Here is a 141,540-nt window from a genome sequence, read left to right as displayed (position 1 = left end):
CCACCGGGTAGGTACACGTCCCGGTAACTCCTCTCGCCAGACGGGCTTGGGAACGCCGCTTTTCCACGCGGCGCAAGGTCGATCCCACCTTTCGTCGGAGCGGGGCGAGGAAGAAGAATCCTCGTCCCTTTTCTTCCTCGTGTCTTTTCCTCTTCCGTTTCCGGTCTCTTTTTCAGAAGGGCTCCTGACCCTCCAACCACAACAACCCTTAATCTACTACACATTGATAAGCAAAGACCTGAATGGTAATTCACATACATTCACATAAATATGTAACACAAGGTAAGTGATTTTTTTTTTCCCATCCCAGAAGAAAGGTTGCTACGTATCAAGATTACCATCGAGGTAAATAAGCAAGCTCGATCTCTCCACCTTGCATAGAAAGAGCATCATACACCTGGATATGCAGTGCACCAAGGCAGCCGAGGAAAACCCCCAACAGGCCGGTTCAGGGTTTCTGATAGGTTTCACAACACTTCACCAATCAGGGTGAGCAATCCTCCTGCCCAAACCCGAAGAACACTTTTTTTTTTTCTTCTGCACAATTTTCTTCCTGCCTTTTCACTACCAAAGTCGTCTTCAAAATCGCTTTCCATTTCATTCAGTTTCTTTTTTCGTGGCTATGCCATTTTCGTGGCTGAATGGAAGAAGTGGTCGGGTCGGTGGGCACGTCCTCGTACCTTGTGTCTTTCTTGGGCCAAGCTCTGCAGAAACTTGGGGACATGTGGGGAACAAAGCATGGAAAGAGCAGAGGACGCAACACCAGAAATGAAGCGGTAGGAGACAAAGAAACCACCGACCTGTCTGTGATGGACCCATAGACTCAGCTTCATCATGGGAGATTCCAATGATCTTTTAGGCCTTGGTTTCCATGGCGTCAAGTTTAGCAAAATGTGGGGCAAGGGAGCCAGCTCAGAGAGGGGATCAGTACTCCATCAAGCTGTGGATGAAGGCCTTGTTGGTGGATAGGATTTCAGGTGTGCCAAGGAAAGACTTTGGACAATGGAGGATGCCCAGTCGGCGGTTGGCTTTGAAGGCCAACTTTGATAGTGGTTTGCCCAAGAAAGATCATGGCTGATAGTGAGACCCAGGAGTTTGAATGAGTGAACTTCCTCACGAGCATTATTAAGAAAGTAGATGGGAGGGGGGGGAGGGGTAAGGAGGGTGGTTGCTGGATGCTCCTTTCGGAGAGAGTGTGAGATTTGTCAACATTGAAAGATATATTCCAAGTGTTTGACGAGCTTTTATGTTTTCTATCTCTCTGTCCATCCGACCATCGTCCGTCCGTCCGTCCGTCCGTGATAGGTTTTCGTTACCACGATAACTTGAGAACGGCTAAAGGGATCTTGGTCAAACTTGGCACGGGTATGTATAATGAGGTAAAGATGAACTCTTTCTATTTTGGGGTCAAAGGTCAAAGTCTGTAATAGGTCTATAACTTGAGAATGGCTGAAGTGATAGAATTCAAACTTGGTGCAAGTATGTATAATGATGTAAAGATTAACTGATTAGATTTTGGGGGTGCTGAGGTCAAAGGCCAAATGTAAGAGGTCATGTCAAGTTAAAAATGTGAGAACTTGTTAACAGCTGAAGGGATTGAAATTAGAACTTGGTACAGGTATGTTAATGATGTAAACATAAACTGATTAAACTTTGGAGTAAATAGGTCAAAGGTCACAGGTCATGTCAGGTAAAAATGTGCTAACGGGCACAGCTGAATGGATTTAAATCAAATGTGATACACAACAACAACAACATGCATTTTAAAGGCCATTTTCCCTACTAGAGCGGGGGTTAGCCTTGCGGTCCCCATGACAATCTTCTCCATTTTGCCCTATTTTCTGCATCTCTCCTTGTTAACCCCCTTGCCCGCATTTCTTCTTCCACCATCTTTAGCCAAGTCTTTCTCGGTCTTCCCCGTCCTCTACTTCCTTCTACATTCATTTCCATCACTCTTCTCAACCAGTCACTTTCATCCTTCCTCAACACATGACCAAACCATCTCAACCTGTTCCTCTTCACAGCATCAATCACAGGCTCTATTCCCATCATCTTTCGCAATTCATCATTTGTCTTCCTCTCTCTCAACGATACTCCGCACATCCGTCGAACCATTCGCATTTCCACCCTTTCCAACCTTCGTTGCTGCTCTACGTTCATTACCCATGTCTCGCTCCCATAAATCATAACACTTCTCACACATGCAGCATACACCTTTCCCTTCAGCTTCAACGACACTCCCCTCATCATCAGCACGCCACTCAGTTCCCGAAACTCTTCCATGCACATCTCACTCTAGCAACCGTTGCCGAGTCTGATCCACCTTCTACATTCAGCATGTCTCCGAGGTAGCAAAATGTTTTCACACCTTCCAGCTTCACGCATCTCCAAGATCCAACTCAACATTTCCTCCATCTGCAGCTCCCTCTGTGCACACCTTACACTTGAATGTAGCTGCCACACTGGTTAATGACCCACTCAGACCACTACATTTTTGATGAACCCACTCAGCGCACATTGTACATTGAATGGAGTTCACACCGACACCCTTCCTACACACAGCACAGGGCCACTTCCCAGTTCTTTCCACCTCACCACATGCTTTACCACTTGCCATCACCTTCGTCTTTCCGATATTCACCTTCAGACCTTTTGTCTCCATACATTCCTTCCACTTGTTCATCTTTTCCTTCAGTCCATCCATACTTTCCGCAATCAACACCAGATCATCTGCATACAACAACTCCCACGGAAAACCCTCCTTTACGTTCTGAGCCAGCACCTCCATCACAGCTACAAATAGTAGTGGACTTAGTACCGACCCCTGTTGCACTCCCACCTTCACCTCAAACTCACCACTGTTCCCGTCCTTCGTCCTTGCAGCTGTGCGCGCTCTTTTGTACATTGCCATCACGACTCTGATCAACCATTCCTCCACTCCAAACTTCCTCAATGCCCATGTCAATACTTTGCGTGGAACCCTATCGAATGCTTTCTCCAGATCAACAAACCCAAGAAACAACTTCTTCCTCTTCTCCATGTACTTCTCCTGCAACTGCCTCACAATGAAAAGCGCGTCTGTCATTCCTCTTCCTGGCATAAATCCAAACTGCATTTCGTCGATCTTCACTTTCTTCCTTATCCTCCTCTCCAACACCCTTTCCAATACCTTCATTCCATGCTCCAATAACTTTATCGCTCAGTACGAGCCACACTCCAGAGGGTCACCTTTCCCCTTGTATAGAGGGACGAGGGTACTCAGTTCCCAATCCACTGGAATGCGGCCTTCTTTCACCACCAGATTACAGATCTCTGTCATTCTCTTCACACCCCAACTTCCTGCTGCCTTCAACATATCTCCCACAACTCCCGTCGGCCCTCCCGCTTTTCTACCCTTCATTGCTTTTATCGCTTCCTCAACTTCCTTCTCAGTTATCTTCTCTGCCGGTCCTAAAACTGGGTTACTCTCTATGTTGCCATCCCATTCATTCTCTGTATTCAACAGCATTTCCATATATCTTTTCCATCTTCCTTTAATTCCATCTGGGTCGCCAACGATTTGTCCCACTTCATCCTTCAAGCAACTCACCCCCATCACATCACACCTCACTTTCGCTATCTGCTTTGCAATCCTGAATACTGCTTTCTGACCCTCTTCCGAATCCAAGCGTTCTCCGAACATTTTCCTACATGCCTCCTGCGCCTTTGCTACCTCTTTCTTTGCAGCCTTCCTGGCTGCCTTATAACTTTCATGCTCTGCTGTTTCTGCTCCCGTACCCTTCGCCTTCTGCCACTCCTTGAACTTCTTCCTCTTCTCGTCAATCCTCTTTGTAACTGCATCATCCCAACACCATGTTTCCGAGTGCCTCAGTGGTCCTTTTGTCCATCCACATACCTCACCAACGGCTCCCAATAGACTAGCTTTCATTGACATCCAACCACTTTCAAGCTCAACCACATCATCCTCGACCCTACTCAGCCTCTCTTTTAATGCCTCCCTTACTGTCACCTCTTTCAACCTCCACACCTTCATTCTCGGTTGGTACTTCACCCGCCGAGCTCTCCTCGCATCTTTCACCCTTATGTCGCAGACAACCAAGTGGTGCTGTGAAACAGCCTCCTCCCCCGGGATCACCTTTGTGTCCCGGAGTTGCCCCCTATCTCGCCTACACACCATCAGGTAGTCAACGGTTGTCGTCGACCCACCTGACGTCTATGCAACAAGCTTATTATCCTCTTTCTGGAACTGTGTATTACAAATCAGCTCCATCAGCAAACTCCAAAATCCTTTCACCTTCTCCATTTCTCACACCATATCCGTAACCCACATGAACTCAGTCAAAACCATCCATACTCCTTCCCACATGTCCATTTAGGTCTCCTCCTACCACAACAACTTCCTCATCTTTCACGTTTTCCATCAGCTTCTCTATCGCACACCAGAACTTGTCCTTCTCTTCATCGCTTCGACCAACCTGTGGAGCATATCCCGAGATGACGTTCACCAAGAGCTTTCCAATCATCATTTTCACCATCATCAACCTCTCACTCACTCTAGTCACACTCACCACACTGTCTACAAACTCCTCAGAAAACAGGACACCAACACCATTCACACCTTCTGGGCACCCTTCCCACACAAACTTGTATTTCTGTCCCTGCCTACCCTTCACCATTCTCACACCACTTCCCTTCCATCTCGTCTCTTGCACACAACATATGTCCACTCTTCTTCTGACCAATACTTCCACCACTTCTCCTGATCTCCCTGTCATTGTCCCTACATTCCATGTCCCAAACCTCAGAAACCGATCTCCACTTCGGGCTGTACCCTGCCCATATGTAGTTGTAATTGTCATGGTTCTCTTTTTGATGCAATGTTTTTATGGCCAGATGCCCTTCCTGACGCCAACCCTCTTAGTCGTCTCGTACGACACGCAGGGATACGGTGTACCTATTCTAATGCAGGGTACACACTGGGAAACGTTTAAAACATGGAAATTCTGGGGGGGGGGGGGTGAGGGGGAGGGCGGCGTCAGCATCACGGCTGCGGTTTAAACATTTAAATGTGATAAATGTGATATGATATGTTGTGAAATTTGATTAATGTGATCACATAAATCAAATGCGATACAAGTATTATAATGATGTCATAATGTGGGCGGAGGCATATCAGTCAATGTCGTGACGTCGAAGAGTGCCGTTCTGGTTTTTCAAGATCTGAAGAGAGGGATGAGGATGCAGCCTGCCTGACAGAAGAATGATGGATGACATCAGGAAATAGATAAAGTGGAGTGATCAGCAAATAGATAAAGTGGAGTCATCAGCAAATAGATAAAGTGGACCTTGGGGGTTCTCCAGGCTTGACTGACAGGAGATGATGAATTGCAAATGAGGATTCATGGAATTTCACAAATTTGTGCTCTTCCCATGATCGACGCACTCGCCCCATGATCGACCCAGTCGCCCCGTGATCGACCCACTCACCCCGTGATCGACCCACTCGCCCCGTGATTGACCCGCTCGCCCGGTGATTGCCCCATTCGCCCGGTGATCGACCCACATGCCCCTAGATCGACCCAATCGCCCCGTGATCGCTACACTGGCCCCGTGATCGACCCACTCGCCCTGTGATCGACCCACCCGCCCCGTGATCGACACACTCACCCCGTGATCGTCATACTTGCCCCGTGATTGCCTCACTCGCCCCGTAATCGACCCACTCGCCCCTTGATCGACCCACTCGCCCCTTGATCGACACCCTCGCCCCTTGATCGACACCCTCGCCCCGTGATCGACACCCTCGCCCCGTGATCGACACCCTCGCCCCGTGATCGACACACTCGCCCCATAATCGACCCACTCACCCCATAATCGACCCACTCGCCCCTTGATCGACCCACTCGCCCCGTGATCGACCCACTCGCCCCGTGATCTCCTCACTGGCCTCGTGATCGACACACTCGCCCCGTAATCGACACACTTGCCCCGTGATCACCCCCCCCCCCCCCCGTGCCACGTTATCGGCCCACTCACCCCATGATCGACCCACTCACCCCGTTATCGGCTCACACGCTCCGTGATAGACCCACTCGCCCCGTGATCGACACGGGGTCGATAGCTGAACGCCCCCTTCGGAATCCGCTCTGGGATTCATTCAACAGGTTGTTCTGTTCAAGGAAGAAAACCAGGCGACTTTTCGCCATCTGCTCCATTGACTTGCTTACCACCGAGATGAGGGAGATCGGGCGGTATGACGACAGGTTTTGAGGATTTTTCCCCGCATTAAGGATCGGGGCGACTATTGAGTGTTTCTACTCTTGAGGGAGTTCTCCTAAAGACCAAACTCTATTAAATAGGCTGAGAAACACACCCAACACCTTGGCTTCCATATTCTTGAGCATATGAAAGGTCAATAGGTCAGGGCCAGGGGCACTGTTCCTAGATTTATGGACCGCTTGCCTAAGTTCCCAGAGGGAGATGTCCAAATTTAGAGGGGAATTTTCGGGACACCAGTCATTGAGGATTTCTCTGTGCTGGAACTGGAACCTGGCCACCTTGGACTCCCTGTCGGTGTTGTTTTCTCTAATCAAGTCGGATAAATGTTTGCCCAAGGCCTCGGCCTTGTACTCTTTCAAGGAGGAGGTTCCATCAGGGGAAATGAGTACCGGGATAACCCTTCCCCCGTCTTTAATACCGCTCATGGATTTCACCTTCCTCCAAACGGATTGTAGAGAGGAGTCCGGGCTAATGGCTGAACAGAAGGACCGCCAAGAAGCAGTCTTGGCCCATTTTATGACCCGCTGGGCCTGGGCTCTTTTCCTCTTCTACTCCATTACGTCATCCATCCTTAAGGATTTTCTCATTCTTCAGAGCCTCGCTCCTTTCCCGGATGGCCTTCCCCCACTCGACATTCCACCAAGGCACTTTGATTTTCCGACCTAATGAGCTTCTGCAGGTAGGGATTGTTCCCTGGGCGATGGCCTTCACAGTCTGAACTAAAGAGCTGTTGAAGTCCCCAATGTTCCCAATCTCGAGATCATCCCGCACTCCCTCAGAGCACTGACAAGAAAAGGAAGCCCAGTCGGCCTTGGAGAAATTCCAGGAGGGAGGGCCACCAGCAGCCTCGATGTCCCTTTCAAATAAAAGATTTGTAAACAGCGGAAAGTGGTCGCTCCCCAGATTATCCCTGTGCACCCACTACTTGCATCTTGCTGCTGCAGACAAAGAGATGAAGGTGAGATCAAGGGGGGAGGTTTTCCACGAGGATGGATTTAAGCAGGTCCCACTTCCATCATTTAACGGCACCAAGTTGAACTCCTCAATGATACTTTCAATGCACTCACCATTTTTATCCGTGATATTGGAGCCCCAAAGAGAGTTATGGCTATTGAAGTCTCCACACCAGATTACGACCACTTCACACTTCCTGAGCACCTCCTGGAGCAGTCCGAGATTCAATGGTTTGCAGGGGTTGTATAGGTTTATGATCGATAGACCTTCCCTCGAGCCGGAAACCATGATGACAATCGATTCCAGGTCAGCATCGCAATCCATTTCCTCGAAGAAAATACCGAGCTTCACAAAAACCCCACAACCTCCTCCACTCCCCCTCACTCTATCCTTGCGGACGAAGGTATAACCAGGGATCCTGAATTGCTTGGGACTTTTGAGACAGATTTCCTGAATATATATGATGTCAGGTCGGGGTGTTAGGTCAATAACAATTTTTTTTAATTCGTCACCATGGGCCACTAAACTTCTTGCATTCTGCTGAATTATTCTCATTACTCCATGGATGAATCCTGCGACTGCCCAGAGTTGCTTCTTATATCGCCGGACTTGAATAACTTATTGATCTCCTTGGAGGAAATCCCCTCTCAACCCAGATGCTTCTGGGCTGCGACAGAGATTATGCCTATTTTGTCTGTTCTTCGTTTGGCTTGGGCTGCACAATTAACAACTTCCGTGATGAAACCAATAAACCACAGTCTTGAAAGGTTCATGCCCATACTGGTTCTTGACCCCTCGGTTTGGCATCCTTGATCCCTCGTCTCGGTCTGGACTCCCACCAATCTTGTTAGAGTTGGGGCCTTGGCTGCAATTCTGGAGGCCTGGATGATGCCTTCGGCAGGGGCCTTGACATTGGCGACCTTGCGGACGGCCTCCGCGTAGGACAGCTTCCCTGATGTTTTTATTTGTTGGATCTGGATGGCCCTCTGGAATTCAGGGCACCCTCTATAGGCTGTGCTATGCTCCCCACCACAGTTGGCGCAGAACATCTTGGAAACGATACAATCCCCGCGCTCGTGGTCTCCATAGCACCTGCTGCAATGCTGCTTACCCCTACAAGCCAGAGCAGTGGCCAAACTTCTGACACTTGTAGCATCTTAGTGGAGGGGGAACATATTCCTGGACGGAAAAGCCTGATACCCCAAGAACACTTTGGGGGGAAGAGCCGGGCTGGTGAAGGATAAAACCACCGATGATGTTTCCACCTTCACCCCTTCCCTTATTGGCGTGAGCCGACGGGCATCCACAATTCCCGATCAGCACTTGATGAATCCGAGTAGCAGGAAGAAAGGGGAAGATTTGACCCACGAATTGCGTGGAGGGTGCAAACACCACGTGTTTGTAGGAGTTGTGGTATTTGGTGGTGTGGTGTGTATACATATATAAACAAGAAAAAGAGCAATCGGAGATTGAAAACCCTCGCCAGGATGTATTTTCAGTGGTATTTAAGGCTTTTGTGTTAAAACAAATATGGCGGCTGAACCACGTGACCGATGACGTCATCAATTTTTTTTTCTAAACTCATTTATTCACAGATTATGCTCAAGGAATTTCATCTTGATTGGATGAAGTTTCTACCAGAGGTATGCACTCTTTCAGAGATTTGCCCTCTACCGGAGGTATGCACTCTACCAGTGGTATGCCCTCTAGCAGAGGTATGCACTCTACCAGCGGTATGCACTCTACCGGAGGTATGCCCGCTACCGGAGGTATGCACTCTATCAGAGGTATGCCCTCTACCAGTGGTATTCCCCCTACAAGGGGTATGCACTCTACCAGCGGTATGTAATCTACCAAAGGTATGCAATCTACCAGAGGTATGCACTCTACCAGCGGGGTGCCCTCTACCGGAGGGATGCCCTCTACCAGCGGTATGCAGTCTACCGGAGTTATGCACTCTACCAGTAGTATGCCGGAGGTATGCCCTCTACCGAGTGCCCTTGTAGTTATTACTGTTAACAGTGGCACTGCATCTGCGGCACAGCCACACTTTCAGAAAATGATGCAACCAGCAGCCAAAGGCTGGATACGAAACAACAACAGAAGTAACATCTTGTGAATGAGTTGAAGTCATCCACTCATTTCATCTGGAGGTCACCGTGAAGTTACTAAAATCTCTTGTTTGACCTCACCATAAGGGGGTTCTTCTTCACATGACGTCATTTCAGTGTCATTCATGGGATTTGGGAGGAGGAGGGGTGAGGTGTGGCTAGATGTGGAAGTTACGTTTTCCTTTTTCCAGAAACACAGCCGGTTGTCTCATTTGTATTAAAGTTGTGGAGGTGAAATATTCCATCATTTTTTTATGCCTCTTACGACGTCGCCGGAGCCATGATGTTATCGGGTTGTCCGTCCTTTCGTGATGGGTTTTCGTTACCGCGATAACTTAAGGACGACTGAAGGGATCTTAGTCAAACTTGGTGCAGGTTAGCAGGTATGTATAATGAGGTAAACATGAACAGATTAGACTTTGGGGTCAAGAGGTCAAAGGTCAGACGTCCCGTCAGGTAAAATTTATGTTATCACGATAACGTGTGAAGCAGTCATGGGATTTTCACCAAACTTGATATAATTATATGTTATGATGCAAAGATGAACTGATTAGATTTTGGGGTCAAGAGGTCAGCTGAAGTAAAATTTATGTTGTCATGCCAACTCGTGAACCAGTGAAGGGATTTTGAACAAACTTGGTGCAAGTATAAACTAGAACGCCACTCAGTAGAGCGCATACTCCCGCCGTGGGTCAAGTTGGAATAGTACGATTTCACAAAAGTTTGAGGGAATAGTTCAGTGACAACACAAGACAGACACTGCACAGATATATATATATATAGAATATATAGAAGATAATGTAAAAAAAAACAAGGCAATTTCACTTACATTTTCGGATTCAGCGTTCAATTCTATATAAGTGAGTGTATTTTGAGGCATGTGTGACTTCAAATAAAATTGTAAGCCAGGAAAACGTTCGTTTCATTCCTTCGGGATACAACATGTAAAACTGGCCCAAACGTGAAAACAAAACTCGCTCATTTGAAGTCGTGCAAGCTAATGCGACCACTCATTCTTCTGGGAAGAATCCCGTGCACATGCTTGTCACACTTATAACTCACCGAAGTCTTTATAAGTTCATCAAATACTGACACCGCGAATGACATTCGCTGAGGTAAATGTTGATATTAAAGCGCGGCGTTACGCGCGCTGCTTGTGAGCAAGGAGGAAGCGGACAAGCGGTAACATATAAACGTCTTTATTGTAAGGGCACACTGTAACACTGAACTGCTCCGGGCTGGTCGCCCGGTGTATATCATGAGGCCACGCCTACCCCTCGGGCGTGGCCACCGCCCACTTGGTGCGTGGAATGATGTCACCACGCCAGTGGGCTTTTGTGTCTGCCACACGCGCCCCCCCAGAATTCCCGCGCACCTGGAAGGCCAGTTTCCGGGGCAGACGAATGACCCGGCCGAAGCGCCCCCTGGCGATCGGCGGCGTCCGGGGTGCAGGGATGCCAGGTGGGATGCCCCTGGGATGGGTGCAGGACCGGGGGGCGGCGGGGCTGGGCGGTGCCGGGGGTCCGCCCGCAGGAGGGCGGCCCCGACGTGGGGGTCGGGCCACTGGCGGTGGATGGTCCACATCGAGGTGGGCCGGCTTGAGGCGGTCTACCGAAACGCGGTCAGGAGTACCGCCGATGTCCAGGGTGAAGTGCTTCGCCCCGGTCTCCAGCACGCGGAAAGGCCCGTCGTACGGGGGCCGCAGTGGTGTCCGATGGGCATCGTGGCGGACGAAGACGTACTCCGCCGTGCGAAGCTCCGGGGCGACGTGCGTCGGTGGGTGCCCGTGGCATGCCGTTGGCACCGGGGCGAACCTCTGGGCGGTCTCTTGCAGAGCGGAGCGCTGCTGCGCCGCGGACCATGGTGCCGTGGAGTCGGGGAGGAACTCGCCCGGCACCCGCAGCGGTTGCCCGAAGACCAACTCCGCCGCGGATGCGCGCAGGTCCTCCTTGGGCGCCGTCCGGAGGCCCAGCAGGACCCAGGGGAGCCTGTCGACCCAGCCGCCGTCGCGGAGGGTGGCCCGGAGCGCGGCCTTCAATGAGCGGTGAAATCGCTCACACAGGCCATTAGCCTGGGGGTGGTAGGCCGTGGTTCGGTGCAGCCGGACCCCGAGCCCCTGCGCAACCGCCCCCCAGAGCTCTGAGGTGAACTGGGGGCCGCGGTCGGATGAGATGTCTGAGGGGGCGCCGAACCGGGCGACCCAGGTGGCGATGAAAGCCTGCGCGACATCGGCCGCCGTTGTCGACGCCAAGGGCACGGCCTCCGGCCACCGGGTGGTGCGGTCCACCATGGTGAGGACGTAGGTGAAACCCTGCGAGGGGGGCAGAGGTCCCACCAGGTCCACGTGGACGTGGTCAAACCGGCGTTCCGGCACCGTGAGCGGGGCCAACGGGGCCTGGGTGTGCCGGTGCACCTTGGCGCGCTGGCACGCGAGGCACGTCCTGGCCCAGCCGCGGACGGCCTTCCGGAGGCCATGCCAGACGAACTTGTCGGCGATCAGCCTTTGGGAGGCCCTCGCGCCCGGGTGGGACAGGCCGTGGATGGCGTCAAACACCTGGCGCTGCCAGCCCGCGGGCACGATGGGGCGAGGACGCCCGAGGGAGACGTCGCACAAGAGGGCCGCGCCCGCGCCGTCGAACGGCACCTCGGTGACGCGGAGGCCCGTGACGGCGGTCCGCAAGGCCTGGACGTCGGGGTCAGCGGCCTGGTCCGCTGCCATCCGGGCATAGTCGATGCCGAGGTGGACTGCGTGGGCGATGGCCCGGGAAAGGCAATCCGCCACCGGGTTGTCCTTCCCCGCGACGTGCTGGATGTCCGTCGTGTACTCGGACACGGCCGAGAGGTGACGCTGCTGCCGGGCCGACCACGGCTCGGTGACCTTGCCCATCGCGAAGATCAGCGGCTTGTGGTCGACGAAGGCAGTGAACGCCCGGCCCTCGAGCAGATGGCGGAAGTGCCAGACCGCCAAGTGAAGTCCGAGCAACTCGCGGTCGAAGGTACTGTAACGGCGTTCGGGCGGGCGAAGCTGCCGGCTAAAGAACGCCAGCGGTTGCCAAGCTCCACGCACCCATTGCTCGTGCACCGCGCCCACCGCGTAATCCGAGGCATCGGTGGTGAGGGTGATCGGTGCATCGGGCGCCAGGTGCGCGAGCATGGTGGCGTTAGCCAAGGCGAGCTTCGCGCCCGTGAACGCCGTGTCCATCTGCTCGGTCCAGGTAACGTCGCCTTTGCCCGGCTTACCTCGGAGAGCTTCGTGCAGGGGGCGCAGGAGCTGGGCGATACGGGGCAGGAACCGATGGTAAAAGTTCACCATGCCCAGGAACTCCTGCAGCCCTCTGATCGTGCGGGGGCGCGGAAACCCCGTCACCGCCTCCACCTTGGCCGGCAGGGGGACGGCTCCGTGCCTGGTGACACGGTGCCCCAGAAAATCGATTGTGGCGGCGCCGAACCGGCACTTTGCGGGGTTCACAATCAGGCCATGCTGGCCCAGGCGTTCGAAGAGCGTGCGGAGGTGGCGTAGGTGCTCTTCGCGGGACGCGCTGGCGACGAGGATATCGTCCAGGTAGACGTAGACAAAGTCCAAGTCGCGCAGGACGCTGTCCATCAGTCGCTGGAACGCCTGAGCCGCATTCTTCAGACCGAAGGGCATGCGCAGGAACTCGAAGAGTCCGAATGGCGTGATGACCGCCGTCTTCGGGACGTCCTCTGGCCTGACGGGGACCTGATGGTAGCCGCGTATGAGGTCCACCTTCGAGAAGAAGGACCTGCCCGCCAAACGGGCGGAAAAGTCCTGAATGTGGGGGACGGGGTAGCGGTCGGGAGTCGTGGCGTCATTGAGACGGCGATAGTCCCCGCACGGTCGCCATCCCCCGCCGGGCTTCGGCACGATGTGCAGCGGCGACGCCCAAGCGCTCTCTGAGCGCCGAACGATGCCGAGTCGCTCCAGGGTAGCGAACCCCGCTTTTGCCACCGCCAGCTTCGTCGGCTCGAGGCGGCGTGCCCGGGCGTAGACCGGTGGCCCGACAGTGGGGATGTGATGGGCCACCCCGTTCTTGACGGCCCCCGCCGAGAAGGTGGGCCGCATGAGGGCCGGGAAGCCGGCGAGGAGGCGGGTGAATGCGTCCGCTGCCGGAAGCGTACAGCCCAACGTGGCCGGAACCGAATCGTTCGGCAAGCCGCTTGGCAAGCCGCCCGTTGAGCTGGGCAACGCACAAGCGAGCGAGCTGAACGTCTCGGCCTAGACAAGCCGTCTGCGCTTGACGTCGACCAGGAGCCCATTAGCGCACAGGAAGTCCGCGCCAAGCAGTGCCATGGGCACGTCGGCGGTGACGAACGTCCATCGGAAAACCTGTCCTCCAAACCGCAGAGAGAGGCAGCGTTTTCCGTACGTACGGATGGGCGTCCCGTTCGCGGCAAGCAGCGCGGGGCCCCCACCCGCGGCGTGCTTGTCTGACGTGCCGGCGGGAATGACACTCACCTGCGCTCCCGTGTCGCACAGGTAACGGCGCCCGGAGAAGGTGTCCGTTATGAACAGCAGGCTGCTCGAACGGCCGGCGCTCATCGCCACTATTGAGCGCCGGCCCGGGCGTTTCCCGACCCGTTGAAGGAGCACGGCGGATGACACCGCCGAGCTTCGTGGCCGAACTTGGTGTGGAACCAGCACCAGGTGGTGGAGCTGGAGGAGCGCGGCTGGCTCCGCCAGGCCGGTGGAGTTGGCGGGTTTCCCCACGGTGGCGGTTTTCGCCGCGGCGGTGGGCGGGGCGTGGCGGCGCTCACGAGGCGCGTATCAGCATGCTGCTGAACATCAGCGTGCTGTAGAAGCTGATGCTGTGGAACATGCTACTGAACATCAGCGTCGAGGGCCGTGACGGCCACGCCGACGCTCGCCCGCGTGTCCGAAGCGGCGAAGTACCTGTCCGCCTCGGCTGCCAATGCTCGTGGTTCCGTTCGCTCGGTCCCGGCCAACGCGAGGCGAACCTGCGCTGGAAGTTGGCGCCGGAAAAGCGCCCGGAATAGCGAACCGGGGGCTTCGTCGCCCAACAGTGACAGCATATGGTCCATTCGGACCGACGGGCGCGTCTCACCGAGCTCGGGGAGATCCAGGAGGCGGTCAGCCCGTGCGTCGTCCGTGAGGCCGAACGTGGCTAGGAGTAGCCGCTTGAGTGCCTCGTATTTGTGGCCGTCCGGTGGGTGGCGAAGGACGGACACAACTCGAGCGGCCGTGCCGGGCCCGAGGGAGGCGACGACATGGCAGTAGCGCAGGTCGTCGTTGGTGAGGCGCCGAAGCTGAAATTGGGCTTCGGCTTGAACGAACCAGACTTCGGCCTGGGCCTCCCAAAATTCGGGAAGTTTAATCGCCATTGCCTTGTCGTTGGCCATTGCAATGGCGTCGTGTTCGGAAGGATCGCTACGGCAGATCCAACGTCGAGGGTCACCAGTAAAGCGCGGCGTTACGCGCGCTGCTTGTGAGCAAGGAGGAAGCGGACAAGCGGTAACATATAAACGTCTTTATTGTAAGAGCACACTGTAACACTGAACTGCTCCGGGCTGGTCGCCCGGTGTATATCATGAGGCCACGCCTACCCCTCGGGCGTGGCCACCGCCCACTTGGTGCGTGGAATGATGTCACCACGCCAGTGGGCTTTTGTGTCTGCCACAATATCTCTTCTGAGGTAAAAAAAAAAAAAACTTTTAAAGCATTATACGTATCAAACAATACATTTTATGAAACGGGGAAACCGAATACACACTTTGGTGGTTTTAAAATGACAGAATAATTATGTCTTTATTATTTTTAAAAAATGAACATTGAAGACGACGCTGCTAAAAAATACACTGCTCTAACGCATAACCACGAGTTTAAACTACATTTACAACAAATATGAAAACTATTTTCATATCACAATGTTAAATATAGAATATATAGAAGATAATGTTTAAAAACAATGAGCCCTATCTTCCAATGGTAAAAAATCCTTCAAAACATTCCTGGATCGGGAATAATATCCTGAGCTTCACCAAAAACTAATCAATTCTTCCTTATCCCAAGGGCAATCATCCCACCAACTTTCATCCAAATCCCTTCAGAACTTTTCCAGATATCTTGTTCACAAACACACACACGCACACACACACACACACACACACACACACACACACACACACACGGACGGACACGGGCGAATGCATTACTCCCTGGCGGGAGTAAAAATCAACTTTTAAAACTCTTTTAGAAATTGTCAACAAATCCTATTGGTATCCTATTATGAGAAAAATAATTATAGATACAAGAATATCTCAAAATCCAGATGAATATATGTATAATATTCTATGGGGAGATGGTTTAAGGGTAGCAAGGGATGAGGAAGCGAGTGAGAAAAAGGAGAAGGAGGAAAAGGAGAAGGAAGAGAGTGAGAAAGAGGAGGAAAGGGAGAAAAAGGAGAATGAGGAAAGGGTGAAAATACTGAGGGGAGGGGGCAAGGGAGGCCATATTAAAAACATTTACTGAACAATATATATGCTAAGGGGAGATGGTTTAGGGGTAGCAAGGGGTGAGGAATGAGTTGAAGAAGAAAATATGGCAGGGGTGAAGGAAGAGAGTGAGAAAGAGGAGAGGGAGGAAAAATATGGAAACCAGTGAGATTAATAAAAGACTTGTGGTATTGGGAATAAAACACCCACACACTGAGGAGGAAAATATAGAAATGCAAAGTCTACTGAAAATAATGTTTTCAAGGCCTGATCGTGCTGATTATGGTGTTATAGACTAGAGGCAAAATCTGAAAAGGGGCCTAGAAATCACTTTAGGGAGTACGGAATGTTAGGAGCTGGCATCCATGTCAGACTGTTAAAGTGGTTCATAGTGAACATATTTCAAGTGGATGCCCATCAAATTTGGCCTTTTTAAATATTATACAGCCAAAACAAAGTGGCCGCCATTATCGAAAACTCCGAAAACTCCGGATTGTAATAAAATTACACAACTTTGTATTTATACAGGATAACAATGAAATTTGCTGTATTTGGACATATTATAATAATACACACATCTTCCTCAAACGATCTAAGTGATATTTTATCTATTTCTTTCCCTATGGAGAGACAAACATGAAAAAATGCTCTGAAAATCTAAGAAAATTACATCTTGATGCATTATATTGAGCTTGTACAAATGTACGGACATACTTTGATGAAGTTCGTTTGATTTAAAAAAAAAACTGTGTTGGGATAATATTAACATCAGTCTTCGGTGGTGTAGTCCGAGTCATCTTGGGCACTGTTCAAAGGATTCCGACACGTTCCGTCAGCGCAACCACAACCAGCGGTACATCTTAGCTCCTTAAGACGACAACTGCATCTGTGAGATTCGCAATTCTTACACTGGCATTGTGTAAGCTTGAGGTAAACCTCTGGAAATGGTTTATCACTCATCAAATGAGGAAGTATATTTCCAGTTGTACCGTCCTTGTTCCATCCATTTCCCACCGGGGAAGATATATCTGGTTGTGCGATCAGTGAAGAGAGCCAAATTGTACACTGATGGTGTGCTCGCTTGATATGCAGCTTCAGAGAAGATCGGGTTGGTGGCAACTTCTCTGGTTCTTTGTGACCTTTGAGGAACATTTTGAAACGCACGTCATTGATGTTTGTGTTGTTATCATTGTTTGAATACAGTCTTCAGATGAAGCTCTCTACATCTGTCAGTGTTCTTTCAGTAAGTGTGCCGCGTCCGAGCCCGTCCAATAAGGGACAGTTCTTGATGAACGTTTTCCATGCTATTGTTTTGCCAATGCCACAAAATTGACTGACTGTGTCGCAGCCCGAGAGGGCATGGAATGCTGGAAGATTGTGGCGGGGAGCTGGATCAAGGTCTACAGCGTGCACAGCAACAAAGCTCCGTTGCTTCGCTGTTCCCGTTTGCAACCAAAGCTCTCCAGATAAGTCACTGGCAAAGTGAACGAGGAGAACAAGGACGTCTGTGTCCCTGGAACAAATGATCAGACGCTCAAACCCAAGATCTGTCACAGACTTGGCGTGTAACAATATTCTGGTATCAGCTTCATCGTGGTTTGATTTGAGGGAGTTGACGTCCGTTCCACGGGATGACTCAACCGCCGTTCGGTCATGGAATCCGCCAGATGTCACGACTTCACGATTCGGTTGAGTCGACCTTGCTTGACGAATGAGCTCCATGCTCAAAAAGTGTTCCAGGTCTTGCTTGTTTTCTGGGAGGTCAATAAATTGCCTCCAGTTGACGGGTAATGGCACATCCCTGTTGTCCACTTTGCGACGTATTGGCCGGGTTTTCCCGGTCCGTAAAATCCGAGTGGTGTCCTTGATGGTATGTGCTTCATACCTATCAAACACAACGTCAACTCTGGAGCAAGTGTCACTGAAGTGACTGAAGACAGAGGCTACGAACCGGTCTGCGAGTTGTCCAAAATTGTGGGCATTTGCAGGTTTGCCGATTGCTTGAACAAGTGCCTGGCCATCGATGATTACACAGTTGTGTCCAGTCTACGTATCTGGTCATAGCTGGGACAGTGTCCTGCGTGATGGATGAGTTCAATCAACGATTTTGAACGTGTTGCCTGATGAATTGCTAGGCCAAGTCCAACGTGTTTTGGTGTGAGCGTTTTGTGCTTCGACACTGCGTAGACTAGGTCTTGACTTATGCTCAAAGCAGTTCGCTTCACAAATTTATCGTCAGCCTGTCCGTCCACTTCCCCAGACAGCAAAATACTGAGGAATAGAAACAAGCTCTCCGGTACAATCTTTTCGGCACTCTCCTTACTAACTGACGTGCAATTATTTAGGCCTGGACGAGAACTGATGTCACCTCTAATGCGTAACGTGCAGTGATGCAAGGTCAACAACTCTTCTGTCTCTGAGCGCGAGAACTGGGTTGGCCTAAGATCATCCATATTTCTCTTTGTCTCCATTTCATCCGAACGCCTTTTCTGTGTCTGAACAGCGATCTTAGATGACAGTGTGGAAAACAACAATTGTGGTTGATGTGGATCGAGTTGAGGTACAAAGTTGATCTGTCCTGGAAGAAGTCGGTGTAGTTTCTCTTTGAGGCGGGATTTATTGTCCCGGTATGGTCCAGCGTCAATGCCGAATTCGCTGAGCAAAGACCTGTACCTTTCCCAAACGTCTAGAAGCGTATAGATTTCACCTCGGGCCAGTCCAGTCGATACTTCAGATGTGACTTTCTCAAAGCAGATATCTCTGGACGTTTGAGTTGTGCTTGTACTAGATTTCGATGCTTTTCTATTGAACTGTACATAACACTTAAGATGATACCTGGCATCAGCAGCCACGAGATCACTTACTCCTGCCAGGCGACACCGCAACACAGGGTCTGTTTGAGCTCCTTGGAGAATTTTGTCAGAAACATCAAAGGTAGCGACCAAATACGTTTGTTTGCAACTTTTCTCTTGGCAGAAAAAGCACAAATCAGTGTCCATAATGGACAGTTTACTGCGTAGAGATGGTCTCGGTGGTGAACTTGTCTCAGGTGCACTGCTTGAGGTGGCAAGAGTGCTTTCATATTTTTTCCTGAGTCGAGTTATTTTGAACGAACTTGTAAACGTCGAATAGCAGTCTTTGTGATTCAGGACTTGTCTGTTTTGTGATTTCCTTAAAGTCAATGTTTTGAATTCTTTCAACAGTGTGCCAGTTCTCAGAGTCATTGTACTTCTTGCGCTCTGCAGCGGCTTCACGGACTCTTTGAATTCCGGCGTCTCCGAGGTTTCTCGTTGGTTTCTTTGGGTCTCTGTTTTGACAGAAGATGCAGAGGGTCCAGTCAGTACTTGTGTCAGAACTCCGCTTTTGGCTCTGGCATTTTACCTTGGATTCCATGTTGAAGCTCAACTCAGTTCACCACATCCTGCAAACATCAGAAATTGCATAATATGATAGCCAGTTTCTGCCGGCATTTTTACGTGGCGTCCCGACCGTGCCGTCCCATTACTGCCGTAATGTCAAATCCTATAAAAAATTGAAATTTGTGCAGCCCGACTTCACGATAGCCGGACTGCGGGCTGTAGGTATCAAACTTTTCAATCAGCGTTTTCCCGTCGCAAAGATGTCCGTGTTCAAGCCAAAAAAGATCAATGCTGCACCTGTATAGCTGGTGAAAAGCTGAAGTTCATCTCAAACATCGGTCATCGGTCTGAACATCAGGCAACACTGACGCTGAACGGAAGCGGAAACACCGGAAGTGAAGCTGACCTGATAACGAGGCACTTCCGGCCGCGCCCAACATGGTGGATACGAACAGAAAATACGTGAATCTTTCCATAATGAGTTTCAAGTTTGTGAGAGGTTTAACGCCTAATGATTTGGTGAAATTATGTTTTAAACACATATGCTAAAATCACATTATGCTAAAATAATTTATTATATAATAAATGATTTTAACATGTGATTAAAACATAATATCTTTGCATCAATATATTTAGGACAATTCATAGGTATCAATGAGATACAAATGCAACATTTCAGAACCATATTTTTGGTAAAGGTTAACATATTTTTCTTAATAGTCAAATCTGACTATTGTATATAAATATGCACATAACTTTATCAAATATGTATAGTTTGGCATGATATTTGCAGGACATCTTACTGGTATCACTGGAGTAAAATATACCAAACTACACAAACATACCCACAGTAAAAGTCAAGATAAGTCGCGTGATTTGAAAATTAACAGAGTTCAGCTTTGAGATTTTTTTGTACATTTTTGTGACTGATCTGTATATAACTTTATCAATTCGTTATGGAATGGCCTAATACTTCTTGGACACTTTACTGGTATTGCTGCGATGATATATGTCAAATTTCAGAACCACAGCTTCAGTACAACTGAAGTTATCAGACATTTTCTAAGTTATACATTTTCTATTTGTCCGGCCATTTTGTTTTTGGTATAAAAAAATTAAAAAGGCCCAAATCAATGGGCATTCACCTGAAATATGTTCAGTATGGGTCATATTAACTAGCTGACATGGATGCCTGCTCCTAACATTCCGTACCCCCTGAAGTGGAATTTGAACATTTTTCCACCAGTCTATTAGGGATGGTGGTGATTGTTTAAGGGTAGCAAGGGATGAGGAAGAGAGTGAGAAGGAGGAAAAGGAGAAGGAAGAGAGGGAGAGAGAGAGAGAGGGAGGAAAGGGTGAAAGAAGAGAAGGAGGAGAAGGAGGAAAAGGAGAAGGAGGAGAGGGAGAAAAAGGAGAAGGAGGAGAGGGAGAAAAAGGAGAAGGAGGAGAGGGAGGAAAGGGTGAAAGAAGAGAAGGAGGAGAGGGAGAAAAAGGAGGAGAGGGAGAGGGAGGAAAGGGTGAAAGAAGAGAAGGAGGAAAAGGTGAAGGAGGAAAAGGAGAAGGAGGAGAGGGAGAAAAAGGAGAAAGAGGAGAGGGGGGAAAAGGAGAAGGAGGAGAGGGAGAGGGAGGAAAGGGTGAAAGAAGAGAAGGAGGAAAAGGTGAAGGAGGAAAAGGAGAAGGAGGAGAGGGAGAAAAAGGAGAAGGAGGAGAGGGAGAAAAAGGAGAAAGAGGAGAGGGGGGGAAAAGGAGAAGGAGGAGAGGGAGAGGGAGGAAAGGGTGAAAGAAGAGAAGGAGGAAAAGGTGAAGGAGGAAAAGGAGAAGGAGGAGAGGGAGAAAAAGGAGAAGGAGGAGAGGGAGAAAAGGAGAAAGAGGAGAGGGGGGAAAAGGAGAAGGAGGAGAGGGAGAGGGAGGAAAGGGTGAAAGAAGAGAAGGAGGAAAAGGTGAAGGAGGAAAAGGAGAAGGAGGAGAGGGAGAAAAAGGAGAAGGAGGAGAGGGAGAAAAAGGAGAAGGAGGAGAGGGAGAAAAAGGAGAAGGAGGAGAGGGAGAAAAAGGAGCAGGAGGAAAGGGAGAAAAAGGAGAAGGAGGAGAGGGAGAAAGAGGAGAGGGGGAAAAAGGAGAAGGAGGAGAGGGAGGAAAGGGTGAAAGAAGAGAAGGAGGAAAAGGTGAAGGAGGAAAAGGAGAAGGAGGAGAGGGAGAAAAAGGAGAAGGAGGAGAGGGAGAAAAAGGAGAAAGAGGAGAAGGGGAAAAAGGAGAAGGAGGAGAGGGAGAGGGAGGAAAGGGTGAAAGAAGAGAAGGAGGAAAAGGTGAAGGAGGAAAAGGAGAAGGAGGAGAGGGAGAAAAAGGAGAAGGAGGAGAGGGAGAAAAAGGAGAAGGAGGAGAGGGAGAAAAAGGAGAAAGAGGAGAGGGGGGAAAAGGAGAAGGAGGAGAGGGAGAGGGAGGAAAGGGTGAAAGAAGAGAAGGAGGAAAAGGTGAAGGAGGAAAAGGAGAAGGAGGAGAGGGAGAAAAAGGAGAAGGAGGAGAGGGAGAAAAAGGAGAAGGAGGAGAGGGAGGAAAGGGTGAAAGAAGAGAAGGAGGAGAGGGAGAAAAAGGAGAAGGAGGAGAGGGAGGAGAGGGAGAAAGAGGAGAGGGGGGAAAAGGAGAAGGAGGAGAGGGAGAGGGAGGAAAGGGTGAAAGAAGAGAAGGAGGAGAGGGAGAAAAAGGAGAAGGAGGAGAGGGAGAAAGAAGAGAAGGAGGAGAAGGAGGAGAGGGAGAAAAAGGAGAAGGAGGAGAGGGAGAGGGAGGAAAGGGTGAAAGAAGAGAAGGAGGAAAAGGTGAAGGAGGAAAAGGAGAAGGAGGAGAGGGAGAAAAAGGAGAAGGAGGAGAGGGAGAGGGAGGAAAGGGTGAAAGAAGAGAAGGAGGAAAAGGTGAAGGAGGAAAAGGAGAAGGAGGAGAGGGAGAAAAAGCAGAAGGAGGAGAGGGAGAAAAAGGAGAAGGAGGAAAGGGAAAAAAGAGAGTGTCTTGTTAAGGTTTGACGCAGGGGAGCATGGAAATTTCGACCCTGCACTGAGGAGGAGAGGGAGAAAAAGGAGAAGGTGGAGAGTGAGAGGGAGGCGTGGGAGAAGTCCAAGGAAGAGAGTGAGAGTGAGAGGGAGGTGAGGGAGGCGGTTGAGAAGGGGGAAACCTGTACGGTTCTGAACAGGCCAAGGCTGGGGCTGGGGTTATGGAAATATCGACCCTGCACTGAGGAGGAGAGGGGAAAAAAAATTGAAAAATTGAAGAAAAAAAAAAATGGGGAAAATTATATAATTGAAAAAATTGAAAATTAAATACTTTTTTTTGAAAATTTGGAAAATTGAAAAATGAACCATGTTGAACCATAGTGGACCATGTTGAACCATAGTGGACCATGTTGAACCATAGTGGACCATGTTGAACCATAGTGGACCATGTTGAACCATAGTGGACCATGTTGAACCATAGTGGACCATGTTGAACCATAGTGGACCATGTTGAACCATGTTGAACCATAGTGGACCATGTTGAACCATAGTGGACCATGTTGAACCATGTTGAACCATAGTGGACCATGTTGAACCATAGTGAACCATAGTGGACCATGTTGAACCATGTTGAACCATAGTGGACCATGTTGAACCATAGTGGACCATGTTGAACCATAGTGGACCATGTTGAACCATGTTGAACCATAGTGGACCATGTTGAACCATAGTGGACCATGTTGAACCATGTTGAACCATAGTGGACCATGTTGAACCATAGTGGACCATGTTGAACCATAGTGGACCATGTTGAACCATAGTGGACCATGTTGAACCATAGTGGACCATGTTGAACCATAGTGGACCATGTTGAACCATAGTGGACCATGTTGAACCATGTTGAACCATAGTGGACCATGTTGAACCATAGTGGACCATGTTGAACCATGTTGAACCATAGTGGACCATGTTGAACCATAGTGGACCATGTTGAACCATGTTGAACCATAGTGGACCATGTTGAACCATAGTGGACCATGTTGAACCATATTGAACCATAGTGGACCATGTTGAACCATAGTGGACCATGTTGAACCATGTTGAACCATAGTGGACCATGTTGAACCATAGTGGACCATGTTGGGGGCACAGTGAGTCAGAAACAAAAAAAATCATACGACTGGGTTAGTGATTGGGTTGAGAGGTGAAGGGGTCTGATAAATTGTTTTCATTCTCAGGTGTATTCCAGGTGTGTTCATGATATATGTTTGCATGATGACAGAATATAAAAGAAACATCCCATCGTTGCCCCATCCCATGGTATAAAATGTGAGTTGGATTTGTTCATTGCCAGAAACGATAATCGGTTTTTGATGAACAATGAAGGTGACTGCGGTGGGCCGTGTGAATGAATGATGAATGAAGCATCGTCGCGGGAGCGTTTCACGTCCCGGCATGCGAAGGAAATTATTTAATAAACCAAGCCATCCTCGCTGCCCTTGATCGGCGGGGAGTGTCAAGGCTGCAGAAAAGGGGAAGGGACGAGCAGAGGACATCTGAGGAGGAGGGAGAAGAGGTGGTGCGGATTAGTCTCATGGAGACTTTGCTGAGGCGGCAGTGAGTGGAGTGAGTGGTGAGTGTCGTGGTCGGATAAATCGGGCTCTTCGGGACGGTACAACGGGTGCGTGTAACATGGGATAAAGTATCAGATCACATGTCACGGGTCGGGTTCTTCCTTGTTGAACGATGGGATAACTCGGAGCGAAACGCGGGTCTCTGCTCTCAGTCGTGTAAACTCTAAAGCGGATGTTGTTTGTTGTCCTGTCCTGGTCTTGGATAAATCCGGCAAGCGACCGCGTGTTGTCCATCGTTGTTTATACGGTGATCCCTCAGGATGGTCTCAATGACGTTCACCTCGGGATGGTGCATACAGTGCGTGGTTTCCTGGGTAACGCTCACCTAGGGATGGTACATACAGTGCGTGGTTTCCTGGGTAACGCTCACTTAGGGATGGTACATACAGTGTGTGGTTCCCTGGGTAACGCTCACCTAGGGAAGGTACATACAGTGCGTGGTTCCCAGGGTAACGCTCACCTAGGGATGGTACATACAGTGCGTGGTTTCCGGGGTAACGCTCACCTAGGGATGGTACATACAGTGCGTGGTTCCCAGGGTAACGCTCACCTCGGGATGGTACATACAGTGTGTGGTTCCCGGGGTAACGCTCACCTCGGGATGGTACATACAGTGCATGCTTTCCTGGGTAACGCTCACCTCGGGATGGTACATACAGTGCGTGGTTTCCTGGGTAACGCTCACCTAGGGATGGTACATACAGTGCGTGGTTCCCAGGGTAACGCTCACCTCGGGATGGTACATACAGTGTGTGGTTTCCTGGGTAACACTCACCTCGGGATGGTACATACAGTGCGTGGTTTCCTGGGTAACGCTCACCTAGGGATGGTACATACAGTGCGTGATTTCCTGGGTAATGCTCACCAAGGGATGGTACATACAGTGAGTGCGTGGTTTCCTGGGTAACGCTCACCTCGGGATGGTACATACAGTGCGTGGTTTCCTGGGTAACGCTCACCTCGGGATGGTACATACAGTGCGTGGTTTCCTGGGTAACGCTCACCTCGGGATGGTACATACAGGGCGTGGTTCCCAGGGTAACGCTCACCTCGGGATGGTACATACAGTGTGTGGTTTCCTGGGTAACACTCACCTCGGGATGGTACATACAGTGCGTGGTTTCCTGGGTAACGCTCACCTAGGGATGGTACATACAGTGTGTGGTTTCCTGGGTAATGCTCACCTAGGGATGGTACATACAGTGTGCGTGGTTTCCTGGGTAACACTCACCTAGGGATGGTACATACAGTGCGTGGTTCCCAGGGTAACGCTCACCTCGGGATGGTACATACAGTGTGTGGTTTCCTGGGTAACACTCACCTAGGGATGGTACATACAGTGCGTGGTTACCCGGGTAACGCTCACCTCGGGATGGTACATACAGTGCGTGGTTCCCTGGGTAACGCTTACCTCGGGATGGTACATACAGTGCGTGGTTTCCTGGGTAATGCTCACCTAGGGATGGTACATACAGTGTGCGTGGTTTCCTGGGTAACACTCACCTCGGGATGGTACATAGTGTGCGTGGTTTCCTGGGTAACACTCACCTAGGGATGGTACATACAGTGCGTGGTTCCCAGGGTAACGCTCACCTCGGGATGGTACATACAGTGTGTGGTTTCCTGGGTAACACTCACCTAGGGATGGTACATACAGTGCGTGGTTACCCGGGTAACGCTCACCTCGGGATGGTACATACAGTGCGTGGTTCCCTGGGTAACGCTTACCTCGGGATGGTACATACAGTGCGTGGTTCCCTGGGTAACGCTTACCTCGGGATGGTACATACACGACATGATTCCCTTGGTAACGTTCACTGTGGGATGGTACATACAGTGAATGCATGGTTCATTTGGTAACACTCACCGCGGGATGGTACATACTGTGAGGACGTGGTTCCCTGGGTAACGCTCACCTAGGGATGGTACATAGTGTGCGTGGTTTCCTGGGTAACACACCTAGGGATGGTATATACAGTGCATGGTTCCCAGGGTAACGCTCACCTAGGGATGGTACATACAGTGCGTGGTTCCCAGGGTAACGCTCACCTCGGGATTGTTCATACAGTGCGTGGTTTCCTGGGTAACGCTCACTGTGGGATGGTACATACTGCGTGCATGTGGCTACCTGGGTAACACTCACCGCGGGATGGTACAGTGGCCACAATGCAGGGATGCTCGCCCATGCAGAACAGCAGTGCACCATTGCTTTAAACATTTCCCTCATATTTGTGCCGATACTGTTGCTGAAATCCCCCAGGACACCCCATGAGTTTCGGACGGTGACCACGCATGACGGACGGACGGTGACACCCCACGAGTTTCGGACGGTGACCACGCATGACGGACGGACGGTGACACCCCATGAGTTTCGGACGGTGACCACGCATGACGGACGGACGGTGACACCCCATGAGTTTCGGACGGTGACCACGCATGATGGACGGACGGTGACACCCCACGAGTTTCGGACGCTGACCACGCATGACGGACGGACGGTGACACCCCATGAGTTTCGGACGGTGACCACGCATGACGGACGGACGGTGACACCCCACGAGTTTCGGACGGTGACCACGCATGACGGACGGACGGTGACACCCCATGAGTTTCGGACGGTGACCACGCATGACTGACGGACGGTGACACCCCATGAGTTTCGGACGGTGACCACGCATGACGGACGGACGGTGACACCCTATGAGTTTCGGACGGTGACCACGCATGATGGACGGACGGTGACACCCCATGAGTTTCGGACGGTGACCACGCATGACGGACGGACGGTGACACCCCATGAGTTTCGGACGGTGACCACGCATGACGGACGGACGGTGACACCCCATGAGTTTCGGACGGTGACCACGCATGACGGACGGACGGTGACACCCTATGAGTTTCGGACGGTGACCACGCATGACGGACGGACGGTGACACCCCATGAGTTTCGGACGGTGACCACGCATGACGGACGGACGGTGACACCCCATGAGTTTCGGACGGTGACCACGCATGACGGACGGACGGTGACACCCCATGAGTTTCGGACGGTGACCACGCATGACGGACGGACGGTGACACCCCATGAGTTTCGGACGGTGACCACGCGTGGATTTGCTGCAGAAGCAGAGGTCGGCATTTCGAGTTATTTTTGAGAGATTGACCCCTTGATCTACATGAATCGAGCAAAGGAAATTCTTCGTGATACAAAAAAAACGACACAACCAAATTTAACCCTGGTCTGTTCTACTTATCGATCAAGACGAGAACAAACACTGCTTTTCTCCTTGCAAAAATCGGCATGAGATTCTCATCAGATTCACACGAGATCTCGTGAAACACGGGGCAGGTTTTAAAAAAATGTCTGGTTCCTCCTCAAGATGACATCTCAAGCAGGTGGATCGAAGCAGGCCTTTTGTCAGTGTTTTATCCCACAGACAGTTTGCTCTGCACGACTAAGTTTTTCAGCTGCGGTTTCATCTGTCCTTGCCATTTCATGGGCCCATTGTCTGTGTGGTGTTCCCTTTCGGACCCTCCGTGGTCGCCGTGGATACATGGTTTGGCATCATGCCCACAAAGCTGCAATTTGGCTGTCGGTGTGTTTCATTCATTCATTTATTTAGTTAGTTTGCATGTGGATAAACCTTCAGGCCTAGAAATAGGCCGCTAAGGTTTCGAGCGACACGTTACCCAAAGCCGCTAACACTCCATTGGATGAGATTGCAGAAAAGAGAAACACAGAGCGCTGTTGTGTGTATTTGTTATTGTTTTCAATACACGGTGAGGACTTGTGCAAGAGCGAGAACACTGAATGGGACTTAACAGAACAAAAGAAACAGTAGAAAGAGGAGGGAGGAGTTGAAGGATGAAATAGAGGGAGATTTGGACAAATGAGGAGTGTGGGAAGGATGTGTGAGGTGGACGAGATAGGTACAGGAGCAAAATCAAAAGGAAGGAAAGTGCAAATTTGGAAGGAGGTAAGTATTGGGGTTTAACGGTGGTGAGGAAATATAATTGTTTTGGATGGGGGATATGATGGGATATTCATTGGGGTGATGCCTAGTGGTGGCATAATGGTGAAGGTGGTTGGCTTAAGATCTCGAAGGCCTGAGTTCAAGCTCCTACCGTGTCAAAATACCACCAGGTGTGCTGACTCGGCACGTCATCCTTCCGGGATCAGAAAAATGAGTACCAGCTTGCTGGGCAAAATGGACCGCTCGAGTATCTTGCGTCATGGTGGCGATCCTTCCAGGGTTGTGCCAATGTGAAACTGCCAATGTTGATGCCTATGAAACTGCCTTGGCAGCCCTATGTGCCCAACGGCATGAGGAGGATCATCCGTCATCTATTCATCAGTGACCCCTTCAGTGGACTGTGGGTTTAACGGCTTCTCTCTCTTCCTCCTCTATTCCCTGTTTGTCGTAAAAAGGCGACAAACAGGGTTGGCGGCAGGAAGGGCATCCGGCCGTAAAACATTGCTTCAAAAAGGGGACCAAAAAAACAACAACAACCACGGTCCCCGAAAAAGGCCAACCCCCGCTTTGCGGGGAAAAATGGCCTCTAAAGGTGGTTTTTTCTCTCTTCCTCCTCTCCATTTATTAAGTAACTTTCATCAAATCAGCCCAAAGTGTCATTTGTGCCTATCTGTTACGAAGGCCTTCGCTCTTCCATGAACCAAGACAAGTAACGAGTCGGATAATCCTATTATGTCCGCAATAATTATAAAATAATTCCATTTTATGGCCGGGTTGGTGTCCAGCAGTATTTCTGGCCTATCCGACTTCATTTTCAGCCATTTTCGGTTGTCAGGACCTATCGAGGATTTCGGATGACGAATCTTATCCGATATGTGGTTAACTGCTTATCACTTTAAGTTTCTTCTCCTTCAACAGACTGTGTGACTATCTTTGTTAAAGATTCTTGTAAAAAAAAAAGCTCACTGCCTCAGATATGGATTGGAAGCCATCATTCGAGTCCAAAAACGACGCGAAGATACATCATCATCACTTGAACAGAATAGCATCTGGAGGCCTAAAGCGACAACCCTCCTTTCATTTGTTTTGACAGCGACAGAGATTTGGAGCTCCGCTAATCCCGATTATCCTTTGTGTGAATTGCTGAGTCTCGACTGTGCGTCCATGGAGCTCGGAAAGGTAGCGGGCATGCTCGGAGACGGTCCAAAGAGCTTTTTGCTCTTCTCTGCCTTCTGTGGTGCTCTGGTTGCTTGCGCTCTTGCGTATTACATTTACTGGTAAGAGGGTCCGGGGGTCCCTTTTGCATTGGGTTTCGACCGGTAATCCTCACTCCATCTGTTGGAGATCATTCAAACGGTGCTTGAGCAATCAAAGCAGCTGAAATGTAAACTTGATAAGGAAGATGCCAGCAGCCATGATATTTGAATGAGCGCTTGTGCTTGTGGAGGGAGTCGGTAGCGGATGTTGTTGAGCAATGTATTTAAAAAGGGGGTTGAATAAACAAACTTTATGACTGGTGATGACATATGAGGCACGAGTGGTGTTCCAAAGGCTCTACGATTGAGATACAGTCGTCCAAAGGGCACCAACATGATAACAAGGCTGGTGTGTGTGTGTGTGTGTGTGTGTGTGTGTGTGTGTGTGTGTGTGTGTGTGTGTGTGTGTGTGTGTGTGTGTGTGTGTGTGTGTGTGTGTGTGTGTGTGTGTGTGTGTGTGTATATAGATAGATAGATATATGTGTCTGTCTTGTGTTGTCTTGTCTTGTCACTGAACTACTCCCTCAAACTTTTGTGAAATCGTACCAAACTTCTGGTATGCACATATCTCTCCCATCTGTATGTCCTACTAGCAGAGGTACCCGGCTTTGCACGGGAGTGGGAGGAGGAGGGGAGGGGGAAGAGGAGGGGAGGGGAACGGGGGGGAGGGGGGGAGGGGGGAAGCGGGGGAGGAGGAGGGGAGGGGGAAGAGGAGGGGAGGGGAATGGGGGGGAGGGGGAAGGGGGGGAGGGGGGGAGGGGAAGGGGGGAGGGAAGGGTGCGGGGGTGCCCAGGGGAAGAAGGGCCCCTCCCCTCCCCCTCCCCCCCCTTTCCCCTCCCCCCCCTCCCCTCCCCCTCCTCCCCCTCCCCCTCCCCCTTCCCCCTCCTCCTCCCCCCTCCCATCCCCTTCCCCCTCGTTCCCCTCCCCTTCTCTTCCCCCTCCCCTCCTCCTCCCCCTTCACACCAGGGGGGTTGACTCAGCCTGTCATCCCACCAAGGTCGGAAGTCGGAACTCATTGTCGTCAAATAAATGTAAGCCTGTATGTTTCACTCTTTGTCACATGCCGTTGGTCCCATGTCAATCGGATGAAGTTGAAAAATTAACGTTACGAAGGTTCTCTGGGACGTACTGATTCCGAATAATGAAGTTGAAAAATTAACGTTCCGAAATACGCTAATTACGCTAACAGAAGCGCTGGAGGGAGCACTGCGCTCCCTCCCTTAGATTCCCTCCCTCTTCTGCTAGCGCTAATTACGCGTAACACACTAATTTTAAAACCCGAAGTTTTTTTAATTTTAAGGTGTGCTGTAGTCAGAAGCGCTAGAAGCGCTGCGCTCCCTCCCTTCGAATCCCTCTCTCTTCTGCTAGTGCTAATAATACGCTAATTTTAAAACCCGAAATTTTTTAAATGTTTATGTCTCCGTGACATTCCTGGGACCATCCCGAGTCGAACAGTACTTTCCGCTCGCAAATCCGTCCACGGGTTCTCGAGATCTTAGAGATCATAGATAGATCAGGATACAGACACAGAGGCCAACTCTACTTTATATATACTAGGGCATGCCCGTACTATATCTATATCTAAAATTATATCCCCCCCCTCTATTTACATGAAATGGTTTGGTCCAAAGCGAACGGCTTGCGAGTGGTGACAATCCCCCCCCCTCTATTTACATGCAATGGTTTGGTCCAAAGCGAACGGCTTCCGGAGTTTGGTAAAGAAATCGCCATCGCGTGCACAAACGCGCAGGAAAGCGAATGAATCGCAAATTCGGTTTTATTAGTTTTAAAACATAGTTTAACGCCAACATAGTTTGCAAACGTGAAATAAATGAATACGCTCTCAAATGTGCCATCCGAGGCAGAGTGTGTCCGCCACGTTCGGCACACGCGATCGTTCGCTGCTCTCTGATTGGTTGAATCGTTTTTTGGACATAGCTCGGTAAGTAATTGTCCGATTAATATGAAACCTTGAAAAGGCACATCCTCGGGTCCCCAGCAATATACCTGGCAAGTTAAAAGTATATCGGACCCGTGGTTGTCGAGAAACAGCGGTCACAGACAAACAGACGTACAAACGTACAAACGTACAGACAGAGATTACTGGAATTATAGATAGATAGAAGGGTATTTTTTTTTTTTTTCCAATTTTTTTTTTTCCTTGGAATTGTTTTGGGAATTTATTTTTTTTCAACTTAAGTTTTGAACTTCAATTGTTTATAAAATGTGATATCACGTATATTACAAATACATTTGTGCAAAATAATTGTTTGAATTATGATTGGTTTAAACCATGACAAAACAGCAACTCGGGTACAGTCATTTATCTATATATCTACACATCTGCGCAGTGTCTGTGTTGTCACTTAACGACTCCCTCAAACTTTTGTTTCCGTGGTTGTGAAGTGTTTTTAATAACGTTGTGGTGGTTTTGAATCACGTGGACTTGTCACACAACAAACCTGTCCACCAAATTCGTCTGAATCCATCCGCAACTTTGAGATATCCTGTTCACAGACAAACAAACAGACACAGGGGTGAAAACATAAGATCCAGACCTCCAGAGAACATAGCGTCCAGAAAACACAATCTCCAGACCTCCAGAAAACACAATCTCCAGACCTCCAGAAAACACAATCTCCAGACCTCCAGAAAACACAATCTCCAGACCTCCAGAAAACACAATCTCCAGACCTCCAGAAAACACAATCTCCAGACCTCCAGAAAACACAATCTCCAGACCTCCAGAAAACACAATCTCCAGACCTCCAGAAAACACAACCTCCAGACCTCCAGAAAACACAATCTCCAGACCTCCAGTCTCCAGAGAACACAATCTCCAGACCTCCAGAAAACACAACCTCCAGACTTCCAGGAAAAATAACCTCTAGACAGACAGACAGACAGACAGACAGGGGTCCACCTTCTATGGCAGAGGTACTGTAATTATGCTTTCATATGCCATTTACAGTTTGTTTCTATCCTGTACATCAAAAGTTATAAAAGTTCAAAGTTGCACAAGGACTTTATGGACACACTGTATATCTATTTATATTTTGGGAAAAAAAAGAAAAGACGTTTGCACTTTTTGGGCGATACGTGAGCATCTCATCTGGGGGAACTCTTTGGACACCCCTCGTACCTATTGCAGGGGTTCTTAACCTTTTTCCCTGTCAAGACCCCCAACGGATTGCCCACGATATCCCCATACCCCCTTTGGCAGACTGCTGACTGACCAAGGTGCACCGAAGGTGCACATAGCTAGGGGGGTACTGGGGGCATGTCCCCCTAGAATATTTTTGATTTCTAGGTGCTCTGTGGTGCATTCTGAGGGATGTTTTTACTTTAAACTGAGGGGTTATTTATTATATATCTGAAGTTTATATTTCATTGAATTTATTACAATTTATTATTATTATTTATTATGAGTCCCATACCCCCAGATTTTGGTCCCCATACACCCCAAGGGGTATGGATACCCCAGATTAAGAACCCCAGCTCTATTGCAAGTCTTGAGGACTCCAATTGATACTTTAGCAATCTTGTGGGATATTTGTCTCTTCAGGGAGATCGTACTGAGCGACAGTCCGTGCCAGCGTTCGTGATACCCGCTTCCCAGCCATGGGCTTCTTCTCCTGGCTGAAGACACAGTTCCTGTGTCACTTGCTGTTGGGCTATGTGTTCGTGTGCAGTGGTCTGGCCATCAATGCAGTGCAACTGCTCACACTCTTCATCTGGCCTTTCAGCCGCACCGTCTACCGTCACATCAACTGCCGACTGGCGTACTCACTCTGGAGCCGTGCGTGCACAATACCCAAACACCAATCCTCAATTGCCTCTCTATCCTGACCAAGCTTTTTCCCAGATGTGACCCGGTAGTTGCAATTTTGGTCTTTCTTTGGCAGGATGGCTCAGTTGGTCGCTTTCTCACATCTGAGCTGTCTGTCTAGTCATGGGTTCAATCCCCAATTTGGTCGAATCTGGTTAAAAACACCATTCAGGCACAGTACCAACAGGGGACTCGACCGTAGGTAGTGAGTGCATGCTGTCCTTTGGAGGGGATGTTAAGCTGTTAGCTCAACCTTGCAGACTTTAAGGATATTCTGTGTATCTACTCAAAAAGGGTCCACAATCTTCTTCAATATCCTTGCCAAGTTCCCTTCATTCTATGACCATTGCCACATTGTGGGGTGGTGGTTGCACTATATTATTATCTCAGCTGCACTCGAACATCCTTGGTTGAAATAAATTGATGATGCAACCAGCATATTAAACAATTCCGATTAGTATCCATGTGCTAATCCATCCCGCAGCTTTGTTGCCTTATCTGACCACTGATGTGTTCTTTCAGAGTTAATTTTGTTGCTGGAGCGATGGTCGGGCACAACCTGCACACTCTTTACGACTCGCGCGACTTACGACATCTTTGGGAGTGAGCATGCAATCCTCATCCTCAACCACAACTACGAGATTGATTTTTTGTGTGGCTGGACAATATGCGAGCGCTTTGGCGTGCTTGGGGTAATATGGTCAAAACAGCCATTCACTATTCACCACCACATACACGCTACACTCCCCCTACCCCTCCCCACCCACCATCCCCATGATGAACAACATTTGGGATTTCTGTGCAAATCACATGACGTCAGATGCCACCCGGACGCACGTTCGGAAAGTCTCAACAGGTGAACATTCTTTCTTCCCATTCTTGATATGTGTGTGCAGAGTTCCAAGGTGCTGGCGAAACGCGAGTTGCTGCATGTCCCCATCATCGGTTGGATGTGGTACTTCATGGAGGTTGTTTTCTGCAGGCGCCGATGGGAGGAGGACCGTGAATCCTTCATCAAGGGCCTGCACAACCTCCACGACTACCCGGAATATGTCTGGGTGCGCTCCTTGACCACTCCCAATTTATACCACACAACAAGACCAAATAAAATCAGGATTGTTTTCAGAAGTAACCATCCATATTTACCACCGATCCACCATGTAATTAATAATTAAGCCTCCCTTATTTAATAATCAATAATTAATTAATAACTGGAATTAAGCCATAGGGGAAGGCTTTGTGCTGTTGTAGGGTTTGTTTCTACAATTGGCACACCCAATTTTTAATGATACCACGGCACACCCAAGACCCCCAAGGAGTACTAAAGCACCATTTATAAGAAAAAACAAAAAACCAAACATTTTCTTCTTCCTGCACTATCAACACTCCGGGCAATTTCCGAGCTGTATCTCGGAGCCGGCTGGGACTTTCGGAATGAAATTTTGCATCAATAATGTGTATAGAAAATATGTGGGGTTGAACTATGTTTACATTGACCTAATTAAGGTCATGACCTAATTAATCATTTTTTTAAATGTAACATTTTTCACAAAAACTCGACTAAGGTTTTTCTGATCGGAAAGAAATTGCCCTCTAGATAGTCTACAACAAGACGCATTTCCGCGTAATTTACATCATACTCCTCTGGGTAAAGGTCAATGTCAAATTGCAGTCTGAAAAAAAAAAACACGTTTTTTTTGTCATTGCCCAATTTTCCTAATGCGGAATCTCAAAGATCACTTGGCCGTTCACGATGTTCTTGAATCATAATCGTGTATCTGCACTGAAGTTGTACACCTGATATTTTATTATTGCGCTTGACATACTTTTTTCGCATTGTGACCGAAATAATTTTAAAAAACACCCTTCTTCGTAACACCTTTTTGATCAAATGAATAATTTGCCTCCCATTTTCACGATGTCGAGTTTTATGTATAGCTTGTATATGAGGACATGTTTTCTTTATTTACACTCTACCCCTAAATGGTGAAGGTCAAGTTTATATGATGGTCTGGAATATACATATATATATATATATATATATATATATATATATATATATATATATATATATATATATATATATATATATGTATATGCCCCCCCAGAATTTCCATGTTTTAAACGTTTCCTAGTGTCTACCCTGGATTAGAATAGGTACACCGTGTCCCTGCGTGTCGTAAGAGACAACTAAGAGGGTTGGCGTCAGGAAGGGCATCCGGCCATAAAAACATTGCCTCAAAAAGAGAACCATGAAAATTACAACTGCAATGGGCAGGGTACAGCCCGAAGTGGAGGTCGGTTTCTGAGGTTTGGGAAATGGAATGTAGGGGCAATGACAGGGAGATCAGGAGAAGTGGTGGAAGTATTGGTCAGAAGAAGAGTGGACATATGTTGTGTGCAAGAGACGAGATGGAAGGGAAGTGGTGTGAGAATGGTGAAGGGTAGGCAGGGACAGAAATACAAGTTTGTGTGGCAAGGGTGCCTGGAGGGCGTGAATGGTGTTGGTGTCCTGTTTTCTGAGGAGTTTGTAGACAGTGTGGTGAGTGTGACTTGAGTGAGTGATTAATTGATGATGGTGAAAATGATGATTGGAAAGCTCTTGTTGAACGTCATCTCGGGATATGCTCCGCAGGTTGGTCGGAGCGATGAAGAGAAGGTCAAGTTCTGGTGTGCGATAGAGAAGCTGATGGAAAACGTGAAAGATGAGGAAGTTGTTGTGGTAGGAGACCTAAATGGACATGTGGGAAGGAGTATGGATGGTTTTGAGGGAGTTCATGGGGGTTACGGATATGGTGTAATGGAGAAGGTGGAAGGATTTTGGAGTTTGCTGACGGAGCTGATTTGTTGATTTGTAATACTCAGTTCCAGAAAGAGGATAATAAGCTTGTTACATACACGTCAGGTGGGTTGACGACAACCGTTGACTACCTGATGGTGCGTAGGCGAGATAGAGGGCACCTCCGGGACACAAAGGTGATCCCGGGGGAGGAGGCTGTTTCACAGCACCACTTGGTTGTCTGCGACATAAGGGTGAAAGGTGCGAGGAGAGCTCGGCGGGTGAAGTACCAACCGAGAATGAAGGTGTGGAGGTTGAAAGAGGTGACAGTAAGGGAGGCATTAAAAGAGAGGCTGAGAAGGGTAGAGGATGATGTGGTTGAGCTTGAAAGTGGTTGGATGTCAATGAAAGCTAGTCTGTTGGGAGCCGTTGGTGAGGTATGTGGATGGACAAAAGGACCACCGAGGCACTCGGAAACATGGTGGTGGGATGATGAAGTTGGAAAGAGGATTGACGAGAAGAGGAAGAAGTTCAAGGAGTGGCAGAAGGCGAAGGGAAAGGGAGCAGAAACAGCAGAGCATGAAAGTTATAAGGCAGCCAAGAAGGCTGCAAAGAAAGAGGTAGCAAAGGCGCAGGAGGCATGTAGGAAAATGTTCGGAGAACCCTTGGATTTGGAAGACGGTCAGAGAGCAGTATTCAGGATTGCAAAGCAGATAGCGAAAGAGAGGTGTGATGCGATGGGGGTGAGTTGCTTGAAGGATGAAGTGTGACAAATCGTTGTGGACCCAGATGGAATTAAAGGAAGATGGAAAAGATATATGGAAATGCTGTTGAATACAGAGAATGAATGGGATGGCAACATAGAGAGTAACCCAGTTTTAGGACCGGCAGAGAAGATAACTGAGAAGGAAGTTGAGGAAGCGATAAAAGCAATGAAGAGTAGAAAAGCGGGAGGGCCGACGGGAGTTGTGGGAGATATGTTGAAGGCAGCAGGAGGTTGGGGGTGTGAAGAGAATGACAGACATCTGTAATCTGGCGGTGAAAGAAGGCCGCATTCCAGTCGATTGGGAACTGAGTACCCTCGTCCCTCCATACAAGGGGAAAGGTGACCCTCTAGAGTCTAGAGTGTGGTTCATACCGAGCGATAAAGTTATTGGAGCATGGAATGAAGGTATTGAAAAGGGTGTTGGAGAGGAGGATAAGGAAGAAATTGAAGATCGACAAAATGCCGTTTGGATTTATGCCAGGAAGAGGAACGACAGACGCGATTTTTATTGTGAGGCAGTTGCAGGAGAAGTACATGGAGAAGAGGAAGAAGTTGTTTCTTGGGTTTGTTGATCTGGAGAAAGCATTCGATAGGGTTCCACGCAAAGTATTGACATGGGCAATGAGGAAGTTAGGAGTGGAGGAATGATTGATCAGAGTAGTGATGGCATTGTACAAAAGAGCACGCACAGCTGTAAGGACGAAGGACGGGAACAGTGGTGAGTTTGAGGTGAAGGTGGTAGTGCATCAGGGTCGGTACTAAGTCCACTACTATTTGTAGCTGTGATGGAGGTGCTGGCTCAGAACGTAAAGGAGGGTTTACCGTAGGAGTTGTTGTATGCAGATGATCAGGTGTTGATTGTGGAAAGTATGGATGGACTGAAGGAAAAGATGAACAAGTGGAAGGAATGTATGGAGACAAAAGGTCTGAAGGTGAATATCGGAAAGACGAAGGTGATGGCAAGTGGTAAAGCATGTGGTGTGGTGGAAAGTACTGGGAAGTGGCCCTGTGCTGTGTGCAGGAAGGGTGTCGGAGTGAACTCCATTCAATGTACAATGTGCGCTGAGTGGGTTCATCAAAAATGTAGTGGTCTGAGAGGGTCATTAACCAGTGTGGCAGCTACATTCAAATGTAAGGTGTGCACAGAGGGAGCTGCAGATGGAGGAAATGTTGAGTTGGATCTTGGAGACGGCGTGAAGCTGGAAGGTGTGAAAACATTTTGCTACCTCGGAGACATGCTGAATGGAGAAGGTGGATCAGACTCGGCAACGGTTGCTCGAGTGAGATGTGCATGGAAGAAGTTTCGGGAACTGAGTGGCGTGCTGATGAGGAGGGGAGTGTCGTTGAAGCTGAAGTGAAAGGTGTATGCTGCATGTGTGAGAAGTGTTATGATTTATGGGAGCGAGACATGGGTAATGAACGTAGAGCAGCAACGAAGGCTGGAAAGGGTGGAAATGCGAATGGTTCGGTGGATGTGCGGAGTATCGTTGAAAGAGAGGAAGCCAAATGATGAATTGCGAAAAATGATGGGAATAGAGCCTGTGATTGATGCTGTGAAGAGGAACAGGTTGAGATGGTTTGGTCATGTGTTGAGGAAGGATGAAAGTGACTGGTTGAGAAGAGTGATGGAAATGAATGTAGAAGGAAGTAGAGGACGGGGAAGACCGAGAAAGACTTGGCTAAAGATGGTGGAAGAAGAAATGCGGGCAAGGGGGTTAACAAGGGGAGATGCAGAAAATAGGGCAAAATGGAGAAGATTGTCATGGAGACCGCAAGGCTAACCCCCGCTCTAGCAGGGAAAATGGCCTTAAAATGCATGTTGTTGTTTTTTTTTTTTTTTTTTGTATACAAGGTCGAGGCTCGTGAAAGAGCGAACATTAATCACACAGAAAGACAAACCGACACATAAAACATATAACATAGGGAGCGGTAGACGGTAGACAAGATGGGGAGAGAGGGGGAAGGACACAAACACAACATTTGAGAGCAGGGACCGAGAGACATGGAGACATGGAGAGATCTGAGAGAGGGCGAGGGCTTTGGGGGGGGGGGGCGTGGGAAGGGGGCGGTGGGAGAGGTATAAAACATATGGACACTGCCAGGACTTCCAGGAAAGAAGTTGGAATTTCAAACAAGGTGGATCTGGGGTGAATTAGCGGGGGTAGAAAAGATCAAGGTTTTGGATGGGGGAAGATAAGAGATGGTGGTGAACAGCTGTTTTAAAGACCTGGAGGGAGGAGTGGGATTGAAGGGAGTGAGGGAGTTTGTTCCAGAGGCGGGAGAAAAGAGGAACTAGAACGGGCACTCGGTAGAGCGCATACCTTCGCCGCAGCTACTGTTCTGTACTTGGCATGGGAGTGTAGGGAACAGAACAACAAAAATACGATTTTGACCTTTTCGTGACCTTGACCTTGACCTTTGACCCGATTGCTCCCAAAATCTAATCAAATGTGTCCCGTATAATAACCAATCATCCCACCAAATTTCATGCAATTCGGTTGAATACTTTTTGAGTTATGCGAATAACATATACACACACACACACACACAGACATACAAATAAATACACAGCGATCAAAACATAACCTTCCGCTTTTGCGAAGGTAATGAAAGAGTGAAGGTGAGCAGAGAGCCGAGATTTCGGCAGTTTAACCATCAGAGGGTTGCTGGCAGATCTTGTGCGACCTGTAGGAATATTTGGGGGACAGAGCACAGAGAGAGCTGGGGGTGCAAGGCCGGAGAGGAGTCGGTAGAAGACAGAAAGACCACCTACCTGCCTGCGGTGAGTGAGTGAAAGGCCCTCAGAGATAGCTTCATCGCGGGAGATTCCAATAATTCTGAAAGCTTTGGTTTCAACAGCGTGAAGCCGAGCTAGGTGTGAGGCAGGAGCACCGGCCCATAGGGGAGAACAGTATTCCATTGAGCTGCGGATGAAAGCCTTGTATGTGGTGAGGAGCTCAGGTGTGCCGAGGAAGGACTTCGCACGACGGAGGATGCCCAGTCGGCGACTGGCTTTGGAGGCCAGCTTGGAAATGTGGTTTTCCCAAGAAAGATCATGGCAGATAGTGAGACCCAAAATCTTGAGCGACAGAACTTCTTGGAGAGGATTGTTGAGAAAGTAGATGGGAGGGTTGTCCAGTCGATCTTTTCGGAGAGACATAGTAAGAGTGTGAGATTTGTCAGGATTGAAAGACATGTTCCACTTGTTTGACCAGTCTGTGATTTTGTCCAGGTCTTCAGAGAGTGAGGAGGCAGCAGACTGCCGATCTGAGGGAAGAGGAATGGAGCGGCAGAGAGTGGAGTCATCAGCAAAGAGATAGAGAGGATTTTCGAGAGAGTCAGAGAGATCATTGATGAAGACCAGAAAAAGCACGGGGCCCAGAACACTGCCTTGGGGAACTCCAGCCTGAACAGGAAGAGGAGATGAGAGAAACCCAATCAGGGCCACACGTTGACGACGACTAGAGAGGAAGTCCGCCAGCCATGCGTGGAGATTTCCATGGATACCAAAGGAGGAGAGTTTGGTGAGCAGAGCGGGGTGCCAGACCGTGTCGAAGGCACGTGATATGTCGAGGGAGACAGCTCTAATTTCCTGTTTGGCATTGAGGACCTCCATCCATTGTTGAGACAGCAGAAGCAGCATGTCCAGAGTAAAGTGACCTGGTCTGAAACCAAATTGATGATCAGAGATCAAGCCATTGGAGAAGAGGAAAGATTTCATATCCGAAGCAATGATGGATTCCATGACTTTGCTGATAATTGGGAGAAGGCTGATTGGTCTGTAGTTGCTAGGATCTGTTTTTGCACCTTTTTTGTGCAAAGCGGTGATGTTGGCTGATTTCCAAGCAGATGGCAGTTGACCTTGAGCAAAAGAGAGGGTGAAGAGAACAGAGAGAGGGTGAGATAGAGCAGCAGAGCAGGATTTTAGGACCCGTGGGCTGATGCCGTCGGGTCCAGTTGCAGAATCAGAGTCGAGGGTTGACAGAAACTTTTCCACCTTGTCAGGAGGAAAGGACACGGAGTCCAGGAGCAGCAGGGTACGACTGGGTATGGTGGGTACAGAGAGGGATGGGTTTGGGACACAAGATTTAGAGGCAAACACAGAGTTGAGGCATTCAGCTTTTTCACGTGCGGAGTCAGCTGTGTAGCCGTTTGAGGTAAGGGAGGGGATGGAGGGGGAACAAACACCAGAAACGGATTTGACCAGACGCCACCAGGATTTGGAAGAGGGAGACAGATAAGAGAGTTCGGTCTTGAGAACGGAGAGATATTGTTTCCTGGCTCTCCTGAGGGTGGACACACACTTGTTTCGGGCTTTGTGAAAGGAAATGAGATTTCCTTCCGTTGGATTTGCTTTCCAGGAGACGAAACCACCGTTGTGTTGTTGTATATCGATGTATATGTATATACATACATATACATACATACATACATACATACATACATACATACATGGAATCATTGGCTTAAGGGTGATCCGGTGGTGAGGCTTACCCTTGACGATCGTTTTGTGATCACAGATATCTAGTTTTTCATTACTGCTGCGCTCGCTTCGTTCCGCGTCCATTTTTCCAATCAACTCACTTTGTGTCTCTCAAATGTTCACACGGTTGTTGCAGTGGCAAAGCTATCGCTGACTACCTGCTTCTCCATATCTTTCCTCTTTTTTTTCATGTTTTTAAACATCTTCTATATAAGATTTTTTTTTTTTTACATAATCAAAACATTGTTGCTTCAGGTGTTTAAGCTTTAAACTCGTTTGTGTGTCGTATGTCAGACAAAGTGAATTCATGTTTTACTATAACAACCGCAAACATGTACATTAATTATTATGCATAAATATTTAAATAAAATAATATTCTTCCCCCACCCTCCAATTTTCAGATCGGCCCGCAGTTTTCATATCTTCGTTTGTACCACGAACACCTGTGCCCTCGCCTTGATAGGGTCACCTTTGGCTTGTCGCATTGCACGTAAAAATGTGACGTGCCATTAGTTTTCTTTCTCTTTCGTAATCGTGGTATAAATGTGCACCGGGTGTATAATTATATTGTCCAAGCTCGTGTTTCATTCCATCGCCATATTAAGTGTACAAATCAGTCCCCTTGTATTCGGTCCCCCTGTATTTTATACCTCTTCCCCCTCCTGCCCCAAAGCCCTCTCCCTCCCACACTTCTCCCTGCTCTCAAATGTTGTGGTTGTGTGCTTCCCCTTCTCTCCCCATCTTGTCTTCCGCTCCCTCTTTTTGTATATTTTGTTTGTCTGGTTGATTTGTTTGTGAAATAAATGTTAGCACTTTCACGAGCCTCGATTCAGTATACAAAAAAAAAAGAATAGCACAAGACCCTCATTTGAAAGCTAAAGTGCGGTTTGACCATTTGGGAATATCGATTTTACCATTGGGTTGTTATTTCCATATTCGCGATCTCCTATTAAGGATACTTGTGGTGTGTTGGAATGCTCATCGGTGGTTGTGGTGGTGACGGACACGTGCTGTTCCTCCTAGTTCCTGCTGTATTGTGAGGGGACGCGCTTCACGGAGCAGAAGCACAGGGTCAGCATGGAGGTCGCAGACTCCAAGGGCCTGCCGAAGCTTAAATACCACCTCTTACCACGGACCAAGGGTTTTACAACCACAGTGCAATGCATGCGTGGAATGGGTACGTTCTGTGTGAAACGTTCATTGCATCGTTTGCTCGCTTTGCTCCTCATTGTTTTGTGTTTAGTCGTTTGTCCAGTTTATGTTAAAATACGTTGTGGAAAATGGCACTTTCAAGGCCTTGTAGGATTTTCAGGAAATATGGTCTTTTATAAGGACTAGAGTGAGTCTGTCTTGGTGGGAAAATAAGGACAACAAATGTTTTTGACAGGAATGCAAAGAGTGAGGGAAAAGAGGGGGGCGGAGGTGAAGCGAGGTGTCGGGTGTGAGCCATTGAAAGCAAGGCGGCTCTCATGCCCGAAAGGACTTTCACGGCGGTCATCGTAACTCTTTATCTTTTTGTCGAGGCTCATGGAAGAGCTAGAGCAAAATGGAATGGGGGAAGCACCAGCAGTCGAGTAGAAGTGGGAGTGAGCTCAAGGGGGAGGAGGGAGAAGGACACATGAGGATGAAGAAGCTGAATGGAACACAGCAAGAAGAGGAATGGGAAGAGTGGGGATGAAACCAGGAAAGGAACAAACCAATTGACGAACGAAAAGTGGTGAGGGGGAAGTGGGGGAAAATCACAATAACTTGGAAAAGGAGAGTGCTTGGGAATGGGGTAATTTGGGGTATCAGAAATCGGTATGGATGGGATGATGACCCGAGGTAGTGGTGACCAATGGCCTTGAAGCCCTGGAGAGAAGAATGGGACCGAACAGACTGGGGAAGTTGTTTCCACAGGCGAGAGAAAAGAGGAACAAATGGGACGGAGGTGACCATGAGCCAGGAATTTGGGAGTGTAAGAAGAGGGTTCCTGGCACACCGTGCGTGACGTGTGGTTCCAATAATTATTCACATGACATTTTGTTCGGCGTCTTGACTCTCCTTGTCTGCTTTCATACTTGCAGCTGCCGCTGTCTATGATGTCACCCTCAACTTCAGACGCACAAAAACGCCATCCCTACTCGGCATTCTTCATGGCAAAAAGTACTACGCAGATATGTGTGTAAGGTGAGTGTCGGGCAGGTTCACACGCACATTGTTGCACCGACACAAAAGGGACAAACACTCATCGTTGTCACGGGATAACAGGCAATTTAATACTTGGAGTACGCAGCACATTTTATTCGGATTAAAAGTTCACTTCATAAACAGACGACAAAAGAAGGAACGAAGCCTCGTGATAAGGAACACTCGTTATGACTGTTTTAACAAATGGTGCTTTTCATGCACAATGACGTTTTAACAAACTAGTTGTGACCTGATACATGACAATAAAGAGTAAAACTAATCGTTTGTTTTGATGAAGGAAAAATCGTCAAAATCCATTGAGCCGTTGCAGGAGAATCGAGTCGGGCTCTCTCTCCCTAATGGCCAATTGGACCTAAATGTGAATGCGGAGACATGGAAACCGACGACAAATTATACTCCATGGCAACAGCAACACCTTTGGGTGAAAATGATATTTTATCTCTGCCGATATGAAAATGTGTGCGGTTAAGGAGCAAACCATCACGTTTGATTGTTCGTCCTGGCGCACGGTGTTGAATTCACAATGACGCTGAGCTTATGGCTCGGCTCCAATAAAATTTACCGGAAACGACAAAATGTCCAGGAACAAACCAGTTTTATCTTTGTTGCAGGAATCGTATCTACCTCTGTTAACCACAAATGGTGTATGTATCGACCTCGGTTGACCACAAATGGTGTATGTATCGACCTCCGTTAACCACAAATGGAGTATGTATCAACCTTTGTTAACCATGAATGGTGTATCTATCTACCTCTGTTAACCACAAATGGTGTATGTATCGACCTCCGTTAACCACAAATGGAGTATGTATCAACCTTTGTTAACCATGAATGGTGTATCTATCTACCTCTGTTAACCACAAATGGTGTATGTATCGACCTCGGTTGACCACAAATGGTGTATGTATCGACCTCCGTTAACCACAAATGGAGTATGTATCAACCTTTGTTAACCATGAATGGTGTATCTATCTACCTCTGTTAACCACAAATGGTGTATGTATCGACCTCCGTTAACCACAAATGGAGTATGTATCAACCTTTGTTAACCATGAATGGTGTATCTATCTACCTCTGTTAACCACAAATTGTGCATGTATCGACCTCCATTAACCACAAATGGTGCATGTATCTTCCTCCATTAACCACAAATGGTGTATGTAATCTACCCCTGTTAACCACAAATGGTGTATGTAATCTACCCCTGTTAACCACAAATGGTGTATGTAATCTACCCCTGTTAACCACAAATGGTGTATGTAATCTACCCCTGTTAACCACAAATGGTGTATGTAATCTACCCCTGGTAACCACAAATGGTGTATGTAATCTACCCCTGTTAACCACAAATGGTGTATGTATCACAACAACAACATAACAGGCATTTTAAGGCCATTTTCCCTGCTAGAGCAGGGGTTAGCCTTGCGGGCTCCATGACAATCTTCTCCATTTTGCCCTATTTTCTGCATCTCCCCTTGTTTCTGCATTTCCCCCCCCCCTCCCTCTCCCACGCCTCCTGCCCCCAAGCCCTCTCCCTCCCACACTTCTCCCTGTTCTCAAATGTTGTGGTTATGTGCTTCCCCTTCTCTCCCCATCTTGTCTTCCGCTCCCTCTTTTTGTATATTTTGTTTGTGAAATAAATGTTAGCTCTTTCACGAGCCTCGATTCAGTATACAAAAAAAAAAAACCAAAAAAAAAACCCCCTTGCCTGCATTTCTTCTTCCACCACCTTTAGCCAAGTCTTTCTCGGTCTTCCCCATCCTCTACTTCCTTCTATATTCATTTCCATCATTCTTCTCAACCAGTCACTTTCATCCTTCCTCAACGCATGACCAAACCATCTCAACCTGTTCCTCTTCACAGCATCAATCACAGGCTCTATTCCCATCATCTTTCACAATTCATCATTTGTCTTCCTCTCTCTCAACGATACTCCACACATCCACCGAACCATTCGCATTTCCACCCTTTCCAGCCTTCGTTCCTGCTCCACGTTCATTACCCATGTCTCACTCCCATAAATCATAACACATCTCACACATGCAGCATACACCTTTCCCTTCAGCTTCAACCACGCTCCCCTCCTCGTCAGCACGCCACTCAATTCCCCGAAACCTTTTCCATGCACATCTCACTCTAGCAACGGTTGCTGATTCTGATACACCTTCTTCATTCAGTATGTCTCCCAGGTTGCAAAATGTTTTCACACCTTCCAGCTTCACGCCATCTCCAAGATCCAACTCAACATTTCCTCCATCTGCAGCTCCCTCTGTGCACACCTTTCACTTGAATGTGGCTGCCACACTGGTTAATGACCCTCTCAAACCACTACATTTTTGATGAACCCACTCAGCGCACATTGTACATTGAATGGAGTTCACTCCGACACCCTTCCTGCACACAGCACGCGGCCACTTCCCAGTTCTTTCCACCTCACCACATGCAGTTCTTTCCACCTCATCACATGCTTTACCACTTGCCATCACCTTCTTTTTTCCGATATTCACCTTCAGACCTTTTGTCTCCATGCATTCCTTCCACTTGTTCATCTTCTCCTTCAGTCCATCCATACTTTCTGCAATCAACACCAGATCTGCAAACAACAACTCCCACGGTAAACCCTCCTTTACGTTCTGAGCCAGCACCTCCTCCATCACAGCTACAAATAGTAGTGGACTTACTACCGATCCCTGATGCACTCCCACCGTCACCTCAAACTCACCACTGTTCCCGTCCTTCGTCCTTACAGCTGTGCGCGCTCTCTCGTACATTGCCATCACTACTCTGATACATACACTATTTGTGGTTAACAGAGGTCGATACATACACCATTACTGGTTAACGGAGGTCGATACATACACCATTTCTGGTTAACGGAGGTCGATACATACACCATTTCTGGTTAACGGAGGTCGATACATACACCATTTCTGGTTAACGGAGGTCGATACATACACCATTTCTGGTTAACGGAGGTCGATACATACACCATTTCTGGTTAACGGAGGTCGATACATACACCATTTCTGGTTAACGGAGGTCGATACATACACCATTTCTGGTTAACGGAGGTCGATACATACACCATTTCTGGTTAACGGAGGTCGATACATACACCATTTCTGGTTAACGGAGGTCGATACATACACCATTTATGGTTAATGGAGATCGATACATACACCATTTACACCATTTGTGGTTAATGGAGGTCGATACATACACCATTTTGTGGGGGTTATCCCATTGGGACATAATCCACAGGCACGGGACCAGTGGGGCTATTGATTGAATGGGTGTGGCGTGCGCTCGGTTGCTGGATCCATGCCCCCTTGAGAGTGAGTTGTGTTATAAAAGATGCGTGAGTTCCGGTATGAGTTTAGTTCTGTTGGAATAAAGGAGCTTTGATCAAGCTAATAAGTGTCTCGCCCTCTCGTCATCCGCAACTCCTACATTGGTGACCCCGTCTTGCTCTGGAACGTTTTCGGAGCTTTAAACGAACATGGCGACAAGCGCAGTTTCAATTAAACTGCCGGAGTTTTGGGAACGACAAGCTGCCGTTTGGTTCACACAAGCTGAGGCCCAATTCGCCATTCGGAGCATTTCCGCTGACGACACGAAGTATTATTATGTCGTGTCTCGCCCTCTAATCTAATAAGTTTCTCGCCCTCTCGTCATCCGCAACTCCTACAATTTCATCGATATAAAAAAAAAACCAAAAAAAAAACCACCTTTAGAGGCCATTTTTCCCCGCAAAGCGGGGGTTGGCCTTTTTCGGGAAAACTTTCCGGTTGTTGTTGTTTTTTGGTCCCCTTTTTGAAGCAATGTTTTACGGCCGGATGCCTTTCCTGACGCCAACCCTTTTTGCCGTCTTTAACGACAAACAGGGAATTACCAGTGAACTGGTACTCAATTAGCCGACCTCGGAAGGATGAACAGGCTGAGTCAACCCCCCTGGCGTTAATTCAGCGATCGACCGGGATTCGAACCCAGGATCCTAGGATGCTAAGCCGGCACCCTAGCCGCTAGCCCAACACCAGGGTTCAATTTCATCGATATATAATGGCATCACCAAAAATTGTTTCCCTTTGTGTAAAACATGGTGTTGTTGTACAAACAAAATGTGATGTATAATAGAGAGGTGCCCTTTGCCCAGATACCATATTTTATAAATATTGAGAATGGATCGTCCTATCTCCTGTCTAAGGTCCACTTTCCATTCGTCTCATTGTAGAACATTGTAGAACTTACGGGGACATTCGGAAAAGAGGCAAGACGTCCTGCTTATCTTCCCCTTTGAAGGTCTTGTTCTACAATGCAGTGCCCCTACTTGGCACTGCGTCAATGAGATGGCGGTTTCCTTTCAAATCCTATTTCGCATCAAACGTCGCTCTATGGAACGTCTTGCTTCCAAACTATTGTGCAAACTCTCAACACACACAAAAAAAAATTGAGGATAGATCTTAAACAGGATCAACCCTCCCCAACCCCCACTGATCATTCATGAGGTTTACCTTTTAAGTTCCATCTTGCACATTGTTGATCAGATGCCCTCAGTGTTGCTTGACTGATCAATACAATGATTAGAGGAGCCTCACAAGTGGTTTCATGTGAATGATCAATTTTTAAACGTAATTTAAAATAAAACGAGAACAGCACTTGGTGGAGCGCATACCTCCGCCAGGCAGAACAGTTTGTTTTGTATCCCAATGATAGGCCTGGTTCTAGATTCGGACCTGAAACAAAATTGAATCCACTTGTTCTTGTCACCTAACTAACTCATCCAACAAGTTTAGTCATAAGTCATCCATAACCTTTTTGTTATATATCGCTTTTTGTTATGTTATTTGTTGTATAGCAATATATAACATGATATGGATTGGCCATCCATATCATGTTATGTATCGCTTTTCGCCCGATCCCTCAATGGTGAAGAATCGCTTAAAAAGTAATTAATTCTCATATCCGAATCCATATTCAGATCTTCACCAAAATCGAATATATTTGTCCTTGTCACACACCCAACCTTCCACCAAGTTTCATCCAAATCCGTCCACAACGTTTTGAGATATCCTGCTATGTATCGTTTTTTGCCCGATCTCCCAATGGTGAAGAATCGATTTAAAAATTCTAGTAGCCGGATCCGGATCCGGATCTTCACCAAAAGCTAATCATTTCGCCCATGTCACATACGCTACATATCTGCCAATTTTTGTCCAAATCCGTCAACAAACTTTTGAGATATTTTGTTCACAAACAAACAGACAGACAGGGGTGAAAATATAACCTCCATCCAGCTTTGGTGATTTGGTGCACACATGTATAATTTTGTACATTGTACTGCACTGTAAATAATTAGTCTTCCAGTGAGGTTCCCACTGGAAGCCTATTGTTCTTGTAAGGATTATTATTCTCACACATTTTGTGGAGACAATTCTGAGAAAACCGTTATAGCTAGCACTATGAAACCTTAACTCATTTTAGATACCAATGTAACTCCCACTCGCCCCTCCCCTTCAAAACTCCCCCCCCACTCCTCCCCTTCAAAACTTCCCCCCCACCCCTCCCCTTCCATCCCCTCCCTTACCTCAAACGGCTACACAGCTGACACCGCACATGAAAAAGCCGAATGCCTCAACTCTGTGTTTGACTCAAAGTCTTGTGTCCCGAACCCATCTCTCTCTGTACCCACCTTACCCAGTCGAACCCAGCTGCTCCGGGACTCTGTGTCCTTCTCTCCTGACAAGGTGGAGAAGTTTTTGTCAAACCTCGACTCTGATTCTGCAACTGGACTAGACGGCATCAGCCCACGGGTCCTAAAATCCTGTTCTGCCGCTCTATCTCACCCTCTCTCTGTTCACTTCACCCTCTCTTTTGCTCAAGGTCATCTGCCATCTACTTGGAAATCGGCCAACATCACCGCTATGCACAAATAAGGTGCAAAAACAGATCCTTGCAACTACAAACCAATCAGCTTGCTCCCAATAATTAGCAAGGTCATGGAATCCATCATCGCTTCTGAGATCAAATCCTTCCTCTTCTCCAATGGCTTGATCTCAGATCATCAAATTGGATTCAGACCAGGTCATTCTACTCTGGACATACTGCTTCTGCTGCCTCAACAATGGATGGAGGTCCTTGATGCCAAACAGGAAATCAGAGCTGTCTCCCTTGACCTATCACGTGCCTTCGATACGGTCTGGCACCCAGCTCTGCTCACCAAACTCTCCTCGTATGGTATCCATGGAAATCTCCCCACATGGCTTGTGGACTTTCTCTCTGGTCGTAGTCAACGTGTGGGCCTAAATGGATTTCTCTCATCTCCCTTTCCTATTCAGGCTGGGGTTTCCCAAGGTAGTGTTCTGGGCCCTGTGCTTTTTCTGGTCTTCATCAATGATCTCTCTGACTCTCTGGAAAATCCTCTCTATCTCTTTGCTGATGACTCCACCCTCTGCCGCTCCATTCCTCATCCCTCATATCGGCAGTCTGCAGCCTTCTCACTCTCTGCAGACCTGGACAAAATCACAGACTGGTCAAACAAGTGGAACATGTCTTTCAATCCTGACAAATATCACACTCTTACTATGTCTCTCCGAAAAGACCGTCTGGACAACCCTCCCATCTACTTTCTCAACAATCCTCTCCAAGAAGTTCTGTCACTCAAGCTCTCGGGTCTCACTATCTGCCATGATCTTTCCTGGGAAAACCACATTTCCAAGCTGGCCTCCAAGGCCAGTTGCCGACTGGGCATCCTCCGTCGTGCGAAGTCCTTCCTTGGCACACCTGAGCTCCTCACCACATACAAGGCTTTCATCCGCAGCTCAATGGAATACTGTTCCCCCCTCTGGGCTGGTGCTCCTGCCTCACACCTAGCTCGTCTTCACGCTGTTGAAACCAAAGCGTTCAGAATCATTGGAATCTCCCGCGATGAAGCTATCTCCGAGGGCCTTTCACTCACTCACCGCAGGCAGGTTGGTGGTCTTTCTGTCTTCTACGGACTCCTCTCCGGCCTTGCTCCCCCAGCTCTGTCTGTGCTCTATCCCCCAAATATTCCGACAGGTCGCACAAGATCTGCCTGCAACTCTCTTATGGTTAAACTGCCAAAATCAAGACTCTCTTTTCACCTTCACTCTTTCATTCCTCTTTTCTCCCGCCTCTGGAGCAAACTCCGTGACTCTCTTCAATCCCACTCCTCCCTCCAAGTCTTGTTGTTGTTGTCGCAGTAGTTATGTTGGTGGATGATTGGCTTATTTTCTGGTGCTAATTTGTGCTTACAGGAGGTTTCCACTGGAAGATATTCCACATGAGGAAAAGGAATGTGCGCAATGGCTGTACCAACTGTATCAAGAAAAGGTGAGTTCTCATTTCTTAGACATGCCGTTCCTTTTGTTCCCGCAATAATTGCTGCATGGCGCGGTGGCAATAATACAAATACTGACATTTCCCCCAACCACCCTCTTCCCCGCCCCCCCCCCCCCCAACGCCTCGACAACAAAATCGTGACGACTGAGCCGAAGCTGTGTAAATACCTGTCAACATACGTGTCTGATGATTTTTCACCGTTCCCTGTGTCATCATGTGCCATGTTATCGAGAGCGAGGTTGGGGGCTAAAAACAGTGAACTTACGTCTTGCAATGGTGATTAAAAAGTTTTTCCATCTATGGGATTTTTTGTGTAAATATGCCATAAGAGTAGGTTGGTGGTGGAAAATGTAAAGTCTCATTACATTGCCATAATTTGTGTAGGTTTGATGCACACCCTGTATGGTCCAGGATTATAAGTGTTGACCCGTCCAGGATAGTTTCTTTGATATGAAAACGTCCACGACTTGTCAACACCGCAATGCTTTGCCAAAAATATGGTCCTTCCACCACCATTACCAACTGTTCCATTATTAGCCAGTCCTCCCCTCCCCCCGCCCCTTTCCCCCTCACACAGCTGGAGATAGGGGCAGGGGGAGGGGGGTTTCCATGTGTATCTGTCTGTCCAGGCCATATCATTTCTTTTTTTTACCATTTGAGCTTTTGTCATCAAATTTTTAGCAAACCTTTATAATGAGATTATGGAAAAATAATTTTAAAAATGGGTCAAAATGTGAAAGGGAAAAGTCATAGCAACTAGAAATAGTCCTTATTAGCCCCGTCGCAGCGCCTCAAGTACGAGACCCTGCTTTTTTTTATCACTTCCCTGTTTGTTTGTTTTTGTTTTAATGGCGTAGTCCGTCGGGCAAAGCCGTCAAGAACAGTGTTTGTCTGTCCGTATGTATGTATTTATGTATGTACTGTATGTCCCTCACAAACGTACACCAATCGGAGCTGAGGATCTGGTCACATGACAGGGGTGATGTGATGTGATTACGTCTGTGATGTCATTACGGTGTACGACGACTGACGCCACACATCGCCATTTCGATTCATATGCCGTTCAGGCCGAACATATCGTCGAACCTGTCATATATCACAATCTGCATGCTCTACCCTAATGTTTTTCATTCCGTGTGAAATGCAAACAAACCGATTGTTTAAATGACCATCAAATATCGAAAGCATAGACGTTAGGATCGTCCAACGACACAGTACTTATAGGCCTTAGGCTTCATGCCTTCATGGCTCACCTTCAAGCTGCTTCGGACAAATTAGACCAGGTTTATTAATACAGTAGTATCGTTTTCATAATAATAATAATATAGTAAATACAATGGTAACACTGCAATCCCTTTGTCATGACTGCAAAGTTACTGGATGAAGTGGTGCATGGTTGGTTCATTGTTGATTCGAAACGTATAGAATAAACCAGCGTCTCAATGCAATCTATTCACTTCCATGGTGACAGACAGCTTAGAGACTTGGAGTACTTCAAAAAAATTTAATACTTGCATTATTTGCTAACTGGTATCCCCACCCAGGTCATATACTATCTGCTTCAACTCTTTCAAAGTTGCCATAGGCCTCTTGGTGGTCTCTCTGATCAATCTCCTCCTTGCTTGGTAATCCAGTTTGGAGGGATGGCCTAATCTAGGCAGGGTCTTTGTGGTACCATACTATGTGTGTGTGTGTGTGTGTGTGTGTGTGTGTGTGTGTGTGTGTGTGTGTGTGTGTGTGTGTGTGTGTGTGTGTGTGTGTGTGTGTGTGTGTGTGTGTGTGTGTGTGATCAGTGGTGTAGTGCCAAGTTTTGAGGTACCTGTAAAAAATCATCGCTAGATCTACCGTCACATCAAGTCTTAACATGACTCTAACCATTGAACCCCAAAATGAGTGATAAATGAAATACACACATTTTGCAATGATAAACAAAAGCTTAACACAAACACTCACGTAATCTCACAATTCATAATCCCATTAAAAAAAAAAGTCACATCAGTTAGTCTCTACCATAACCACCGTTACAAAACTATAATTTCAGAAATAAAGAGAAGTTAAATTGTTTTTATTTACTGACTACCATGTGGTAAGGGCTGAGAATGTGGCCATGAGGTATGCACACTCGCCTCCAAGCTGTCTAGCCTGGGTTTGAATCCCGACCCAGCTATAAACTGTCATCGCTGTGGTTTACAGGCAGGGTGATGCATCAATATGTGTGCCGTCCCTCAGATGGACATTAAACTGGGTGTCCCGTCTTCTGTTATCAGTGATTTAGTTGGATCGGTGTCTTTCTTGGAATTGACGAAGGAAGATAAGGCTTTGGGGCCAGATAAACATCTGAGAGTATTGAAGGAGATGGCCGAGCAGATAGACATGATGTTAACATACTGTATGATAGGCATGCATGATGTCAACATAATGTCATGCTTATCTGCTCTGTCAACAGGAGTCCATGTCATTGATGTATTACAGGCCTACCTTTGCTCATACAACATGATAGCCATTCTTCACAAAAACAGCCACATCACTGATCCACCCACACTTCAACTAGTCGTAGACATCCAAAGGTTTTCATGTCTTCACGTCTTCCAGGGTGTAAATACTTTTTGTAAATATAAGATAACTAGCAGGAATACCCAGTGTCGCCGGGGGTGGGGGGGGGAGTAAGGGAGGGCAACGAAGCAAGAGAAGGAGCGGTGAGGAAGGGGAAGGGGTAGGCGAGGGGAAGCATATACTACATATACAGTACATCTTTTGGGGGGGCGGGGGGGGTGGCTTTGACAGGCCTTTCCGTTTTGCGGGAGGGGGGAAGGGAAGGAGGAAAAATTTTCCTGTGCAAAGAGTGCTTCATAACCTCAGTGTTGCACAGGTACAAAAGGATATTGTAATACCCTTAGCCACCATCATCAGGTGGCACTACACGGTACACATTTACATCGAGAATTTACGCCCCTCTCCCGTTCCCCCACGCCCCCGAATGAGGCCGTGGCCACATAGCCTATGTTGCTCCCCAGAACAAAGTTGTATTTGTATTTGTACCCCGAGTAAAGTATAAAAGCGTTTATAGCTGGAGTACTCGGCATTGCTCAAGCGAAAAAGAAACATTAACATATTTGAAATGAGGACAAATATAATGGAAAAAAGCAATTACATCCCAATCGGAATCCATCACAAATGTCAAATCATCATTTTACCTTTTCGTTGAATATATGCTGCTGAATGTGCCGTTCATCACGTTTCTGAGTTAAGTATGATGACGTTCAGGAAGAAGAAGAAGCCTTACCACCAACTTCGACCGCTTCCGGAATTGTATTATTATTTGTGTTCAAATGTCTGGTAATTGTTTTGTATATAACTGTCATTAATCAAAAAGGTTTACGCACTATAGAGCGATAATTGTTTTTTTTTAATCCAAAAAATGAACTTAAAAAAAATAAAATTATTTGCTTAAAACGCTTCCAAGCATTCACTGATGAACCTGTGAAAGTTTGACGAAGATCCGTTCAGGCATCTCTGAGAAAAATGGCGACACAGACACACAGACAACGACTCTCTTATATAGTAGATTCACAAAATCTGGATATAAAATGGTTGGAAATTTTGTCTCGCTTCTGGACCTTGCTGTATTTGGCAATTTATTTGGGTCGGTGTTGCCTCTAACCTGTATTGTTATATTATCGCTCCCTAGACAAAGTGTACAACATACACATATCCAAGCTTTGGGTCAAGCTTTGACCCTGATTATTGGCCACCAAAGCACAATAACTCGACCAATCGTGAAAGTGGGAGTTTTTTTCTTAACTGTTGCGGAGCTAAGCTCTGCTTTGGATGGATTGATGTGCTAATAGTACAAGGGAAATGAAGAGGCCAGTGGAAAGCGAGGACTTTGCCCACGGATTATTGAGGATGCTTTATGACCTTCGTTCACAATGTGCGACGCTAGCAATTATTTACTTTAGTGTGGGGTTAATACCGTTACGGATCCGGGGGACGGCACTCCCGTTAGCAAGGGGGGGTTAATCCCCTTGTCTTGTTAAGCTGGCCGTCCGACCGGTCCTGGGGGTATGACGTCACGCCCGGTCAGCGCTGAATAGGGTAGTAGGCCAATCCTTCCTATGACCTAAGTACCAGCGCCTTCCGGTACGCGAGGAAATACTCCTGCCCGAGTCGCAGCGTAATTGATGGATTGTGCCGAGCAAAGCGAGCTGCGACGCGGGCCGTTAACAAAAGACTAAACCCGATTGTAAGCGGTTCGGCCGAAATCGCGCCACAGGTACTCAATGGGGAAATCACCAAAGCGATCGGACGAGAAAGAATCCAAAAAATAAGAAGGAACAGGGATTTATTAATTATTATACAAAAACCAAAACCAAAGAAGAAGGAAACGAAAGTAATTTACAGGGCGAAGAAGAAGAAGATACACAGGCCAATTCTTAAACATTCTTACTTATACCCAGGGACAAGACAAACAGAACAAACTCACGTACACTAATGGGGTTTCCAGGCAGGAATGGCAGGAAGGATGAGAAGGGCAGACGGTCCACAGGACTGGTGGGCAGGGAGGTTCGGGAATCGCAGCACGCCGTTGGTGTCCCGCGTGCACGAACTCGCTATTGGTTCAGCAAAACCCGGTCGTCAGCGCGTCTCTCTTCGCGTCTCTCTCCAGTGCTCCTTTCTCATGCGTCTTACAGTGCTCCTCGCTCATCTGCTTCCCACCGACTCTCTTCAACCTCCTTACGCGTCTCTTCCTTCTCACCGTCTCTGGTGGGGGCCTCGCGCCAAGGGTTTTATAACCACGCCCTTGGAACCCTCTCGAACTCACCAGACGTTTCTTGCCACGCCCTATCAAGCCATGCCCACCGAGCCCTGGTTGGTCGTTAAAGGCTCTCTGGCCCCACCTTTGATGATGAGGTGGTGCCACGCCCGTGCTCTGGCGGCTCCTCCCCCCTTCTTGGCCTCGTGCGTAATGGAGTTTGGCGCCAGGCAGCGAACGCTGCTGGGCTAGCAGAGGCGGTGTGATGCCCACGAAAACAGCCCAACTGTTACTAGCACTTGCACTTTGAGGAGATGATTGGGGAAGGCACTTTGCAGAGACGATTGGGGGAAATTGAAAAGGGACCTATCTTATTTGATTGATGCAACGTAGAGTCAACTATTGGAAACACAGCCTTACCTGAAACACATAATAATGACATAACTATTGAGATCCTAAAGTGTCCTACGTGTTGTACATGGACTAACTAAGGTGCAATCTTTAATTAACAGCCAATTAAGGGGACATGTACACAGGGGTCATTTATAAGGGAATTTACTACTAAATTTACATGTGAAGGTTCTAAAAACCGTAACTACTGTAGTTCCTCTCAACTTGGTGTTCAGCAAAATTGTGATTTCATAAGGAGCTGATAATGGAAAGCATACCCCTTTAGTTTGTGACCGTGTGTGTGAGAATGGATCCAGTTATGTAATTTGCAAAAGCACCACTGATAATGCCTTGTCAGGCCCGCATGGAAACGTTACACTCTGCCGTGTGTGCACAGGATGCTCTCCAAGAGGAATATGAACGTACGGGTAGCTTTCCTGGACCGGTGTTTCTGCCACCAGTGCGGCCGTGGGCACTGATCAACTGGCTCTGCTGGGCTTTGCTGCTTCTTGTGCCGCTGGGTAGCTTCATATGGGGTGTGGCCTGCAGTGGTTCGACATTCTCCATCGTCGCCCTTATAATCGTACTGACTACAGGTCCGTGCTTAAGACATTACCCTCGGTTCTCAGCAGTAGCATCTGTTGTCATTTCTGTTATTCCTATTGTTGTAATTTCTTGGAAGTAAACAGCAACTCGAGTTTCCTCTTATGTGTTGCAGTATCCTTGGGTGTGCGTCGGCTGATTGGAGTCACAGAAATTGAAAAGGGCTCCAGTTACGGCAACCAAGAGGTCGAAAAGAAGGCGCAGTAACAGCCGGCTTCAAGGGTCTGGTCTTCTGGCCCACTGACCCTAGGGCTTTAATAAGGAAATCTATTTCCGTTGATGATATGCATTGATTCATAACTTTATACATATCTGCCTACTCCTGGCCTAGCCAACAGACCTTTTTGCTACTGTTAGCGCAGTAGGCCATTTTTGTGGGCTCTTTGCCTTGCACTAACTGTGAGTTCAGCAGGTTATTTGATGCTTGGTATCGAGTGATCGGATTGAAAGAAAATGATGTTTCAGATGTATCGATCGTTGCTTGAGCAGCAAAAATGATAGTGACCTTTTATTAGGTGACTAACCCGTCCTGTCGTATTAGTTTGAAAAGTGGGAAATGGTAAAACGTAACTCACCTCTAAAAGGCACTGGCATCCCATCCAGCAACCTTAAAAGGTTTGGAGATTACGCTGCTAATCCTGTACACTCGCCATAGAACTTACTCAGTGGAAAAAGATTTTCCAACAGCTGACTGACTGGAAATTAGCCCAATTAAAAATAATTATCTGGAAATGGAGCTCTTTGTTTTACGAAGGTTAGACTCGAGCTCTGCTGGTATCAGTCCAGGAAGCAAAACCTCACCAGTTGGTGTCGAAGGTTACTTTTGTAATAATTTCAAAACCTGCTGCATACAGAACTTCAACTTTGACCTTCTCCACTCCTTCCCCTTTATTCTGCGTCCGACTGTTGTCTTGGTTTTAACCTGTTGGTTTGTGTGCACAACACTTACATGTTCATGACGCACATTGTTGCTCGCAGGGCCTCCCCCCCCCCCCCCCCACACACACACACACACACACACACACACGACGCGGGATCCTGCACCTTCTCACGGATACTTTTCACTAGTGGCTGCCCGGTTGCTTTCTCACTACTTGTGTTTCTGCCGAATAAGGACCTTGTTCTCCTCATCTCAGGTGTCCTGGCCTAATATCCTTGGCCTATGAATCTCGCACCGCACGCAATCTGAATAACCCAAAATGAATTTTCTAACGAGCCATTTTGTACACGTGCACCACACAAACCCAGCTGTCTTCCACCATCTCTGCTCGATCTGTAGTATTTAAGTTTTATAGTGTAGTAATAATAGTTTGCTTGTCCTAAATGTACCTGCCATACCTCTATTAAAATTGTGAACTATCTCGGTCATAGTTTACTGCCTTTTCTTCTAATCAAAATTTACATCCTCAGGTTCTAAACCTGTTCCACTTGCTCTATGCTGAACCATCTCTAAGGCAGTGACCTCCTTTTTTTCCTATTTGTTTTGACTTCAATTGCCGCAACCTTATTTTGTGCTGAAATTCACGATTACATTCTTCCTTTTTGGGAGGGTGGGAGAGTCAGTTTATTTATTGCACAGTTTTTACACTTTCCTTTCAACTTACAAAAAGTCAAACTGCATAGAGGAGTGACCATCAGCCTCTGACTGAGTGAGTGAGGAACAATCAGGTGACACGTTTGCGGACAGTTTTGGAAACCCAGCGTCAACATGAGTGAATTTAGCGAGTATGTGCATTGATTTCTCCCAAGTGACAATTAAATCTACCATCACTGTTCTGTACATGCATACAAACCCTCCTCGTGATACCATAACATATACACTACTGTACTGTACAGACCCCCCCTCATGAAATGATAAACCTTAAGGCATCAAATCGTTCCTGGTCTTGAACACAAATGAGTTCCCTTTCAAGGAACTTCAACGCAGAAGAGCATAATAGGCCAATCAAGTCTGCACAATGGTTGCCAACCTATAGTTATTTGTGCTCAATCCTTTTTAAATGGAGAGCATCAAGCAAGGAAGCAGCACGTATCACTTTGGTATTTTAAAAGTCTTTGGTACGACTCCACCAGAGAATGGACACCCTAACCAGCCATTAGACTTGGTGGTGTAATCATTACATGGGAGTCTGGTGATCATTTTGTACTCAATTTACTCTTGTGGTGTAGTGAACGCCATGGAGGATTCAGCCGGAAGAGCTTTTATTGCGTAAACCAACCATTGATAAAAACAAAAACATATCGTAACAAAAATGAATAATTAATCAATACGAGACAAAATGCTTTCTCCATGAGAAACATTAATAGCTGGAATAGAGTACCCAGCGATGCTGTTCAGGCCAGCACAGTTAATCAGGTGAAATCAGCCTTGGAAAGACACTGGAAGGACCACCCCCTGAGGTATACGCCATACCAACGAAGGACTGATGTAACAAGGGGCAAATAAGCAATGCTTCTGGTCCCTAAACCCAAGTAAACCCAATGTAAACGATGCTATCGTGGTACTCAAGCAAATGCTGTCCGACCCGTCTTTTTCAGTTTTACTCGATCCTCATAACAATTCCCCCAAACGAATTGATTGTGTTAGCAGTGGCTACAGAGTATGAGGGCGAGGGAAAGAAAGATAAAGAAATGGAGAGCCAGAAGGAGAAGCCCCGTTCCAAGCTTGGAATACTGGAATACTGCTCTCCCCTCTGGGCTGGTGCTCCTGCCTAACACCGAGCTCAGCTTCACGCTGTTGAAACAAAAGCTTTCAGAATCATTGGACTCTCCCATGATGAAGATAACTCTGACGGCCTTTCACTCACTCAACGCAGGCAGGTACGTGGTCTTTCTGTCCTCTACAGACTCCTCTCTGGCCTAGCCCACCCCCCCCCCCCCCCCTCAGCCCTGTCTGTGCTCTGTCCCCCAAAGATTACAATATCTGCCAGCAACCCTCTTCTGGTGAAGAAACTGCCAAAATCAAGACTCTGCTCAACTCCGCTCTTTCATTCCTCTTTTCTTCCACCCCTGGAACAAACTCCCTCACTCTCTTCAATCCCACTCCTCCCCCCAGGTCTTTAAAACAGCTGTTCACCACCATCTCCTATCTTCCCCCATCCAAAACCTTGATCTTTTCTACCCCCGTTAATTCACCCCAGATCCACTTTTCTGAAATACCGACTTCTTTCCTTGAAGTCCTAGCTGTGTCCATGTGTTTCTTACTTCTCCAACCCCCACACGCCTTCCCATGCCTCCTCCCCCCCCCAAGCCCTCTCCCTCCCACAGATCTCCCGATGTCCCTGCTCTCAAATGTTGTACTTGAGTGCTTCCTCCTCTCTCTCCATCTTGTCTCCCGCTCTCTTTATTTTGTCTTATGTGTCAGTTTGTTTTTTTGTCATTAATGTTAGCTCTTACACGAGCCTCGATCTTGTATCCCAAAAAAAAAAAAACCTTTGGAGAGTCAGAAGGAGAAGCCCCCTGCCTAGCTTTGGAGAGTCAGAAGGAGAAGCCCCCTGCCTAGCTTTGGAGAGTCAGAAGGAGAAGCCCCCTGCCTAGCTTTGGAGAGTCAGAAGGAGAAGCCCCCTGCCTACCTTTGGAGAGTCAGAAGGAGAAGCCCCCTGCCTACCTTTGGAGAGTCAGAAGGAGAAGCCCCCTGCGAAGCTTTGGAGAGTCAGAAGGAGAAGCCCCCTGCCTAGCTTTGGAGAGTCAGAAGGAGAAGCCCCCTGCATAGCTTTGGAGAGTCAGAAGGAGAAGCCCCTTGCCTAGCTTTGGAGAGTCAGAAGGAGTAGCCCCCTGCATAGCTTTGGAGAGTCAGAAGGAGAAGCCCCCTGCCTAGCTTTGGAGAGTCAGAAGGAGAAGCCCCCTGCCTAGCTTTGGAGAGTCAGAAGGAGAAGCCCCCTGCCTAGCTTTGGAGAGTCAGAAGGAGAAGCCCCCTGCCTAGCTTTGGAGAGTCAGAAGGAGAAGCCCCCTGCCTAGCTTTGGAGAGTCAGAAGGAGAAGCACCCTGCCTAGCTTTGGAGAGTCAGAAGGAGAAGCCCCCTGCCTAGCTTTGGAGAGTCAGAAGGAGAAGCCCCCTGCCTAGCTTAAGTATGACGGGACCTACCACTGTGCATTTTGGGGGAAGAGGTTTGCAGGTTTTTAATAAATTGTCCACAAAGTTGAGGCTTGTGGAAGATCTAACACACTTAACGGACCAGGACATAACAGACAAACAGTACGCAAAACACGCATGCATGGAGAAGGAAACTCCAAGGAGGAAAAACTGGAAAAGTTGGAGGGATTTGGGTGGGATTAACAAGGAAAGAAAAGATCATCGTTTTGGATTGGGGATGATCTGAGATGGTGGTGAACATCTGTCTTGAAGACTTGGAGGGAAGAATGAGATTGAAGAGAATGTGAAAGTTGATTCTACCGTTAGGGAAAAAGAGGTACAAGTGAGTGGAGGTGAGCAGTGATCCTGGATTTAGGTCGTTTTATCAGAAGAGGGTTGATGTTGGACCATGTGTGCCCTGCAGAAACCTGGTGGGGAACAAAGCATGGAAAGAGCAGAGGATACAAGGCTGGGAAGGATGCGGTAGAAGACAGAGACCACCGACCTGTCTTAGATGTGATAAGCCCATAGAATCAGCTTCAGTGCAGGCGATTCCAATGATCTTGAAGGCCTTCGTTTCAATGGCGTCAATATCTTGAATAATATAATTAGGATCAAAAGTAGAAGTACAAATTAAAGTATGAAATGCATGTTTCAAGAAGAACGGCACTCGAGCGCATAGTCTTGCCATGCGTGTTCATTTTGAACAAAATTACCATCGTTAAGTGAACACACTGCTATTATGGCCCATATACCCGTATCATCGATGCACCCTATTAGGTCGCAGTTTCTTGGCAGGGTTATAATAATAATAATAATGCATTTATTTTATATAGCGCTTTTCAGGAAGCCCAAAGACGCTTTGACAGAGTGCAAAACATAATGCATAGCAAAACATAAAAACAATTGCAAAAAAGAAGAATCAATAGGGAAATATTCAAAGCACAAAGGAGGGAGAAGGAGAGGAGATAGTCAGGGGTTAGATGCTGTGGGTTAAATGTTGAATGCAGTGTTGAACAGGTGGGTCTTGAGTGATGTTTTGAATGTGGTGAGTGAGGAGGAGTCTCTGATGGTGTGAGGTAGCGAGTTCCAGAGGGTGGGAGCAGCGATGGAGAAGGCCCTGTCCCCCCAGGATCTAAATTTGGTCCGGATGGGGGGGGTCAGGAGGTTGCTACCAGCAGAGCGGAGGTTGCGGGTGGGAGTGTGTCTGGAGAGGAGGTCAGCCAGGTAGGATGGGGCCAGGTTATGGAGGGCTTTGTAGGTCAAGAGGAGGATTTTGTACTGGATTCTCTGGGAGATGGGGAGCCAGTGAAGCTTGTAAAGGACGGGGGTGATGTGGTCACGGGTCCGGGAATGGGTGAGTAGACGGGCAGCGGAGTTCTGAATGTATTGGAGTTTATTGGTGATTGTTGAGGGTGAACCATAAAGGAGGCTATTGCAGTAGTCCAGACGGGAAGTGATGAAGGCGTGGATGAGGGTTTCTGCAGCCACGGAGGAGAGGGATGGACGGAGACGGGCAATGTTTTTCAGGTGAAAGAAGGCTGTCTTTGTGATCTGTTTAGTGTATTTGTCGAAGGAGAGGGTTTGGTCAAAGATGATGCCAAGATTCCGGATGTGAGGGGAGGTGGATACTGGGAAACCGTCGATGTTGAGGGCAAAGTTATGGGTGGACTTGGTGAGCGTTTTTGGGCCAATGATGATTATTTCAGATTTATCACAGTTAAGCTTGAGGAAGTTGATTTGAAGCCAGGATTTTATTTCAGTGATGCAGTTTGTCAGGATAGAGTGGGTGGCGGTGGAGATGTGGTGGCGGTGGCGATTATAAATGTAATAAATTTAATTCTTCACTCACATTGGGTCAAATATCAGATATATATGAAGTTTCAGATTTTTTTTTGGACAATAATTTCAATTCAACCAATTATGGCTGCAATATCAATTCACCGATGACATCATCAAATTATCACCCTATATACCCCATGGAGAGTTGATGACATGTGCCAAGTTTAAATTTTTCTTGTTGAGCGGTTTTAGAGAAAATGATGTCCAAATAATTTCTTGTTATCCAATATGACTGCCATACCATGTAACCGATGATGTCAGAGTTATCACTAAAATTCTCTCATGGGGAGTCCCTCCTCATGTTTAAAGTTTTGTATCGATCGGACTTTTTAAAGTTTGCCGGGAGAACAATTTTTAAACCGAAAATATATGGACATGGACACAGTCACACACAGACAGTGTCAACAATGGATTTAAAAAAAAATTCCTTCATGAAACAAAGTGAGCTGATTGTTTAGTGTGTAAACCAATTAAACAATGTCACTCCCCCAAAGCTCAGTGGCTGTGTTGTGTTTGTCTCCTCAGTGTGTGTATATATGTGTGTGTGTGTGTGTGTATATATGTGTGTGTGTGTGTCTGTGTGTATATTGTTGCGAATATGGAATTTGGCCTCCATATCCGCTTGTAAATATTCCCCTATTTTCTCCGATACTCCCCAACTCTCCCTTACCCCATTCCCTAGTCCCATTGTCTGTAAACAACACCCATTAGAGCCGATCTTCCCCTTCATCCCCCCATTAAATGTCGTGCCCAGGTCCCCCGCACCACACGTAGACAATTATAGGACATCTTGCTAGTTATTCTTAATCTATGTCAGTTAAGGACTTGTTTCCATTAATTATGACTCTTCGTTGCACCAGAATGTGATTATATGGCACCTGTTAGGAAGTTTAGGACCTCCCCATACCTCTCCGCATCTCTTCCCCATGAAGAAGCGCCAACTACAACAACAACAACAAAAGAGGGGGGCGGCGCGGTGACGGCATGGGGAGTGGGCGTCCTCCTTCCGGCTCGGTTAGCCACCATTGACCACGCGCTCCACGGGGTTACCACGAAGGGGCTCCCTGTCGGCCCCTCGTCAAGGGCGGAGCCGGTAACCCCCGCACCCAATGAGAAGCCATGGGCCGATGCCATCTGGGGCGGCGCTAACGAGCCGAGGGCGTGTCACTCCCCGCCGGATATACGCGGCCCCGCGCCGGATGTGACGTGAGATGCGCCCCGAGCTTGGAAGGAAAAGACGCCACCCTCCCGAGCGCTGAGCGACCTCCCCAGCTTGAGACCAAAGTCGCGACCCACAAGCGCTGTGATACCTTCACGCATCTCTGGACACCACCGTACGTGATTCTGTCCCTGAGCCAGGTGCACCTGAGCCATCGCGACCTGCCTCCCCTTTTCATCAACCCCCGTGTGAGTCAGCATTTTGTCCCGTGTGTCTGTCGTCTGTCCGGGGATAATATAAGAGTGTGTCTAAGTGCCTGTCTTCCTGTAATATACCTCTAGCCCCTGTAATCTAACCTTTTTCCGTACGAATATACTTGAAAATCGAAACCCTGGTGTCGTATTGTGTCATTATAACCCAGCCGGGTGTCTTCTCTTTCCTATTGAGCCAGCGTAGCGCGATTAGTCAACATTCGGGCACAATCGGGTAACTTGTACGGATACGGCGGCCATCCCGCTCGGCCCACCATACCATCAAAGTCGTATCGGTAACAATTGGTGTCGGGAGTGAGATTCGAGGCCCGACCAAATTTTGAAGAAAAAAAAAAAAAAACGAATAGAGGAAAAAAAAAATTTGGTCAAAATTTGGAGCGGCCGAAATTTGTTTTGTTTTACGAAACTCGAATTTTGCAAGTCGCGCTATGGCGGATCAAGACGGCTGGGGTCCGGTAGGGGAGAGTGAAGCAGGGTCGGTCCAGGACCAAATTGAGGGACATGAGGGACATGAGGAGAGCGAAGCAGCGAGGGTAGCAGACGCGCAAAATGGCGCCTCGCTGGTCACCGCGCCCGCGACCGTGGCAGCGCCCCTGGTGGATCCGAACCTTTTTATGTTGCAAATGAGGGCCCTTATGGAACGAATGGGAGACCAAATTGTGGGAATGAGGGCTCAGGGTGAGCGATTAGAGGGCCAAATGGGGGTAATGGGGAACCGGATGGATGCTCAGGGTGAGCGATTAGAGGGCCAAATGGGGGTAATGAGGGACGAAGCGAGGGGTACCGGTGAGAAGTTAGACAATAATTTTGAGGAGTTAGACAAGAAAATTGAGAAGTTAGACAATAATTTTGAGGAGTTAGACAAGAAAATTGAGAAGTTAGACAATAATTTTGAGGAGTTAGACAACGGGATAAAAGAAGTAAAGAATGGGTTAACGGGGGTAGAAAACAGAATGGCCGCTCAAGAGAATCAAATGGAAGGGATGCAAAAAGGGTTAGAGGGGTTAGAAAACAGTATGGAAGGCAAATTGAGGGACATGAGGGACCAAGCGGAAAGGGAAGTTAAACAAATGGAGCAGCAGATAGAGGGGGTCAGAATGGGGGTAGAAACCAAACTGGATGCTCACAGGGAGGAAATGGAGCAGATGAGGGTGGCATCTGGGCAGGAGATGCAAGTGATGGGAGAGGAGATCAGAAGAGGAGTGAGTGAGGAGGTCGGAGGAGTGCGCGAGGAGGTGAGGCACTGTAAGGAGCACATGGAGAAGGAGGTGAGAAAGGGGACTGTAAAGTTACAAGGGGGCATAGAGGACCTGACGCAGGAGGTGGAGCAGCTGACGGTGGGACAGACGGAGTTAGTGGAGCAGGTTCAAAGGAACACTGCGGTATTAGGAGGGTTAAAAGCGACACAAAACGACATAAAAAACGACTTGATAGCGACAAAGAGGGAATGTCAGATGGTACGTGAGGGACTGACAACGAGGTTGGACGAGGTGATAGAGGTAATGGAGACGAAGGACCGGCAGGTGAGGACGCACCTGGAAACGGTCAAGGTAGCCTTAGAGGATGAGCTTGAGGAGACGTACCGGGGAATAAAAGAGGTGAAGCACAAATTAGAAGAAGTGGAAGAAGGGATGAGCGAAATTAAGAAGCGACGGAGAGGGGATAAGAAAGAGATAAAAGAGGAGATAAAAGAATTGGTCCAAAGTCTGTGTTTGGATCGTGATGATGTGCTCATTAACCGGATGAGGGATTCGCAGGTGATGGAGGAGAAGCGAAGAGGAAGAGGACCCGGTGTAAGTGGTGACCAATATGGTCGTGCGTATGATGCGCCAGGTGATTTAAGAGGCTTGGGGGTCGAGATAGACCCGGGTGTTCGTGAGAGGCCGTTGGTGAAGTGTGCGACAGGTCTGGTGTGCGAAAGAGGAGGTGTGCGAGAAAGTCCGACTCTGGGGTGTGTGAGGAAAAAGTGTGTACCAAGGAGTGAGTGTGCTGGCGAGAGTGAGTCGGTCGTAGCGTGTGTGCGAGGGAGCACATGGGAGCGCGGTGTGGTGAGTGTTACAGAGGGTGTGACGGGAGAGTGTGCGCAAGAGTGTGCGCGAGAAAGGTGTGTGACGGACAGGTGCATGAGGAAAGAGTGCGCTGTCAAGAGTAAGGGTGAGTGCGCTGTCAAGAGTGGAGGTGAGAGTATTGAGAGTGACAAGGAGCGTGAGTTAGTTGTGACAGGTCAGCGAGGATGTACACCTGGGATGGAAGGATGCACACCTGGAATGGTAGAGCGTGAGTGGGAATGCACGCTGGAGTTGGTGGTGAGGCACGTGGTTGGGTGTGCGAATGAGGGCACACCTGTGATTGTCACAGAGGAGGTGACCGAGGAGGGGGTGCGAAGCGGTGTATTGGTGAGGTGTGCGAGCGACGAATGTGTGCCAAAATGTTCGGTGGTCAGGTGTGTGACCAAGGCTGTGAGTGGAATGGGTGTACCTGGGTGTGTAAGGAAAGGTACGAGGAGAATGGGAACGGCTGCATGTATGAGCACGAAAGGGGTAGCGTATGCATGTAAGCCTGCAGGCGAGGCGTCGACGATAACCGGGTCAAAGGTTAGGACGACTTATAGCCGAATCGGGCCCTCGGTGCGTGCCGGGCCTCGCTTTGAACGGCCGCGTCCGTGCTCCACTAGGCGGAGCTGGCAGCCCGATAGAAAGGGTCGTCATGGCGACCACTTTTTGGTGAGACGTGCCGGCAGGTCGAGATCGGGGCATTGGATGGCTCCACGCCGAGGTGGTGCGTGGGATCTCGGCACGGGTAAGCCCCCGTCCCTGCACCGAGTGCCGGACGCATCCAGCCGCTGGCACAAAACAACCAGCATCCATTGCTTGGCTTTACGAAGCCGGGCTTTGGACAGGGATTGGCGCACCGAGAGGTATTAGTGAGTAGACTGGGTGATGAGGTTAGTGTTTTGGACCCAAAATTAGAGAAAAACAAAATTTGATGATTGGCAAGGGATTGGCAGTAGTGATTGGCAGATGATGGGCAGTGATTGGCAAATTTTTAATTTGTTGAAATTTGATGTGCAAAATTGGTAGTGAGAGACCCCCGATGTGGTGGGATGGCAAACCCACCATCCTTCCCATGGGGGGGCAAAGGAGCAATAGCTTATGGGGTGTATGGCAGTGAAAACTAGCCCGGGTGGGTTAGGATATGGTGTGTAGGGATCTAGAAGATGACATTAGGTAACGTTAAGGTTAGTTAGTGACTGATACCTGTAGTGGGGACGCAGGTAGATTAGTGTGGATGATAATGACGTGGGAGCGCAATAGTTTAAAGGGACGACTGGGAAGCGCAAGTTTCGGAAGGGAGTAGTTAGCTGAGATGATGCCGTGTGTGTGAGGATTGAACAGGTGAAAATTGGACAGGTGTGTGGAGCAGTGTATGAGTAGTGAGTGTGTGGATCAGCGCGAATGCGCTTGGGGAGAGAAGGGTGCAGGTGGCACCAGGTGTGAGAGCACAGGTGTGCAGGTACAGGTGTGTGGAGAGAGTTGGAGTGAGTGGTACGGAGTGGTGTGCATGGTGCGAAGGTGTGGATGGGGGAAGAGTGGACCCCTTTCACGAGTACCCGGGGCGGGTAGTGTAAGTGTTAGGTAGAGGGTGCAGGTAAATTGTGGTTGGATATTGGCATTTGTGGTGCGGTTGCAGAATGGTGTTGTGAATGGGTGCATTAGTGTTGTGGAAATGGCTGGGCGTGTAGCCTGTTAGTGTGTGTAGTTGGTTGGGCACTCCACCACTGTGAGGATGTCGGCCAGGTGAGGCCGCAGGTGGGCTCTGGGAGCCGGTAGTTGTGAGTGGGTGCCTGAGGATCCCGGGTGTGGATCGGGCAGCCCAGTGCCAGAGAGGGCACGGAGTGGGGAGAGAGCCAGAGGGCCTTCCCCTGGTAGTTAGGTTAGGGTAAGGAGCAGGTAAGCTCGGAGGCAACTGCAGTGGTGGAGGTGTGCAGGTGGGTAGACCCACTGGGAGAGGTACACGTCGCAGCCCAGAAATTGTACGAGGGCACCGGGAGATGAATCGGGGGAGTGAGACCCCAAATTGAAGAGCACCACAGTTTGGCCAATGGGAATTGGTTTTTAGAACCCATAGTGTAAGAGGGCCAATGGTTTGGCCGGAGAAAGACCCCGGGTAGTGTAAAGTTGTTAAAGTCATTTAGGAAATAGTTAGGATTAATGAACCTGTCGCACCATACGCAGCCACTTGCCTGTGGTGATGATGATGACTCCACACCTGTGTTTTCTTTGTTTGTTGCAGGAAATGAGATTGCTGTGAGGATTTGTGAGACGCATCACGACGTGGATGAGACATTGGGGTGATTCCATCTCTCCCTCCCTAGGAGGGACTGATGATGAATTGGTGATGGCAAATTTTGATGTTCAGTTGGAGATGGCAAATTTTGATGAGAGTTGAAAATGGCAAATTTGATTGGTTAGGAGGGAGAGAAGACGAATTTGGTATATGGGAGGAACGGGGAAGACAGTAGGGATGTTTGTTGATTTGTAAAGTAGATGTTTATGAGTAGTGTTGTGTTGTGTGGATGCAGTAAGGGGTAAGGGAGGGGCCATGTAGGTTACCTGGTGGGGGGGGGGCGTACGATAGGAACGTACCTGTCTCACCTGGTTCCCATGTGCCCCCAGTGTGCATTACCTTACATTGCGTGCACTTTTGCGCCCTTACCACCTTACTCACTTGTCTGCTTCTTTTGTCTCCCACCTCCGAGGATCTGGCTTTGGGGTGGAGAGAGAGGAGAGAGAGGTGCTGGCGACGCAGTTGTGGGCCTGCACTTTCGCTGTTCGCTGCCTGGATCGGTACACCATATGGACCGCAATGTTTGTGGCCACCCACAATGGACCGCAGTTCGTTTGCGGCCAAGCACCACCCGGGGATGGACCTATGGGTCAACGTGGCACCTATGCCATACAGGTGAACCACTTTTAGTTAAACACCAAGTGCACCACAAGAAGAGCAAGAGACACCTGCAGGGTTAGGGGTTGTCGCATTTATTTTTAATCATTGAACAATGGTGACTGCACCGATTGGTGGTGGGGTGGTGCTTTTGATGCTCGGGAAGGGTGCTCTGCACGTTATTAAAGGCCGTCGGCCACAGAGCACTCGTGGGTTGGTGTATCGATGTTGGCAAGCGCGCTCTCTCTATGCATAACATCTGCATGTGTTCCTCCAAAAAAAACAGGTCCTGGATCGTAGTGTAAATAGCAGCGTAGTCTTGTAAATAATGCTCCCTACCGGCTGTATGTTTAGTTTGAGAATTCTTTCCGGATTCGGTTATCCTGTGGGTGTGTTTCTGTGAGGAGAAGGGTGCAACGTCGCAGGGGGACATATTTACTCATTAGTGAATATCTGTAAAACTGTCGCACTCAGGGTAGAGTTAATAGTAGAGGGAACTACATTGCGTGCCACACTAAAGTAGGTAAAAATTTATCGGGTCGGGACGCCCCGAGGGTAGAGAAGGGTGCAATGTTGCGAATATGGAATTTGGCCTCCATATCCGCTTGTAAATATTCCCCTATTTTCTCCGATACTCCCCAACTCTCCCTTACCCCATTCCCTAGTCCCATTGTCTGTAAACAACACCCATTAGAGCCGATCTTCCCCTTCATCCCCCCATTAAATGTCGTGCCCAGGTCCCCCGCACCACACGTAGACAATTATAGGACATCTTGCTAGTTATTCTTAATCTATGTCAGTTAAGGACTTGTTTCCATTAATTATGACTCTTCGTTGCACCAGAATGTGATTATATGGCACCTGTTAGGAAGTTTAGGACCTCCCCATACCTCTCCGCATCTCTTCCCCATGAAGAAGCGCCAACTACAACAACAACAACAAAAGAGGGGGGCGGCGCGGTGACGGCATGGGGAGTGGGCGTCCTCCTTCCGGCTCGGTTAGCCACCATTGACCACGCGCTCCACGGGGTTACCACGAAGGGGCTCCCTGTCGGCCCCTCGTCAAGGGCGGAGCCGGTAACCCCCGCACCCAATGAGAAGCCATGGGCCGATGCCATCTGGGGCGGCGCTAACGAGCCGAGGGCGTGTCACTCCCCGCCGGATATACGCGGCCCCGCGCCGGATGTGACGTGAGATGCGCCCCGAGCTTGGAAGGAAAAGACGCCACCCTCCCGAGCGCTGAGCGACCTCCCCAGCTTGAGACCAAAGTCGCGACCCACAAGCGCTGTGATACCTTCACGCATCTCTGGACACCACCGTACGTGATTCTGTCCCTGAGCCAGGTGCACCTGAGCCATCGCGACCTGCCTCCCCTTTTCATCAACCCCCGTGTGAGTCAGCATTTTGTCCCGTGTGTCTGTCGTCTGTCCGGGGATAATATAAGAGTGTGTCTAAGTGCCTGTCTTCCTGTAATATACCTCTAGCCCCTGTAATCTAACCTTTTTCCGTACGAATATACTTGAAAATCGAAACCCTGGTGTCGTATTGTGTCATTATAACCCAGCCGGGTGTCTTCTCTTTCCTATTGAGCCAGCGTAGCGCGATTAGTCAACATTCGGGCACAATCGGGTAACTTGTACGGATACGGCGGCCATCCCGCTCGGCTCGGCCCACCATACATATCAATTAAACAATGTCACTCCCCCAAAGCTCAGTGGCTGTGTTGTGTTTGTCTCCTCAGTGTGTGTATATATGTGTGTGTGTGTGTGTGTATATATGTGTGTGTGTGTGTCTGTGTGTATATATATATATATATTGTTACAGATACGACTTTGATGGTATGGTGGGCCGAGCGGGATGGCCGCCGTATCCGTACAAGTTACCCGATTGTGCCCGAATGTTAACTAATCGCGCTACGCTGGCTCAATAGGAAAGAGAAGACACCCGGCTGGGTTACAATCACACAATACGACACCAGGGGTTCAGTTCTCAAGACCTCCGGAGGAGGTTATATTAAGGCGGAAAAGGTTAGATTACAGGGACAAGAGGGAAACATAGGAAGGTGGGCACTTAGACACAACCTTATATTAACCCTAGACAGACCACAGATAAACGGGACAACGCTGACTCACACGGGATTTGATGGCAAGGAAAGCGGCAGTCGATGGCTCAGGTGCACCTGGCTCAGGGACAGAATCACGTACGGTGGTGTCCAGCAGATGCGGGGAGGTCGCTCAGCGCTCGTGGGTCGCGACTTTGGTGGAGATGCCGGGGAGGTCGCTCAGCGCTCGGGAGGGTGGCGTCTTGTCCTTCCAAGCTCGGGGCGCATCTGACGTCACGTCCGGCGCGGGGCCGCGTATATCCGGCGGGGAGTGACACGCCCTCGGCTCGTTAGCGCCGCCCCAGATGGCATCGGCCCATGGCTTCTCATTGGGTGCGGGGGTTACCGGCTCCGCCCTTGACGAGGGGCCGACAGGGAGCCCCTTCGTGGTAACCCCGTGGAGCGCGTGGTCAATGGCGGCTAACCGAGCCGGAAGGAGGACGCCCACTCCCCATGCCGTCACCGCGCCGCCCCCCTCTTTTGTTGTTGTTGTTGTAGTTGGCGCTTCTTCATGGGGAAGAGATGCGGAGAGGTATGGGGAGGTCCTAAACTTCCTAACAGGTGCCATATAATCACATTCTGGTGCAACGAAGAGTCATAATTAATGGAAACAAGTCCTTAACTGACATAGATTAAGAATAACTAGCAAGATGTCCTATAATTGTCTACGTGTGGTGCGGGGGACCTGGGCACGACATTTAATGGGGGGATGAAGGGGAAGATCGGCTCTAATGGGTGTTGTTTACAGACAATGGGACTAGGGAATGGGGTAAGGGAGAGTTGGGGAGTATCGGAGAAAATAGGGGAATATTTACAAGCGGATATGGAGGCCAAATTCCATATTCGCAACATTGCACCCTTCTCTACCCTCGGGGCGTCCCGACCCGATAAATCTTTACCTACTTTAGTGTGGCACGCAATGTAGTTCCCTCTACTATTAACTCTACCCTGAGTGCGACAGTTTTACAGATATTCACAAATGAGTAAATATGTCCCCCTGCGACGTTGCACCCTTCTCCTCACAGAAACACACCCACAGGATAACCGAATCCGGAAAGAATTCTCAAACTAAACATACAGCCGGTAGGGAGCATTATTTACAAGACTACGCTGATATTTACACTACGATCCAGGACCTGTCTTTGGAGGAACACATGCAGATGTTATGCATAGAGAGAGCGCGCTTGCCAACATCGATACACCAACCCACGAGTGCTCTGTGGCCGACGGCCTTTAATAACGTGCAGAGCACCCTTTCCCAGCATCAAAAGCACCACCCCACCACACAGTCAGCACCATCCGGTGCAGTCACCATTGTTCATTGGAATAAAAATAACTTCAACAACCCCTAACCCTGCAGGTGTCTCTTGCTCTTCTTGTGGTGCACTTGGTGTTACTTAAAAGTGGTTCACCTGTATGGCATAGGTGCCACGTTGACCCATAGGTCCATCCCCGGGTGGTGCTTGGCCGCAAACGAACTGCGGTCCATCGTGGGTGGCCACAAACATTGCGGTCCATATGGTGTATCGATCCCGGCAGCAAGCAGCGAAAGTGCAGGCCCACAACTGCGTCGCCAGCACCTCTCTCTCCTCTCTCTCTACCCCAAAGCCAGATCCTCGGAGGTGGGAGACAAAAACAAGACAAGTGAGCAAGGTGGTAAGGGCGCAAAAGTGCACGCAATGCAAGGTGATGCACACTGGGGGCACATGGGAACCAGGTGAGACAGGTACGTTCCTACCGTACGCCCCCCCCACCAGGTAACCTACATGGCCCCTCCCTTACCCCTTACTGTATCAACAAAACACAACACTACCCATAAACATCTACTTTACAAATCCACAAACATCCCTACTGTCTTCCCCGTTCCTCCCATATACCAAATTCGTCTTCTCTCCCTCCTAACCAATCAAATTTGCCATTTTCAACTCTCATCAAAATTTGCCATCTCCAACTCAACATCATAATTTGCCATTACCAATTCATCATCAGTCCCTCCTAGGGAGGGAGAGATGGAATCACCCCAATGTCTCATCCACGTCGTGATGCGTCTCACAAATCCTCACAGCAATCTCATTTCTGCAACACAAACAAAGAAAACACAGGTGTGGAGTCATCATCATCACCACAGGTAAGTGGCTGCGTATGGTGCGACAGGTTCATCAATCCTAACTATCTCCTAAATGACTTTAACAACTTTACACTACCCGGGGTCTCTCTCCGGCCAAACCATTGGCCCTCTTACACTATGGGTTCTAAAAACCAATTCCCATTGGCCAAACTGTGGTGCTCTTCAATTTGGGGTCTCACTCCCCCGATTCATCTCCCGGTGCCCTCGTACAATTTCTGGGCTGCGACGTGCACCTCTCCCAGTGGGTCTACCCACCTGCACACCTCCACCACTGCAGTTGCCTCCGAGCTTACCTGCTCCTCACCCTAACCTAACTACCTGGGGAAGGCCCTCTGGCTCTCTCCCCACTCCGTGCCCTCTCTGGCACTGGGCTGCCCGATCCACACCCGGGATCCTCAGGCACCCACTCACAACTACCGGCTCCCAGAGCCCACCTGCGGCCTCACCTGGCCGACATCCTCACAGTGGTGGAGTGCCCAACCAACTACACACACTAACAGGCTACACGCCCAGCCATTTCCACAACACTAATGCACCCATTCACAACACCATTCTGCAACCGCACCACAAATGCCAATATCCAACCACAATTTACCTGTACCCTCTACCTAACACTTACACTACCCGCCCCGGGTATCCGTGATAGGGGTCCACTCTTCCCCCATCCACACCTTCGCACCATGCACACCACTCCGTACCACTTACTCCAACTCTCTCCACACACCTGTACCTGCACACCTGTGCTCTCACACCTGGTGCCACCTGCACCCTTCTCTCCCCAAGCGCATTCGCGCTGATCCACACACTCACTACTCATACACTGCTCCACACACCTGTCCAGTTGCACACCTGTGCAATCACACCTGTCCAGTTGCACACCTGTGCAATCACACCTGTTCAATTCTCACACACACACGGCATCATCTCAGCTAACTACTCCCTTCTGAAACTTGCGCTTCCCAGTCGTCCCTTTAAACTATTGCGCTCCCACGTCATTATCATCCATACTAATCTACCTGCGTCCCCACTACAGGTATCAGTCACTAACTAAACTTAACGTTACCTAATGTCATCTTCGCTAGATCCCTACACACCATATCCTAACCCACCCGGGCTAGTTTTCACTGCCATACACCCCATAAGCTATTGCTCCTTTGCCCCCCACATGGGAAGGATGGTGGATTTGCCATCCCACCACATCGGGGGTCTCTCACTACCAATTTTGCACATCAAATTTCAACAAATCAAAAATTTGGCCAATCACTGCCCATCATCTGCCAATCACTACTGCCAATCCTTGGCCAATCATCAAATTTTGTTTTTCTCTAATTTTGGGTCCAAAACACTAACCTCATCACCCAGTCTACTCACTACTGCCTCTCGGTGCGCCAATTCCTGTCCAAAGCCCGGCTTCGTAAAGCCAAGCAATGGATGCTGGTTGTTTTGTGCCTGCGGCTGGATGCGTCCGGCATTCGGGGCAGGGACGGGGGCTTACCCGGGCCGAGATCCCACGCATCACCTCGGCGTGGAGCCATCCAATGTCCCGATCTCGACCTGCCGGCACGTCTCAACAAAACGTGGTCGCCATAACGACCCTTCCTATCGGGCTGCCCGCTCCGCCTATTGGAGCACAGACGTGGCCGTTCAAAGCGAGGCCCAGCGTGGATCGCGCACGGCGGTCCTTTCGAACCCGCCGTGGCTCGGATCCCCGCTGGTTCTCGCGGCACGCGAAGCCCGGCACGCACCGAGGGCCCGCTTCGGCTAAAAGTCGACCTAACCTTTAACCCGGTTACCGTCGACGCTTCACCTGCAGGCCTACATGCATACGCTACCTCTTTCTTGCTCATACATGCAGCCGTTCCCATTCTCCTCGTACCTTTTCTTTCACACCTCGGTACACTCATTCCGCTCACCGACTTGGTCACACACCTGACCACCGAACACTTTGGCACTCACTCGTTGGTAGCACACCTCACCAATACACCTCTTCGCGCCCCCTCCTCGGTCACCTCCTCTGTGACAATCACAGGTGTGCTCTCATTCGCACACCCAACCACGTGCCTCACCACCAACTCCAGCGTGCATTCCCACTCACGCTCTACCATTCCAGGTGTGCATCCTTCCATCCCAGGTGTACATCCTCGCTCACCTGTCACAACTAACTCACGCTCCATGTCACTCTCACTACTTTCACCTCCATTCCTGACAGCGCACTCACCCTTACTCTTGACAGCACACTCTTTCCTCATGCACCTGTCCGTCACACACCTTTCTCGCGCACACTCTCCCGTTACACCCTCTGTAACACTCACCACAGGTGGACACTCTTCCTTACTTCTGACAGCGCACTCTTTCCTCATGCACCTGTCCATCACACACCTTTCTCGCGCACACTCTCCCGTTACACCCTCTGTAACACTCACCACAGGTGGACACTCTTCCTTACTTCTGACAGCGCACTCTTTCCTCATGCACCTGTCCGTCACACACCTTTCTCGCGCACACTCTCCCGTCACACCCTCTGTAACACTCACCACCCCGCGCCTCCACGTGCTCCCTCGCACACGCGCTACGACCGACTCATTCTCGCCAGCACCCTCACTCCTTGGCACGCACTTTTTCCTCACACACCCCAGAGTCGGACTTTCTTGCACACCTCCTTTTTCGCACACCAGACCTGTCGCACACCTCACCAACGGCCTTTCACGAACACCCGGGTCCATCTCGACCCCCAAGCTTCTTAAATCCCCTGGCGCATCATACGCACGACCATATTGGTCACCACTTACACCGGGTCCTCTTCCTCTTCGCTTCTCCTCCATCACCTGCGAATCCCTCATCCGGTTAATGAGCACATCATCACGATCCAAACACAGACTTTGGACCAATTCTTTTATCTCCTCTTTTATCTCTTTCTTATCCTCTCTCCGTCGCTTTTTAATTTCGCTCATCCCTTCTTCCACTTCTTCTAATTTGTGCTTCACCTCTTTTATTCCCCGGTACGTCTCCTCAAGCTCGTCCTCCAAGGCTACCTTGACCGTTTCCAGGTGCGTCCTCACCTGCCGGTCCTTCGTCTCCATTACCTCTATGACCTCGTCCAACCTCGTTGTCAGTCCCTCACGTACCATCTGACATTCCCTCTTTGTCGCTATTAAGTCGTCTTTTAGTTCTTTCTGTGTCACTTTTAACCCTCCTAATACCGCAGTGTTCCTTTGAACCTGCTCCGTTAGTTCTTTTTGTCCCTCCGTCAGCTGTTCCACCTCCTGCGTCAGGACCTCTATGCCCCCCTGTAACTTTACAGTCCCCTTTCTCACCTCCTTCTCCATGTGCTCCCTACAGTGCCTCACCTCCTCGCGCACTCCTCCGACCTCCTCACTCACTCCTCTTCTGATCTGCTCTCCCATCACTTGCATCTCCTGCCCAGATGCCACCCTCATCTGCTCCATTTCCTCCCTGTGAGCATCCAGTTTGGTTTCTACCCCCATTCTGACCCCCTCTATCTGCTGCTCCATTTGTTTAACTTCCCTTTCCGCTTGGTCCCTCATGTCCCTCAATTTGCCTTCCATACTGTTTTCTAACCCCTCTAACCCTTTTTGCATCCCTTCCATTTGATTCTCTTGAGCGGCCATTCTGTTTTCTACCCCCGTTAACCCATGTTTCACCTCTTTTATCCCGTTGTCTAACCCCTCAAAATTATTGTCTAACTTCCCAATTTTCTTGTCTAACTCCTCAAAATTATTGTCTAACTTCTCACCGGTACCCCTCGCTTCGTCCCTCATTACCCCCAATTGGTTTTCCAATCGCTCACCCTGAGCATCCATCCGGTTTCCCAACCGCTCATTATCAGCCCTCGTTTCCTCCCTCATTTTCTCGCTATTCTGGGCCATAAGGGCCTTCATTTGTATGAAAAAAAGGCCCCAATCCATCGGGGGCGCTGCCACGGTCGCTGGCGCGGTGATCAGCGAGGCGCCATTTTGCGCGCCCGCTTCTTCGTGCGTGACGGCGCTATTTTGCGCGTCTGCTACCCTCGCTGCTTCGCTCTCCTCACGTCCCTCAATTTGGTCCTGGACCGACCCTGCCTCACTCTCCCCTACCGGACCCCAGCTGTCTTGATCCGCCATAGCGCGACTTTCAAAATTCGGGTTTTTATTATTTTTTTTTTTTGTAAAACACAATCAAATTTCGCTGTTATAATTTCGAGCGCGTAAACGCGCTCCGGGTCCAATCTCACTCCTCGACACCAATTGTTACAGATACGACTTTGATGGTATGGTGGGCCGAGCGGGATGGCCGCCGTATCCGTACAAGTTACCCGATTGTGCCCGAATGTTAACTAATCGCGCTACGCTGGCTCAATAGGAAAGAGAAGACACCCGGCTGGGTTACAATCACACAATACGACACCAGGGGTTCAGTTCTCAAGACCTCCGGAGGAGGTTATATTAAGGCGGAAAAGGTTAGATTACAGGGACAAGAGGGAAACATAGGAAGGTGGGCACTTAGACACAACCTTATATTAACCCTAGACAGACCACAGATAAACGGGACAACGCTGACTCACACGGGATTTGATGGCAAGGAAAGCGGCAGTCGATGGCTCAGGTGCACCTGGCTCAGGGACAGAATCACGTACGGTGGTGTCCAGCAGATGCGGGGAGGTCGCTCAGCGCTCGTGGGTCGCGACTTTGGTGGAGATGCCGGGGAGGTCGCTCAGCGCTCGGGAGGGTGGCGTCTTGTCCTTCCAAGCTCGGGGCGCATCTGACGTCACGTCCGGCGCGGGGCCGCGTATATCCGGCGGGGAGTGACACGCCCTCGGCTCGTTAGCGCCGCCCCAGATGGCATCGGCCCATGGCTTCTCATTGGGTGCGGGGGTTACCGGCTCCGCCCTTGACGAGGGGCCGACAGGGAGCCCCTTCGTGGTAACCCCGTGGAGCGCGTGGTCAATGGCGGCTAACCGAGCCGGAAGGAGGACGCCCACTCCCCATGCCGTCACCGCGCCGCCCCCCTCTTTTGTTGTTGTTGTTGTAGTTGGCGCTTCTTCATGGGGAAGAGATGCGGAGAGGTATGGGGAGGTCCTAAACTTCCTAACAGGTGCCATATAATCACATTCTGGTGCAACGAAGAGTCATAATTAATGGAAACAAGTCCTTAACTGACATAGATTAAGAATAACTAGCAAGATGTCCTATAATTGTCTACGTGTGGTGCGGGGGACCTGGGCACGACATTTAATGGGGGGATGAAGGGGAAGATCGGCTCTAATGGGTGTTGTTTACAGACAATGGGACTAGGGAATGGGGTAAGGGAGAGTTGGGGAGTATCGGAGAAAATAGGGGAATATTTACAAGCGGATATGGAGGCCAAATTCCATATTCGCAACAATATATATGTGTGTGTGTGTGTGTGTGTGTGTGTGTGTGTGTGTGTGTGTGTGTGTGTGTGTGTGTGTGTGTGTGTGTCAGCTGTGTTACAAGCCTTAGCCCAAGTATTAAAAAACCGGTTGCTATTATTTATTTTTCAATACGGTTTAATGTGTAATTAATTTTAAATGGGAAAAATTATGGAGTTACATCCTCTACGAACTCTGATCCACCTATGTCGAGGTAGTTATAGTATGTAACCCGATATGAGCAAAACTTAAACCTCAGGCACTCCATGTAACCACAACCGCCTCCAGAGTCCAGATCAAATCCACCACATACCGTCCGTCCTCTGCAACAGAACAGTGTCGGTTCTGCGCTGAAGTAGAATTCCGGTTTACTGATTTGTGATTTCCCGCCAAAGCTGATTCGAGCCCATATTTCGAGCACAATCCAACAAGGCCTAACTATCCACTAAACCGTTCTTAAATCCTAAATTCATCTTAATATATTTGAATGATCGGAAGCTCCAAGAAGACCATCCTCTGTTTCCATATAACGATACTCTTATTGACAGCCATGGCAAGGTAGTTAGTAGCAGAGAAAAAGTCGAGTAAACGTTTTCTTCAGGAAATTCCGACATTATGCAACATCGGCTTGAAGTTAATCTTACCGCACAAGAATATTTTACGATTTGAAAATGTCACCATAAATGTGAAGTTTGAAAAAATATAAAAGAAAACTGCTGACGCGTCCTGCATTTGAGCCAATCAGAGGTTGCGATAATATCACGTGATCCACGGTCCTCACCCTTTCCCTTTTTACTCGCTGCCATGACGGAACGCTTTCAAAAGGTTCGAGGCGCTGTCGTTTCGTCAATCTTCCGCGCCACGTTTCGTCTTCAGTAATTGAAGCAGACGAGGTGGAAGAATCTTTAGGATGACGTAGTTGAGGGAATAGGATGTTTTATTTTGTGGGATTTGATTTGTCGGAGTTTCACTCGAAGCTTGACGCGTCGGGCCTCGTGCTTCAGCTTAGCGCGGCCATTGTGGCTTTTATTTAATATTTTGGAACAGCTTTTCTTGGGCACATGAACCCTTCCATATGCCGAAGAACATTCGATGTTGATGTCGCACGGGTTTATATTTTGCTGAGGTGATTTCGTAATTGCGAGGATTTCGTGTTAATCGGGCGCCACGTGTTCGTATTTTTGACACCTCGCGGTGCCCCCCCCCCCCCCCCCCCCCCAGGTTCTGATCATCGATGGCCGGTGTCACCTCATGGGCCGATTGGCCTCGATCGTGGCCAAGCAATTGCTTAACGGTGAGTAAACGTAGTGTGCTTGTACACTTTTGTTGTATAATATAACGGGGCCGTCTATTTATTACGTACGCACGGTTGTGGTAATGTTGCCAAGTTGGGGGGGGGGGGGGAGGGGGGAAATTATAAAATGTGTTAAAATTTGACGTACGCATGAGGGAATTTGCGTATGTAATATATAGATGATCCTTTTAGTTTTGCCTCGATGAAAACTACCTTTTTTTTTTTTCTTTGTCCTGACGATGATTCAAATCTCACGTTTTCTGAACATTTCCTTGAGGAAACATCATGCACTACCATCTGAGTCGGACACGTGTGTGCTTTACCCCATTGCGGGGTCGCCATTCTCCTCTGCTGACTGGTGGCGTGTTCCGCAGGTAACAAGGTGGTGGTGGTCCGGTGCGAGGCCATCAACATTTCGGGAAGTTTCTACAGGAATAAACGTACGTATCCTGGAGGGTGGGGGTTTTTTCCCTCAAGTTGGATACACGTGGTTGTGGTTAAAAAATTAATGCATTGGTGTGTTGTCATTACAGTGAAGTACCTGTCTTTCCTGCGCAAGAGGATGAACACGAACCCGTCCCGTGGACCTTTCCACCTGCGAGCTCCGAGCCGGATCTTTTGGCGCACGGTGAGAGGTGAGGTCTCCACCCGAGTCCTTTAGAAATCCCGCGCTTTTTCCACCACCATCATCTTGTGATCTTGCTCTCCCTCTTGGCTAGCGTGTAGGTTTTTAATATGATTTTGGGGGTGGAGTTGCACACACAAAAGGAAAGGGCTCGTGGATTTATTATGTACGCATTTGGTTGGGGGATGTTCAGCGATGGTGCTTCGTGGTTCTGTAATCTATGGCTGGTGGGGAGAAGAGCGATTGTGTACGTAATAAATAGATTTGCTTTGGGAACATCCCCTATTGCCATTTTAATTTTTCCCAGGTATGCTTCCACACAAGACCAAACGAGGGCAGTGGGCCCTGGATCGTCTGAAGGTGTTTGATGGAATTCCACCGCTCTACCAAAAGGTGAGCATCTTCCTCGTGGAGCTGGGTGGGGGAAAATTCAACAGGCCTTTTGGAGCAGATAATGGTACTTGATGTTTGTATACTTACCCTCGCCAGGGGAGAGGGTATTGCATTTGAGTCTGTCTGTTTGTCCGCACAGAATAAATATGATTTTCTCTGCAACCGTTGGTGCGATTTTCACCATTGGTGCAACTCCACCTGCAGAATTTTTAATGATAATTATGACGTCATATGTCACGGTTCAGCCGCCATCTTGGAAAAACTTTGCACTTCCATATCTCGGAAAGTGCTGAATAGAAAAAAATTGAGACGTGGCTCATTGTAAAGAACTCTCCATGGGGAATAAAAGATCTTCACAAAGAGCCACCAGAGATTGCAAACCCTCACCAGGATGTATTTTCAGTGCTTTTTAAGGCTTTTGTATTAAAACAAATATGGCGGCCGAACCACGTGACTGATGACGTCATTATTTTTTTCACTAAACTAATTTATTCCTAGATTATGCTCAGGAAATTTCATCTTGATCGGATGAAGTTTTGTACTTGTCGAATTATGACGTCAAAATGGAGGCAACTATGACATCATCAACATATTTTATTCCCCATGGAGAGTTCTTTACAATGAGCCATGTCTCAATTTTTTATATTCAGCACTTTCGGAGATAGAGGTGCAAAGTTTTTCAGTTTTTCCAAGATGGCGCCTGAACCACGTGACCTTTGACGTTATAATTATCATTAAAAAAATTCTGCAGGTGGAGTTTCACCTATGGTGAAAATTTCCTGTCAATCGGACCAATGGTTGCAGAGAAAATCGTATTTATTCTGTGCGGACAAAGACTCAAATGCAATAGCCTCTCCTCAGGCTTGGGTAATGATGTCATAGGTGCCCACATTATGACGTCATAATTTGACCAGTACAAAAGTTAATCCGATCCAGAATAAATTTCTTGAGCATCTAGGGATAAATTGGTGGAGAGAAAAAAAATATTGATGTCATTGGTCGCGTGTTTCGGCCGCCATATTGGTTGACAGATATAGCCTTAAACCATGAAAAACCACCTGGTGAGGGTCTGCAATCTCTGCACTTTGTGTACTGGGAATGATGGGATTCCTTATTTTGTCCTTTGTGTAAATGCAATGCAACAAGTTCTTGGAATGTTAGAGCAAGATATTGTTTGAGGGAAGTTGGGGATTTATTCCTTGTTCCCAATTGCATCCGAAGTGTGAAAAGGGAAAATGATCTTCCCCCTTCTTCCATCCAGCGCAAGCGACTTGTGGTGCCCTCAGCTCTGCGAATCATGCGTCTCAACCCCATCCGCAAGGTTTGTTCAGCACGAATGGCTCCGTGAGTTAATGGAGGAAAATGGTTTCATTTATCAAAAGCCAATGTGGGCTCCACAACTGTCGTCTCTCTTAATTGCTCCGGTTTCCAACTGATGGTAAATTTATCTTGCGATCAATTGGGATTGTGGTGGCATTAGCTGAGCTCTTTTCATATTAACGTCTCTAACGGAAGAACCCCTTATGGGTTTGTACTGGACGTCACTGCCAACACCCATGTTTGTTTCCCACCCTTATTCGGTGTGAAGTTTGCCGTGCTCGGACGCATTTCTCATGAAGTTGGCTGGAAGTACCGCGCGGTGACGTCCGCCCTCGAAGTCAAACGCAAACGCCGATCCAACAAATCTTGGCTTGCCAGGAAGCACATCGTTGTGAGTTTCTGCACACTAACCCGGGCCTAAACCTTGGGTCGCCTCTATCTGTGATGATTTACAATCTTACCCACATTGTCTGAGAACAATGACGATCGATCTTGACTGAGATAGGGGCCCGCGCTGACGTTTTCATGACACGTAACGTACGTTTTGAAGTTTGTTCCACATTGAATCCGTTTTTCCCTTCCTGTGGCAGACGCTGCGCAAACGAGCCGAGGTGAATGTGGAGAAGAAGACCGCACAGTACACGGCCATATTGCGGCAGTATGGTGTCCTGCTCTGAGCACTTTGGAATCGATGCCAACTTTGTGTGCTTGTCAATAAAGATACGGAATCTTTATTTTCTGTGGAAATTTGTTTAAGGAATGTATTCTCCTGTGGCGTAATCCTCTAACGTGGAGATCTGTTGCTTTGAGGAGTTTGTGGGAAATTCATTGGTCATCTTGAGACTTTTCAATATGCTTCTTGTTTTGTAACGTGGTTTAAATAGCTGAACCTCCAAACTCGGTGTGCGAAGTTTGGGATTCAATTGCCATCCTGACCAAACACGTTCATTGCTTGAAAGACGAGTACTGACAAGCCCCAAAGGAAGGGGGTGTAGGGGAAGTTTCTTGCTCTGCTGCTTGCAAAGAAAGTCTGCCCCAGGAAGTGCTCACTTCCTTTAAGCTCAGCACCTGTTTGAAGAGTGATCCATTGTGCTTTCATAAGCCTTACATAAACCCTGTGGATAAAGTGTAAGCCATGCCTGCCACTTGGGCCACCACAGAATTCTTGGAGTCAGATTCCTATCTTTTGCTGTGGTTCACATGAGCGGATGTTTCTCACACCACTTGATGCAAAAGTAGGGTCATTGGGTGCAAACCAATTGGGTGTTCAAATAACAGCTTTGTAACTCAGAAGGTGCCTGAGATTGCCCAAATGAGAAAGAAAAATAAGTAATTAAGAAAATCGATTAAGTAATTAATCAAAAATAAAACTTTTTACCAAATCACCACTATTGTCAATTTCAGCTTCCTAGGTCAAATGATGGCTGAGATATCGCCCGGACAAACAAACAAGAATGAACAAAGTGAAAACTGAGTACACCTTTTCGGCACGTGTCATCGCCGGGCCCCGTTCAGTGCCCAGCAATGCCGTGCATGTGGAGATGGAATAGTGAGGGGTGGAGTACAATAGAGAACTGAGCAGCGATAGAGGAGCTTGTCTTCTTTCCTATGTTGACTGTTGCTTCTTTCCAATATGACGTTGTTGGTTATTGGGATTTTTTTTCATACTGCGTATGATTTGCTGAGTAATAGACTGATGGACAAGACATTGGCCTGTTTATCGCTTGCCTTTCACCAGCTGACTCGTCAGGTTCAGCTGCCCTCTATTTGCACTATGTATTTGTCTGTCATTCACTGTCCTTGTACAGCTGTTCGTTTGCAGCCTCTGGCTGCTAGTTGCATCATTTTTCTGGAAGCACGTTTGTACCGATGATGCAGTGCCCCACTTCCCAGCAAGCCGGTACTCAATTTGTCGACCTTGGAAGGATGACAGGCTGAATCAACCCCCCTGGCGTTCATTCAGCGATCGACTGGGATTCAAACCCAGGATCGTGGGATCCCAAGCCAGCACCCAAACCGCTAAGCCAACACCAAGCTATCTTGGACAGCAATTCATCTGAAGCAAGTACATCAACTATCCTGCATGGAATTATGGACAAACATCACTCAGATCCCTGGATCGTGTCGGAGGATACATTACGAATAAACTTCTCTCAAAAAATTGCTGGTTGTACATTCTCATATTCAAGGACGTGAAATTCTAAGTAAATAAATATTATTTTGCAAAATGACAAGTCAACTTGAAACTAAATGACAAATTACCTACCAAGGTGCTGAAAACGTTTACTTCCATACTTTGAACCAAACAACAACAACAAACGTTTTCCAACCATTTCCCCCTTTTCCAAGGGATTGGTCGCGCATGAAGCCATTCCTCCATACAATCCGTTTCACACGTGAATAGAGCAGATTCCTGAAACGCTTATCGGCAAGGACTCACCAACAGGCCAACAAGTACAAACAAAAAAACTGGTTTCATCGAACCCAATTTGTGACAAATAAAAAAAAATAAAGAAACCTGTATCTATGGAGATACGAATGAAGAGAACCGGATCATCCAGAGCAAACAGGCAGACGGATGGAATTCGTCAACAAGAGGAAGAATCCGAAAAAAAACAAACAAAGAGCAGCAGTTAGAGCCAAGTAACTCACAGTGTATAAAAAATGATGTACATTAAGTAGATAGACAATTAAAGCACTCACTCTGAGAATGTGGAAACCAAAGGTGGTGGTGGTGGTGCACGTCAAAGTGGTCACAATGCGGTTTCTATTTTCCTTCAACAAAGTGAAAGTAAACGATCACCAAGAACTATGAAAACCTGAATCCGTGATTCGAGCAGACCTCTCTCTGCCGTCATTACACTCGGAACATGCGGCGACAAACGTTGCCGTGCGACTCCGCTAAAGTCGTGCTTTTTACGGACACGACATAATTTACAAACAGACAAGTCAAACGAAAACTTGAACTGTTGCATCGCCTCAGCAGTACCGTACGTGATGACGTATTTGCTGCATCGCCTCAGAAGTGCCGTACGTATGACGACGTATTTTCTGCATCCCTCAGCAGTACCGTACGTGATGACGTATTTGCCTGTCAAGCCGAACGCACGCCGACACCCAAACATAACTAATCGGAAGCAACGATCCTCCATTGATCCAAATTCTATAACGGATTTTGTTGTTTTTTTTGGAGGAAAAATTGTTCCTGTGAACCTTTGGTCAGAAAGTGTCAACAACCTGTGCCAAATTGGTCGGAAATCCCATAACTGTGGTGACCCATATCTGTGAGGCGACCTCTGTGCGGTTGAACTTGGCTGTTCGCTATTTGCAAGATGATATTCTATCATGTTACGACTCTTGAAGAATGAATGATTATTTACAGTGCAGCTTTGGGGTTATCTATTCTTTACAATCTCCTACGTCTGACGTCTTGATCGGGACAACTGCTGAATCCTGGAAGCTCCTCGTCTCACCTTCATCAAACCTAATGATCCCGTGAGATATCCATGCAGGAATGCAATTTGAAAAAAAATGAATGAATTTACATTTGAATCTAATAAATGAATGAAAAGAATGAAGGAATTTACATTTGAATATAATGAATGAATGAAAAAACGAATGAATTTACATTTGAATATAATGAATGAATGAAAAAAATGATTGAATCAAGGCAACCTTTGCAGAGGTTAACTCGACATCTTTGAAAAGTGGAGCTCTGCACACGATCATCCACACATCTCCAATCATGACTCCATTGTATGATTTCTGTCTTTGTAGAATGGCTCGTCAGATACGCTGCGTTCCATGGAACGTCCTCATGAAGCAGAATGGGAGACTCGCTCTTGTTCCAGCGTCGTATGTAGTCCTGGGTTTAAGAATGTACACAAGATGCCCTCCTGGTGGTCCAGAACAAATGACCCTCGAGTCGTTCAACGCTTGCCGGAATCACGGAACCGTGATGTCCACAAGGCTCGTGTCAGGCGATGGGAGGACCAGCACCTGGGTGGCGCGGCTCACGTTGTAAACTTCTCCGGGATCAAACTGGCTGAGTCGAGGTGTGGTGGTGGAAAAAGATTCGACCCCCGGTGTACGTCCAGATTCCCCACATGGTTCATCTACAGTGGGGAAATACATACAGTGCACACACGTCACCACATTGCCCCCCCTTTACAAGACTACTATTGTGACGCGAAGCGTAATCGGTGTGGGCGGCGAGCATCGCACCCGTTTCGGATTCCGAAAGGTACTTGGAGAGGTGGACGTCAGGCAGTGGAAGATATCCGGCGAACAGGGGCAGCACCTCAAGGTGCAACTTGTGCGTGGCCCGTTCAGTCAGAGGCATGGCCACCAGGCCGGAGCTTCGCCCACACACGGCCCAATTGCTGCTATTGTCCACCACTGTGGTAACACAGCACCAAATCATCAAAGCACAGCATGGACTAATATTTCTGTTTGTGGAGTAAAATGAACACTTGTTGGGAAAAAGTAATAATTCGTTTTCTACAGCAATAACCCCCCCAATCCTTACACTTGTGCTCACATCCCTCACTCATCAATAAATCGTACTAAAATATGCAATTTGGTGTCTGTTTGTCTGTGTTGCTGATTTTTTGACTATGATACATTCTGTCGCTACTTATCCAATTGCAACCAAACTTGACAGGGGGATTTAAAGGTCACACGATGGAGGTTGTAGCGATTTAACTATCCCCCACTCCCCCAGGGGGTTGCATGTTGAGGTGTATATCTCTGTTAAGAGAGCTTTATCATGGCGTTTTTCCAAGGCCACTACTAATAACAAAAATAATTAGAGCAGCACTCGGTGGAGAGCATACCTCCGCCAGCTGAACAGTTTACGTTTTGTATCCCAGAGTAGACCAGGAAATCACAATACAGAATCACATTCAATCAAAATCATCCCCGTCCACAACCTTTTGACATATCCTGCTATGTATCGTTTTTGGCCCTATCTCCCAATGGTGAAGAATCACATTTAATCAAAATCATCCCCGTCCACAACTTTTTGACATATCCTGCTATGTATCGTTTTTGGCCCTATCTCCCAATGGTGAAGAATCACTTTTAAAATTCCAGTATCCGAATCCGAATATTCACCAAAATCGAAACATTTCATCCTTGTCGCATACGCTACGTCTCTGCCAAATTTCGTCCGAATGTGTCCACAACTTTGAGATATTTTGTTCACTAACGGACAGACAAACGGACAGACAGGGGTGAAAACATAACCTCCATCCACCTTTGGTGGCGGAGGTAAATATATCGTAATATTAACATTGTTTTGTAATATAACATTGATACTAATAATATCCTCCCTCCCCGAGGGGTTTTTCCTCCTTGAACAAACGCAGTGTTAACATGTATAAACAGCTTATCATATCGTTTTGTGAGAGCACCTCTACCAAAAGTAAAAATTTTATAAAGCACAAACACGTACGATTATCTTTTGAAACAGTCGCTTCTGCTGTTTAACACAAAACTGAAAGGGAGTAAACCCGTGGTATGTTCAGTTACCAAGAAGCTAGCTCAGCGCTTGCCAAACCTGCCGTTCCTTATCAACGGTTTTGAATGGAGTGCTTGTTTGAGTTCTTATGAAACCACTTGGCGAGCGCTTTACAAGGAACGTGGTAACTGAACACACCCCCCAATGTTCTTGAAGCCCGATACTAGATCTACTGTAATCTATATGCCCCAGAGAGGAATGACCCTTCCTGCTGCTCCCATCAGGAATGGGTGGTGTACTAGTTGATAAAATTCACCAACTTAAACTTTCAAGCCAAGGAGAGAGAAAAAAAATCATTCTGAGTGCGAGTACAGCTCATTATAAACAAGCATTCTGAGTATTGCGCTGCAATACATGTCCCCTACCGGCAGTCTGTCGTCCGGAAAACTGTTGGGGAAATTCCCAAAGTTCAAAGTGCCATAACTTTGTCAAAAATGATCGAAACGTCGTGAAGTTCGAACTTGATCTGTAACCTATCATGAGGAAACCATGTACCAAGTTTGAAATCATTAGCATTAAGAGTTTAGAAAAAAAGTCCGTAAAACTGTTCTTTGCGTGACGGACTGACAGACGGACAGACGGAGCGATGGAGTGCAAACCTATAGTCCCCTCCGGTGTACACCGGTAGGGGACTAATAAATAATTGCGGCATGGTATCCAAACAGCAGTGAAGATGAATGATGACTCTTTTTGGGTGAAGTAAAAACAAACAAACAAATAAATGTGTTTTCCAACTAAAAATGCAGAATTAAAAGCAACCCAAAACACGTGGTATTGGACAACAAAACAAAACAAAACAAACTTTCTCAATGCCGTAACTTTGATCGATATGTTGTTGATTCTGTCGGATAGTCAGAAAAACAAGCATTCTGAGTATTGCGCTGCAATACATGTCCCCTACCAAAGTTCAAAGTGCCATAACTTTGTCAAAAATGCTCGAATATGCAAATCTATGCACGGTTGATGCTGGTTTTCAAACTTGATCTGAGGTATGCTGAGACACATGTGTGTCACGCCTCGCCTCGTAGATAAGCCCGCAAGGTCGCTCCGTGGAGTGGCCTGCACGTATTGCACTGTGTGAATTATATAATTACCAACTCACGGTCTGAGGTACTGGCGATCTTTTTTTTTTTTTTTTTTGAAACAAGATCGAGGCTCGTGAAAGAGCAAACATTAATCACACAGAAAGACAAACCGACACATAAAACATAAAACATATAACATGGGGAGCGGGAGACAAGATGGGGCGAAAGGGGGAGGAACACAAACACAACATCTGAGAGCAGGGACATCGAGAGATCTGTGGGAGGGAGAGGGCTTTTGGGGGGGGGGGGGGGGAGACATGGGAATGGGGGGTGGGAGAGGTTTAAAACATATGGACACTGCCGGGACTTCCAGGAAAGAAGTTGGAATTTCAAACAAGGTGGATCTGGGGTGAATTAGTGGGGGTAGAAAAGATCAAGGTTTTGGATGGGGAAAGATAAGAGATGGTGGTGAACAGCTGTTTTAAAGACCTGGAGGGAGGAGTGGGATTGAAGGGAGTGTGGGAGTTTGTTCCAGAGGCGGGAGAAAAGAGGAATGAAAGAGTGAAGGTGAGCAGAGAGCCGACATTTCGGCAGTTTAACCATCAGAGGGTTGCTGGCAGATCTTGTGCGACCTGTAGGAATATTTGGGGGACAAAGCACAGAGAGAGCTGGGGGAGCAAGGCCGGAGAGGAGTCGGTAGAAGACAGAAAGACCACCTACCTGTCTGCGGTGAGTGAGTGAAAGGCCCTCGGAGATAGCTTCATCATGGGAGATTCCAATGATTCTGAAAGCTTTGGTTTCAACAGCGTGAAGCCGAGCTAGGTGTGAGGCAGGAGCACCGGCCCATAGGGGAGAACAGTATTCCATTGAGCTGCGGATGAAAGCCTTGTATGTGGTGAGGAGCTCAGGTGTTCCGAGGAAGGACTTCGCACGACGGAGGATGCCCAGTCGGCGACTGGCTTTGGAGGCCAGCTTGGAAATGTGGTTTTCCCAAGAAAGATCATGGCAGATAGTGAGACCCAAAAGCTTGAGCGACAGAACTTCTTGGAGAGGATTGTTGAGAAAGTAGATGGGAGGGTTGTCCAGTCGATCCTTTCGGAAAGACATAGTAAGAGTGTGAGATTTGTCAGGATTGAAAGACATGTTCCACTTGTTTGACCAGTCTGTGATTTTGTCGAGGTCTTCAGAGAGTGAGGAGGCTGCAGACTGCCGATCTGAGGGAAGAGGAATGGAGCGGCAGAGAGTGGAGTCATCAGTAAAGAGATAGAGAGGATTTTCCAGAGAGTCGGAGAGATCATTGATAAAGACCAGAAAAAGCACAGGGCCCAGAACACTGCCTTGGGGAACTCCAGCCTGAACAGGAAGGGGAGATATGAGAAATCCATTCAGGGCCACACGTTGTCTACGACCAGAGAGGAAGTCCACAAGCCATGCATGGAGATTTCCATGGATACCATAGGAGGAGAGTTTGGTGAGCAGAGCTGGGTGTCAGACCGTATCGAAGGCACGTGATATGTCAAGGGAGACGGCTCTGATTTCCTGTTTGGCATTGAGGACCTCCATCCATTGTTGAGACAGCAGAAGCAGCATGTCCAGAGTAGAATGACCTGGTCTGAATCCAAATTGATGATCGGAGATCAAGCCATTGGAGAAGAGGAAGGATTTGATATCCGAAGCAATGATGGATTCCATGACTTTGCTGATAATTGGGAGCAGGCTGATTGGTCTGTAGTTGCAAAGATCTGTTTTTGCACCTTTTTTGTGTAAAGCGGTAATGTTTGCTGATTTCCAGGATGCTGGCAGATGACCTTGAGCAAAAGAGAGGGTGAAAAGAACAGAGAGAGGGTGAGATAGAGCAGCAGAGCAGGATTTTAGGACCCGTGGGCTGATGCCGTCTGGTCCAGTTGCAGAATCAGAGTCGAGGTTTGACGAAAACTCCTCCACCTTGTCAGGAGAGAAGGACACAGAGACCAGGAGCAGTTGGGCTCGACTGGGTAAGGTGGGAACAGAGAGAGATGGGTTTGGGACACAAGATTTTGAGGCAAACACAGAGTTGAGGCATTCGGCTTCGTCACGTGCGGTGTCAACTGTGTAGCCATTTGAGGTAAGGGAGGGGATGGAGGGGGAACAAACACCAGAAACGGATTTGACCAGACGCCACCAGGATTTGGAGGAAGGAGACAGGTTTGAGAGTTCATTCTTGAGTGTGGAGAGATAGTGCTTCCTGGCACTCCTGAGGGTAGACACACACTTGTTCCGAGCTTGGTAGAAGGAACTGAGATTGCCTTCATTTGGATTAGCCTTCCAAGAGGCAAAGGCAAGTTGTTTCAGGGCAACTGCCTCACCACAAGATTCAGTGTACCATGGACGGGAGGAAGGGTAAGACAACTGAAGACGAGATGGGATAAATCTGTGCATGAGAGAGAGCAGTTTGCTTTGGAAGAATTCCCAGTAAGAATTGATGTCAGAGGCAGTGGAGATGGGAGACCAGTCCAGATGATTGATGGCTGCATGAAGACCGTGCCAGTCGGCCTGAGTAAAATGCCAGACTCGGCGACGCTGAGGAGGCTCTCCGAGAATGGCCAGAGAGATGTCCACTTTAACAAGCACATGATCAGAAGAACCGTTTGGGGCAGAAGAAGAGCAGCAGACATTAGCAGGGAAGTTTGTCATAACCAAGTCTAGAAGATAAGATACACCATTGGCTGAGATCCGGGTCGGGAAATTGACAGATTGTGTCAATCCCAGTGAGTCGCAGAAGTCCTTTGCTGAGGTGCCATGGCTGGTGAGAGATGAACCCACACCCAGCCAGTTGGCATGATGACAGTTGAAGTCGCCACATATGAGGAAGAGAGAGTTGGGATGAGTGGATAGAAGTTGGTCCATGTTGTCAGACAGTGAAATGTAAATGGAGTCATCACTGTTTGGAGGACGGTACAGAACACATATGAACAAAAGGTGGGAGCGGAGAGGAAGCCGTAGCCAGAGGTACTCCTGGGGGTGAGGTGGAGAGAGGGCAGTGCAAGGAGAGTGAGGAAGAGAGTTTTTGATAAAGATAGCCACCCCACCACCAGGATGAGGCTCAGGTCTATCATACCGGAGGAGGGAGTAACCAGGAAGAGATATTAAGGAATCGGAGACATCTTGAAGGAGGAATGTTTCTGTCAAGCAGATCAAGTGTGGATTGTCAGAAGCAACCTGTATGAAGAGTTCAGTCAGGTTTGAGCGGAGGCCCCGGATGTTTGAGGTCCATACCGTTAATGAAGAGAGAGGGGGAGCATCGGGTACAGGACAGGGGAGGGGAGGGGAGGGGAGATGTCGGGTAAGATGAAGGATGAGAGGGGGAGGTAGGGAGAGCAGTTTTTTTTTTTTTTTTTTTGTATACTGAATCGAGGCTCATGAAAGAGCTAACATTTATTTCACAAACAAATCAACCAGACAAACAAAATATACAAAAAGAGGGAGTGGAAGACGGTGTCAGAGATTACAGAAGAGTTACAAGAAAAGGAAGGATGAGGAGAACGAAAGGTTTGATGGTGAAGGGATGAGGCACAGTGAGGGGTTGTTTGAGGGGGGGGGGGGGGGGCAGAGGAAAGTAGAAGGTTGGGGGAGGTGGAGGTACGAGATAGAAGGGAGACGAAGTGGGGAGGAGGCAGCTTTGAGGAGGAGGAGGGGGGAGGGAGAATTGGAGAGGAATGGTATGGGAGGAAATTTGAATGGGAGGGGTTGGGGGGGAGTTTTGAAGGGGAGGAGTGAGGGGGGAGTTTAGGAGGGGAGGGGCAAGGGGGGAGTTTTGGAGGGGAGGGGCAAGGGGGGAGTTTAGGAGTGGAGGGGGAAGGGGGGAGTTTAGGAGTGTCGGGGCAAGGGGGGGGGATTTGGAGGGGAGGGGCAAGAGGGGAGTTTAGAAAGTGGATGATTAATGAAAGACGAACATTGATAACAAATTGGGTTTATTGTGCTTTTCAAGTTAGCAATCCGATTAAGAACGATGGAGGAGGGATGGAATGAATGTGAATTTAGAGCATGTAGTGATTTAGAGTTATAAGGGATTGAATTTATTTTTTTTGAAGTGGAATGAGTTGGAGAGGAAATTGAAAGAAGCCTTTTAAATATGAAGAAAAACAGCATGTTGTAATATACCACTGAATAAAACACTGAAGGGGAAAGTTTAAACATATTTAAATAATATTTAAACAGAACCGTGAACAATCTTAAATGCACAAAATTCCGACGGTGGGAGGGCCGAGAGGGACCACCACGAGTCACGTGAACAGAGCAAAAGGTGGATGGCGAGGAGATAATGGGGCGGGGCGAAACCGCACACCTGGACAGAAGTACAGGATGAGACAACAGCACACGTGGAGAAAGGAAAAATAAATGTTTTTGGGTTTTTATTTATTATTATTATTTTTTTTGGGGGGTGGAGATTTAAAACGTCAGACAAAGAGTATTATGTTCGGGGTAGAAGGGAAAAAATCTAAGAGCCGAGCAAAACACGAAGTAGGGGACTTAAGTTAAACACCGACGGGGGTACAAGGCCGCACACACGGAGCAGAACACGATTAATTACGGTATTTGCCAGATGGTATTTAAAACGTTAGACAAGTGGTCGATGTTCGGGGAAGTTAGGGGGAGAAGAGAAAATCTAAGAAATAAGCAATACAGCGAAGGAAAGAACTTAAATTCACAGAACACCTATGGGAGTAGGGAAGCTGAGAGAAACCAGGCCGCGCACGCGGTGGGACAGAAAACGATTAAATTATGCAAAAGTTTGCAAGAATTGCAAATCAACACCAACTGGAAAACACACTGCAACACATGCACAATAAAAAACGAGTAGAAATTGACGAAGACACGAATGGAAAAAATACTATAACTTTGCTGCCGTGCAGAGGTCGAAGACGCTTCCTTGCTCCAGGGACCGGAAACGGAAGATTCAAGAGATATCCATTTTTTAAATATTTTCGTTTAATTAACGATATCTGCCAAACCACGTGCCCTATCGCAAATTCCAAAAGGACATTTTAGTAGACTGACATGCTGAACAGATTTGTGAAGTTTCCCCTCGATTGGATCAAAAATGAGGGAGGGGCTCGGTTTTAAAGGTTCATGCTTAAAAACGTCATAACTCTGAAACCATCAGTGGCCGGGATATTTTTCGGTTCACGATCAATGATCGATGTGTATATATGTATGTTGCTCGGCCTGGCTCCGCCCCTCCCGAAAGCACGCGCTGTGTCGTGCTGTTGACGTTCGCGAGACGAGGCTGAGGACGCGCAGTGCGGCTTGAGGAGAACTCGAGAATAAACAAGAGATATCCATTTTTAAAAATATTTTCGTTTAATGAACGATATCTGCCAAACCACGTGCCCTATCGCAAATTCCAAAAGGACATTTCAGTGCTGAACAGATCTGTGAAGTTTCCCCTCGATTGGATAAAAAATGAGGGAGGAGCTCGGTTTTTGAAGGTTCATGCTGAAAAACGTCATAACTCTGAAACCATGTGACGCATGACTGTTCGTCATGGGTATGCGATTCTGCCTGCAAAGTTTGGCCTCGATCTCTTCAGCCGTTGCAGAGAAAAAGGGGTTTTCGTGTTTTCACGAACAATATGGCGGCTGAACCACGTGACCTGTGACGTCATAATTACCATTAAAATATTCTACAGACCGAGTCCATCATATGGTGAAAATTTTATCTCAATCGGTCCTATTATTGCAGAGAAAATCTTTTTTAAAGGAAATTAAAACTTAAAATGGCACTGAGTTAAGGATCATCAGAATTATCAGAATTACCAAAGTTCAAAGTGCCATAACTTTGTTAAAAAATGATCGAAACGTCGTGAAGTTCGAACTTGACCTGTAACTTATCATGAGGAAACCATGTGCCAAGTTTGAAATCATTAGCATTAAGCGTTTAGAAAAAAAGTCCGGAAAACTGTTCTTTGCGTGACGGACTAACGGACTGACAGACTGACGGACTGATGGACTGACGGACGGAGGGACGGCGTGCAAACCTATAGTCCCCTCCGGTGTACACCGGTAGGGGACTAATAAAATCATATTAAAAAATCCATCACAGTTAGTAAAACAATAAAGGTGAAAGTCCACCCATTTCCCTCCAAAAAAATTAATAAATAACAGCAATTGTTTAAATGATTTACATTATGTGATTAGCAGATGACAAACCACACAGACGTGCAGCATTTGATGTATGAACTCGCACTCCTTTTGCTCACCTTTATATAGCAATTGGCTGCACTGGACAGTTGCCCCACCGGGGATCTCTCCACAATCACTTGTAGGGCTACCGCTCCCCTCCTGCCTGGGGTCGTCTTTACAAAGGCGAGTAATGGAGACCTCAAGGGAACACAGCAAGCCCATCTGGCACATTTCCTGTCCCAGAGGGGGCATGACTGCAGCTTGTACGCTGTACAACGTCTGCGGCATACGGGGGCAATTCATTATCACAAACCATTGCATTCAAAGAAAGAACGGAAAAAAAGGATAACCCGGGTAGATCATGTAGTCATTGCATAATCCAGCAACACAAACATGACGGGTGTATGTGTAATTGCAAATCATGCATGTGTAATTCAGCCAATGTCTGCCAGACATGCTTTTAAGAAACAATTTTTGATTTATTGATTGAAGGATCTGTAGCGTTGAAAGGCCAAAAGCACAAGAATAACACACAGCGAGCTGGACGAGCATGAAGTCGTAGTTGAACAGGCAATGCCGAGGAGGCTTCTCCTCCTCGCCATCATCAGACATTTGCTCATTGGGTCCTCCTTTTGCCGTCCCTGGACGTTTCTGCTCAGTCGTGCTCCCCAGTTGGAAAGCAACCGTGAAACAGCAAGGAACAGGCGATGGTACTTGGCCATTGATCTCCCACAAAAACCAGGCATTCTTCCCTGCACACACACACTGCACACAAACCTCGTCAAAACGTATGGTCATTGCTATCATGTCTAGGTTTCCGCAGTTCGGTCCAAGCTACCGTGGTTGTGGCTGGGTTGAGAGATTCAAGCGTCGTATCCTCTCCTTCCATGGAGAAACCCAGTGAGGGCCGAGAGAGAATGAAGTGTAGACTACACGTGTTCCGCACACAGACCTGCACAAACTTCCTGCAGGGGCGAGAAATGAGATGGAAGAGATGGAGAGATGCCATCAATTTCTCACCCACCATACCCTTGCACGTTACACAGACAGGGAGATGGGAATACAAAGAAGCCAATACTCTAGGACCCCGCCTTTTGGGTGGTATGAGGAATAGATCTGTGTAATATGAAAGCTACATCTTGAACAGTTTTTTTTAAATATCACATACACAAGCCAAGTTACCGAGATGGTTTCCATAGCAACAGAATCACCCAATCACCACCGTGAGCTAATCAGGTTGACAAAATGTCATGAGGAATAGATATCTGCAATATAAAAGCTAAATAGTCTGGGGTGGGGCAATATGGAAGCTGGGGCACTTCAACATCCGAGGGTCTTCGAGACGCGGCGGTGAAGCTGATGTTTCATCTTTGCAAGATTTCAAGCATCATTTTTGCACTCCCACTCTCAATGCAGTCTTGATTTTTCATTTTTCAGCTACGAACAAGGACAGCTAAATACCCCTGAACTTTATCTTAACAACAAACCATCCTGCATCATGATTTGGAGGTAGACGTTTGCGCTGGTATGTGACCATGTTTCTCTTGGTCACCAGTGGTAAAAATTCAATGCAATTCCGCTCGTCCTTCTTGCTTTCCAAGCACGTTCAATTATTAACCATCAATAAAAAAAACAAAAACTTAATAACCTGTTGTCACGTACCTGTGGCCCGCTGTGAGGACCGTGTGCTGCACACGGAATGGGACATGGAAGGCCAAGGTCACCAAGGTTGAGTAGATGGACCAAGGACTATCGATGGACACCTAGGAGTAAGAACACTGTCAATGGCTATGCCCAACACCACAGAATAAATAATCAATTCCAAACGTGATTTTTGTTGTCGTTGTTGTTCGAGACGAAGCAAAGAACCCAGAGATACAACAACAACACAACATGCATTTTAAGGCCATTTTCCCTGCTAGAGCGGGGGTTAGCCTTGCGGTCCCCATGATAATCTTCTCCATCTTGCCCTATTTTCTGCATCTCTCCTTGTTTGAGTACCAGTTCACTGGTAATTCCCTGCTTGTCGTTAAAGGCGGCAAAAAGGGTTGGCGTCAGGAAGGGCATCCGGCCGTAAAACATTGCTTCAAAAAGGGGACCGAAAAACAACAACAACCACAGTTCCCGAAAAAGGCCAACCCCCGCTTGCGGGGAAAAATGGCCTCTAAAGGTGGTTTTTTCTCCTTGTTAACCCCCTTGCCCGCATTTCTTCTTCCACCATCTTTGGCCAAGTCTTTCTCGGTCTTCCCCATCCTCTACTTCCTTCTACATTCATTTCCATCACTCTTCTCAACCAGTCACTTTCATCCTTCCTCAACACATGACCAAACCATCTCAACCTGTTCCTCTTCACAGCATCAATCACAGGCTCTATTCCCATCATTTTTCGCAATTCATCATTTGTCTTCCTCTCTCTCAACGATACTCTGCACATCCATCGAATCACACATGCAGCACATCACACATGCAGCATACACCTTTCCCTTCAGCTTCAACAACACTCCCCTCCTCATCAGCACGCCACTCAGTTCCCGAAACTTCTTCCATGCACATCTCACTCTAGCAACCGTTGCCGAGTCTGATCCACCTTCTCCATTCAGCATGTCTCCGAGGTAGCAAAATGTTTTCACACCTTCCAGCTTCACGCCGTCTCCAAGATCCAACTCAACATTTCCTCCATCTGCAGCTCCCTCTGTGCACACCTTACATTTGAATGTAGCTGCCACACTGGTTCATGACCCTCTCAGACCACTACATTTTTGATGAACCCACTCAGCGCACATTGTACATTGAATGGAGTTCACTCCGACACCCTTCCTACACACAGCACAGGGCCACTTCCCAGTTCTTTCCACCTCACCACATGCTTTACCACTTGCCATCACCTTTGTCTTTCCGATATTCACCTTCAGACCTTTTGTCTCCATACATTCCTTCCACTTGTTCATCTTTTCCTTCAGTCCATCCATACTTTCCGCAATCAACACCAGATCATCTGCATACAACAACTCCCACGGTAAACCCTCCTTTACGTTCTGAGCCAGCACCTCCATCACAGCTACAAATAGTAGTGGACTTAGTACCGACCCCTGATGCACTCCCACCTTCACCTCAAACTCACCACTGTTCCCGTCCTTCGTCCTTACAGCTGTGCGCGCTCTTTTGTACATTGCCATCACTACTCTGATCAACCATTCCTCCACTCCTAACTTCCTTCCTCAAGTAATTCCTTAACTTCACTTCACGTTAGCCCAGAGATAGCTGTATCATTTAACGAGAACGGCACTCAGTAGAGAGCATACCTCCACCTGGTTGGCCATATCACTCAATGGTGAAGTATCAATTTAAAAAAGTTCTACACACCGGATCCGGATCTGGATCTTCACCAAAACTGAATCGATTCTTCCTAGTCACACACACAACCGGTCCACCAAGTTTCGTCCAAATCTGTCCATTACTTTTTGAGATATCCTGCTATGCATAGATTTGGCCCCATCTCCCACTTAAAAAATTGTAGTAGCCGGATCCGAATCTTCACCAAAATCGAATCATTTCGTCCTTGTCACATACGCCACAGTCACGTGAAAAAGTAAGTACACCCCATGTAAAGTTTTGACTTTTTCAACATAGTTCAACATACAGCTATTTGATCTTCGTTTCAACCATATTGATAGATAAAGGTGATATAATATAACAAATATCATGAAACATTTACATTTTGCTGTCCATTGTATAATTTAAATAAACATAAATGCAAATTTCGCATGTGGAAAAAGTAAGTACACCCTTGGCTCTAATAGGTGGTATTGCCCTCTTTGGCAGAAACAACCTCAAGTAGGCGTTTCTTATAACTGTCTACCAGTCTCTGACATCGACTGGGAGAAATTTTTGCCCACTCCTCCATGCAGAATTCTTTCAGCTGTGCAATGTCTAAGGGGTTTCTTGCATGCACAACTCGTTTCAAATCCCCCCACAACATCTCGATGGGATTTAGATCCGGGCTTTGACTTGGCCATTCCAGAACCCTCCATTTCTTTCTTTTCAGCCATTCCTTGGTGGATTTACATGGTATGTTTAGGGTCATCGTCATGTTGCAAGGTCCACCTTCGGTTGAGCTTCAACTTTCCCACAGATGGCCTCACATTATCCTCAAGCACCCTCTTTATTATCTGGTACAATGAAGAATTCATAGTGGATTCTATGATGGTGAGCTGCCGAGGCCCTGATGCAGCAAAGCTGCCCCAAACCATAATATTTCCACCACCATGCTTTACAGTTGGTATCAGGTTCTTGTGGTCAAATGCTGTCTTTGGTTTTCGCCAAACATGTCTTCTGGTACTGTGGCCAAATAGCTCTACCTTTGACTCATCTGTCCAAAGCACATTGTTCCAGAAGTGCTGGTCTTTGCCTCGGTGTTCATTGGCAAATTTAGTCTTGTCCTGATGTTCTTTCTGGACAGCAAAGGTTTCCTCCTGGCACATCTCCCATGTAGATCAAATTTGTGCAGCCTCTTTCTAATGGTAGACTCGTGCATTTTGACATCAACAGTGGCAAGAGTTACCTGTAGGTCCCGTGATGACATTCTGGGGTTCTTAGAGACTTCTTTCAGCATCTTGCGGTCTGCTCTCGGGCTGAACTTGCCGGGGCGGACTGGCCTGAACAAGTTGGCAGTTGTTTGGAATCTTCTCCACTTGTAGATGATCTTCCGGACAGTCGAATGATTGATTTCAAATCGTTTGGAGATCTTTTTAAATCCTTTCCCAGACTCGTAGGCATCCATAATCTTCTTTCTGAAGGCCTCAGAGAGCTCTTTTGATCTAGGCACGGTGACGCTGCACACTTCAACAACAAAGAGCAAACCAAACTAAATGTCTGAGGTTTAAATAAGACAGGTTCCTTCAAGATCCTCTCTAACGATGTTCTAATCATTTGCACCTGAGCTGGTGCACCTAATTCTAATTTTAGGTATTTGAAGTGGTGATAAATGTAGGGGTGTACTTACTTTTTCCACAGTGGGAAATTTGCATTTATGTTTATTTAAATTTTTCAATGGACTACAAAATGTAAATGTTTCATCATATTTGTTATATTATATCACCTTTATCTTTCAATATTGCTGAAATGAAGATCAAATAGCTGCATGTTGAAATATGTTGAAAAAGTCAAAACTTTACATGGGGTGTACTTGCTTTTTCACGTGACTGTACATCTCTGCCAAATTTCGTCCGAATCCCTCCACAAGTTTTTGAGATATCTTGTTCACAAACGGACAAACGGATAGACAGACAAACAGACAGGGGTGAAAACATAGCCTCCATCCACCTTTGATGGCGGAGGTAACAAATACAATGATCTACACCGCACACTCACCCGGTGCTCCACCACAAGTCCCTTTAGTTCTATGCCGTCTTGTATAGAATGGTAGTCAAGGTCATCAGCAGGGGGGGTGGCGGTTGGTGGTTGGCAGAGGACGTGCAAAGAAAACCGCACAGAGCGGTAGCCAGAGATGGCAGGGAACCGCACTCGAAGAAGCCGAGGGGACAGTTCAAGTGAGAGCTCAATGTCAGGGATATCATCTGCACGCAAGAACCACAGGTGTTTTGCACAGGGACCAAGCGATGGATTTGGATGGCCGTGAACGCACTCGCCTTTGGTTCTAGTTCAACGCTCGCCATGCATTCAGTATGACAGACGGAACAGACGATTCGCACCAGAACAAATCCACTCAATTTTATGGAGTTGGATACTCACCGTTGGAGTCAGATTCAACATGAGCAGGGATCTTCACCGAGTCAAGCAGCAACAGCGATTCTGGTAGACTTAAGTGAAGGCCTTCGCCTTCCTGCAGTGCGCGGTGTCCTGTGAGTAGCTGCACTTGCAACTCTTGTGGAACTCCAGCGAGAAGGTCATCTGTCACCGGTAAAGCACTCACTTACAGGTAGAACGAATGAGGGGCAGCTCCTGGCCATGGTGCTTGCCGCTTTTACTGGGTTTTCCCCAAGAAAACAAAAATCCGAAAAGCCCTAAAAAATTTTGCTGAACAAAGTTGTGATCAATCAAATGGGCAATAAATGGGGGCTGCTCTCCCGCTTCCTCTTTGTTGATGAGGAAAGCATGACAGTCATTGTTGTTTGTTATTATGCATTTTAAACCTATCGTAAGCAATAATAGGCCAGGGTACCGAAGCAAGTCCGAACCTAAATGCCTAATATGCGGCAGCACTCACTCAAGGGGAAAACCCTGTTCTGCTTAATCAACTGGGTGTATCCCCACCCTCCTGCTGCTTGGACGTACCCCCACTGATGACGTCTAACTGCGGCTCCTGGGAATATACGGTATACTGGGGCACTGGCTGAAGCCTCAGGGATAGGAGCTGCAAGGGACCAATCTGTAAACACAGCTGCCGAAGGGTAAACAAACCCGGCTCACGCACCTGCACTCGATCACAAAAACACAACATCACATCAGAATGCATTTGATATTCAAGTTTTGCAGCTTAAAAATAAATAAAAATCGAGACATATGAAGATTGCGGTGTACCAAACCAATGACGATACTGAAACAATGCACCAAAGATGACAATAAAACAAGAATATGTAAACAGCTGTTACGTGTCACAGGTGACATATCAAACGAGCTGTTGAACGGTGCCAAGGTACCAGTGTCGGTAAAGAGACAGTGTTGTTCCCAGGCCGCAGGAGGACGTTGCAAACAGCAGATGTACGGGTTGTGTCCTCGAGAACTGGTTCTCGCGTGCGGCCAGGTGAGCTGCTCGAGTCCTGCCTCCTCAGGAACAGGTGAGCATTCCGGTAGGTCACTCCGCTGGTTGTAAGTGGCGAGTCTGGCTGCAACAACGAACAGCACACGGGTATGAGACCGTACACTTGCTCTTCGTTACTCGGATAAATTTTCATCATGTGATAGAATATACAGCAGGTGAACACTAAGCAGTCGTAACAACGATAAATGCAAATCGAAAGTTCTGCTTCAAATTAAAATTTGAAACTCTGATGGATTCTTTTATACCCTTTCTTCCTTTTAATTCTAAGTCCACTACTATTTGTAGCTGTGATGGAGGTGCTGGCTCAGAACGTAAAGGAGGGTTTACCGTGGGAGTTGTTGTATGCAGATGATCTGGTGTTGATTGCGGAAAGTATGGATGGACTGAAGGAAAAGATGAACAAGTGGAAGGAATGTATGGAGACAAAAGGTCTGAAGGTGAATATCGGAAAGAAGAAGGTGATGGCAAGTGGTAAAGCATGTGGTGAGGTGGAAAGAACTGGGAAGTGGCCCTGTGCTGTGTGCAGGAAGGGTGTCGGAGTGAACTCCATTCAATGTACAATGTGCGCTGAGTCGGTTCATCAAAAATGTAGTGGTCTGAGAGGGTCATTAACCAGTGTGGCAGCTACATTCAAATGTAAGGTGTGCACAGAGGGAGCTGCAGATGGAGGAAATGTTGAGTTGGATATTGGAGACGGCGTGAAGCTGGAAGGTGTGAAAACATTTTGCTACCTCGGAGACATGCTGAATGGAGAAGGTGGATCAGACTCGGCAACTGTTGCCGGAGTGAGATGTGCATGGAAGAAGTTTCGGGAACTGAGTGGCGTGCTGATGAGGAGGGGAGTGTCGTTGAAGCCGAAGGGAAAGGTGTATGCTGCATGTGTGAGAAGTGTTATGATTTATGGGAGCGATACATGGGTCATGAACGTAGAGCAGCAACGAAGGCTGGAAAGGGTGGAAATGCGAATGGTTCGATGGATGTGCGGAGTATCGTTGAGAGAGAGGAAGACAAATGATGAATTGCGAAAGATGATGGGAATAGAGCCTGTGATTGATGCTGTGAAGAGGAACAGGTTGAGATGGTTTGGTCATGTGTTGAGGAAGGATGAAAGTGACTGGTTGAGAAGAGTGATGGAAATGAATGTAGAAGGAAGTAGAGGACGGGGAAGACCGAGAAAGACTTGGCTAAAGATGGTGGAAGAAGAAATGCGGGCAAGGAGGTTAACAAGGAGAGATGCAGAAAATAGGGCAAGATGGAGAAGATTGTCATGGGGACCGCAAAGCTAACCCCTGCTCTAGCAGGGAAAATGGCCTTTAAAATGCATGTTGTTGTTGTTGTCTTCCTTTTAATTCTTGCCAAAATAAAGGTGGTGGGAGCTGCCTTTCCCCCCACAATTCCTCAAAGTCTGACTATATCTTGGCCTTCAACTCTGCTGTTGGTGTTTCCCCTCTTTGAACTGTTCCTCTTGCCCTGGTGCATCTTGATGCATTCAGTGTACCAATTCCAACTCTTCCACGTGCTTCCACGAATAAAAATAAAGTTTTCACTGCCGGCCTTTTTTTGAACCAAATATCAATTGGTTACTCTGTCACACAAAAAATGGAGACGTTTAAGAAAACCTGTTTTACACCTTCCGATTGTAATTCGTGAGTCACTTTTGATAGAACTTTCCCTTGCAAACCAACCTGTGCTCCGCGTTCATGAACCTCACAGAAGTCCAGCAATATTGGCAGCTGCCTGTCCCCAAGGGCCCTGTCACCCGACGCCTCCGTCAAGCGCAGCCAGCCATCGGGATCACCATCCATGGAGAGTTCTTCATTCTTGGAGTTCGTGGGTTCCAAGTGGAGTGCAAGGGTGATGCTGTCGGCAGTGATGGGCCCAGGGAGACGACTGGTGAGTTGCAGCTGAACGCCGAGAGTGGCGTGCAGCGCTACACGGGCTGATGCTGGGCAGAATCGAATAGCGTCGAGGTGCAGCGCCGGTTCAAGTGCCAGCGATACGGGTTCACCTTCGCAGGTTGACAGCGAAGGAAACGTACAGGGATTAGGTAGGTGAACAAAGTGGGAATGCAAGGTGATGGATTGGAAGAAAATAAGTAAAAAATAGTGGTATCACATTACCATCAGATGAACTACCGAGCAGTTGTTTGCAATATTCTTGTCGTTCAGAGACTTCTAGGCTAGAATCAGATGCCAACAGGCTGCAGGTGTCCAAGTACGTAGCTTGATGTCAAGGAAGTGCTTCGATAATATGAAGAGAAACTTAGGGCACATAAAAGTCACACAGAAACCACCCCAGCCCATGGACTAATCCACTTTCTGAATAATCCTCTCCAAGAAGTTCTGTCACTCAAGCTTTTGGGTCTCACTATTTGCCATGATCTTTCCTGGGAAAACCACATTTCAAATCTGGCCTCCAAAGCCAGTCGCCGACTGGGCATCCTCCGTCGTGCGAAGTCCTTCCTTGGCACACCTGAGCTCCTCACCACATACAAGGCTTTCATCCGCAGCTCTATGGAATACTGCTCTCCCCTCTGGTCTGGTGCTCCTGCCTCACACCTAGCTCGTCTTCACGCTGTTGAAACCAAAGCGTTCAGAATCATTGGAATCTCCCGCGATGAAGCTAACTCCAAGGGCCTTTCACTCACTCACCGCAGGCAGGTTGGTGGTCTTTCCGTCTTCTACCGACTCCTCTCTGGCCTTGCCCCCCCAGCTCTCTCTGGGCTCTGTCCCCCAAATATTCCTACAGGTCGCACAAGATCTGCCTGCAACCCTCTTATGGTTAAACTGCCAAAATCAAGACTTTCTGCTCACCTTCACTCCTTCATTCCTCTTTTCTCCCGCCTCTGGAACAAACTCCCTCACTCTCTTCAATCCCACTCCAGCCTCCAGGTCTTTAAAACAGCTGTTCACCACCATCTCTTATCCTCCCCCATCCAAAACCTTGATCTTTTCTACCCCCACTAATTTCGGTCCCCTTGTGTTTTATACCTCTCCCCCTCCCCCCCCCCCCCCTTCCCACGCCTCCTCCCCCCAAGCCCTCTCTCTCCCACACTTCTCCCTGCTCTCAAATGTTGTGGGTGTGTGCTTCCCCTTCTCTCCCCATCTTGTCTTCCGCTCCCTCTTTTTGTATATTTTGTTTGTCTGGTTGATTTGTTTGTGAAATAAATGTTAGCTCTTTCACGAGCCTCGATTCAGTATACAAAAAAAAAAGAAAAAAAAAAAGTGCATTTTTGCAGTTTTTTAGGAGCAGTATAAGCACATGGCAGGGTTGATTGGATGAGATGAGAAACGTTTGCATTTGGCAAAGGGGCAATGGGGGCAGCAACAAATTGGATAAATTATGCGAAGGCGGAAACACTGTTGATGGTAGAAGAGACATGACATAGCGTATGATATTATGGTAACTGCGGAATTAGGGTAGAAAAATTATAATTGGTATGCAAGGTAAGGATATGTTTGTACATTTCCGAGCTGGCTCTGACAGGCTGCGAGCTGGCGACGTGTGTGCGAGACAAGAAGGCTCCAGCCTTCTGCCCGATAAGTCTTCAATGCATCAAGGAGGTAACCTTCGGCCTTGCGTGGCTCACATTTCCTCCTGCCATGCAAGGATTGTGCATGGTCATGGCAATCAAGATGCTATTAAAGATATTAAATAATGGGTGTACCAAGCTTAAAACAAAGCAATATATTTGCATTACACCAACGAAAATGCTATTTCATTAGACAAAGACCAACTCCATCATACATGTGCCTTCTCAAATCCTGTCCATGATGAAGGCGAGTTTCACTCACATGTGAAAGTCCGCCAGCTCTTTGCCGATGAGTCGAGCTGAGCGGAGACGGCCGATATGCTTATATGTTCCCATAGCAACCTCAGACAGCTCCTGGAGGTTCGAAAATCAAAGGTAAAGAGAGTGCGGAGGCCCGAATAAAGTCACAATCCTATTGATGCTCAGAGGCCAAAAAAGGAAGAAGATTTATCAAAACTTTCCAGGTAATGTTTCTCAAAGGCTTCCGTGGAAGAGAGTGCTTCACGCAGGCGCTTGCTTGGGTTGTTCAGGTTGTTCACTGCAATATAATTAAATTAATGCCTTGTCACGAATAATAAAGCAAAAGAGAGATCAAACACTTTCAGAGAGACAAAGCGGTCTCAATGGACACCTGGTAAGGTTCTCACCCATCTCAGTGTCATTATTGCTTAGGCCAGCGAGCAGGTCAACAGTTCGGTTGAGCTCCTCAGATGTCGGCCCTTTGCAGGACATCAAGCCGCACAGATTTCCCAGACCATGGAGCTGCAACAAAAGGAAACCACTTCAAGATCATATAAAACCCACACGTTGCTTCCCTTAAGAAATATTTCAGAAACAGGCACACAGAACTATGAGCACACACCTTCTCACGTGCATAAGCACGCAGCCCAGCAGCATAAACGGCAAACATGTCATTCTGGTTGGTATCGCAAAAAGACTCGATGCGCTGTAGAACCTCAAGGCAGCTGATGTACACCCAGCAATCTACTGCACCCAAAGGTAATGGGATCTGGCACGCAAACAGCGATGCAATGTCATCATATGCACGACCTTCGGAACCATCGCCCCATTCAAACCTCCAAACCGCTTTTCTAAAGGCACCTCCAGCAAGTGCAGTTCCTGAACGGAGTTGTGCAGCAATTCCAGGGCACGTTGTGCCACCTCCCAGGGCCTCTGGAGGAACAGCAAGAGAGTGCACTGCCGAGAGAACAGATAGCTTCGCAGGTCTAGGAGAGACGCGCAGCCATTCTGCACCAGCTCACGGCGCACCATATCGATGGGGCGCCAAAGGGCCAGCCCCGTCCAATGGCACACCGGGTGGCAGAAGCTGGACACCCATTCCGTCGGGTCTGCTGGAAACACACATCGAGATAAAACCGTATATCGAGAGAGCACAAGGACAAAGCAAGCCTCATGCCAATAGGTGTACACGTACCACCGGCTCCATGGTTGACAATGTATTGTGTGAAGAGAGCATCCAGTTCGTCATATTGCACCAACGCATCCTCGTACTGCTTAAGCATCTCAAAAACAAACGCCAATTCCTCCTGACACAACGACAGAAGTACAGTGAATAATTAGAATCCAAAAACTGAACCTTCAGAGCCTTAACCTGTATTTACACACCTGACTGTATTTGCTGATATTGGCTGCCTATTTGAAACAAAATTTAATCTATCGGGGATGCCTCTTCACGGTGGTTGTACCCACAATGCAAATTGGGAGCCAAATCTTCCCCCATTCTTCCCTGCTGCCCAGATTTGTCAGGGCAGCGTTGTCACGGCCGGAGTGCCGATTGGTCCCTATGGATCGGCCCTTTGTTTGTCTGTCACTCTGTCTCTTGACTTTGTGAAGGTGAGGTACACCATACTGGATGTGGGTGATCTCTGGGTCACTCCTGTGAGATTGATCGGTTGTCTCTGTGCCGCGAGTATGTTCGAGAGAACTGTTCGGGCTATACAACAACAACAACACCACAACAACAAAATTGAATATTGCATCAAGATTTCCACTTTATGTGGCCAAGTGTTGGTTTGTTTTTTATTTTGATGATTTAATAGCAGGTGATGTGACACTCCAATTGAAAATGCACTTTTTAAAAACAGCAACACCACCTGCACAACCCCTCCAATGACACACCTGCACCATGAAGTAGTGCGCAAATGACCAGTTGGGGTTGGTGCGGCGCTCACGCAACGCACGCATGTCGTCCTCAAAGTGACCGAGGTTTCGTGTGAAGGAGGCGAGAAGCAACAGGCGCAAGCGACTCAAAAAGGCCTGCCAGGATTCTTGGGCTCGTGCGGACTCCCGGAGTGGGTCATTCAACACTACAACCCTGCATAAAGAAAACAAGAGCAAACAAGAAAGAGCAATCAGATTGCAGACCCTCTCCAGGACGTGTTTTTGCTGGTTTTTAAGGCTTTTGTGTTAAAACAAATATGGCGGCCGAACCACAAGACCGATGACATCATTATTTTTTTCTCCTCCAATTTATCCCTAGATAACGCTCAAGAAATTTCATCTTGATCGGACGAAGTTTTGTACTTGTCAAATTATGACGTCATAATGGAGGCACCTATGACAAATGACATCATCCTTAACATATGTTATTTCCCATGGAGAGTTCTTTACAATGAGCCATGTCTCAATTTTTTCTATGCAGCACTTTCAGAGATATAGAGGTGCAAAGTTTTTTGGGGTTTTCCAAGATGGCGCCTGTACCACATGACCAATGACATCATAATTATCATTTAAAAATATTATACAGGAGGAGGCTAAGGTGAAAATTTCCAATGTCGGATGGCGCCTGTACCACTAAAGTCAATCGGACCAATGGTTGCAGAGAAAATCATATTTATTTTGTGCGGACAAACAAACAAACAGACAGACAAACAAACAAAGACAGACAGACAGACAGAAAGACAAACAAACTAAGAAACGGACTCAAATGCAATACCCTCTCCTCTGGCGAGGGTAATAAATTCACATCCCAACCAAGTTTGATTCAATTTGATGGTAATGAATACATCGTACACCTCTCAATCTTCACTTCCATGATTCACATCGTTTTAAATGCTATTTTGCCACAAACTAAACACATAACCGAGACAAAGCAGGGTAGAATCGACGTTAAGGCTCAAGGTTCATGCCTGTCATTCTGTTTGTTGCAGAAGTCATTCCGGATCTTATCCACAATGGCCATGCGAGGAAGCACTATGGGCTTGCTTTTCCGACGACTCTCCACCTCAACCAGCACAATGAGCCAGTCCGAAGATCCACGGCCGCGCAGAGCATTCTGCCATCGCGAGATCTCCTCCTTTGTTGAAGTCTTGTACATCTCTGAATCCTTCAAGTACAAACACCAATGTGATTTTAAAAAACAACAACAAAAAAAAACAATGTGATCGATATTGTTACGTATGTGGGGGTAAGTGATGACATACCATAGTGGAGATAGAATTGTGTAGGGTAGCATGGACTGCGTGCGAGTAGGAAGCCAATCTCGATGTATTTATGTAGGAAAACTGTGAGCTTAAGGGGGTTTACGTGTCTTCACACGGGGGGGAGTGGGGGGGGGGGGGCGTGGAGCTTGTGGTAACTAGGTAGGGTTAAGATTAGTTCTCCCAGTATGTGATTGCCTCCTGTGATTTCCCCTATGTTCTTACAATTATAACAAGCCGTTCATAAAAACCCACATCATGAACCAACAACGACAACAACAACAACAGCAACAACAACTACCGGCATAAAGATTGAGAAATAAACGGATTGGTCAGGGTGACGTCATCGAAGGACTTCGAGAATGGAGGAGGAAGAATCTCAATCTCTCGATCTCTCTCGATCTCTCACTCTCTCAATCTCTCTCAATCTCTCTCAATCTCTCTCTCTTCGTGGTGGGCGGTCGATTTTGTGCTGGCAGTTCCTCGCTCGTGTGCGAACTTGAGGAGAACTTTGCGGAGCTCGCGTGGACTTTTGCGACCGTGAGGAGGAGGCGTTAGTGGCGGTTTGTGGGTCCGCGTTGTGCTTCCCCGGATGGCAGAGGAACCCCGAGGAAGGACTGCCCTCAAAAAGGGCCTCACGTTTGTGGTGCCGAGGAGTGGTCATCTTGTGCGCTTCCTGTCAGTGGGGCTTTGAGCTTTGACGACCAGTAAGCTCCTAAAAGCATTTTTGAGCAAGCTGAGTGCCGGCCGGCTTAAAACGAAACAATTAATTTTTATTTCATCGCTTTCCCCTTGTCTGTTTTGTGTGTCTGATGGAGACGTTTCACCATAGGAAATATTAAATTTGCCTCACCGTTGTGCATTTTCCCCGCCTCCAGAAAGATTGTGCGCTTCCTGTCAGTGGGGCAATCATTCATTATTGTGCATTTTCTTTGTTGTGTCTTGTTTGTTTGGTGTTGGGTCCGAGGATAATCCGTGTGGCGGCCGTCAAAGGTAAACACCATTGGTTCCATACCGCGCATGCCAAAAATCCCCGCCAATTTTCGGCTTGATCGCCTCTGACTGTTATGTTCCGTAAGACCGTTATGGCCTTCCGTCATCCGATGGTGTTAATCTCTGGTGATGCGACAATGTATTAGGCTAATATTGTCTGCCTACCCCACCGTGAAACACGGAAACACTCCTCGAGGAGAAAAGGATTAAGTAAAAATGGCTTCAAATCAATCCAAACCGACAGGAAAATTACAATTTTTCCAATCAGACAAAACAAATTGAACCCATGTGGTGTATAGGCAACAGACCACTGCCTTGATCACTCCCAAAAATTTTTTTCCCCTGTGAAGGAATATATAACCTCCAATTTTTAAGCTCTTTCAACCAGTACAAGAGCAAAAAGCTTCCTTTTTTATAGTAGTATTTTTTTTAACCATGGGATTCTGCGAATAACGATATAGACAGCAAAAATACATGAAGCCACTTAGAGAATAAGAATTTTCCATCCACCCTTGCGAGACGAGTTAAACCGTCCCTGTGTTGCTCGACTCACATAACAGTCGGTCCAGAAGATGTGCAAAAAAGGGAAAGTGAGCAGAGCCTTGGATCCTTCCTTTGGCAGCAGTTCCTCCTTGAAGGAAATAAAATTCGCTTCCAAATTTATCATCTTTGGAGGTCGCCCGTAGGATCTACAAAGAGGCAAAGAAAAAGGCCTCATTAGGCCTACAATGTTGGTTTGGATTCATGTCTATCTCTACTGCTCACAAACTTCCTTGCCTGTTGTGCGCAAGCTTACCTGTACTATGCTGGACGATATCTGCTCTGCACAGGAGACAGAGATGAACAAAGCCAAGAGGGAATAAAAAAACAAAACTACAAAACAAAGTATCTCAAAATGAAAAGCCTGTCTGCAACCACTTTGTACTCAAACTAAACTTGACAAAAACGAGTTCAATGAGAACAGCAAGGTCCCATGCGGTTGTGCTACCCATCTGGATCCGCCCATTTTAAGGGAGTGTAAGGGGGATTTGTACCCAAATATGGGTATTTCATTCAAAAAAATCTTCTTAGAACCCGACAACCGGATCCTGACAAACTGGCCATGAGGCATCAGGATCATGCCCTAACCTCAAGTTGTGCATCAGGATCATGCCCCATGACCGTATCCCTCTGGAAAGGGGGCCACGGGCCCACTCCCGTACCCTTCATATTCACTATAACATCTTCTCCACAACTACCCAGCTGATACGGACCAAATTTTGTATGATGCATCAAGACATCAAGGTCTCATGGGGTTGTGCTCCCCATTCGTATTCATATCTTATTGAGGGCGTAAAAGTGGGCTTTCCCCCCTAATTTGGGTATTTCATTCAAAAAACTTCTCAGAAACCAATTGGATCCAGACTAAACTGGCAATGCAGCATCGAGACCATGCCCTAACTTTAAGTTGTGCTTCCCATGAACGTATCTCCCCTGGAAAGGGGCCCACGTGCCCCCTCCCGAATCCTTCATCTTCACCAAAATGTTTTCTGCTCCCAAACAACCCGGCCAATTCAAAGCAAATCTGACAGGATGCATTAGGTCAGGTAAGTCTTATTTGGTTGTGCTCCTTATCTGGATCTGCCTCCTCAAAGAAGGTCCTAAATTCAGATAATTCTTTCCAAATCCTATTTTATTTATATATTTTGTTATTTTTAATACACCTGGTCTGAGAGAAATACCTGAGTGCGAAAATACTTCTCGACATATGTTTTCTCAATATACTTCAAAACAAACACAGGAAGGAAGAAGATGTGGATGCAGACAATGTTTTTTCAGCTTGTTCCTACTGTTTATATGTACAACGCCCTTTACAAGAGAGCGAAAACGTGGGGGGAATAGAACAGGCATCACGACACATCAGCAGTGATGACACCATACCAGGAAGAGAAAAACAGGCATGGGAATGAAATGGAGTAGGGAAAAGTGTACCTCCTCCATTCCACCGATTCTTTTGGGAGCTGCTGTACAAGTGTTGGTTGTAGTGACGAGAAGAGGCTGGAATCCCCTGCACCTGTATCCAGGAAGATCAAAGCACACACATTACAATGGGAAAGCAGCAAACGGCGCAACTAAGGGTTTGTGCTTGGTTTATGGGTACAGGTATTGATGAGGAGGGGGTGCTTGAAGGGACAGGGTTGAGATCCAGATTTTGTTGAAATGAAGTAAGACGGGGGAGAGTGGGGGGGACACGCAGAGGAAGGAGATCGAGGTAAGGCTCATATTTTGGTGGTTGGGGTAAGGACGTGGGTGGGGCCGGTTTAATATCTGGGGTTGCTCGATTGGGCAGAAGGGATTTTACCTGTGATTCGAGAAATGGGGAGGGGCATGATGGTGGAGGATGTTACAAGTGAATTATACAGGTACAGTATACCAAAGAACGGCGGGTTGGTTTCATGGCCTGAGGTTATTGGTTTGTTGGTTACATCCACCCCCTGAGGTTAGTTAGTTTACTGGTTACATCCCCAAAGGTTAGTTTGTTTGCTGGTTACATCCACCGAGGTTAGTTTGTTTGCTGGTTACATCCATCCCCTGAGGTTAGTTGGTTTGCTGGTTACACCCACCGAGGTTAGTTTGTGTGCTGGTTACATCCATCCCCTGAGGTTAGTTGGTTTGCTGGTTACATCCACCGAGGTTAGTTTGTTTGCTGGTTACATCCATCCCCTGAGGTTAGTTGGTTTGTTGGTTACATCCATCCCCTGAGGTTAGTTGGTTTGCTGGTTACATCCACCGAGGTTAGTTTGTTTGCTGGTTACATCCACCGAGGTTAGTTTGTTTGCTGGTTACATCCACCGAGGTTAGTTTGTTTGCTGGTTACATCCATCCCCTGAGGTTAGTTGGTTTGCTGGTTACATCCACCGAGGTTAGTTTGTTTGCTGGTTACATCCACCGAGGTTAGTTTGTTTGCTGGTTACATCCATCCCCTGAGGTTAGTTGGTTTGCTGGTTTCATCCATCCCCTGAGGTTAGTTTGTTTGCTGGTTACATCCACCGAGGTTAGTTGGTTTGCTGGTTACATCCACCGAGGTTAGTTTGTTTGCTGGTTACATCCACCAAGGTTAGTTTGTTTGCTGGTTACATCCACCGAGGTTAGTTTGTTTGCTGGTTACATCCATCCCCTGAGGTTAGTTGGTTTGCTGGTTACATCCACCGAGGTTAGTTGGTTTGCTGGTTACATCCACCGAGGTTAGTTTGTTTGCTGGTTACATCCATCCCCTGAGGTTACTTGGTTTGCTGGTTACATCCACCGAGGTTAGTTTGTTTGCTGGTTACATCCACCGAGGTTAGTTTGTTTGCTGGTTACATCCACCGAGGTTAGTTTGTTTGCTGGTTACATCCACCGAGGTTAGTTTGTTTGCTGGTTGCATCCATCCCCTGAGGTTCCTTGGTTTGCTGGTTACATCCATCCCCTGAGGTTAGTTGGTTTGCTGGTTACATCCACCGAGGTTAGTTTGTTTGCTGGTTACATCCACCGAGGTTAGTTTGTTTGCTGGTTACATCCATCCCCTGAGGTTAGTTGGTTTGCTGGTTACATCCATCCCCTGAGGTTAGTTTGTTTGCTGGTTACATCCCCAAAGGTTAGTTGGTTTGCTGGTTACATCCACCCCCTGAGGTTAGTTGGTTTTCTGGATACATCCACCCCGTGACATTAGTTGGTTTTCTGGTTACATACACCGAGGTTAGTTGGTTTGCTGGTTACATCCCCAAAGGTTAGTTGGTTTGCTGGTTACATCCCCAAAGGTTAGTTGGTTTGCTGGTTACATTCCCAAAGGTAATTGGTTTGCTGATTATTATCCCGAGTTTACCTCGTTAAAAACGACATGCACAGCCAGGCCTTCCCTTGTCTTGTGTGTATATAAAAGAAAACCCCTTTTACGAACTCACATGTCACGATGGGTTTATTCTCCATGGTGTAAACCAATTGCCTTTCCTCAGCGCCCGTGGACATTACTATCAACACGAGACGAACCGTCAGACAAACACACGCAGGGCGAGACCCTGATGGAGACAAACAAATCAGATCTTGCGCCTACACGTGAATATATATATATATATATCTCTATCTCGGGATGTTCCTGTGACATCGCAGACGCCGGCTCATCGAAGCCGAATCGAATACGGAACCTTTTCCTCCAGTCGCCGGAAACTTTACAGGTTGCTTCACCAACATTTATTTGTCGTTGTTAAAATTACCTCGTGTTAAAAAAATAATATGTATGTACACATGATTAAACTGCCAAAATGTGAAAGAAAATATTTTTCAAGATAGCTTTTACGCCGCCTACCATGTCGCCACTCGCCAGTGTAGTGACGTTGGCATTCCAACGGCAGTAGTTGGTTAAACTCCCGTATTGCACCTTCTTTCTTGTCTTTTTGCAGTTGTTGTTTTCATGTTTTGTTATGCATTGTGTTTTGCACTCTGTCAAAGCGCCTTTGGGCTTCATGAAAAGCGCTATACAAAATAAATGAATTATTATTCTTTCTGTCCTATGAAGGATGGTAATACTAATATTAACACCAAATTATCAAAACGTTACTTCCAAAATACTGCACACTCTTACATGAACCCTCCGTCAAATATAGCGCCCTGGCCACCAAGCACCGAATAAATCATAAATCAAGCCTTTGTACAATATTAAATTTTGACATTAAAAGGATTGGTATTTCAAGTTGATCGTAATTATTCGTTGTAACAGTCGAATACACCATTCATTCATATTGTGTTAAAACAACTGCCTGAAGTAAAGCTAAAAGTGAAAGGGGAATGTTGAAATCAACGGTGCCCCTCTCCTCCTTAATGAGCGGTGTATAATCACAGTGTAATTATACAGATGGCATTTAATATGGAATTTTTTTTTTCCTTGACTTGGGTTTAATTTCTGAACTCAGTATATCAATCTGGTGAGTTTCTTTTACGCTTCGGTGATTTCTTTGTTAAAAGAACCATGTCACTGATTGTCGCAGCCGCAGCAAGAAGTCAATAACACTAACAGGATTATATCACAGGTGGCGGGGCAAAATGTACGGACAGGTGCGTTTGACGATTGGCTTCACAATCGGGTGTATATAAGGGTTGTTGCGTTCTGTATTCGTGGAAAACAACTGCTGCACGTCTACAAAAGTTATTGCCGCTTCCTCTGGAGATGGTCCGTCAACTCGACAATGCTGTTTGTCATGGAGTGGTGGCTTTACGAAATTCCGGCATGAAACAGGGTGCTATTGCTCGGCAGTATAGCATCACTCAAGGTCAGGTGTCAAAGATCCTGAAACGAAATGCTCAGAGGGGTGTTCCTACTGCAATACCGAAGCCAGGACGTCCCCGCAGAACCACAACGAGGGATGATCGCCAGCTACACCGGTTAGTCTGCAATGGCCGTACCAAGTCAGCTAATCGGCTGAGGGCTGAGTGGCAGCAACTGACAAATGTGCCTGTATCCAGAAGGCTAGTCAACCAACGACTGGTTCAAGCAGGCTATCGTGCCAGGCGTCCCCTGAGAAAGCCATGCCTGACCAGACAACACCGCCAGCGGCGATTGCAGTGGGCCAGAGAGCACCGTCAATGGCAGCCAGGACACTGGAATCACGTGATCTTCAGTGGTGAGTCTAGATTTCTGGTCTGCCATCAAGATGGCCACGTCCGAGTGCGCAGACAGGTGCATGAAGCCTACAACGAAGATTGTATAGTGCCAAGAGTCCAGGCTGGAGGTGGTGAGGTGACCGTTTGGGCTGCTTTTCATGCAGGGGGCAAAACTGACCTGGTTGTTCTGAATGGAAACCTGACCCAGTTCAAGTACAGGGCCATTCTGGAAGAAACATTGCTTCCATTTGCTCGTGCAGCCTTTCGAGGAAACTTTGTCTTCCAAGATGACAATGCACGGCCTCATCGTGATCGCATGATCCAACACTTTCTTGCCGACCGTGGTGTGGAGCATATGGAGTGGCCTGCCATGTCCCCGGATATGAATCCGATAGAGAACTTGTGGGCAGAATTAACGCGTCAAATCGACCACTTGGACCAGCAGCCGACCTCTGTGCATGAATTGCAGCAGGCTATTGTCACTGCATGGCAAGCGATTCCTGTCCAAACCTTGGCAAATCTCATGAACAGCATGCCTCAACGTGTACGTGCTCTCCTGAATGCTCGTGGGGGTTACACGAGGTACTGAACTGTAATTTTACTGTCCGTAATCCCAGTCGTAATTTAACTTTTGTTTTTGTTAAAAAAATTTTTGGCTAATGTGCAAAATAAAGAGACATACTTCTGGAAAACGTACAGAAGTTTAACACAGTACTGTCCGTGAATTGAGTTCGATATCAGTTTACATCACTTTCAAGGATCAATTTATTTGCTTTGAAATGTCAAATGTGGTTTTTGTTTCTTTTGAAGGTCACTAACAAAATCTAGAATAATTTCAACATAATTCCAATGAACTTTTGGTTCAAGTCATCTTGAAAAGTAAGTTCACCCCAAGAAAAAAAATATTCCATATTAAATGCCAAGTCTTCATATAAATCCACATTGCCATTCATTACGATGTAAACAAAATTCTATGCAGAGATACCAAAACCGATTCAAAATTTCAAGCAAGAGTCTATGATTGTTGCAATTAACTAAATAGAATTGTTCTTCCCCCCATTTGTGAGGGTGCCAAGGAACATAGATTATGCATCTTACTATAATTCACCAAATGTCTGTCCGTCTGTCTGTCTGTTCCCAGGTACCGCGAAAACGGCTGAACCGATCGCAACGAAATTTTGGGTGGGTAAGCCATCCCCTGGAGTAAAATAGGCTATATTGCTTTTCCAATTTTTTTCCCAATTTTCCAATGTTCCAATTTTTCCAAAGACGATGGAATAATATTTACCAATATGAACAGTGATGTGGCTTTTATTAAAATTCTACAAATACTGTTTATATATATATATATATGGCAGCCAGGGCCTTACAATTACAATTACAATTACAGGGCCTTACAATCATATTAGAGATGATTTTGATGATTTGCGTGTGATATGATTTAACGGATGTTTGTATCAATCGTTTAAAATAAAAAAGGCTTCAATTTCTGGTATTTTGCCTTTTCATTTGGGCCTTACAATTGAAGCCCCGCCTGTAGGGCGGGTACCGTTGCTAGTGTATATAACACAAAGATCATTCAATTGATTAATGGGAAGAACGAAAACCAATGATTCTTCAATTCGTTTATTAAAAATTATGCAAAAAGCAACTTTTGAAAAGTGGTAGTCGAGTAATTAATATGCCCCCACACAACTTTCCAACCAATTTGTCACTTCATATAATATAATTAAACGTATAACCACGTACCAGGACGTGGACATGCCGAGAGAGAGAGAGATGCTGTGAAGGATGTGATGGATGCTGTGAAGAGAAACAGTTTGAGATGGTTTGGTCATGTGTTGAGGAAGGATGAAAGTGACTGGTTGAGAAGAGTGATGGAAATGAATGTGGAAGGAAGTAGAGGATGGGGAAGACCGAGAAAGACTTGGCTAAAGATGGTGGAAGAAGAAATGCGGGCAAGGGGGTTAACAAGGGGAGATGCAGAAAATAGGGCAAAATGGAGAACATTGTCATGGGGACCCGCAAGGCTAACCCCCGCTCTCGCAGGGAAAATGGCCTTAAAATGCCTGTTGTTGTTGTTGTATATAATATAATTAATCTGAAAAGCAAGTTATTTCATAAATAATTAACTGTACAAGCTGGCATGGAAATGTCTATCAAACAAAAAGCCAGCAGTGATGTCAAAGTTCAGAATCCAACATTCAAAGATGAACATCGCGTCGGTACTGGGGCGGACACGTCTGTGTCCCATGCACCCGAGTTTGACCATCATCACGTTACAGCAGTACGGAGGGTGAAGATGCATTTTCACACTCTGTCTTCTGAACACGTCAACGGGCCAGAAAGCCAGCGCTGCCCATGTGGCAGCCCACTCCGCCAGTTTCAACCAAGGCATACGGCGGTACTCATCATAGGTCGCAGTAGAGGAGATCATAGCGTGGTAGGTTGCGGGGATCAATGGGGCTGCGGACAATGAGCTTTCCACGCATTGCTCCCCGGAAGATAACCTCCACCAGGTCTATGAGGTCTTGCTTGCACTTGAAACATCCCACAAACTTGGTGTGATCAGGGGATCTGGGCAACAACGCAAAAGCATCCATATTAGAGATGATGAACTGGTAGAAGGATCTCATTGTCAAAATCCTCCTCATGAGCGCAGTGATTATTTGTATCAAGATGCATTTTAAAATACCTCATGTTGATTTGAAGGAAACCCATAAAAGTCATGCCCTGCTGCTCAAACCACTCACCCATAGTCCACCTTGATGTGCTGCCCGTTGAAGAAGAACACTGTTGAAGGTACGTAGGAGATGTCAAAGTAACGTGTGTACACGGGGACTTCATCCACGTCCACCAAGTACATCGAAGCCATTTTTCTCAATTGCTGCGACGTTTTCCACAACTGGATGCAAGAGAGATTGGTTGATGGGCACAGGTATTGATTAAATGTGACACCGACATCTCGCTGGTTTTCGAGCGGCCATCATCATGGAAAACGACGATGTCGTCCCTACCACACATCGCAAGCAAGTACCAAGCGGACTTCAGCCCTCCTCACCAGTTCATCAAGCTGCATACACCCAGGATCGCTGCTCCGACCGAACCTCAATATCAGCACCTTGTCAGCGAACGAGCGAACAGCTCCATCAACCTCCCGCTTGGTGCACAGGTGCGCCAGTGCCCACGCCATGACGGTGTGGGATTCGAGCCCTTGAACACCAGGGATGGAAACATTGTAACGTCCCAGCTGAAATTTCTTCAAAACATGGATTAATAATCAAAATAAAAACATGGAACAATCAAAATCAAAACATGGATTAACAATCAACATCAAAACATGGATTATCAATCAACATCAAAACATGGATGATCAATCAACATCAAAACATGGATTAACAATCAACATCAAAACATGGATTAACAATCAACATCAAAACATGGATTAACAATCAACATCAAAACATGGATTAACAATCAACATCAAAACATGGATTAACAATCAACATCAAAACATGGATTTACAATCAACATCAAAACATGGATTAATTATCAATCAAAATCAAAACATGGATTAACAATCAACATCAAAACATGGATTAACAATCAACATCAAAACATGGATTAACAATCAACATCAAAACATGGATTAACAATCAACATCAAAACATGGATTAACAATCAACATCAAAACATGGATTAACAATCAAAATCAAAACATGGATTATCAATCAACATCAAAACATGGATTAACAATCAACATCAAAACATGGATTAACAATCAAAATCAAAACATGGATTAACAATCAACATCAAAACATGGATTAACAATCAACATCAAAACATGGATTAACAATCAAAATCAAAACATGGATTAACAATCAACATCAAAACATGGATTAACAATCAACATCAAAACATGGATTAACAATCAAAATCAAAACATGGATTAACAATCAAAATCAAAACATGGATTATCAATCAACATCAAAACATAGATTATCAATCAACATCAAAACATGGATTTATCAATCAACATCAAAACATGGATTAACAATCAAAATCAAAACATGGATTAACAATCAACATCAAAACATGGATTAACAATCAACATCAAAACATGGATTAACAATCAAAATCAAAACATGGATTAACAATCAAAATCAAAACATGGATTAACAATCAACATCAAAACATGGATTAACAATCAACATCAAAACATGGATTAACAATCAAAATCAAAACATGGATTAACAATCAACATCAAAACATAGATTATCAATCAACATCAAAACATGGATTAACAATCAAAATCAAAACATGGATTAACAATCAACATCAAAACATGGATTAACAATCAAAATCAAAACATAGATTATCAATCAACATCAAAACATGGATTAACAATCAAAATCAAAACATGGATTAACAATCAACATCAAAACATGGATTAACAATCAACATCAAAACATGGATTAACAATCAAAATCAAAACATGGATTAACAATCAAAATCAAAACATGGATTAACAATCAAAATCAAAACATGGATTAACAATCAAAATCAAAACATGGATTAACAATCAAAATCAAAACATGGATTAACAATCAACATCAAAACATGGATTAACAATCAACATCAAAACATGGATTAACAATCAACATCAAAACATGGATTAACAATCAAAATCAAAACATGGATTAACAATCAACATCAAAACATGGATTAACAATCAACATCAAAACATGGATTAACAATCAACATCAAAACATGGATTAACAATCAAAATCTGCAGAGGCCTTAGTTTGTCTTGCAGTCATTATCCCAAGAATACTGTTTCCTAAATGAAAAGGAATTGTGGGTGGAAAACAAATGAAATAAATCTTCTTCTGACACAAATCATCGAAATTCAGACATTTCATCTATCTATAATTCCAGTAATCTCTGTACGTTTGTACGTCTGTACGTTTGTACGTCTGTTTGTCTGTGACCGCTGTTTCTCGACAACCACGGGTCCGATATACTTTTAACTTGCCAGGTATATTGCTGGGGACCCGAGGATGTGCCTTTTCAAGGTTTCATATTAATCGGACAATTACTTACCGAGCTATGTCCAAAAAACGATTCAACCAATCAGAGAGCAGCGAACGATCGCGTGTGCCGAACGTGGAGGACACACTCTGCCTCGGATGGCACATTTGAGAGCGTATTCATTTATTTCACGTTTGCAAACTATGTTGGCGTTAAACTATGTTTTAAAACTAATAAAACCGAATTTGCGATTCATTCGCTTTCCTGCGCGTTTGTGCACGCGATGGCGATTTCTTTACCAAACTCCGGAAGCCGTTCGCTTTGGACCAAACCATTGCATGTAAATAGAGGGGGGGATTGTCACCGTACTCGCAAGCCGTTCGCTTTGGACCAAACCATTTCATGTAAATAGAGGGGGGGGGATATAATTTTAGATATAGATATAGTACGGGCAATGCCCTAGTCTATCTATAATTCCAGCAATCTCTGTGTGTCTGTGTGTCTGTGTGTCTGTGTGTCTGTGTGTCTGTGACCGCTGTTTCTCGACAACCACGGGTCCGATATACTTGAAACTTGCCAGGTATATTGCTGGGGACCCGAGGATGTGCCTTTTCAAGGTTTTAAATTAATCGGAGAAGTACTTACCGAGCTATGTCCAAAAAACGCTTCAACCAATCAGAGAGCAGCGAGCTATCACGTGTGCCGAACGTGGCGATCAGACTCTGCCTCGGACGGCACATTTGACAGCGTATTCATTTATTTCACGTTGGAAAACTATGTTGCCGTTAAACTATGTTTTAAAACGAATTCAAACTGCGATTAAATTAAAACGATTCATCGTAACTGCGATTTGCGAACTTCCGGACAGTGAAGACTTCACTTCCGGCAGCCAATCACAGAACGCTTTGTTGCGTAGGCGTGGCCGATGTGAGACGAGCGGAGCTGAGCGCGTTACGAGCTGACCGCCATTACGGTACGTAATTCGATTTCTTATGCGCATTATTTCTCCCAATTCAGTCAGAGCGAAGGGCGGAAGCGAAGAGCGTTGTTTTTTTTGTTTACGGGCGTACGGGCGGGGTAGAGCGTACGGGTAGCGTTTTTTTGTTTTTTTGGCAAGGAACGGGCACCCACGTACGGGCAATGCCCTAGTCTATCTATAATTCCAGTAATCTCTGTTTGTACGTTTGTCTGTGACCGCTGTTTCTCGACAACCACGGGTCCGATATACTTTTAACTTGCCAGGTATATTGCTGGGGACCCGAGGATGTGCCTTTTCAAGGTTTCATATTAATCGGACAATTACTTACCGAGCTATGTCCAAAAAACGATTCAACCAATCAGAGAGCAGCGAACTATCGCGTGTGCCGAACGTGGCGGACACACTCTGCCTCGGATGGCACATTTGAGAGCGTATTCATTTATTTCACGTTTGCAAACTATGTTGGCGTTAAACTATGTTTTAAAACTAATAAAAACGAATTTGCGATTCATTCGCTTTCCTGCGCGTTTGTGCACGCGATGGCGATTTCTTTACCAAACTCCGGAAGCCGTTCGCTTTGGACCAAACCATTTCATGTAAATAGAGGGGGGGGGATATAATTTTAGATATAGATATAGTACGGGCAATGCCCTAGTATCATTAAATGTAAAAAAAAAAAAAAAAAAAAAAAAAAATCGGTGGCATGGGGCAAAAAATACACGACCATCGTCGTCAATCATGAGGATGTGACAATATCACGGGGACACACGGACACCAACATCACGGGGGGACACTGACACCGACATCACGGGGACACACGGACACCGACACCGACATCACGGGGACACACGGACACCGACATCACGGGGACACACGGACACCGACATCACGGGGACACACGGACACCGACAACACGGGGCCACACGGACACCGACATCACGGGGACACACGGACACCGACATCACGGGGACACACGGACACCGACATCACGGGGACACACGGACACCGACATCACGGGGACACACGGACACCGACATCACGGGGACACACGGACCACGTGGACACACGGACACCGACATCACGGGGACACACGGACACCGACATCACGGGGACACACGGACACCGACATCACGGGGACACACGGACACCGACATCACGGGGACACACGGACACCGACATCACGGGGACACACGGACACCGACATCACGGGGACACACGGACACCGACATCACGGGGACACACGGACACCGACATCACGGGGACACACACCGACATCACGGGGACACACGGACACCGACATCACGTGGGCACACGGACCACGTGGACACACGGACACCGACATCACGGGGACACACGGACACCGACATCACGGGGACACACGGACACCGACATCACGGGGACACACGGACACCGACATCACGGGGACACACGGACACCGACATCACGGGGACACACGGACACCGACATCACACGGACACACCGACATCACGTGGACACACCGACATCACGTGGACACACCGACATCACGTGGACACACCGACATCACGTGGACACACCGACATCACGTGGACACACCGACATCACGTGGACACACCGACATCACGTGGACACACCGACATCACGTGGACACACCGACATCACGTGGACACACCGACATCACGTGGACACACCGACATCACGTGGACACACCGACATCACGTGGACACACCGACATCACGTGGACACACCGACATCACGTGGACACACCGACATCACGTGGACACACCGACATCACGTGGACACACCGACATCACGTGGACACACCGACATCACGTGGACACACCGACATCACGTGGACACACCGACATCACGTGGACACACCGACATCACGTGGACACACCGACATCACGTGGACACACCGACATCACGTGGACACACCGACATCACGTGGACACACGGACCACGTGGACACACCGACATCACGTGGACACACGGACCACGTGGACACACGGACACCGACATCACGGGGACACACGGACACCGACATCACGGGGACACACGGACACCGACATCACGGGGACACACGGACACCGACATCACGGGGACACACGGACACCGACATCACGGGGACACACGGACACCGACATCACGGGGACACACGGACACCGACATCACGGGGACACACGGACACCGACATCACGGGGACACGGGGACACACGGACACCGACATCACGGGGACACACGGACACCGACATCACGGGGACACACGGACACCGACATCACGGGGACACACGGACACCGACATCATGGGACACACGGATACCGACATCACAGGGACACACGGACACCGACATCACTCATCAGGGACAGGGGACACCGACATCACGGGGACACACGGACACCGACATCACGGGACACACGGACCACGTGGACACACGGACACCGACATCAGGGGGCACACGGACCACGTGGACACACGGACACCGACAATGACATCACGGGGACACGCGGACACCGACCTCACGGGGACACACGGGGACCGACATCACGGGACACACGGACACCGACATCAGGGGGACACACGGACACCGACATCACGGGACACACACCACGTACCAGGACGTGGACACGCCGAGAGAGAAAGAGAAAGAGAAAAGAGAAAGAAAAAAAAGAAAGAGAAAGAGAAAGAAAAAGAGAAAGAGAAAAAGAAAGAAAGAGAGAGACTGACAGAGACAGAGCTCGTACCGCCTCGAAAATACCAACGCAGTCCAGAGTCGTTTTCGCAAAACCTCGCAAAGCCTTGTAAACTAAAAGGAAAAACCAGGTGAAAGCACCTTGGAAAATAATTTAATGTGAGGTATATTAAAAGTTTCAATAATATTTTTTAAATCACCAAATTAACAACTATCCGGGCATTAAATTTTTCTTCTTTAACTTCCTTTTCACTGTGACGTTTTTCTATCCCAATAAACCACAAATACCGCAATTAAACAGACGACTGTATTAATGTAAAAAACCGTGAGGAGGTGAGAATGAGGATTAGGCCGATAACTTCAGCTTGAACCCTCAGTCTTTGAAAAACATAGAGGCACTGCCGCTAACTATGCTGACTGTTTATTAAACACAGTGCAAAATGATTCAACCCGAAACATCTCAAACATGGAGGTATGTATAGAACCTGGAGAGCCAATGAGATGCGGCGCAGCATTAGCAGCCGTGAAGCCGAGCGGCCGCCATATTGGCGGGCCGAATGTTTTGTCAACAAACCATTGCGCACATCGGTGACGAATACTAGAGTTGTATGGGTTGGTTGGGGGGTGGGGTGGATTTTGCAAGTATCGTGCTCTGCATGACGTCTTCTTATTAATCATGTTTGGGAGGGGGGGGGAGGGGTGGATTTTACCCCTCCAAACACACACACACACACACACACACACACACACACACACACCAACCCCCACACCCCCCGCCTAAACACACACATCCCTCCCCCCCACACACACACACATCCCCCCTACACACAAACATACACACACACACACACACACACACACACACACCAACCCCCACACCCCCCGCCTAAACACACACATCCCTCCCCCCCCACACACACACACATCCCCCCTACACACAAACATACACACACACACACACACACACACATACACACACACACACACACACACACACACACCCCAACACACACACACACACGCAAAGCCGCAATGAGCCGGCGAAGCCAAAGCCTGTTGCCACTATTTTACCCATCGCTATGGCATCAGTAGGTTAGGTAGTTGGTAGTAGGTAGGTGTAGTAGGTTCCGTACCTAGTTCAAAATGACACCATTTGCATTCTGGATGAGATTAAAATTTCTAAAATTTTCTTCCTGATTAATTCGGTGAATTCCATCTCAATTTCGGATATTTCCGGCCGTGAAAAACTATTCCCGACGGCCGCGATATTTCTAAAAAATAAGCTTTTTTGAAATATTTTTTCAAATGCTCGAATCTCATTGGTTCCGGTGTTTGGTGACGATTTTCGCTGAAGACAACCAGGGCCCGGGGAACGAGGTTGGGCTTAAAGTATTTTAATTACAAATTAGAGGTGCATGAGATTGTGAATCAAAAAAAGACGGGTGAAACAAACTCCTATTGAACTTTTTGCAATTTGTTATGCATACTTCCGCATCCGCAAGATGGTGGCCTCCATTGAGCGATTTGGTGCGTCAAAGCTTCGAAATTCTCAAGGGATCCAGCAAAATCTGGCTTTTCAACATAATACGTACGCGTTCATTCACAACACCGGCTTCGCCGGCTACTAGTACCCGACTGCAAAGCCGCAATGAGCCGGCGAAGCCAAAGCCTCTTGCCACTATTTTACCCATCACTATGGCATCAGTAGGTTAGGTAGTTGGTAGTAGGTAGGTGTAGTAGGTACCGTACCTGGTAAGACTTGGTAAAAGAGAAGAGCAGACAATCCTCCCCAATACCTGCATACAATAAATGTCACAAGAAGCTTAAGGAAGTAACTATACGATGTGCTAGCTAAGGGCCTATTTTAAGAAATTTTAACTGGGCTTAACATACGTTTTCACAGTACCGTATGTGTGTCGTCTTCTAACTTCAGTCGCTGTCAGGCGCCAGGGCTGGTTCTCTGACTCTCCGGGCACGGCAGCTTCCTCCACCAGAAGACGTTAGCTTGCAGTGATTAATTCGGTGAATTCCGTCTCAACTTCGGATATTTCCGGCCGTGAAAAACTATCCGTATTTCTAAACTAAATATGTAAACCGCTTATACCATATTTCTGGCCGTGAAAAACTATCCCATACAGCCGCGAGATTTCTAAAAAATAATTCTTCGTCAATGTTAGAATATTTGACGCCGTTTTCACCCTCCGAAACGCGTAATAATATTTTTTCAAATGCTCGAATCTCATTGGTTCTGGTGTTTGATGACGATTTTCGTTGAAGATAACGAGGTTGGTCTTAACGTATTTTAATTACTAATTAGAGGTTTCATTAGATTGTGAATCAAAGAACAACGGGTGAAACAAACTCCTATTGAACTTTTTCGCAATTGTTTTATGCAAACTTCCGCATCCGGTCGATGGCGGTCTCCATTGAGTGATTTAATTTTAGAAATTTTTTTGCAAATGCTCGACTCTCATTGGGTCCGGTGTTTGGTGACGCGTTTTGTTGAAGATAACCAGGCCAGTGCGGGCCGATGTTGGTCTTAAATTATTTTATTAATACATTTGAGGTGCATAAGATTGTGAATCAAATGATGACGGGTGAAGGAAACTCCTAATGAACGTTTTAAATTTGTTATGCATACTTCCGCATCCGCAAGATGGCTGCCTCCACTGCGCTTCGGATTCTCGAGCCAAGGCATAATCAGGTTTTCAACATAATACGTACTCGTTTATTGACAACACCGGCTTCGCCGGCTACTAGTACCGACTGCAAAGCCGCAATGAGCCGGCGAAGCCAAAGCCTCTTGCCACTATTTTACCCATCACTATGGTATCAGTAGGTTAGGTAGTTGGTAGTAGGTAGGTGTAGTAGGTACCGTACCTGGTAAGACTTGGTAAAAGAGAAGAGCAGACAGTCCTCCCCAATAACTGCATACCTCTTGCCACTATTTTACCCATCACCATGGCATCAGTAGGTTAGGTAGTTGGTAGTAGGTAGTTAGGTAGTTGGTAGTAGGTAGGTGTAGTAGGTACCGTACCTGGTAAGACTTGGTAAAAGAGAAGAGCAGACAGTCCTCCCCAATACCTGCATACAATAAATGTCACAAGAAGCTTAAGGAAGTAATGATACGATGTGCTAGCTTAAGGCCTATTTTAAGAAATTGTAACTGGGCTTAACATACGTTTTCACAGTATGTGTGTAGTCTTCTAACTTCAGTCGCTGGCAGGACTGGTTCTCTCCGGGCACGGCAGCTTCCTCCACCAGAAGACGTTAGCTTGCAGTGATTAATTTGGTGAATTCCGTCTCAACTTCGGATATTTCCGGCCATGAAAAACTATCCGTATTTCTAAACTAAATATGTAAACCGCTTATACCATATTTCTGGCCGTGAAAAACTATCCCATATGGCCGCGAGATTTCTAAAAAATAATTCTTCGTCAATGTTAGAATATTTGACGCCGTTTTCACCCTCCAAAACGCGTAATAATATTTTTTCAAATGCTCGAATCTCATTGGTTCTGGTGTTTGATGACGATTTTCGTTGAAGATAACGAGGTTGGTCTTAACGTATTTTAATTACTAATTAGAGGTTTCATTAGATTGTGAATCAAAGAACGACGGGTGAAACAAACTCCTATTGAACTTTTTCGCAATTGTTGTATGCAAACTTCCGCATCCGGTCGATGGCGGCCACCATTGAGTGATTTCATTTTAGAAATATTTTTTCAAATGCTCGACTCTCATTGGGTCCGGTGTTTGGTGACGCGTTTCGTTGAAGATAACCAGGCCCGTGCGGGCCGATGTTGGTCTTAAATTATTTTATTAATACATTGGAGGTGCATAAGATTGTGAATCAAATGATGACGGGTGAAAGAAACTCCTAATGAACGTTTTAAATTTGTTATGCATACTTCCGCATCCGCAAGATGGCTGCCTCCACTGCGCTTCGGATTCTCGAGCCAAGGCATAATCAGGTTTTCAACATAATACGTACTCGTTTATTGACAACACCAGCTTCGCCGGCTACTAGTACCCGACTGCAAAGCCGCAATGAGCCGGCGTAGCCAAAGCCTCTTGCCACTATTTTACCCATCACTATGGCATCCGCATCCGCAAGATGGCGGCCTCCATAGAGCGATTTGGTGCGTCAAAGCATCGAAATTCTCAAGGGATCCAGAAAAATCTAGCTTTTCAACATAATACGTACGCATTCATTCACAACACCGGCTTCGCCGGCTACTAGTAATAGACTCGACAGAAGAAGTAAAATTTAAAATTGTGCAGTTGAAGTTGAAACCAGTATATCAATGGTCATTGAAGAGAATGGAATACTTGTTGCACTTTTCTTTTTGTCTGTTTATTAGACACATTAAAGAATAATATTGTTATGTCTGGGGGTAAAGCAATATCTAGAGCCAGATAGATCTGTGTAGGTAGGTATCCGACTGTTGTGATAGGGAATCTACCTTGTAATAAGTTCTGTGTAGTCCGGTTTGGCGGGTTAAGATGTATACCTGTGAACATACCAGGATGTTCGAGTGTTAAATAGTTAGGGATTAAAGATAAACCCCTGTGCGTCAAACCTGGTAGTCAAACCTTTGTCCCTTCTGGCAATGCACACCAACATAGACATTTAGACAGGCCCTTAGCGCAACATTAAATAATTCCCTTCCCTGACAAGGACTTCGGAAGAGAACAGGCAAAAGGAAACCAGGCCAGGACACCACCGATGATGGCCGCCGCCAACTACACCTCCGGCAGGCCAAGGAACATCGAGTAGCACCCCTCCAAACCCCTATGTAGCACCCCTATGACCACGCTACACACTACGAGCTATCACCACGCTACGGTCCTGTGATTGGTCAGCGTGCTAGGCGCGAACCTCCAGCCAACGAGTGCGAGAGGCGCAAAGCTGGAAGGTTCGATGGAAGTCGCTGGTTGGTAGCGCGCCAAGGCTGACGTCACTGGCAAGGTTATATCAGCGCGTGCCGAACGACATTTTGAGGAGAGCACATCTGGTTCTTGTTTGCGCAGCCCTTCCTCTTGGACATCCGGTGCTTCGTCTTGCGCAGCACGCTCTCTTCGTCTTGCGCAGCTCCCTCTTGCAGACCCGGCACGTCTTGCGCAGCACGTCCTCTTGCACGTCCAGCTCCTGCTCGAGTTTTTGGGTTCTTCGCTAGCCTGAGTTGGACGCATGGTGCTTTTGGTGCGTTGGACACATGGTTCTTTTGGTGCTTTGGGGCCTCGTGTGCGATCGGTGCTTCTGGAGCTTGGAGTGGTGCACGGACCTCGCGGGCGTTGGCTTGGGCCTTCGCGGTGCTTTGGAGCTTGGAGCCAATTGGGGACGACAGACCACTGACAGATAAGGACGCACCACAGAACATTACACGATGAGACATTTCCTTTCATAATCCATTCCTGTGTGGCGTATTTGAAGTGCGGTGTGTGGGATCCCAAATTAGGACTTTTATTTGATTACCGTTGCGTTTCTTGTTATCCGGTTCATGGCAAAGCATCTTTCTTTGGTGAGTTTAGTAAAATGTGAAAAATGTTTGGCATGGGTAATCTGAAGGTTAGATGTAAATTTAAGGGTGAATTTTGAAATGTCATGGTGGTCACTGACAGTTGACACCATTATTGATCCAGGTGTGTAGACCAAAGTGTTGGAGGCTGTGATAAAATTGATAGGGTAGCAGGACACAGCTTTCAACTAGTTGCGGGGGTGATTGCGCCAATATTTGGAATGCGGGGTTATGGGGATGTAGTTGTGTGGTCTGGGGGTCAACGTGGTGCTATGGGTGTCCGAAGTGTGTGGACCATGTCTTCTGGGTGGGTCTCCTGGTGGAGAATTGCTGACGACTGGACCTTGGTGTGGTCAAGTGTGGGTGAGCACTGTGGGGCTGCAGTTCTGTGGACTGGGGGATGAGTGCAGCGTAGGTGACGTGAGGGGAATGCTACGCACTGCGACCGTCTCCCCCAGGGCCGAGGTTGTGCGTGCGGTAGTGTGTTGTTGGCAGCAGGTGCTCACCACATTGGCCAGCTGGGGCTAGTGCAGCTGTGTTCCTTGCAGGGGGGGCAAAGGATGGGTGGTGGGTCGCACCCTTATGGATGCTCATGGGCCATGTTGGTGTTTTGACTGCTCACCTTGTCCCGATGACCCTTGCACGGTAGAGGTGCAGAGCTGTCATAGCCACATGTCGTTGGTTAGAACAGTTCACCGTTGGATGCGGATCCACATACCTTCCAGTATAGTGGGAACAAAAGAGAAATTTGGAAGAATTTGGTAGGCCCAATGAGAAATTTGGGGATTTTGTGGGTGGATGGCACTGTTGGACCTGACCAACCGGTAATTACCTGTATATCAAGGTAGAGGTAAGGCCTTGATGGTTACTGTACCAGGCTTCAGGACTTGCTATGAAATTTTGGGGACATGTAATTTGGAGTTGGGAGGCGGGTGAGAGTGATGACATGGTCGGTGAGGGGGATGGAATGTGTGCCACAGAGTCTTGTGGGTGGCGTGTGTTTATGTGTAGAGGTGATGTGTTTCTATGTAGTCGTGAGTTTGGAGGAAATGAGTGAGTGATGATTATTGTGCTTGAAAATGTGATTTGAAATGTGAATTGGGATTTCACATAGGGCAGGCCATGGCACATCTTTTGTAGCAGCATCTATGGAAATGTGTTGAGAATTGAATGGCAGCGGGGGAGGAAATGTGTGTTTGGGATCTTGTGGGTGGGGAAGGTGTGTGTGTCCGCAGGTATGGATCAAGCTCTGAGGAGCGATGCCTGCGGCCCCCCTCTGCGGCAATTACCCCTGGCAGCCGGTGGTATCTGGAAATTGGAGCTCGACGGTGGAGGGTCTGGTTGGGCGCCCTGAGGTAAAGGAGACCCCCGGCGACCCGTGGAGCTGCGTGGCAGCAGGAGGCAATGGAGCCTGGTTTTGGAGACCCTCATCGGTGAGGTAACGGCGGAAAGTGCTGTTGGGCTGTCACGGGGCCAAGAGGTAAGGGGGGGGGGGGGGGCAATGAACTTGTAAGTTGGTTGACTTGGTTTTGGGACTGCGGGCACCACAGCCTGAAGCGCCCCCACCATCTTGTTGTGCGATACCTCCCCGCTGCCTAGTTGAGAAATGATGCACACACACGAATGACATCAATGCCATGGTCTTTCCAGGGGGGTGAAATAAGTGCTTTGAAATGATTTTGTGTGCAAGGAGTGACGGAATAAGTGAGTGGTTAAGGGGTTTGTGTTGAATGAATGTGGGCGAAATCCACCGAGCCATGTCACTCACCTGTAACATCTGGACAGGGCCAGCAGAAATTTAGTGGCGCATTGGGGATGGCCCCGCAGGTAAGGTTGTGTCTTGTGGCATCCACTGGGGGCGTGGTCTGTAGCGGTCTGTAGACGCGGTCTGTAGACTGTGGTTGTACAAATGTATAGAGTTTTTCAATTTTTGTAAGCGTAAGTTTTTTGGGTAAGGTAGGATTTTTGAGTGTTGTGTGTTGCCTTCCACCACAGGAACGACCAGGATCACTGTAAATATTTGAAATGTACATGATTGCATGATTGTTAAGGGGATTAGCATGTTAAGGAGTATAGGTAGGAAGTCCGACTCACTTCCCACAGCCCTCCTGATTTATTTCATAGGTTAAGTAAGTGTGAGGCAGTAAGTGTTAAGACTGGAATTGTAGCGCTTGCAGTGAATCTCACAGGAGCTACGGTTCCAGGTGGGGGGCTGTGTTATGTCCGGGGGTAAAGCAATATCTAGAGCCAGATAGATCTGTGTAGGTAGGTATCCGACTGTCATGATCGGGAATCTACCTTGTAATAAGTTCTGTGTAGTCTGGTTTGGCGGGTTAAGATGTATACCTGTGAGCATACCAGGATGTTCGAGTGTTAAATAGTTAGGAATTAAAGATAAACCCCTGTGCGTCAAACCTGGTAGTCAAACCTTTGTCCCTTCTGGCAATGCACACCAACATAGACATTTAGACAGGCCCTTAGCGCAACATTAAATAATTCCCTTCCCTGACAAGCACTTCGGAAGAGAACAGGCGAAAGGAAACCAGGCCAGGACACCGCCGATGATGGCCGCCGCCAACTACACCTCCGGCAGGCCAAGGAACTTCGAGTAGCACGTGCTATGACCACGCTACACGCTACGAGCTATCACCATGCTACGGTCCTGTGATTGGTCAGCGCACTAGGCGCGAACCTCCAGCCAACGAGTGTGAGAGGCACGAAGCTGGAAGGTTCGGTGGAAGTCGCTGGTTGGTAGCGCGCCAAGGCTGACGTCACCGGCAACGTTATATCAGCGTGCGCCGAACGACATTTTGAGGAGAGCACATCCGGTTCTTGTTTGCGCAGCCCTTCCTCTTGGACATCTGGTGCTTTGTCTTGCGCAGTACGCTCTCTTCGTCTTGCGCAGCTCCCTCTTGCAGACCCGGCACGTCTTGCGCAGCACGTCCTCTTGCATGTCCAGCTCCTGCTCGAGTTTTTGGGTTATTCGCTAGCCTGCGTTGGACGCGTGCTGCTTTTGGTGCATTGGACGCGTGGTGCTTTTGGTGCTTTGGGGCCTCGTGTGCGATCGGTGCTTCTGGAGCTTGGATTGGTGCACGGACCTCGCGGGCGTTGGCTTGGGCCTACGTGGTGCTTTGGAGCTTGGAGCCAAGTGGGGACGACAGACCACAGACAGATAAGGACGCACCACAGAACATTACACGGCGAGACATTTCCTTTCGTAATCCATTCCTGTGTTTAGCCTGGTGTTGGGCTAGCGGCTAGGGTGCCAGCTTAGGATCCTAGGATCCTGGGTTCGAATCCCGGTCGATCGCTGAATTAAAGCCAGGAGGGTTGACTCAGCCTGTCATCCTTCCGAGGTCGGCTAATTGAGTACCAGTTCACTGGTAATTCCCTGTTTGTCGTAAAAGGCGACAAAAAGGGTTGGCGGCAGGAAGGGCATCCGGCCATAAAACATTGCTTCAAAAAGGGGACCAACAAAAACAACAACAACCACGGTGCCCGAAAAAGGCCAACCCCCGCCATGTGGGGAAAAATGGCCTCTAAAGGTGGTTTAAATTTTTTTTTTTAATCCATTCCTGTGTGGCGTATTTGAAGTGCGGTGTGTAGGATCCCAAATTAGGACTTTTTGATTACTGTCGCGTTTCTTGTTATCGGGTCCGTAATTAATCTCTATTTTTGTACATTTTAAATCTTGTTTGTCGGTTCATTAATTCCCTGCAGGATCGAAGCCGCGGTCGGCGCGCCCCAGGTAAGTGCTTTTACCGCAGCTTTCCACTTCCCTTCCTCCTCCCGCGTTTCATAAGTAGAAGCCGCGTTTGGTTGTCACCTCCATTAAAGCCGTTCTGGTCTTCCGCGGTCCCTGGTATTAACCGAAGGGTCCGCACAACAATATATTGTTACAGATCTCAGAGACGGCACTCCCCTTAGCAAGGGGGGGGGTTAATCCCCTTGGCCTGTTAAGCCGGCCGTCTCTGGTCCTGGTACTTGTAACGCTCTTTTGCGGGGTGGGATTGATCAGGGTTATTGGTCAAGGTGTTATCCCGAATACCTTCACCAATCCCTCCGCAAAACAGGGAGACAAGTACCGCTCAAACCACGGACAAGATGCTATTTGACGAGCGGTTAGCAATCCGCGGTTCGAGCCGTTATCAAGAGACTAAACCTGATTCCGAGCGCCGGCCGAATCATGCCACAGGTACTCAATTTAAAGAAGGGACTAAAGCGATCGGATGAGAAAGAAGAAACCAAAGGTAAGAAGGAACAGACATTTATTAATTATGTACAACAAACCAAAGGAAGAGATACGAAAGTAATATACAGGACGAAGAAGAAGAAGATACACAGGGCAAACCTTAAAACAGTCTTATATTATACCCCAGACAACAAACAGGACAGACAACAGACTTACACGACAAGGGAATTGCAGGCAGGAATGGCTGGCAGAAGGGATGAGAAGGCCCGGGCAGACGGTGGCGTCGAGGTCCGGCCCCAGGAGTCGACTCGCGCCGTGGCGGGAAACCCTGGCAGGCAGCGAGTGCATATCGTTCACTGCGCGTGGTCGTTGCATACAGCGATGGGATCGGGATGCTCCTCTCTCCCTTGCCTTCGTCTTCCAACTCCGGATCACGTCTCTCTCTGCCTTCCTCTCGACTCTCTCATTCAGGTTGCACCTTCTCACCCAACTCCTTAAGCAGTCCCTTGCAGTCGCTTTTATTGCTGGGGGCCGTATCAAGCCGCGGGCTCTGAGGGCCCGCCTACAGGTTGGCTCACCGCGGTGCTGGTTGGCCGGTAAGGGCTTGCTGACTCCACCTCCAATGACGCGTCGACGTGCCACGCCCGTGATATGGCGGCTCCTCCCCCTTCTTCTCGGCCCGACCGCATGGCCAATGGCGGCTGGTGGGGAGTTAGCAAACCACTCGCACCGCATTGAAGGGAACGAAAGGGACCTATCTTATTTGATTAATGCAACGCAGATTCAACTACTGGGAACAGATCCTTAACTGAAACACATAAAAATGAAATAACTACGAAGAGGGCCTATGGTTCGCTACGTGTTGTTCATGGACTAACTAGGGTGCGATCTTTAACCAGCCAATTGAGGGGGATATTTACAAGGGAACCATTTATAAGGGATACATTTACTAAAATTTACTCGTGAAGGTTCTAAAAACCGTAACACAGCACCCGTTTTTCCTCTAGGGTCGTCTCGACCCGAACTAACTTTACTTAACGTGACACTCAGGTGGAATAGCCCTCTACTATTAACCTTACCCTTGAGTGCGACAGTTTTAAAACAACTACGTATGTCCCGCCTGCTACGTTGCATCCTACCTAACAGACTCACACCCACAGGATAACCGAATTACGGAATGGTTTTCAAACTACACATATACGGTGGGGAGCATTATTTACAAAACACTAATTTGTATTTACACGGCAAACCCAGGACCTGTCATTTTGGGAGACAAAAATATAAAAAAGCCTGAAAAAGAGGAAGAGTATGCACTGCACTGCACTGATACACCATACTCAAGTGCCCGGGGATGCACAATTGATATTGCAGTGCACCCCGAGCACAAGAGCACCACAAAGCACCAAAGCACCATCAGCACCAATAAGCACCAGAAAAACACCAAAGCACCATCCAGTGCTCATTGCACATATTTCAAAAAAAAAAAAACAACTGTTGGCCGGATCTTCTCTCTGCTCCTCCTCTGCTGGTCCGATGTTTCTTCCAGGTGTTGTCCTTCTTGTGGCTTGCTGCCTATTTGCAAATAATAAAAAGGTACAAAACGCGTCCATTTTTATTTATGGCCAACAGGGGCCAACTATGGGTGGTCCACCTGTATGGCAAAAAGGGGCCACCTCACCGTGGTCCGCAAGCCAACTCCTCTCTGGCCATCATGGCCAGTCCCAGCAGAGAGGCCAGGCCCCAATACGTGGGGTCCATCAGTGTGTGGTGCTTAGCCACAGAAACGTGTGGTCCATAAGGTGGTGCTAGGCCGCAAGTCGTGCGGTCCATAAGGTGGTGTATCGATCCAGGCAGGCTGTGCAGCGGCGGCTCGGGCACACAAATGCGGCTCCTGCATGCTTTCCCCTCAGTGCCCAGAGAGCATGGTCCATAGGTGGGGAAGGAGGACAAAGCAAAGTTAGCGGGGTGCAAGGGTACTCATCAAAACAAGGCAATGCAGAAGTGAGGTGCGCATGGGAGCGAGCGGAGAAAGCTCGTCCCTATCGTACGTCACCCTCCCTGTCACCTAATCTACCCTTGCCCCTTACCCCATATTTACACCAATTTACAATTCGTCTCTACGTCCTGTCTTCCCCATATCTCCCCTAATTCCAAATTCGTCCACAATCCCTCTGACTCAAGTGTTTGTGTGCTTTCCCTTCTCTTGTCTTCCGCTCCCTCTTTTTATATATTTTGTTTGTCTGGTTGATTTGTTTGTGAAGTAAATGTCAGCTCTTTCACGAGCCTCGATTCAGTATACAAAAAAAAAAAAAAAAAAAAAAAAACCAAATTTGCCATCGATTCAAATTCCTCATCAATTCCTCATAAGGAGGAAGAGATGGAACAACCAAGCACAATGTCACCCCCACGTCATGATGCGTCTCACCATTCCAAAACATTTGCAAAAAAATCACATGGTGTGGAGTCTTGTCATCACCTCAGGTGAGTGGATGTAGATGGTGCGAGGAGATTTCAATCCTAACTATCCTCTAAATGACTAACACTTTTACTATACTCGGGGTCTTTCCCTGCCAAACCATTGGCCATCTTACTCTATGCGGTTCTAAAAACCAAACTCCCATTGACCAAACTGTGGTGCTCACCAATTTGGGGTCTCACTCCCCCGATTCAACTCCCTGTGCCTTCGCACAATTTCCGGGCTGGATCGTGTGGCTCCCCTAGCAGGTCTACTCACCTGCACACCTCTGCCACTGCAGTTGCCTCCGAGCTTACCTGCTCCTTACCCTAACCTATCTACCTGGGGAAGTCCCTCTGGCGCTCTCCCCACTCAGTGCCCTCTCTGGCACTGGGCTACCCGGGTCCGTCCTCCAGATCCTCGGGCCCCACTGAACAACACTACCGGCTCCCAGAGCCCACCTGCGGCCTCACCTGGCTGACATCCTGACAGTGGCGGAGTGCCCATTTAACCACACACACACTAACAGGCCACATGCCCAGCCATTTCCACTTCACTAATGCACCCATCCAACCACCATTCTACCACATGCACCACAGATGCCAATATCCAACCACAATTTACCTATACCCTCTACCTACTCTTAAACTACCCTCCCCGGGTATTCGTGAAAGGGGTCCATTTTCCCCATCCACTCCTTTCGCACCAACCACTCCACTCCACATATTCCACACTACTCACTCCACACCATCCATTCCATACTCCATATATTCCATACCAGCTATTTCACACAACCATTCTCCATACACTCCATGTTCCATGCTCCATTCACTCCAGACTATCTATTCCATTCAACCATTCTCCATTCACCTGTGCCCACACACCTGGTGTCACCTGTACACCTGGTGGCATGTGCACCCGTCTTCCCTCCAGGACCATTCGCTCAATACAACTCACAATCGCACTTTTGACCATACACTGCTCAATCACCTCCTTCACACACACTGCATCGTCTAAGCTGACTACCCCCCTTCTGAAACTCGCGCTTCCCAGTCGCCCCTTATACTATTGCGCGTTATTATCATCCAACTAATCTGCTACGTCCCCTACTACAGGTACATGTCGCTACTTAACTCTACAGTTACCTATGGTCAGCTATTTCCCTATACAATTATCCAAACCCTCCCTGGCTTGGTTTTCACCGCCATAACCCCATAAAACTATAGCTCATGTGCCCGGGTGGATGGGAGGGATGGCAGAGTTGCCATTCCTCCAAATCCGGCATCTCCCACTATCAATGTTGCCCATCCAATTCTTGCCAATCAAAATTTGCCAATCTTTACTGCCAATCATCTTCGCCAATCAAATTTACCAATCCATTTTGCCAATCATATTCTCTATCCCTACCATCGTCCATTAAACTTCGAGCCTCGGTGCGTCATTACATTTGCAGAGCTCGGCTTCGCAAAGCCGCGCAACGCATATGGGTGGTTTGGTCGCCTGCAGGTTGGGTCCGTCCGGCATTCGGTTCAGGGGAGGAGGTTTGGTCTGGGCCAAGGTTTAAAGCACCATCCCGGCGCGGGGCCTTTCGGTCTCCCGCCCGATGGGCCAACCTTGCCCGGGTGGAATGCCACCACCACGGTGGTGGGGGGGCGCCGTGCCGATCCCTCCTACCTTCCCTCGAACCGGGCCGGTCGCCAAGCCCGGCAAAGTCCGGACTCGACCGTGCGGGGCAAGGCCCGGCGCGGATCGTGCACGACACTCCGAACAGGAGCCACGCGGCACCGATCCCCGCCGGCTCCCGCAATACACACAGCCCGGTACGGACCGAGAGCTCGCGTCGGTTAAACGTCGGTCTAACCGCTATCCCGTTTAACGTCGATGCTCCCCGGACATGCTCACACCACTCGTTCCATTTGTTGCTCATACATCCCATACTCTCTGTCAATTCCACCACCGCACTCTCTGTTACACACCACTCGCTGTTCGCACACTTCATCAACACACCTCCTCACGCCCACTCCTCGGTCACATCCTCTGTGACAATCATGGGTGTGCACCCTTTTGCACACCCAATCACGTGCTTCACCACCAACTCAGATGTGCCTCCTCGCACCCACTCCTCATCCATCTCACTCTCCGTGTCACTCTCATCACACATACACTCCGACGTGCATTCTCGCTCGCACTCGGTTTTACTCCCACATTTTATAACACACTCACTCTTCGACGCACACTTTTTCCTCACAAGCGCGGCATTTCCACTCACACCACTCACAAGGGACCCTCCACCAACGCCCGGGTGCTTTCTCGATCCCAAGCGCGCGAAAATTCTTTTTGCGCCAAACATCCTCCTGCAAAATCTCCCCGCACAATATACAGCACGACTCACCTGGGCGCTTCTTCTCCTTCGCTCCAACACCACCTGCAAACTATCATTGGTGTTAATAAGCACAGCATCGTGATGTGAACATGGACTTTGTGCATTTTCCATTTCTCCCTGCCGCGAGTGCTTTTCTCCATCTGCGGTCTCTCCAATTCCAATTTCCACTACTGCTTCGATTGATTCGGACTTAATTTCTTTTTTCTTTCCCTCGACGACCGCTGGTCCGAATAAAATTTCCTTTTCTACCTCGGCGGTCGCTGGCTTCCCCATACCCCGGGTCGCGATTTCTACCTCGGTCCAGTTACCTGCGCTTTGCTCCAACTGGCTTTTCTTGCGCTCCTCAACTCGCGTTACCTCATCGCGTACCCGTGTGCCTTTCCCGCTCAACATGCGATCCATGGTCTCCCCACATTTTTGTATGTGGTCACCCATTCCATTACAACACTCTTCAATTAGATTTCCCAATTCTTCTCTCTGAGCCCTCGTTTCATCCCTCATTGCTCCAATTTGGCCTCCCAATTTCTCACTATCAGCCCTCATTCTGCTTTCCATTCCCTCTGTTTTGACTATGAAGGCCTGCATTTGCACCATGAATTGGCCCCAGTCCATCGGTGCCACGGGGCGCGGCTGCCGTGACCATGTGTGCGGTGCCATCTTGTGCCCCTCTAACCTCGTGCGAGGCGCCGCCATCATGTGCACCTGCAACCCCCTCCACCGCATCCTCATTGCTCTCCTCCTCCCCCTCTCTCAATTCCTCCCTGGGGTCCTGGGTTGCCTCTAACCCCTCTTCTACCTCCCCTACCGGCATCCGATCGCCTTGATCATCCATGGCACGACTTCAATTTGGGTGTTATCATAAAATTTCGGCCGCTCCAAATTTTGACCAAATTTTAAAGATGTTTCAAAAATTTGGTTCGGGTCCAAATCCCAACTCCTCGACACCAATTGTTACGGCCAATAGCACAATTGGTGTCCAAAATTTGGTCTAAATAAAATTTAGTCCCAGGTTCTAAATCCCAACTCCTGACTACCAATTGTTATGAATCTCAGAGACGGCACTCCCCTTAGCAAGGGGGGGTTAATCCCCTTGGCCTGTTCAGCCGGCCGTCTCTGGTCCTGGTACTTGTAACGCTCTTTTGCGGGGTGGGATTGATCAGGGTTATTGGTCAAGGTGTTGTGGAAGTGTAAATTTATGAAGCAAGCAACTTTTATGAGCCTCAACCCTTATTCCTAGTCTGCGGGTGTTTTTTTATGGTTTCCATGCAAAGCTTTGCGATCTCCCTGCAGTTGACAAGTTATCTCTGGCACTGCCCAGAATCGTGGCTCGAGGAGAGTAAAATTCTTAGTGGAGGCAATGGCGGAGCACATATTGCCATCAATGACTGATGAAACATTATTACAAATAGGGGAATATGTATTTCTATCAAAATCTATCAAATTGATTGAATTGAACATCAAACCAAAGGTCTATCAAATTGGAGAAAAGGGTATTGTTTTCTTTTAATAATTAAATAATAATACAACTGGAGCCATAATGTCTACCGAGGCCCTTTGAAGTGATTTGCTGGGTTATCGAGGCTTACTTGCCAAAGCGCTTGGTAAACAAATACTCATTATGACAAATTGTTTCAGCTCGCGGTCTTAACAAACTACCATTGTTTCAATAAATTAGATGTCAATATTTGTAGGGTGTGTCCCCTCCCACTTTCGCCTACGTGACTTCTGGGGGATGGTAGTTCCGAAGTCCATTCTCAATTTAATGTTACAACTAGGTTTTGAGAAAATTATGTATAGAACTAAAAATTGTGTGCAGTATTGAGTATTAAAATAAAACTAAACTGAATAACGGTTCAGAAATAATAAAGTATAAAATCCATGTAGGCTAGCTCTCTCTCTCTCAGTAAAATCTTTTGTGGGATTGCAGTATGCTTTTGACTTATGAGGGAAAAGATGATTTGCAGATTGGAAAAGGATGTGATTGTCATAGCTACTGAGTGATTAAATAAGGACTTTCTTATTGTATATTTTCTAAATATTAAATCATAAATGTCCCTGCAATGGCATTATAAAACGTCGCTGCAACGTTTACGCATCGTTATGATTGCTTGGTGCCGAAGAGTCTGGAGCAGCACATTCTTCTCATTAAAGGATTTGTAAATGCAGATCTGCTCCCAGCAGGGAGCACCCTCATCCCAATATTTCACTTGACCAATCACATTGTATCCCCCGATCCTTGCGCCCTCCCACCCAAAACTTTTACCCAACCAATCCGGCTGCTCTCCTCCCCTCTCTTCGCTCCTCCCCCCTCTTCTTGCTCCTCCCACTTGAAATGGTTTAAAAATCAGAACGAATGACCAAATAACCAGGATTAGCACTGGGTCTGTAGGATGTTGGTTTGCTGTACTTATGATTCTGTATGTTCATACTGTATGTTAACTGTATTCTATGCATGTTACTGTATCCTTATGATTCTGTATGTTCATACTGTATGTTAACTGTATTCTATGCATGCTACTGTATCCTTATGATTCTGGTTGATTCTGTATGTTACTGTATACTGTGCATGTTGGTGTTTGGTATGATATTTCCTTGCGCATCCCTACTGTACCAGGATTTTCACTCTGGACTTTGATCCAAGATTTGTTGTAAATCTTCCTTGTGTGTTTTTGTGAATTGTATCTTGCTCTTCTTGGTTTAACTAGGGCATGCCCGTACTATATATATATCTAAAATTATATCCCCCCCCTCTATTTACATGAAATGGTTTGGTCCAAAGCGAACGGCTTGCGAGTGGTGACAATCCCCCCCCTCTATTTACATGAAATGGTTTGGTCCAAAGCGAACGGCTTCCGGAGTTTGGTAAAGAAATCGCCATCGCGTGCACAAACGCGCAGGAAAGCGAATGAATCGCAAATTCGTTTTTATTAGTTTTATTATTAGTTTTAAAACATAGTTTAACGCCAACATAGTTTGCAAACGTGAAATAAATGAATACGCTCTCAAATGTGCCATCCGAGGCAGAGTGTGTCCGCCACGTTCGGCACACGCGATCGTTCGCTGCTCTCTGATTGGTTGAATCGTTTTTTGGACATAGCTCGGTAAGTAATTGTCCGATTAATATGAAACCTTGAAAAGGCACATCCTCGGGTCCCCAGCAATATACCTGGCAAGTTAAAAGTATATCGGACCCGTGGTTGTCGAGAAACAGCGGTCACAGACAGACAAACGTACAAACGTACAAACGTACAGAGATTACTGGAATTATAGATAGATAAGGGTAATTGTTTTCTTGCTGTGTATTTTTGAAGACAGAAAGTGTATTCCTCGGGAATTAAATTTGTGACTCTTCTGACAAGTTGATGGACATTGAATTTCTTGGTTCATATATTACATACTACTGTAGGGAAAATATCCCCGACAAGATGGCGACCGTGACCTCTTGTTAATCTAGGACGACCTGGGGAAATAAAAACTTGAGCACAAAGCTGTACTCTCCGCTTCCCCTTGTCGCTGGGTAACGCATTTTAAC

General features: G+C 47.5%; 4 protein-coding genes and 1 non-coding gene across 12 annotated transcripts; 3 read left to right on the top strand and 2 right to left on the bottom strand.

Moving 5' to 3' along the window:
• Positions 1–23,607: 23,607 nt before the first annotated feature.
• AGPAT3 (1-acylglycerol-3-phosphate O-acyltransferase 3) lies at positions 23,608–57,529 on the top strand. Of its 2 annotated transcripts, none has more exons than XM_078768281.1 (9): positions 23,608–23,785; positions 32,582–32,815; positions 33,368–33,537; positions 33,742–33,903; positions 41,897–42,050; positions 42,940–43,042; positions 50,338–50,413; positions 55,963–56,161; positions 56,284–57,529. In XM_078768281.1, exons 2-9 carry the CDS (start codon positions 32,638–32,640, stop codon positions 56,373–56,375), a joined length of 1,134 nt encoding a protein of 377 aa, XP_078624407.1. In that variant the 5' UTR covers positions 23,608–23,785; positions 32,582–32,637; the 3' UTR covers positions 56,376–57,529. The 2 variants fall into 2 exon arrangements, with proteins under 2 accessions (XP_078624407.1, XP_078624408.1); XM_078768282.1 differs by having other exon boundaries at positions 23,662–23,794.
• Positions 57,530–78,805: 21,276 nt separating this feature from the next.
• RPL13A (ribosomal protein L13a) lies at positions 78,806–82,439 on the top strand. 2 transcript variants are annotated; one of them, XM_068135282.2, is made up of 8 exons: positions 78,806–78,898; positions 79,295–79,367; positions 79,742–79,807; positions 79,901–80,002; positions 80,300–80,385; positions 81,647–81,706; positions 81,974–82,096; positions 82,296–82,439. In XM_068135282.2, exons 1-8 carry the CDS (start codon positions 78,878–78,880, stop codon positions 82,380–82,382), a joined length of 618 nt encoding a protein of 205 aa, XP_067991383.1. In that variant the 5' UTR covers positions 78,806–78,877; the 3' UTR covers positions 82,383–82,439. The 2 variants fall into 2 exon arrangements, with proteins under 2 accessions (XP_067991383.1, XP_078624060.1); XM_078767934.1 differs by having other exon boundaries at positions 78,858–78,966.
• LOC137440051 (small nucleolar RNA SNORD34) lies at positions 82,139–82,212 on the top strand. The gene has a single exon (XR_010987041.1). It is a non-coding gene; the product is annotated as a small nucleolar RNA SNORD34 (small nucleolar RNA).
• A 1,532-nt stretch (positions 82,440–83,971) lies between the features above and the next one.
• On the bottom strand, positions 83,972–113,442 carry TRAPPC10 (trafficking protein particle complex subunit 10). 2 transcript variants are annotated; one of them, XM_078767931.1, is made up of 24 exons: positions 113,082–113,442; positions 111,130–111,211; positions 109,712–109,847; positions 107,875–108,071; positions 106,865–107,060; positions 106,161–106,272; positions 105,827–106,074; positions 105,588–105,734; positions 105,373–105,487; positions 105,188–105,263; positions 104,988–105,080; positions 104,650–104,790; positions 103,314–103,411; positions 102,879–103,201; positions 101,072–101,257; positions 100,707–100,845; positions 100,164–100,322; positions 99,783–99,988; positions 96,075–96,175; positions 95,251–95,377; positions 94,947–95,177; positions 94,490–94,691; positions 85,930–86,103; positions 83,972–85,820 (listed from the first exon to the last, which is right to left on the bottom strand). In XM_078767931.1, exons 1-24 carry the CDS (start codon positions 113,143–113,145, stop codon positions 85,651–85,653), a joined length of 3,723 nt encoding a protein of 1,240 aa, XP_078624057.1. In that variant the 5' UTR covers positions 113,146–113,442; the 3' UTR covers positions 83,972–85,650. The 2 variants fall into 2 exon arrangements, with proteins under 2 accessions (XP_078624057.1, XP_067991381.2); XM_068135280.2 differs by lacking the exons at positions 102,879–103,201; positions 103,314–103,411 and having other exon boundaries at positions 104,658–104,790; positions 105,827–106,077; positions 113,082–113,338.
• Positions 113,443–116,384: 2,942 nt separating this feature from the next.
• Positions 116,385–123,908, bottom strand: TXNL4B (thioredoxin like 4B). Of its 5 annotated transcripts, XM_078768346.1 has the most exons (5): positions 123,781–123,908; positions 123,509–123,570; positions 117,836–117,987; positions 117,528–117,679; positions 116,385–117,351 (listed from the first exon to the last, which is right to left on the bottom strand). In XM_078768346.1, the coding sequence occupies exons 3-5, from the start codon at positions 117,965–117,967 to the stop codon at positions 117,186–117,188; spliced, it is 450 nt and encodes a 149-aa protein (XP_078624472.1). In that variant the 5' UTR covers positions 117,968–117,987; positions 123,509–123,570; positions 123,781–123,908; the 3' UTR covers positions 116,385–117,185. The 5 variants fall into 5 exon arrangements, with proteins under 5 accessions (XP_078624472.1, XP_067991376.2, XP_067991379.2 ...); XM_068135275.2 differs by lacking the exon at positions 123,781–123,908 and having other exon boundaries at positions 123,509–123,643; XM_068135278.2 differs by lacking the exon at positions 123,781–123,908 and having other exon boundaries at positions 123,523–123,618.
• Between the last annotated feature and the right edge of the window lie 17,632 nt (positions 123,909–141,540).

This window comes from Myxine glutinosa, chromosome 14, assembly GCF_964187855.1.
Source record: "Myxine glutinosa chromosome 14, kmMyxGlut1.1, whole genome shotgun sequence".
NCBI classification, from domain to species: Eukaryota; Metazoa; Chordata; class Myxini; order Myxiniformes; family Myxinidae; genus Myxine; species Myxine glutinosa.
The sequence above is the reverse complement of the archived record's forward strand: the minus strand, read 5'-3'. Positions and strand labels throughout refer to the sequence as shown.

What these genes read in the sequence shown, in the direction of transcription:
- TRAPPC10 (XM_078767931.1), bottom strand. Translation starts at nt 113,145, where the DNA reads ATGTCCACGGGCGCTGAGGAAAGGCAATTGGTTTACACCATGGAGAAT. An exon ending in GTGCTTATGCACGTGAGAAG is followed by an intron (nt 105,488 to 105,587) that starts GTGTGTGCTCAT and finishes CTTTTGTTGCAG; the next exon opens with CTCCATGGTCTGGGAAATCT. An exon ending in GACTTGTGGTGGAGCACCGG is followed by an intron (nt 96,176 to 99,782) that starts GTGAGTGTGCGG and finishes TCTTACTCCTAG; the next exon opens with GTGTCCATCGATAGTCCTTG.
- RPL13A (XM_068135282.2), top strand. Translation starts at nt 78,878, where the DNA reads ATGACGGAACGCTTTCAAAAG. An exon ending in TGACGGAACGCTTTCAAAAG is followed by an intron (nt 78,899 to 79,294) that starts GTTCGAGGCGCT and finishes CCCCCCCCCCAG; the next exon opens with GTTCTGATCATCGATGGCCG. An exon ending in CTTTTGGCGCACGGTGAGAG is followed by an intron (nt 80,003 to 80,299) that starts GTGAGGTCTCCA and finishes AATTTTTCCCAG; the next exon opens with GTATGCTTCCACACAAGACC.
- AGPAT3 (XM_078768281.1), top strand. Translation starts at nt 32,638, where the DNA reads ATGGGCTTCTTCTCCTGGCTGAAGACACAGTTCCTGTGTCACTTGCTG. An exon ending in GGCGTACTCACTCTGGAGCC is followed by an intron (nt 32,816 to 33,367) that starts GTGCGTGCACAA and finishes GTGTTCTTTCAG; the next exon opens with AGTTAATTTTGTTGCTGGAG. An exon ending in AGCGCTTTGGCGTGCTTGGG is followed by an intron (nt 33,538 to 33,741) that starts GTAATATGGTCA and finishes ATGTGTGTGCAG; the next exon opens with AGTTCCAAGGTGCTGGCGAA.
- TXNL4B (XM_078768346.1), bottom strand. Translation starts at nt 117,967, where the DNA reads ATGGCGTGGGCACTGGCGCACCTGTGCACCAAGCGGGAGGTTGATGGA. An exon ending in GTATGCAGCTTGATGAACTG is followed by an intron (nt 117,680 to 117,835) that starts GTGAGGAGGGCT and finishes TCTTGCATCCAG; the next exon opens with TTGTGGAAAACGTCGCAGCA. An exon ending in CACATCAAGGTGGACTATGG is followed by an intron (nt 117,352 to 117,527) that starts GTGAGTGGTTTG and finishes GTTGTTGCCCAG; the next exon opens with ATCCCCTGATCACACCAAGT.